Source organism: Bactrocera oleae, chromosome 6, assembly GCF_042242935.1.
Source record: "Bactrocera oleae isolate idBacOlea1 chromosome 6, idBacOlea1, whole genome shotgun sequence".
Lineage (NCBI taxonomy): Eukaryota > Metazoa > Arthropoda > Insecta > Diptera > Tephritidae > Bactrocera > Bactrocera oleae.
This window is the reverse complement of record NC_091540.1, coordinates 63,795,062-63,908,920: the sequence shown is the minus strand read 5'-3', so window position 1 is coordinate 63,908,920 and position 113,859 is coordinate 63,795,062. Positions and strand designations below refer to the sequence as shown.

The window sequence follows — 113,859 nt, the reverse complement described above, 5'->3', positions numbered from 1 at the left end:
CTTGGATTAAAAAAGAAGCTCGATGTTTGGGTACCATTCGAACTAACGCAAAAAAACATGATGGACCGAATTTCCATCTGCGAATCGCTGTTGAATCGCAACAAAATCGACCCGTTTCTGAAGCGGATTGTGATTGGCGATGAAAAATGGGTCACTTATGACAACATCGAGCGCAAACGGTCGCGGTCAAAGATCGGGGAAGCGGCCCAAACCAGGAAGGTTTTGCTGTGTGTTTGGTGGGATTGGCAAGGAATCATCTACTATGAGCTGCTCCCCTATGGCCAAACGTTCAATTCGGCCCTCTACTGCCAACAACTGGACCGCTTGAAGGCAGTACTCATCCAGAAGAGGCCATCTTTGATCAACGAAGGCCGAATTGTGATCCATCAGAACAACGACAGGCCACACACGTCTTTGGTGACGCGCCAGAAGCTCCGGGACCTCGGATGGGAGGTTCTAATGCACCCACCTTACAGCCCGGACCTGGCACCAAGTGATTACCATCTTTTCCTGTCCATGGCGAACGCACTTAATGGTCAGAAGTTGGCCTCAAGAGAGGCCTGTGAAAATTGGCTCTCCGAGTTTTTTGCCAATAGGGGCGCAGCCTTCTATGAGAGGGGTATAATGAAGTTGGCATCTCGTTGGCAACAAGTTTACGAACAAAACGGCGCATATTTGACTTAAATTGGACAAATGTATACAGAGTTATCATCTTTCGAAAAATCAATAAAATCCCGAACGAACTTTTTACTTGACCAATATAACATGAAAAATCCATTAAATTGTGCTTTATTCAGACAAGTCAATTCAAGTTTTTTTTATATATGTATATTTATATACTTTTGTTTTTATAACTTGTTATTTAATATATTTTACAATTAAGAAAAGTTATATATAATCGCAATTGCAAATTAAATAGATACTTTATCAGATAGCAATTATTTATTTACAACAAACCAGTCCAGATCATTTCCTGAAGTCACTTGGTTTTGTTCCAAACCTAATTACTTACATTCCTCACAGGGTATTTTTTAGAAACACCATAAAGTGTATTGTATAGTAACAAACAACAATGTTCATGTATTGAAAACTTTATAGTGTTTGCACTTTTCGTAATAAATAATAAAAGTACATTTACTATAATATCTCCCTTCCGCTTTTTTGTCCTTTGAATTTCGCGGCTATGTACAAAGCGCTACAGAGCTCGTATCTGGCAACACTATACATAATTTGAAAGGTCTTGACATAATCTACAAAACAACGCTATGCATGATTAGTTTGGATATTGCCTACAAGTAGCCAAAGAATCAGGTGTTTTCCTATGTGTGTGAAACAGCCGTGATCACTTGATCGAATCTGCCTTTGTTTTGACACAGAGATGTAAATGAAAGGCTTGTTTGTGAACATATATTTGTAATGGAGAATATTAATGAAAACTTTCAAGAATATTTTCGAAACAAAATATTATTATATATTTATTGCTTTTCCTCACAACCTCTGAGCTTGCAATATAGGTGCGTTAACGATCATTTTTGGGTGTTCGGTTCCCCAGGAACTCTATATTCACCCATATACTATATACAGTTCTAAAACAATCTACTTATCATAACAATTGTAACTCGAAAAGATATATACATAAAATCAGGTACATGAATCAGGTTCATGAATATTAATTATTTGATTTGAACAAAAAAGAAATAAATATAAAAAATGAGGTACAATTCAGGAACAATAACAATAATCAAAACAATCTACTAAGTAATAAATAATATTCACAAAATATTCTAAATCACCGTTACACAATAATATATTTGATAAAATTGGGAACATTTAATAATATTTCAATACAATAAATGATAATTTAAATAATACTATGTAAATTTAATCTTTAGGAATTAAAACAACCCAAAAATATTTGAATATGGAATAAAAACATTCTTATAGTTATAAATTTTAAAACAACACGGCAACACACTAGAGCAGATTTCTGTCATTTGGACGTTTTATTAGTAGAATATTGGTTGGCAACCCGTACAAAGTGTGACTTTAGTAGCAGAATATTGGTTGGCAACCCGTACCAAGTGTGATTTTAGTAGTAGAATTTTCGAGGCAACCCGTACCAAATGGGATATTTTTGCGTATGTATTAGTGAAAATCTTAGGATTAGTTACATGTAGTTTTATACAATGATATTGCGTTCAACAGTTATAGACGTGTAAACATTTTACCTATGGTAAACATGGAGTTCACTAACGCCGAAATTCGCTCTATTTTAAAGTTTTCCTTCGTTAAAGGCAAATCCGCTAGAGAAACGTTCCGTGAGATTAATGGTGCTTTGGGGGATGGTACTCTATCACTTCGAACCGCGGAGGAATGGTTTCGACGATTCAGAGCCGGTGAAAACGACACTATGGATAAGCCAGCCGGTGGAAGACCTGTGACGACAAATATCGATCAAATCATGGAATACATCGAGTTAGACCGGCATATGGCATCTCGTGACATCGCCCAGGAGATGGGAGTTAGTCACCAAACCATTTTGACCCATCTGCAGAAGGCTGGATACAAAAAAAAGGTTAATGTTTGGGTGCCGCATAATTTGACGCAAAAAAACCTTCTGGACCGAATCAACGCCTGCGATATGCTCCTGAAACGGAACGAACTCGTCCCATTTTTGAAGCGGATGGTGATTGGCGACGAAAAATGGATCAGATACGACAACATCGAGCGCAAACGGTCGCGGTCAAAGATCGGGGAAGCGGCCCAAACCAGGAAGGTTTTGCTGTGTGTTTGGTGGGATTGGCAAGGAATCATCTACTACGAGCTGCTCCCCTATGGCCAAACGTTCAATTCGGCCCTCTACTGCCAACAACTGGACCGCTTGAAGGCAGTACTCATCCAGAAGAGGCCATCTTTGATCAACGAAGGCCGAATTGTGATCCATCAGAACAACGACAGGCCACACACGTCTTTGGTGACGCGCCAGAAGCTCCGGGACCTCGGATGGGAGGTTCTAATGCACCCACCTTACAGCCCGGACCTGGCACCAAGTGATTACCATCTTTTCCTGTCCATGGCGAACGCGCTTAATGGTCAGAAGTTGGCGTCAAAAGAGGCCTGTGAAAATTGGCTATCTGAGTTTTTTGCCAATAGGGGCGCAGCCTTCTATGAGAGGGGTATAATGAAGTTGGCATCTCGTTGGCAACAAGTTTACGAACAAAACGGCGCATATTTGACTTAAATTGGACAAATGTAGACAGAGTTATCATCTTTTGAAAAATCAATCAAGTCCCGAACGAACTTTTTACTTGACCAATATAACATGAAAAATCCATTAAATTGTGCTTTATTCAGACAAGTCAATTCAAGTTTTTTTTATATATGTATATTTATATACTTTTGTTTTTATAACTTGTTATTTAATATATTTTACAATTAAGAAAAGTTATATATAATCGCAATTGCAAATTAAATAGATACTTTATCAGATAGCAATTATTTATTTACAACAAACCAGTCCAGATCATTTCCTGAAGTCACTTGGTTTTGTTCCAAACCTAATTACTTACATTCCTCACAGGGTATTTTTTAGAAACACCATAAAGTGTATTGTATAATAACAAACAACAATGTTCATGTATTGAAAACTTTATAGGGTTTGCACTTTTCGTAATAAATATTAAAAGTACATTTACTATAATATATATGTTAATCGAGTTATTCCATTTTTTCGTCAAGCTGGTGTTCATCTTTATCGCCACATATCAGACACTCCTCGTAGGTCCATTTCGGGTATACCCGCTTATATAGATACATAAAAACTGTATCATAAGAACGTAGCTGTCCATCGAACATACATTTCATGTGACCGTGAGTTCCCAAAGATTCTTTTATGTGACCCAAGCGCCCACATTTTGTGCGTAGTTTAACTGGCTTGAAATAATCGACATCCTCTTTATTGAAAAACATATAACGCACTGTCGCTGATTTGCGATTGATTCGCATTGGATGTCCACTTAAGACAATTCGTTTCAATACTATTCTATCTGGATTACAGGAAAGCACACAACCGCGTGCGACTAGCGCTAAAGTTGAATCGGGATTTAATTTGAAAGCTAGTACAGGAGCAGGGGGAAACTGAATTGGTGCAAAGAAAGTAGCACAGACGGTTGTGTGTGGTCGGAAGTAACGTTCATACTGAAAGTAATTTATAAATAAACAAGTTAAATTTGATTGCTTCAAGTTTTCAAAATATTAACTTACTTTGTGTTTGTCTCCATTTGTATGCTGACTGAAAATTGGATTTACAACAAAGCGGCGATATCCACATTGTATGATTAAAGTCTCTTTTGACTTTATTGGTGCCTCAGAATCGGGCAGTCGCTTAAGCACAACATTCATCACTGACATCTGGTGCTCATGTGGTAGTAAACCATATATGACAAGACCTTTGGTTTGACGCGCTGATATATAGGCCAACCATTTAGTTTGCGGCACATTTATGATGTATATGGTTACATAGGCGCCATGCTAAATAAGATAAATTATATTCAGCAAATATTCGAAGAAAATATTATTTTAAACTTTCACCTGAAATCCATCAACTTCCTTAGCCTCGGAAATAATTCGACGTTTTGTCCGATCAAAATTTTGAAATTGGTAAATGCGCGCATAATCATAAGGTAAATTCTCCTTCACATCCCATGGAGAGGTTCTACTCAATTAAACATACACAATATATACATGAACACAAATATTAGTTACAAAAGCTTATTTACCTAAACGATTCTAGACCACGATATTTTTGGAAGCGGTCTCGCGCTTCTACATCTAGCGGTGTATCAATTTCATCCGGCCACAATTCATCGACACGAGCTTCCTTTAGTTTTTTCATCGTTTCGCGTTCTTCATGAAAGTCCATTTGGAGATCATATTTTTCTTCATTTATTGCAGCGTCTGATACCGAAGCTGTTTCCACAAACTCTTCTGTATCTGAATCGGGCTTTTGCACTTCTCCGTCGAAAGATTGATTTTCGCAAGACATGAATTCATCTTCATCATCTTCATTTTCCTCATCACTACCACTCATGTCACTTCCATCGTTACTAGCATCATCTTTTGCTTCAACCGCTTCAGCATCTGGGATCCAAGCAGCCTGATATGTACTCCATCCTTTAGGTACACGTTTGACTAACTTAGTTTTCTTTGTTTCTTCTTGTGCTGCTTTGATTTCTTCTTCAGTTGGCCATGTCTGTTCTGCATCCATAGCATCTGGTATATTTTCTTTTTGCAATGTAGTTTGCTTCTGTTGGTCTGCTACTCGAACTTGTACTTGTAATTGTTCAGTTCGTTTATCTAATTTAAAAGCATCATGTGCTGAAACTATCTGTTGCATTTGAAAATCTCCCAATCCAGGAATGTGTATAAGTGAATTTTCATTAAGTGGTGCTCCACGCAAAAATCCAGTTACTTTCAAAGTATTATTATTATCTAATTGATTTGACTGAGCTGCAATTTCAATTTTATCACTGAATAAGTGAGGCCTATTTGTTTTATTTGGAAGTTTATTCTTTTTTTGTCCACCAATACGGCGCATAACGTTGAGACCTTCGGCATTGGTATCCAGTTGCATAATTTTTTCTTTCGGCAACACCTTTGAAATAAATTTCTGAACAGACGACTTAACATCACCTCGCTTTTTAGGGTTTATTGATTCTAAATCCATTAGTGCTACTATTGGAGAGGGTATTCCTTGAGCAGATATCATATTGAAAATACGGTGACCCCACCGATCAAATACCTCATCTTCTCCCATAGCTGCAGAAGTTAACAGTAAGGTCGTATCACAAGTCTTTAAGTAATCCAACACTTCTACCTCACTTCCTCGGCCTATTGGTGGAATAATGAAAGAAAATCTTTGCTTGAAACGTGGTAGATTTATATAGGTAACTCCAGTGTCTGTCCTTTGCACAACAGATTCAGGGTCGCAACTCTCTAATATAGCTAAAGCTGACCTCGCGTCAATTTGTTGATGCATTGGCAATATGCAAACCATGAATGGAGCACTGTGTTGAGTTCCTAACTGTAATTTTTCTAATCTCGCCTCCTCTCGTTTCTTTTTACGCATCTTTTAAAAGAAGTTTATTTATACATTACATATATTATATTATATATTATTATAAACTTTTATAATATATATGATTTACTTGATTCATTTGGTGTCTACGCTGCTCTCTTCGTTGTTCTTGTTTGTGTTTATGCGACACCACTTTAAGTGAAACCCGACCTTTCAATGCATTTTCTATAGCTCCTTTCGATCGATGTCGCCCAGTTTTGTGAGCTTTATTGGTTTGCTTTAACGGCCCAGGCCGATGAAACACCTCAGACATTTTGCTAAATTATTGTATATACCAATAATACAAAGATTAAGAAACTCGAAAATATTTAACAAAATACCATGTGTGAATGAAAGCACGTTCACCGCAAAATACAAATGTCAAAAAACCAATTGTCAAAATGACACATAATAGCAGAGGATGTAAAATATAATCTACATTCTCTGACATAATACTGGCTGTTTACAATGTTGCCATAAGAGATTTTTTAAATTAGTTGCAGAGAACGTATATATACGTTCTCTATTAGTTGAGAGTTATTATGTGGTGGATGTTTTTCAGCAAGTGATGACTACTGAAAATCTAAAACATTGAAATAGTAATCGTGGAAACTTATCCATGCACCGTGCAGCTCATAAGCCCAATGCATAAATAAGAGATAAATGATACACTAAAACAAGAGTTTCGGTTATATTTATCGTTCGCTTTAAGAAACACATAGAAACTTTAACGGAAATTTCTTGTAGCGCTCTTGAGTAATTAACAAATGATTTAACCGATAGATGCAATACAGAGCTGATTCATATACATGCTTCACAATTCATAATTCAGCAAAGAAGCGAAGAAAGCAAAGAGTATGTCAGAAGGAACGCTTGGCTTTTCACGCTTTTTTGTAATAAAAATGGCGACTGTTGCTTGGAAAAGCGTAAAAAGATGAAAGTTGCCCAACATTTTGGTTAGCTTTGCTTTGCGCCGCCTCGATGTGAACGAATCATACAAAAGCAGCCATATTTTTTCTGCCAATTAAATTTGTTGTTGTTGTTGTATGCTGTAGCCGTTTAAATCATATCATATAATATACGTTCTCTGTTGAAATACAAATAATTCTGCTAATAATTGTTTAATTTCCGGATTCCCTCTATTTCGTAGCAAATAAGTTCCGACACGATCTTATCTACAAACTAATTTTAATTTCAAACGTAATGACAACGGAAAATATTCTAGGTCTATTATAATTAAGAGATGATTTGTGATATATCAGATTGAGCCCACAAATTTAAAAGACGGTTTATAAAGCTTTGAATATTAGTTTATACATTTAATTGTTTCAGTGTTTTTTTTCAAATTTATAATTTTTTTTGGCAAGTAATTATGTATGGGTGTATTTGTGATAATTCCCAGTTCTACTATGTCTACATCGATTTGCACTGTGCACACATTGTGCGTGCTTGTGTATTATCGCGTACGTATTCGTGAACATTGAATTTGCCATCATCGCCATTGAAGGTGCCGCGACACTTCAATTGCCTGGAAATTAAAAAAAAATTTTTTTGTTCTAAATTTGTCGAATGAACTGATGTTATCAATTAGTTTAAGCTCTTAAATATCTGAACTACTTCATTTATTTGTACAACTCACCTAGCCACAGCGGAGAAAGCAAGTTCTACATTCAATCCTGTTTTTGCTGATGTTTCCATAAAGGGGACATTGTGCTCACGTGCTAGACGTTCGCCATCCTCACGTTTCACTTGTCGTTCACTATTGCTACAGTCCGCCTTGTTACCTTTATTGCATCCAAATTTTTTTATAATATATTTTAAATTATTTAGACTTACGAGTTCACAATTGATAACAATTTTGAAATTTTTAAGACTAATAATTTTGCTAATATGGTATATGGGGCGGGCGAGGTGTCTTGAAATCGTGTTACAGCCATTATTTTAATATTTTTTGGTTTTAGACCTTAGGTACTATACTACATACACCTATCTGAATTTTCAAATGGACTGATCCATATCGAATATAAGCTTTTCCCTAGCCTAGATTGGTGTAATTTATTCTATGTTCGTGTGAGGGTCCGAACATATCTTATGGATCGACTATCTATGCTAGACTTGTATCAAATTGGCCCAGGCTTCTGATTTTGTAGGCGATAATAAGAATTTGTGTTAAAATACTTGAAAATGTAGTTTTTTTGTCAGTCCATATGGGTAGAAAAAGTATCTTATAAATTAAGTTTTTACAGAAATGAAACCCCCAAAATAAGCACCCTATATCTATACATGTATATTTCTGCCTGGCTAAATTGAAATTAAATAAAACAGTGTATTGTATATGTATGTATTTGAATACAAACCAATAAGCACAATCACAACATCGTCCTGAGTATAATCTCTGATCTCGCCCAGCCAAGCGCGAATGTTGTCGTAAGTGGTTTTATTGGTGACGTCATATAAAAGTAGAAGTGCTACGAAAAGTAAAATATTAAAAAAAAGACACTAAAAAATCTCTTGAATTTTTATAATCCTTTCAACTTACCGTGGGCATCGCGATAATAGGTATGTGTGACGCTGCGAAAACGCTCCTGACCAGCTGTGTCCCAAATTTGCAATTTGACGCGTGTGCCATCCACAACCACAACTTTGTTCTAATAATTGCAAAAATGTGTATAGATAAAAAACTTAGGCGTGTACAGTTATACTTAAACGTATATATTATTTGCTTATATTAAAAATACATATAATTTATGCTATTTGTAGTAAACACTGCTGGAGGTATACATGGTATTGAATAGAGGGTTGGCAAACAAAATCAGTATTTATAAACGTAAACGCAAACGTTAGTAGTAAACATGGGACTCACATACATGCCATTAAATAGCACTTTGTTTTAATTACAATTTAAAGCATACGATAATTATATATACGACATTCACACCTTGTATTTACCAGCTGATCAATTTTGACTCGGACTGTCCCTTCAAACTGCGCGCCCAAACCGAATCGATAATTTAATTTTTAATTTTTTATTATAAAGATTTATATTAAAATGCGTGAACCTTTTTTTTTGTCAGGTCGGGTCAAATGTGATCAGATGGTATATGTAAATCCATAGAACACTTACTGGAATGTTATATATTAACTACTTATAATATTATATAAATTTTAAGTAGTAATACGTCTAAATATAAGTTGATACTATAGCAGAGAATTTTCAAATTATTAGTCCTCTGCGAAGGATTTATGTTGTTTTATGTTATGTTTTTTTCTAACAGGTTATATACGAAAGTGGTCCGATAAGTACTCAGTTTAATCGCTGGTTTGGCTATCGTATCCAACATTCTCGTATATAGCTGTTGTCAAAAGAAATTTAATTTAATTTTTGATAAAAATGGAAAACTAGTCAAATCGCTACTCTTCTTCTTTGATGGCGACTGTTAAGAATTGGACAGTAAACGCCGATTCGACACAGAGTTGCCAAAAAAACGTCTAATTTGAAAAGAAAAAGTATTCTACCATGACAATACGGGGCCACCGTGTTATTTAGATTTTGCCCTTTGCGTCTGTTTTGTAAAAAGAACTTGAAAAAGTGACTCGCCGTACAGAAATTTTATTCGCTAGTAAGATCTACTTTTCAGAACTCCAGAATATGTATTATATTTATCAAACAGGTCAAAGAACTTTGAGCATCGCTTCTTGCAGGCTAAGTACTTATCGGATCACCCTCATTTGTATACTTAAATGATAGGAATATTTCAACAGGTTGCAATTTATTTTAATTTTAATAAACAAACTATATCACAAAAGACATAAAACAGCACGAAAAGAGGAATACAACTTTTACAAACTACCCGGGACTGTTAGTTATATTTAAGGGATGTTAATTGAAGAAAATATAAACACTATATAAGAACTTTGAGTTTTTAATATAAAAGAAAATGAAATCATTCAAGCGATTAGCATATTATTGATCCATCTTATTTTATGCTAAATCATTTTTTTTTACTAGCTTCCCATACAAGGTCTCCTTCCATGAGATAAAAAATTCTGCTAAAATCCTCTTTTTATACTATTTGATCAAATTTGACCCAGACGGATTCATTTGGCTGTGCACGCAATCCGAATCGATAAATATTTTTTGCCTACATTGGTATAACGTTTTTTATGTTTTTGTGAAAATTGATCTGCATATGTCAATTAGTGTGTGTTTAGCAGCTGTTTTTTTACGACGCGAAGATGCGGTTTTTAATATGGAAAAAAATTTTGAACCACGAGTTTGCTTGAAATTTTTTGTTTTCAATGTTATCACAACTACGAAATCGTTGACAATTTTGCATAAGTGTATTGGAAAGTCTACTTTATAACGAACACAAGTACGTAAGTGGCACAAAGCATTCAGTTAAGCTCTTGAAGTCATCGAAAACTTGCCTCATGCGAATCGTCCATACACCTCTGTTAATGACGATAACATCAATTACATTTCAAGATCTCTTATGGATCGACTCAATACACTTTGGTTTATATTTTGAGTATGCAGCAAGTCAATGCTAGACTTGTACCAAAAGACCTGAATCTTTTGCAAACACGACGTCGAGTAGAGATCGTAAATGAGATGCTTGACAACGTAGCTGGAAACGCTACATTTATCAAACGCATCATTACTGGTGACGAGACGTGGGTTTAAGAATATAACTTCAAAACCAAAACCAATGGCGCTCAAAAAATAAGCCGGAACCGAAAAAATCAAAATCGAGGCTTGCAACAAGTATATGAAATGTTGGAGAAGGCATTGGCATGCTTATGTTGGCTCAGGCGCCAAATTTGTTGGCGATAATAAATATTTGTATTAATATATGTGAATATGTTGGGCTTTTTGTCAGTCCGGGTCATATTTGATTAGATGGTATGTGAAATTGCAAGTGGCATTTAACCAATATAAATTTAAAATTAAATGTTAGAACTCGAATTATTCGGCAAACACGAACACACGTCGTATGAGTAACCTGAATCATACAATCTGTGTTTTATGATATATAAAAAAAATCCAATTGAAAATAAATTCTCATTGTACATATTCAGAAATTGACAGTGACGATAATGTGAGGCATAATTTATATTTACTCATATGGAGTAAGCTTAAGTCTGCGATTGTCATTCAGTGTATTCCACCATTTTTTAGTGATTCATTTTAACATTTATACAATTGCTTATAAATATCATATCATGACAGGCTAATAATATTTACTATTGTATATTAAAATTAGAACATATATACATACGCGTTGAAAGGAGAACAAACAAATAGGTACGTACACCAAAGTTAAGAAAGACACGCGTGCAACAGTTTTGTCCATTTCACACCAGCCCTGATGACAGTTGCCAGAGCCGTTTCTTACCCGATAATCAATGCCTACTGTAGTTATATAGTAGTGTGGCATGTATTTTCCATCATAAAATCGAATCAGGAGACAAGTTTTTCCAACACCAGAGTCGCCCAACATAATAACCTACAGAGCAGCAATTAACGGAGGGTAAAATGAAGACCATACAAAATAAGTGTTGAATTTTTAAAGTGCTTGTAGAAAGTCAAAGGTGGTGGTGAAGCTAAAGGCACGAGCAAGACTTCAAGTTTCTCAAAGTCACAATATTTTATGTGTAGCTCTCAGGTAGGTGAAAAGAATATAAATTTCTTTCAAAAACAGACTCACTTTGACCCAAAAGCTCTTAAAAGCTGAATAATAGTTTATTTTAATTCATATCATAGGTATATAGTGTAGAGGTTTGACACACTTAGGAAGGTCTACGTTTTAATAGAAATTCAAAGTAAAAGCAATTAGGAAAACAAGCAGTTTTTTATACACAATATTATATAAGACGATATTCAATAACTTATATAATATAATATATAGATCGCTACACTTTTTTTTTGAAAATAAATGTTTCTGCAGTAAGATCCTTTGGGGATCATAGGATGACGAAACAATATATGATTCAACAAAATATAAAAATAATTTTGGATACTTAAGATATTTAATATGAATATGAGGCGTAATCGTTTTCTTAACTGACTCATGTAAGTAATGAGTAGAGAATTTTCGCTTAATGGCTTTACTGGCCAAACTAGTTTCTAAGCCGTTATCAGAAAAGTGGTAATAATCACCTTAAAATTTATATAGAATACGAAAATATAAGCAAAAAACAGGATTCATTGACATCACCTTTCCCATAATGTCGTATTCCTCCTCACCTATAGCATAGGTCTTGACGTTGCTAGTTGTCGGCGCCGCTTGGACATTTGGCTGTGTACCCAACGAAACCATTTGCATTAAAGCACGCCCAGCCTGTCTACAAAATGTTGCACCATCCATAGATCTGGAAAAGTTGTGGCATGCAGCAGTTGTATCGTGAGCATTGCCAGTCCTTGATAGTTCCCCAGTATTGTGCATCATCGATCCGAATGACTGTGTCGAATGTGTCAAACTACTCCTGCGTCGCGCAGTTAAATTACTGTCGGCAGTCGGTTTTAAATCAGCGCTTGCTATGGTGTGGTGTCGCGCAATTTTTGTGTTACCGCTATTCTTGGTGCTTTTGAAACAAACGCCGCCATGTAGACTGGTACGTCGCAATTGTTGTAACGGTTTCGTGGGTAACTGCAACTGCTGCTGCACTTCCTTCTCCTGATAGTAGTGATGATGTTTAACGATACTTGGGCGCCGCAGATACTCATCATCTTCATCGTCTGAGTCTGATGTGACATTTATGCTTTTGCTGGGCGCATTCGTGGCATCTGTGCTCGGTTGTGACTGCCCGGGGATATTGTATTGCCATGTGGGCTTGTGCAGGGACTCACGCCGCGGTATGTCAGCGCTGTCATGCGGATCAGTGTCATCGCTTTGTGCGCGTTTATTTATTGGCATTTTTGTGGCAGTTGATGAGCTGCCTGCTGGTATAGATGTGGGATGGGAAGTGGGATGACTGACGCGGCACACACTTGATGTACGACGCATTGTTTGTTTGTACTAAGGAGACGATGTGATTGATGACTAGAAATTGAATTAATCGGCGAAGGTTTGAGTTTGTTGTGCTCGTTTTGTTGTTCTCGTTTGTTTTAATCTATATATTAACTTTTTTGGGCTTTGAGTTGGTTTGGTGATCTATATTTTAATTGTAATATTTTTTTGTATATACATCAGTTAACTTTTCTGTATTGTACTCTATTCTTGTATTTGGTTATATATAGATTCGTACTAGATGTTGGTTGGGAATATGTATATAGTAAGAAAATTTCGAAAATAGTAACGTCGCGTTCTAGCAAATAAAACTTCATTCTATGCAGAAAGTCAAATGTTAGATTTTTTGCTGTGCTTCTTGATGTTGTTCGGTGGAGGAGGGATCTACAAGTTTTTAGTCAACTACGAGGAACTATCTGATTTTATGAGAGGCTCTGTCATAGTATACACGTACTTCGACTTTTGCATAAGTTAAACAAAGATCAGTCGCTATTAACAAAAAAAAAAATTGCATATCGTAGTCGGAAACTAGTTCTAGGCTAAAGCGATAGTTGAACTGTGCCAAAAAGTCAAAAGAGCAGTACAGAGGACACACCGTTATTAAAAAGAATTGAATTTCATTAAAATAATTTACATACTGATCGATATATATGGTATAATGAAAGTTCAAAAATCTAAGTGGCAGGTATTGGCTCAATTTTATTAATTTTTGACACAGGAGCATACAATCATGAAAATAGAGAGTTTCAATAATATATCTCATAGATTGATCGACTTTTTCGGTATAAAGCCAGTTTTATTCACAGAAGTCAACTAATTCAGTATCTGGGGCCTTGACATTTAACAGTCCCCTTTTATAGTCTGATTTCGGTAACTTTTTGATAAAGAAATTAAAAGATTTTCAACCTTGAATACACTATAGGTTCAAAGACTTATTTTGCTAACTACATTGATGCTTTATTTATATACTGTAAAGAATAAGATGGAATTTAAATTTTGACATATGAGAAAAATGCGTAGTTGTAGTCCGACTTCCTCCATTTTCAAATCAAATCAATAAAATCAAAATCATTAACTTTGGCTGAAATTGGTTTGGTAGTTTCTGAGATATGAAGTTTTATCCAAAAGTGGGTGGTGCCACGCCCACTGTACACTATGCAGCATCTCTGGTGTGAAATTTAATGCTTCTGACGTACTTAGTTAGTGAGTTATCGTTAAGTAGTTACAACATAACTGTGATATGAGGGGTCGGCAATGTTATAATCCATTTTCATAGTGTATGAGGAAGAGCAAGAACTAGTTTTCAGCAAGTTTAGTAGTTTTAACTTTAGTGGTATATGAAATATGTACTTTAAAACTAATAGGTGGCGGGTCGCGTCCACTTAAAAAAATGTTGAGTCACCGATGCTGCTCCATTCAACAATGCCCTAGACCAAACTAAAATTTTAAATCTTATTTTGCGGCTTAGTTATAGGGCTTTATGCGATTAACGGCACTTTGTGGGCGTGTTAAAGGTCTGATTCCACCAATCTACTTAGTAAGTTGTGTACCAAGTTTCATCACGATATCTCAATTTTTACTTAATTTGTCAATTGCACGGACAGACGAATGGATAGACATTCGGAACTCAACTCGCCTGGCCGTCCGGATCACTTTGATATGTATAACTTATATCTAACTTGTACCAGATATACGACTCAGCATTTTTCTAACTTTGGTTTATCTTTTTAATTTTTGGAGAATGTTCAACAAGTAAAAGCGACTACCGCTCCGTAGATAATGGACTCAAAGTAATGTAGCCGTAAAAAAAAAAAACAGTAATATAATAGGTACTTATTAACTTAGTACTTATTTTATTTTCAATATCAAATAGCTACACAAGTGCAGTATTTTATCAGCTTCTCTGGCACACATACTTGTACATCGTATAATAAAACAAAACAAGATAGTGAGCAAATTATGCACATAATCTTTTCTACTCATTAAGCTATCGCCGTAGATTTTCGTAATATTGCCATGACATCCGCCTTCGCAACGCTGTTCATAGTTGTGAAGTGCGTCGCAGATAGTAGGTAATCAAGCGCTGCGCTTCCCGCCAACCACTCTCCACCGCGCCGTGTACTGTCGAGTAGAAATGTGTATGCGTCGCTTCGCCAGCGAATTGTAACAACGGTTTACCGTCTGTGGCAGCAGTAAGCGGTGCGGCTATATCCCAACCACCTGTACGCAGCTCGTCGGCATACACGGAACGGAATGTGTAACTACCGCGGAAATTGGGATTAGTGTACCAGCGTGTGCGTAGAAATCTCAACGGTGGCGGCACTTCAAATGTGAAGAATTTCTTGAAGAGCCAAAGCAATGCCTTAAGTACCTCAGCTTCGGGGAGAGTTTCCATGTGACGCGCATGTGGTCCAATTATCCAACCTTGGAGTATGCGCGGCTGGCAGGAGACACGATAAAAGCCAAAAACGCTCTCCAACCAAAAGTACTCAGAGTTACGCAGCTCCGCCAAGTCTTCGTCGCGCCAAAGAAAAGCGAAGCCCGACCAATCGACTGGTGCGAAAGGTTCAGCAAATTCTAGGAAAAATTTGTCGACTGTGCCCAATTTGAGGCCGTCAATGGCGCGGCATTTAGCAGGCGGTAGCGCAGGTGTAAACATTTCTTTATGGTTTTCTTTGAGCACACCCAATGATACGGTGCAGATGACATGATCCGCGTCGATTAATTCACCGTTCCAAAGGCGTATGCGCACATCACCGCTTTTCGTTTGCCATTCAATGTTTTGAACGCGCGCATTGAATTGTATGCGTTTGTTTAGCAGTCCCATATCGTTCGCAGCTGCTTCATCCTTCTCCGCCTTCATTAGTAAGCGCAGAAAACTGCGAAAGCCTTTATCTTTCCAGTTTAGCAGTAGATCTCCTTCACATACCCAATATTCGAGATGACCTACGCCGGAAACTTCGAAAAGGTGATCTGAGGCTTCTATTGAACTTTCGAATTTTTTGTAGTTTTCGAAAAATTCACGCGCCACAGTCTTATCAATCTCCGGTGACTGTTGTAAATCGCGCCAAAATGCCTCTGTAAGATATGTGCCTAAGGAACCTTCGAAACCCTTCAAGCCCTCCTGACGTGCGGGTGTCAAATTAAAGGCGACCGACTTTAGCGTATTTTCGACTGTTTCGGATAGTAGTTCCTTGTTGGAACGCACGCATTTGTAGTCATCGTATATGTCACCTGTTGGCTGTAGCATATCCAAATCGCGCACCGTCTCAAAGATGACATTACCCTTTTCACCGTGACACCATTGTGCACCCAAATCGACGACATTGTCCGCAAAAGATATTGTATGTACGCGTCCACCATAACGATTTTCAGCCTCCAGCAACAGAACATTTTCGAATCCCGACTGTAAGAGCTTTGTGGCTGCAGCTATACCAGCAGAGCCGGCGCCAATAATTACAATACGCACTGATTTCATTGGTTTCACCTTTGTTGTCTCTTGTCCGCTTGTTGTTGTTGATAAAGCTTCTGGCAGCTGGCAAATATTCATGTTTTTGTCGGTGTCGTTATTCATTTTCTTTTTGTTTTGTATTGTCGTACCCAAACCGTATAAAACTATCTCTTTGCACACTCTATTATTTCGGATAGTTGTGCGATGAGCAAGCGTATTGTCACACACACGTCTTAAAAAATCGGCGCTTACTGAACAACTGACTATTGGCACCGTCACTTGGTCATTGTCGTAGCAACAACCACCACCAGCTGTAGTGCTAATCGGACTGAGAGTGCCGATAGTGGTGGAGATAGCACTCATGAGCTTGTGTGAGAGCGTTGGCCATTCGACGCGAGTGCATTGAATATTCGCCAACTGACGAATGCACCAGCGTATGTGTGTCATAATTGAAATATATTTGCTTCTTAAAATGTGTGGTTTATATTTACATATGTTTCTTTACTCTTTGTTTGACAATGAATATTTATACATACAGGGTTTATTTTTCAATTTATATAAAATAAAATGTGTCATAAACAAATATTTATTAAAAAATTTAAAAACTTTTGCAACGTGTGGCTGATTTTATCAATAAACTTTTAACTAGGTGCTGTACGAAGACTTTATTGGAACATTGTATGTATATTTAGGCTTGGTTCCCACAGTGCCGCAATATTTGCAAGACTCAAAAAGGACACCGACATAGAGTTTGCAGTAAATTTAATAATAACAGCTGATTTCACGAAGTTCCAAAAACCACTGAGAACGGCGGAGTGACCCGGTTGTCTCTCGATTGCATTTTTGAAATAAAACATATACATATTTATCACTATTCAAAATAACATATGTAACTAAACTATACATTTTCAGACTCTTGACATATAATACAAGACGTACTTATAACTTTTAGGTAAAAAGTAGTGCATCCACCATAGTGTAGTTGTTAGAAGTGTTACGGCCAACACCAAAAAATTTTGTGTATTGAGCAGGCACGTACCAGTAAGTTTGACAAAGTTTGACTAAGTAGGAAAAGACCAAATGACTGCGAAATGCTCTACAGTGTGAGAAACGCCTGATTTAGTGGAGATTTTTTAATAGCTTCAGAAAAATTGATGCTACTTTAGTACGGATGATTTTGTATTGTAGATAAAAATACGTAAAATGAAAACTAGAAAAAATATACTTTTATGTTTAAGTGCCCCTACATCAACCCACACTAACTCTAAAAAACTTTCCGAGTCATGAAAAAGACTGAAGATTGAAGGCGTTTAAAACTTCAAGAAGAACTAACGATAGTCTAATGAACTTAATATTGTAGTCGTTTTCAAACAGGTATGTTTTTAAAATCAACAGGGCTTGTTTTGAAAAGAGAGGCTTCCGCCTGGAAAATAACTCTGTTGAAGACATTGCATTCATCCATTTGATGGGGGAGAGTATACCGGAGCTATGCTAGAAATTAAAAATTAAAAAAAACACATTCGCCATCCGCAGTGCGCTTAAATTTTGTAGGTCACTCCATTTGCCAGATACTTCCAAAGCTCACTATCTAAAATACGGGAAGAATCCCGACATAAAAATTTGCAGTAGTCCCTAGAACCATCTAGTTTTCTCTCAGCCTGCCAACGTCCATGAATAAAAAAAATCTTATATTTTCAGCCTACCGTTATTATATAAAAAAGCTTTCAATAAGAATTAAATTTACCGAAGACAATGACAATCCATGTACTTATATATAATAGATAATAAAGAGCCTGAGTTGAAGTGAAAGACGATCATCACACAGGACTTACTCTGCCCTTGAATACAATTACATTTTCTAATACAGTAATTTTCTGCAATTTAACAAGTCTTACTGTTATATAGTACTTGTACTTGGTAATTCTGCTGCTTCTCTCTCTCTCTCTCGTTTCTAGCAAATACGTAATAATTACTATTATATTACAGAATCCATAGCTATATACATATATTCGTGCGTTTGTTTGTCTGCAGGTTAGGAAAATTAATTAATTTTTAATGGCCTTAAGCAAATCATACTGTACTGTATATTCCAAGAAATATGGACTCTAACTGTGCGAATGAGAGTGAGAGGAGATAATTATGCCAAAAGTTTTAATAAGTTGAGTTCAATTTATTTCAAATAAACAAAAAAAAACAGGGATTAGGGATCATTTTTAATTGTATGTAAATTTAGAGTCAGCGGGGAATAAAAATTTTTTTTAGCGTGATGAAGCGGGGTGGATTTATCAATGTCTGTCTGTTCATACACAAGCTAGTCCTTTAGTTTTTGAGATATCGGTCTGAAGTGTTGCACACGTAATTTTTTCTGCAAGAAGCAGAACATCTGCATCATGCTGAAATCGCTGATATCGGATCATTATAGGATATAGCTGCCATACGAACTGACCGATCAAAATCAAGTTATTGTTTGGAAGATTTTTTTTATTTGACAAGATATCAACACTAAATTTGGCATATATTATTGTCATAGGCCACGCTACAATCTCCGAAAATATTTTTCAGATCGGACGATTATATGACCTATGAAAATCAAGATAAAGAGGTTTTTATACCCTCTTATGTTATAATAAATGCCCCTGTGAAGGGTATTATAACGTCGGTGCAGCCGAAGTTAACGTTTTTTATTGTTTTTATACTCTCGCAACCTGTTGCTACAGAGTATAATAGTTTTGTTCATCTAACGGTTGTTTGTATCATCTAAAACTAATCGAGTTAGATATAGGATTATATATATATAAATGATCAGGATGAAGAGACGAGTTGAAATCCGGGTGACTGTCTGTCCGTCCGTCCGTCCGTGCAAGCTGTAACTTCAGTAAAAATTGAGATATCTTTATGAAACTTGGATACAAGACTGTTATTTGGTACACAGGATTACATTAGGGAGGGGCATCTGCAGTTAAAATTTTTTTTTAAAAGTGGGTGTGGTCCCGCCTCTAATAGGTTTAATGTGTATATCTCCTAAACCGCTAATGCTATAATAACAAAATTCACTAGAAGCAAATGTTTTTAGCACTTCTATTGACGGTGTGAAAATAGTTGAAATCTGGTGGCAACTCCGCCCACTCCCCATATAACGGTACTGTTAAAAACTACTAAAAGCGCGATAAATCAAGCACTAAACACGCCAGAGACATTAAATTTTATCTCTGGGATGGTATGAGATTATTTTATAGGAACCGCGTTCAGAATTAGACAGTGGGCGTGGCACAGCCCACTTTTAGGTGAAAACCCATATCTTGGAATCTGCTTAACCGATTTCAACCAAATTCGGTGCATAACGTTCTTTTCATATTTCTATGTTACAGTGCGAAAATGGGCGAAATCGGATTACAACCACGCCTATTTTCCATATGACACCATTTTCAATTCCATCTGATTCTTTCACTTTCCACTATGCATATCAAGCAACAATGATTATATCGGGGTAAAACTTTGCGTGAATAATACGTTTAAAGTATGCCACCTTGTGACCAAAAATTGTCTAAATCGAACTGTTCAAGCCCCTAAGTATTAAATATGTGGACCCCAATGCTATAGTTGACCTTCTACCGAAAATATCAGCCAATCCACAAAGAAATCTCAAACGAGTATACCATTTGACTTTGCGAGAGTATAAAATGTTCGATTACATCCGAACTTAGCCCTTCCTTACGTGTTTTTTTTATTGACTTTGAAGCGAAGCAGTTCCACATAAGAAGATTTGTTATATAATATATAATACTCAACAATTATAAATCAACTGTACTTACAATAACAACAATCTATTGCATGTCTTTTTAATACTTATACAAAGATAAAAGCTATGTTTACAAGTATGTATGTATCTGCATATACATATGTATGTATAAGGGTGGGTGAAAAAAAAAGATTTTTTTTTCGCTTGGTACTCTGAAAAGTTGGGTTCAACTATTTGAAAAAATATGTCGTATAATCATAATTTGTGATTTTTATTTTTGTTTTGCTCAATATGAAATCCATTTTTGGATCACAAGTTTCTTATGAAGGTTTTTGCTAACTTCGTTACAGGACCCTTGGAACACATCTCAAGGATCAAATTTATGTTATGGCTTTGCCACGCCCCTCCTAAAATAGCATTCAAGTGAAATTATTGAACTAGGGTGAAATTTCACACACAGCATATACTTGTATGCCCTGGTTTTCATGAATATTGCAAATTTCATCGCTATCGCATCCTAAACATGAAAGTTGTTCAAAAAGTAAATTCTGTCGGCAAATACGATTGTAGCTGCAACGAGTTCATTGAAATATTTATTTCTTTCCAAATTTTTGCTTTATTCGTAAAAGAGAAAAGAAAAATATACTTTAGCTAATAGCATGCAACAAAGTTAACAAAACACATCGTAAGGAACCTGTGATCAAAAGTGAGTTTTATTTTGAGCAAAAATAAATAAAAAAATAAAAATTAAAATCAAAAATAAATAAAAATATATAAATAATTTTTATATTTTTTTTTTCTCAAAAATAATGATTACTTTTTATTTTTTATGTGTTTGCTCAAAAATAATAATTAATTATGATTTATTGTAAAATTAATCAAAATTAATCATTATCGGTGAAGAAAATGATAAAAGTCAATCCATAATCATTATTAAGTGGTTTTTAAAATAAAACTTATAATCATTACGGTCTCTGCACTCATCATTTTAAATTGCAAAGCTCACAGTCTTGTAGGGAATTTACTGCTCTACAAAAATAAGGTTTCTAAGAACCTACATATTTTTCAGAGTACCAGTACCAGTACGAGAAAAAAATATTCGTATTTTTTACCCACCCTGACTGTTGAAACGTTTCTTTAGGCGAGATAACAAATAAATCTACCCATTTTCCAGAAAAAATGCTTTCAAAGCTTTTCCGCTTGAGCGTACAATTTCTTCATACTCATCACCTAAGCCCAACGAAGGCTATTATAACAAAAAAAATATAATAATCGGAGTTGCTATTATCTTCTACACGTGTCTATAGATGCGTAAGCAAAGGCAAACCTGAAGCCACCCTGAAGGCAAACGTTTGCAATTTATTTCAATATTTTTAACAGTGCTACCGGAAGTAAGGGTACTGTTCACAACTGTTAAGATTTGGTACACATACTATTATGTCATTGTCATATTTTATTTATAGCCAACTGTGTGCATGCGTTTGCTTAAATGTACAATAATTTTAAATTTTCAATAAGTTTTCCCACATCTTTTGTGCCTTTTCAACATTCTGTGTACTTGTGGGGGCGCCTCTGCAAGCAAGTAAATCTATGTATGTGTGTCACGCCAAACGCTTTGGCTTTGATAATATTCAAATTTGCTGTAGTAACCAATAACCACAACTCCCCCTCTTGCCGTCTGCCCGCATCCCATTTCCTTATCTGTACTGCATGAAGTCGAGTACATATTAATAAGTTGTGTACATTATCGATTTTTGCGGCATCACATTTCAGCGGCCTTCGACAGTACGCAAATAATTCATGTGCTCAGGTGAATTGAAGTATGCACATACGAGTACGTACATACATATTTATTACTGCTTTACGTAATTATAAACGGTTTTCAAGTTTTCATAATAACGAGTATGGAAGAAATATAATAATAGGACGGATACGTTTAGATATCAAAGAAAAAATTTCTTATCAAAAATAAGCAAAAACGCTAACTTCAGCTGCACCGAAGCGATAATACTCTTCACAGGTGCATTTCTTATAGCATAGAAGTGTATAAAGAGGTCTTTACCTTGATATTGATCGTTTGATGAATATAATGTATATGAGTATATGTGTTATGAAATTATAAATTAAAAATAAAACCACCCTAATTTCAGATTTTGTCCTTGCTCTTTTAATTTCAAAAGTTTGCGTTGACCTTCAGACAAGTTGATGATTGAAAAAAAAAATCATTATAACTTGGTCAAATTTTAATCACTTTTGATGTTGTAAAATAAAACCATACAAAGGTAGATGCCATATTTTCTAATATGTATAATATGATATAATATATTCGATTGTGCGCTGTTTATTTCCAAATTTACCCCACTTTTAATACGAGGGCTGTTCGACAAATAAGAAATTTTATGTATGAACTGTATGTAATGAAGTATACGTTTATTGTAGTAAGATTCTTTACCGACAGCTTTGAACACATATCATATCATCATATTTTAAATATTCAAATTGGGTGAGTAAATCTTTATATAACATGTTCTTTCATTCATTGATAATTTTTTTATGATTCATGATATTTTTACCTTTCGCCAAAGGGAATTTGTTTATTAAGAGACAAGGATAGGAAGGAAATGTTTGGTATAATTTTTCAGTTGCGTTCGAAAAATTTGATATTGAAGAAAATATTTTGTTTTTATTTTTACTAATCTAATTAATTTATCTATACCAACGGGCAATATTGAATCTCCAATAATAGGTATAGTGGCATATTTTTAAGCCTATTAACGAGAATCTTAAGAATAAAATAATATTCATTGTTCTAATAGAAGCAAAAATCTATAATATTAGTGAAAAGAATATATGTATATTAACCGGAAAAGATGAACTGAGAGAGCATTACCAATGCTGGTCTCACTTTCCTGCTTCTAGAAAGAAATATTACAGGCTTATTTTTTATAATAAGCATTATAGGAATAATACATTTTTTATAAAATTATTTATCGCCAATTTCTATAGAATAAAATGGCGTAATTTGTTTTTGAACATTCAAAGACCAAATCAAATGCTGTTTTATGGAATTATCTATCAAGCAAAATAATAGTAAAATGTGAGTTCAAACAAGAACGAATTTTACAAAGAGGGGGACTTCCTTTTTATATACATATAAGTTTCCTTTTTGATACCCTGAATAGGGTATATTAAATTTGCCATAAAGTTTGTAGTACCTTGAAGCAAACGTCGAAGACACTATAAATTGTACATATACTCGTATATAAATGATCAGCGTGATGAGCTGAGCCCATTTAGACATCCGTTTGTGGGTATATACCTGAACTATGTTAGCCGCTCAGTTTTTGAGATATCGGTCTCAAATTTTGTACACGTAGTTTAGTTGTCAAATAAACTGATCGAACAAAATAAAATTCTTGGGTAGGAAACTTTTTTACTTGAAAATATTTCTTCTCGAAACTTTGCAAAGATTTTTATTCAAGGCAGCGCTACGCTATCCTAATAAATTTTTTTTTATTGCAAAGCTTGCATATAAATTGACCGACCAAAATGGTTTTCATGTATGGAAAACTTTTTATTTAATAAGATAACTTCACAAAATTCGGTATATACTATTTTTTTAAGTCAGCGCTACAATCTCCGAGTATATTGTTTGAACCACTATGGCATGTACTTGTAGCTACTACTAAAACTGACTAATCAAAATCAAGATAATGATATTTATATACCCTTTTATGCTATCAGAAATGCAGCTGTGAAGACTATTATAACTTTCGTTAACGTTTTTTCTGCGTTTTTTTTGCGAATTGAAGTCGTTGAATTTAAATTAACATTAATTAACAGAAAAAATAAAATAAAAAAAAACTGAGTGCCGTGAGAAAATCTTCTATTAATTTTTATATTCTTTGTAGTATTCCTGTTAATTACTGCTTACCATAAGCAATATGTTGTCTCCGTTGGTAATATTATCTGAAATAAAATTATAAAAAAGAAATCGACGGCGAAAGTGACTTAAAACTTGTAGCGCTCTACATTTGGCAAGAAACAAGAAATGTGTACCACAAAAAGAATGAGAAGCTAGGCTAAACCGCTAAAAAAAATTGTAAGCACCAATTCACACATATAAATATGAGTTAAAAGTAAGAGTGTGAATATTGGTGTAAATAAATACAGACTCGTCTGCATTTCTATACATATTTTGCGAAGGTAGCGGGTAAAAATGCGTCTTTTAAATAAATAGCATTTCTTCAACTCAACTTTAACTTTTTTAAATATTTATTTATAATTAGCGCAAATGCTTGGACGCGAAAACTGTCATAATTCACCTGTAATACTTGTTTAACGTTTCACTTGTGCACAACTTGTGCGAAATACGCTTAAGTTTTGATGTGAATTTTACTATATTTTCAACCAACATCTAGTTCCAGGACTTAAATATACGTGGCTATTACCTTTTTCAAGCGTGAACAGAAACAAAATTATTGCTTTAATTTAAATTTGCAGCAGCACTTTTGAAATAAATACCGAATTAAATTAAATTTAAAAGTTTTCAAAATTTTTTATTTGATTTAACAAAAACTTTTTGCACCCTTTCACACATTCACTCACGACACTCCTCGACAGCACCGACTGATCACAGCGGAATGCAGCAAGCGTTTAAATTAACTGAAACGAAATTCAATGTCAATGGCGACTGTTGTAGCAGCAGCAGCGGAGTTGCGTCGTTCCAATTGTAGTGGGTGCTATGGCCTCGTATGCGTGTTGTTGGTACTGTTGTTGTAATAATGCAGCAGCAGGTGAAAAATTGGCGCACTGTGCGAATTATGAACCACGCTTAGAACGAATTGTCCGTGCATGTAGGCATGGCCGAGTACATAAACACACGAATCACAGTATTTTCTTCAAGCGCTAATATCGCTATTTACATACATATACTTAAATATGTATAGATGTATGTCTGCATACTATGCTATTTGCACACATGCACTTACACTTTGTGTCCCTCAATGTGGTCAACAATTAATTTCCGTGTGCAAGAATCACTGTACTGCACACAAGTGTACAAGCATACCGCTGGCATCTGTCTAGACGGAGTGGACCGTATGGGCAGGAAATGCGCAGAAAACTGAAATCAGCGCATGCTGTGTTGCCGCATTGAAGCCATTAATCGTGATGGCAGCAGGCGGTAGCCAACATGCGGCAGTGTTGTTATGTTGTCTAACTGGTGCGCAACATGTTGATAAGAGTCTAATATACCAGCAAGATGTTGGTCTGTATACAATGTTGGATTTTCATGGTTTTTATTTGCATTTCTGAGAATTTGATATATGGTACATAACACTTATTGCGATATAATACTTTATACATTCAAACGAATTTGTATTAATACATATGTGCTTATAGCCTTCTTTTGCTCTCATTCATCCTATTCAAGAAATGATTTTTAGGTGTAATTTCTTTTTCTGTTGGATTTCAATTGTTAAAACTGTCCGCAATTGTATTCAAAAAGACATCAATCACACGATGTCGCTAACGGAACATGGACTACGTACTTAGGCTTCAGTTAGTGACCGATGCCTATTGTAGAACGGTATTATGAACCTATATATCAGCTGATTGCTCTCTTACAACGCAGGATTGCCAGCCTCATATTTTGTGGTGATTAAAAAAAACAGACAGATGGGAAAAAGTTGTAGCTCCAGATAGGCAATACTTTGAATAATACTATAGTAAATCTTTTTCTTAAATCTACGTCCTTTTACTCCAACTCCATCATGATCAGATAACACAATTTATTTTTAATAATTTATATCGATATATTACTAATTATGTTATATGTATAAATTTCACTCTATATTAATTCTAACAATCGACAAGCTACACAATGGTTTTAATAAAACTATTGAAAGTTTAAGTCTGTCACCAAATTTAGAAGGTTATAATAAAGTGAATTCACTACACAAAAACCTCGTTATAATTGGTTTATTCACATAAACTGCCAGAAGCCAATTTTGAAACGGCTGACCTCAAGTAGGACAGCACCATACAAACATACATTACTTAGAGTGCGCCATGGCGTATGAGTGATGCGCGATGGCGTGGTTGGCAAATGCTTGCAAACATATGCGGAACATATATTTCTGTTTGTCTGTACTATTCGTGGTCCTATGCTAAAATAACTAATTTAAAATGGCAAATGCGGTTAGTATAAGCGCAAGTCAAAAATATGGAGTTACTGGCAGCAGAAGCAAATATGCACGTTTAAATAATGCATAATTAGACCACTTATTTAAATACTGACACAGCCTTAGTAAAAGATTAATTTTAGTGATGAGTAATGTTATAAAATTTTTTTTTGTTATTGAATTCCCACGTTAAATGATAATAATAGTAATATAATAATAATATCACAAGGCTAATTGTGAGTTTTAGGTTTAGTTTAAATATTAAGTTAGATAAAATCTTTTTTTAGTGGTGAATGTCTCCAGCAGTGTTTAATACAGAAAATTAACTATTATACATACATATATGCTTATTAGTTGCTTTCTTTTGTAACCGAGACGGAAAAGAAGATTTCATTCAATTACTTTTCTATGCTATTGCTAACAAGGTTACACCGGATATTACAGATAATTAATTTTGTAAATAAATATTTTTACTTTTTAAAGCTCTCTTTGTTCTACCTAGCCAACAAAAGCACTAGAGGTTAAGTAGTTTTACTAAATTGCTAGTAATATCTAATCTATATGTAGATTTGATCAAATATGAGCCGGACTGGTGCATTTATGCTACGGGCGAAATCAAAGCTATAAAAGCTGTTCTCCTAGATTGGTACAACCCATTTATATGTTCGGGTGAAATTTGATCTCCATATGTCTATAATTAGAAATGTTTGCCTGGTGATTTTTACGATGGAAAACAAAAAATTTAATGAGTTTGCTTTAAATTTTGTGTTTCCAATAAAACATATGGCTATGGAATCATTGAAAATGTTGCAAAAGTATTTTGGCGAGTCTACTTTATCAGGAACAGAAGTATTTGTGCCACGGTATGTTCTCGTACCCGCTAATGATGATAATATAAAAAAGTTAAAAAAACCGTGTTGGAAAACCATTGTGTTGGCATCAGAAAGATAACAGAGGATCTCAACAGCTCTTATAGATGGACTCAAGACATTTAAGTTAATATATTTGATGAAGCGTATCAATGCTAGACTCATACCAAAACACCTGAACCTGACGCCGAGTAAAGATGGCAGCCGTGGGTTTATGAATACGCCGAGGCTATGAGATACATGTGTTATAGCATGGAATATCGGATTTAACGTTGGCATGCTTTTATTGGCTCAGGAGCCTACAAGTATTTCAAAGGCGATAATAAAGATTTGTATTAATATACATGGATATATAGCCTATTTGTCAGTCCGGGTAATATTTGATCATATGTTACATGTGAAATAGTACCCTAACTCAGTTAGAAAGGTATGCAACTATCAAGGGATAATAATTATTTTCACTTACCGTTAAAGCAATGCCGACTGTCGCAGAAAAGGAACCTAAACGAAACTCGCCCGTATTGTACTTTACCAGGAATGATGTTTTACCAACACCGGAATCGCCAAGTAATATTGTCTAAAAATATGAAATGAAAAAGATTTGAAGTATTTACTTTCTAAATAATATTACATAAACAATAACCTTATATTATTATATATATTTTTTTGTTATAGTTAATTGAATCGTGAGTAATTGGAAGTGAAATAAAGAGGAGCTCTAGAAGTATTTATCGATGTGAATAAATGACGGCCGAATGGGTGCCCTGACAGTTATTAAATATATTATCAGAGGAATATGAAGACCTTCTTTCCAATCTCGAAGGAGTGGACTTAACTTAGTATTTGGACCTGTGAATCAAGGAAATGACTGTCGCACCATTGCGTTCTCGGTCGAAATTGCATTGCCGATTATAAAACTCACCCAGAAGGATAAAATATAGGTACATAACTAATAATTGTGTTTGTGTAATTCGTTTAATCGAAAATATTACCTTATGATTGATCGTGTCATCGAACGGAGGCTGCGGCGGTTGACAGTACATGCCTACTTCATCGTAACGATAGGAACGCCAACCATCTTCGTATTCATCGTCATCACCATCACCATGAAAAACGGCGTCTTCAAGTGCATACATTTGTAATGCTTTAACTGGTGGACGATAGCCTGGATAGCCGGTGCTGAAAGCATTGCTGCTGCTGCCGCCAAGACTGGAACCGATACCACTACTACCACCGCCACCAAAACCGCTGCCGCTGGTTGTATAGTTGGCGCGATAGCGTGCCGTATCCTCGATGCGGCGTTGCGTGGTCTCGGGATCTTCGAAAACGTCGTCACTCATACTGCTGGCATCGTCGGGTATATGGGACATATTCAATAAATACACTAGACACACACGTGGCTTATAACATTCGAGTCTTGTAGTGCGCGAAATATAAAGCGAAGTAGTAGTAGTGAAAGGATGCTTGTTGGGAAGGAGTGTTGGGGATAGGCATCACACGAATATTACGTTATTTAAATAATTTTTGTTTTAATATTTTTGGTGTTTCACATTAACTACTTATTTATACGACTTGTTTAAACGGGTGTTGGTGGGATACTATTTAATACTCAACGGTAATTTCTAGTTATACTTTGAGCAACAGGTTTTCTTCGTAACAACAATAGAATTAGCTTTTTGTGCACAGTTTTCAAAGTGCTGTAGTAGTAAATGCTTAGTCAAATAAAAGCTAATAGGAGTTTTAAAGCTTTTGTAAAGTTCCGTTTTCTCGTGCTTTCAATTTCTGATAACGTTAAACAGAAATGTATTTTACAAGTATATAATAATAGTCGCTTAGCTGTTAGTTAACAGTTAGTTGAACAAAAATGGGGGTGGTGTTTTTACAGTTATCACTGTTTTATTCAAATCACAATTGCTATCAGTGGCCTCTTTCGTTATTCTCTCGCAAACATCCACTTTTTTTTACCGAACAACGCAACACTTCAGTTTTGTTTATACACTTTCCCTGATTTTTTGTTTTTGTAGCAAAAGTGTTTGTTTTCCAAGTATTGGTGTTTACGTGGGCTTGCTTCACAACTTATTTAAGCAGCTAAGGGTATGCTTTGGGGAGCATTTGCCGCTCGTCATGTGGTAAATGTAATCGGTATGACCATATGTTAGGCTATGACGTTTCTGTATTTGGATTTTGATTGTCTATATGTCTTTCCTGTCCGATTCTAAGCAATATCGGAGTAGTGGCGGTGGTTTTGGCAATATTTCTATTCTTATTGTTTGTTATAACTGAAGTTTTGTATTTTTGTATGTGAGTATGTTTGTTTTTATTTGCACGAGTTACGTTGTTGCTATTTATCATTAAATTTTACTATGCGCTAATTAAATTTTCGAAGTTTTAGTGACAATCGATACTATTATTTAATTAAATACGTGGCCATTGGTAATCTTTCATATACGATTATATTATTATTTAAACTCGTTAACGTAGCATATATAATTGTTCTATATGTATTTATAGGTGTAGAATTATAAATCGTTGTTACACACACTTATGCTTATACTGGTATATAATTGTCTATATTTTCAACAAGTTTGTATATTTCGTATGCACGACACTATATATGTATGTATGTATGTATATGATTCTTCTTTAAATTTCTACTATTTCCGCGTATTGATTTAATATCTTCAAACTACACATTAAATTCCCTAATATTTTATATTAACTGCGTATTAAAGACAATATTGTATGTATATAAATTCTTCTTTCTTATAATTACTTTAATGTAATTACAATTAGTGTTTATTTTTTAGCTGCTGTTTATAATTGTTATTTTTTTCGAGCTTATTTTTTAACAAATCTTTGGAAATCGATTTTACACACCCAAGTCCATAATTTAACAATTTTCCATTATTCATCTACTGTTTGACTTTTTAAAGCAGTTTCTGTTTGCGTTGATGCCGTTGTAGTTTGTTTAACCCTATTTGTATATATATATTTTTGTTTTCATATATGTACATACATAACTTAAATATGCTACATAAACTACTGCAAAGTAAAGTCGTCGGTTAATTGTTGGCTAATTAATTAATACAGTGCGATTTGATTTTTCAATTATTAAACACGTTGTACTTATATATTTACATATGTATTTGTATTTATAGTTTATTTTTTATTATAAACTTGCAGTCTGTTATTTTGTTATCGTATTTTTGTTATTCGACGTTTTCGTAGTAAAAACACCAGTCACATGATTATCTTCATATTATAGTTTTATTTGTTGTGGCATGTTAGGACTTTACTTATATGTATTATACGGATTGCGGCATAACAAGTATTTCAAAGAAATTTACGCTAATACTTATTATATATTAATAAATATAAAAATTATTTTAATTGTTTAGTTAATAATAAATTGGTGTTTTGTTTACATCTAAAGCACTCCGATAACTACTAGATTAAGTGTAGTTACATGCTCCTTTGTTATCTACTCCTCTTTGCTAAAGCTTTCAACTTATAGATATAAGCATGTGACGACAGAGATTTTCAGTACATGATTTATTTGTCACTCCATTCCTTGCTCAGCGCAATTGCTACCCACCCACACGGTCTATCACGACTTGTCCGCTCCATTTTGATATACATAAATAGCGATTTATCTGATTATAATTGAATTTTAAAGCTTTGATACATTGGGTATGCATTTATATTACTCCTATTTGTAAATTATATTTTTAATATTTAACATTTTTCTCCCGTTTACACAGTTTCTAGTTTTATACATATATCAATTTAATTTTTTACGCATATCCCTTTTTCATTTTATCACAGTCAATTTGGGAGGATTATTTGCTTTATGCTTTTATTCTTCACGTGATTCATGTTTCGTAGTACATAGTATGCATAGTAGCATAAGCTGCTCATATTTAAACGCAACTTCAGTCAATGGCGACTTTTGGTCTCAAAGATGTCACAACGTAATTGCAATTACACCACTTCCATTGCATTGTCGCTGCACTTGCAATGGAAAGTTACTTTTATTATATATACCCCGTTATACTTATTTTTCTACTGCTGCTCCAGTTTTTGCGGCCTTTGTTTGTACACTGTGCCACCCACGCGCCGTGTAATACCGATGTGTATGTCCTTTGCAAGTTCACGACCCACATACATACAAGTACTTATTATTAGTATATGTAAGTCAACCCATATCTTGTACGAAATCCACGAATTCACTGATAACATAAGTAGTAATTGCATGTATCCTTCATTTTAGTGATATTTCTTAACATTTCGATTTTTTCACATTGATTTCCGGCAGTTTGGTGCGATTTGTAAAATAGGTTTCTAATAATTTTGCATTTCTATGAGTGTGTGTATTCGCGTGACAACTCTTTTTTACATTCATATATACATATGTATGTATGTAGTTAGACTTAATTTCGTTTTACGTCTACATTATTTGTTGTTACGCCGTGATTATAAACTTTTCATCCACCGCACAAAAGTGTACTGGCATTTCGTACGAAAACATTTGGCTGTAAGCCTGTTAGTAATGACGTTTTATATAGACCAGAGTATTTACGTGAAAACAGAGAGAAAAAAATCGTAAAAGCTCGTAGGACGATAGGACACGAAGTGCGTGATACTTCCTACGCTACCACCCTCTCCACATTTACAGTTATTTCTGTGTAGATTAATGTGTTTGAAAGTATCACACTACTGCCGCTCGTAATTGTCTGCATGGAAATAAAGTTTACCCAGTAGCAAACTCAATCAGCACAAATACAAATAATGATATTTTATTTTTCCGTAAAAAATATTCAAAATTAGTATAAGAAATCGAATGTATTTTAGAGTTAATAAACTCTTTATCATCATTGATACACTGAGTATTAGAGTAATTAATACATATTACATATAATAATTGACATTAAGAATATATATGTATAAAATATCTTCTAACTAGTTGGCAATGCAATAATGAAGCGTTGTTAATTGGCAACGCTATTATTAAAGGAACGAGTTTCATGAAAACAACAATTATCAGCATAGTGACGATTTGAACGAAAATAACGAATTCAATTATTCTCGCGTTTTTGTAGAGAAAACATGTATAAATTTTTATGTCGTGTTTTTAATATTGTTATGGACATTTTTTGCGGCCTTGTTAATTAATAAATATCAGTGAACGCTTAATAAGTTGTATAAAACAAAAGTGTGTGCTTAAAATATAAATATGACAATTTACATCTGTCTATAAAAGAACTATTTTCGAAATATACATATTCCGTCGTCGCATCGGGTAGAACGAGTAGCGATTTGCGTACTTTTTCTATATTGACGATCCAAATGTATTGGTCAGAGTGAAATAGCACATACATTTGCTGAAGGACGTTTCGCATTTTTTATTTATTCGGTGTTTTCAAGCGCTGGCGCTTGAATGTTTCTTACAACAATAGATCTTTCAGTGGTTTTAGCAGATAGTTTTTGTTATATATTTGCAAGATACAATTTGCGCACAATTTATTTGCGTAGCTACCTGTTTTGTTGACGACTTAAGCAATTATTAAATACTTGTGTTGTTTTGAAATAGTTAATGTGTAAAAAGCTGTTGTAATATATATTAAAAGAATACGCAAAATCTTTATATTGTACTGTTCGATATTACACATTTTTGCCGCGCTTTTTTACAAGTGGTGTTTCGATTTATGAAAAATACGGTGCGAGAGCATTAAAATTTGTTAAACTGGATAACAACATGGGAAGTTCGGATGACCGCGTTTACGCGGCGGAGCGGATTATACAAAAACGCGTTAGAAAGGTATGAAACAATTAAGTTAAGTAAAAATATTTAATGCTATATATATATTAACGTATTCCGTACATGGAAACATCTGCCATTAATATTTATTGTTATATATACAGACATAAACTTTTTTGATGAACACCTTCGCCAGTCTTATATTTCATCTTATAATTTTGTTTTATTTCATAACGTCATGTTTCAAAATGTATGTAATTATCTACGGGATCCACCTGTCACGAACTGCGTAAGATCTTGTTGTTTAGTCCTTGAAAATATTTGCGCTAGGAACGTAAAAAATAAGTTTCAAGTACAGAAATAGTAATTTAGTGAATATTTGTACAATTCACTTATTCTGATTGAAAAACTGTTATTTAACATCCACAACCCAAACCAGTAGTGTGAAGATAATACAAAAATTGATTTTATAAATTGTGCATCTAAATATAAAAATTCAAAAAAAATTAGTATACTTTTTGTTGTATCTGGAAATTTTTTAATTGGTTGATTCGTGTTCTTATATATTTTACATTTTTATTCTCTATCTCGTGAATAGGGTGTTTTGGAATACCGAGTAAAATGGAAAGGTTGGAATCAGCGGTATAACACCTGGGAGCCAGAGGTTAATATACTTGATCGGCGGCTTATTGAAATATACGAACAAAGTAACCGATCATCTAATACGCCATCAAAACGTGGAGGAAAGCGTAAGGAAAAAACACATGACCCTGAACCGGAGTCGGAGGAGGATGAGTATACTTTCACTGGCGATGATGGTGATATAAATCAAGCATCTACTTCATCCGCTGCATTATCCAATAACCATCACCATCACCATCACCACCATGACAAAGAAAAGGATAAAGATAAGAAGCACTCACATCACCATCATCATCGCTCGCATTCGCCACATACAGATGGGCAGCGTGATGTTGCTAACAACAGTGGTAATAAGCGCCATACCTATACCTCGACGTCGGCATCAGTGTCGGCTGCTGTTGTTGCAGCAGCCGTTGCTTCGAATTCCGTTTTAAATTTCATTCCCGAGGCTGATTCTAATTCTTCCAGTTCTGAAGATCAGCCTTTAAGTCGCAAGGAGGTCACTTCTATGGGTACTAAACGTAAAGCTGAGGTACTAAAGGAATCTGGTAAAATAGGTGTCACTATAAAAACCTCACCGGATGGACCATCGCCACCTAAACAACATTGTGCTACTGGTGCCAGTTTAGATACAGCAACATCAATATCGACGCCGCTTAAGTCTGAGACTGAACCGCTATCACCAGAAACACCAGCATCACGACCAGAACAAGCAACACCCGCAGAAAAGAACGCAGCACTGCATCAGCATTACAATGCCACAGCTGCGTCGAATGCAGACGACGATGATTCATCATCACAAGCAGATAGTCAAACGGATAATAATCATGCGGCAGCACATAACAAGGGAACGGGCGATGACGGCGCTGGCTCACCCAAGCGTAATGGACACGTTACGGAACAACAACAACGACAAAGTGCATTGGCGCCACTTTCGCCGAAAGCATTGCCACCACGTTTCTGGTTGCCAAATAAATGTAATATCTCGGATAAAGTGGTAATCACAGATGTTACCGTAAATTTAGAGACTGTAACCATCAGAGAATGCAAAACGGAGCGTGGTTTCTTTAGAGAACGTGAATTAAAGTCTAGTGGCATGAAAACAGAATCTGATTCAGCTGCATAAAAGTGCGTCGCAACAAAATTAAAAAAGCAAAACAAGGAATACAAATTGTAAATATGTTGAATTATTTGATTATAATTTTTTGAGTGAGCCTGAGTTTGTGTACTGCGTTGCGTTTTAATAGCCTACAAAAATTTCAAAATATTTATATTTATTAAAAAAAAAAGTTCTTCATAGTATATATTATTTATGAATATATGTATTATTTACATAACAAATATATAAATATTATAACGTTAGTATTAATCGTTCATTATAATTTTTTTTTGTATTTTGTCAAGAGCGTTTTTGTAAATAATGTAATATAGTTTTAGTTGTAGACATAATTGTCTTAAGCACACATATATTATTAAAATCCAAACTGGATGAGCCAGAACCAATTGAAAAGTGAAAGAGAAAAAAAGTGTAAAAGATATTGCAGTGTAGTTACTTAAATATTGCGGCATATAAGCAACGAGCAGAAAAATAACTTCGAAAAATAGAAAAAATTTGCGCGAGGTTAACATAGCATTAGCGAAGCAAGAGGCATATGGACTACTATAAATTATAGTTTCCTTTTATCATTTAATGTTAGTTAAGGCTACATAAGACACATTCCTCAGTTGTTATAGTTGTATGGATTTGTTGTTAAGATTTTGCAGAATTTTATATTTTGTATTTCTCATATAAAATGCTTATAGTAGAAATAGAACAGCAATTAATAGTACGAATAATTTGAGATAAAGCAGTCAATGTCTTACAAGCAGTAGTGAAATTTAAACAAATTTATCAAGATTATCAAAAAACATAAAAATTCTGAATTCATAAAAAATTTTATGAAAAAAACTTAAAGCGTAAATCAAACCAGACAGTCAAATTCATTCAGTTCATTATAAATAAAACGGTTATTTTGAGCAGACACATATTTTGGACATATGTACAAGTATATGTATGTAAATGCATTAAAATACAATACATTTCTTTTTTTTTAAGAATTTGTACAATAATTTTGTAATTTTGTCAGCTAAACTTGCATATATTGACTATATTTGCATTATGCTTAAAGAGTTCACGCCTTTAAGAGCTCCAAACGTATTTATATATGCATCCATTTTTTTTTTGCTTAATCTAAATCAGATAAATTTGAGACGGCGGCCAGAGATTTTAAAATTGCTTTGAAAAATTCAGAAGCTCAAAAAGAACAGAAATGCCATTTAGCGTGCAGCTTGAGTTCGAATGCATTAATTTTGTTATTTTACATATCCGAATACAAATTACGTTTTATGCCATCGCTGTTGTTGCAAATACTATTTGCATATTATCCAACAACTTTGTATAACACAGACAGAAAATGCTTGTAGTTAGCTGTTTTCGAAATGCATACAAATTTATGCAAATGGAAAATAACTAAATAAATGCTTAACATAAAAGTAACTGCATCCAAATTCAAATCAAATTTGATATCCTTAAGCAATAATCACTAGATAAGTGTCAATTGCCTTGTCTTTACTCGACTTGAATGCCTAATAATCGCGGACTATACCGAGTCATACGCTTCGATGTATTTATATGTATGTTTATGATAAATTATTTTCAAATATTTTATAAGCTTAAGATTTATGGACTTTATGTTTAAGTAGCAGTTAACACGAAAGCACGAAATTTAATTTAAAAACTAAAGTTAATGATTGTACAAATATATTATGAAACTATATTATATAATATTACCTAGCGATGAGTAACACTAGTGTGTAACTGTAAATACATAATAATCAGTATATGAAGCAATTAATTAAGTTTTTTTCTAGTGCGCATACAGGTTTGTATTTGTGGGATATTGGATGGAAATTAAAATGATAATTGAAATAACTTTAAGCTACTCATTTGTCGGTACCGCCGATATCAGACCACTATACCATATAGCTGGCGTACAAACTAAACGATCAAAATCACGTTTTTGCACGGAATTTTTTTTTTATTTGTGAATAGTGCAACTATGCGGTGCAACCAAAGTTAACGTTCTTTTGTATTTTTATTTTAGTTCCATTTTTTCTATAAGGTCAGATATTTCGTGTAAAATTGTTAAGTTTGGTTAGGTTGAAATTGACTTGCTCATAATATATGTATGCTATATGATGTTTAAAAATAATGAAGCGAAAAGGGAAAGAAATTAATAAAAATTACGACTTATAAAGTTGCATATCTATAAATCTATATATCGAATTTTTAACCGCAATGAACATCAAAAGCATTCAATGTCCCATCTAGTAGTGAAGACGCTAAATACGGGACTTTTAAGGATAGTTAGTTCGCTGAAATCATCGCCGAAGTTACTAATTTTAGGGCCTTCAAGCAATACCAACGGTGACGCTCCCTCAGCACGGTTCGGGCGCGGCAAAGAGAAACTAGATATCATAAACAACAGTACTAACCAATATTTATTCAACTGTCCACTTGAAAATTATGATGCTTGCGGGCATAAAACCATCATCAGTTGAAAAGTTCAAGCATATATTCGAGACTACATTAATACACACATAAAACAGTGATATAAATAAAAATCTCCCGATTTTTTATCTGGCCAAGAACTGCTAACTCGGCCGCATTCATCAAAATTATTTCAGGAAGGTTTTTCGGCGCTACAACAAAAACAACGTTAAACCAAAATAAGTGCAACAATAAAATTGAAAAAAAATCGCCGAAACTCCACACGCTTTTAGGTCATATGTGGATATTTCATATATGGTACTACTTCACATATTTTAACCAAACAAAAAAACCGAACGTAACACTTACCATCCATTCCACTCCATTTCATATATTGAATATGATGATCACCGACTTTTAAATTGATTTAGTTGATTTAATTGAACTTAGGTGGCAATGTGTTACTTGCCATATAACGATTTCATATAGAAAATTAATAAGTTATGTTCTTATTTTCCCCAAACTGTCACATGTCGTGTAGAAGGCTTTTCAAGTCTGCAGTTCAATGTTTAGGCCTGACAGCCAGTGGGCAGACATGTGATATCTATCCGATCACCAATTTTTTTCAAGAAGCTAAAAGTTTCTTTCACCACAAAATTTGTAATAACTTCAATTCGTCATACCCCAGTGCATTTAAGAGGTTAGAGGCAGTCAGCTATAACTTTGGAAATTTTTTTTTTTAATTTCGTGACTTCAAATCAAAACATTATATAATAATGCCATATTACTACTTTTGTAAAATAACATGATTTAATAACAAAAAAAAAAGTACTGAAAATTCTCATTTTTTCGTGTCTCTTACTACCCCTAATCCCTTAAGTTCTTGTATGAAACATTTTTTTATTTCACATCTTAACGAAATTTGTTGTAGTTTATTGCCTAAGACAACGCTACAATGTCCGAACATAAGTGTTCAGATCGTACCACTATAGCCATCTAGCTGCCATAGAAACTAACCAAACAAAATCTAGATAAGGATCTTAAGATTAAGGGCCGTTTTCTCAATGTCTGATTAGCAATCATCTGTCAGTTAAGTTCTGGTTAGTTAATTTCCAAGACTCCTTCTTTTGGCTGAATCAACCGGAACTTAGCTGAAAAATTTTGGCTAAACAGACATTGAGAAAACGGCCCTAAAAGTAACCTTAATTCGACAAGCAAGTTGTTTATATAAAACAACGTTGTTGGAAAGAACTAAAGAAACATTTTACGTTGAATGCAAACCGTTTGCTGCTAAGTTTTCAGATTTAATTATACATATAGCTGTGAAGGGTATTATTATTGCTTTGATGCAGTCGAAGTTAACCTTTCTTAGTTTTATAATAAAAATATGGTTTTTTTTTACTAATATGTATGTACCAGTGTATTTATTCATATTTTTTACAACTATTATGTATATATATTATTTATGTATGTATGTATGTTTTTTATACAGGATTTTAGATTTCCGAAATTTGCTATATTTGTAAGTGTGTGTATAACAGCCAAAAGAAATTTTGTGAAGAAACAGCAATTGTATTAAGTTTAATATGAGAAAGTATGCGCTTGGACCTCAATACTTTTCATAAAACATTGTAACTTTAGACGAATTTTGTTTTTGTATTTGAAGGTAAAACCAACGAACATTTAACTATATATAACAAGTTAAAAATGTTTAGAACGATATTAGCATGACAATATAAAGCGACGTATACAAAGCATTTTTCCATCATACTATTTTCAAAAATCAAATATACAATGTTTTTGTTTTTAACAGTTATTACATTTTAGTCGGAACAATTTGGGGAAGCATGTGGGCGTGTGTGGCAATGCCTTTGCAAAAAATCGTTTACAACGCTAACACCGTATGTGTCACAGTGTATATTTTATATTTTTTATATATAGGTATTCCTGTATCATTTTAATATTTATTATATAATGCATGCATTTTGTTGTGTATATATATAAGTATGTATATTCGATATTTAAAAAGAAAAAAAAATACCAATACTTTTTATTGCAGTTATTTGAATTGCGTATTTTTAGGAAAACATTCAAATAATTTGTATTTACGAATACTCATTTTTTGCTACTTGCTCTATCACTCGCGCTCGCATTCTCTCAAAGCAATTAGATACATCTAATGGCTGTACGCGACTGGAACGTATTTTTCTTTTTTTTTTTTGTTTTCTTTTTTGTTGTAGCTATTTAGTAATTTGTGATAACACATTTACGACGGTTCTTTTGCATACGCTCTATATTCTCTTTAATCGGTGTTTTCATATAGAAACATTGCACGATCGAAGTGACTGCCAAAACTGTTGCTATAAATTGATTTATAGATATCTCCCAACTATCCACATCTGCTGAGCTATTGTTGCTGCTGCCTGTGCCACCAGAGCTGGAATTTTGTTGCAACTCCTCTTCGTAAGCTTGGAAGAGTCTCGTCGTCGCATTTGACTCGACAGAGGGTGTCGTCGGATTACCGTTACTATCAGGCTGTTGGCAAGTAAATGCGTTGAAAATATTTTCGCAAATTTTATAATTTTTTTTTACTATGTTCATATATGTGAATACGAACCTCATCGCCGTTACCCAAATTCAATTGAGTAAAGCTATCCAAACTGATCTCTTTCTTCATATTGTTGTTGCCCAGCTCTAAAAGGTTTTCATCTAGAATTTTATAAAGTAAAATATAAATCTGGTTACTATAAAAATCGTATAACGAGTATATATATACAATATATAAATATAAATTTAACTATGCTTAAATAATGTACGGCAACGTGTAGCCCAGCTTGAAAGTTTTACAAAGCTTGATTGTTCATTGCTAAGGAAATTTCTTTTGGAGAATCGTATCGGCAAACACTCAGACTCAATCGGTATTCACCTTCTTTTTCTCCATTTTACTCATATATTATTTTTTTATATATTTTTGTGTACTTACGTGCCTTCCGCATGTCCTCGTCTTGTTGCCCTATTATCTCCATCAGTGAGCGCCATAAGAATTGGAAATTTGCCTTCCTCATATTCGGTATATTCTTATTCGGCGCATTGCCATCATCTGGTTGATCCAGCAAGTAGCGCAGACTACCCAAACTTTTGGTGTCCGTTGTTGAATCGGTACGTTCCACTCTGGTTGCCATTATTAAATCGCTAATTTGTGAGAAATTCGAAATAGTTTCCACATTCAATTGCGGCGGCGTCACCTTTGCTGCACCCAAATCGGATATATCCGAAAAAGTATCGGTGGATTCGAAACGTCCCTGATGGCGCAATGCATTGTCGATCAGATCCGAGGTGCTGCCTGTTGCGCCATTTTGTGAACGTGCCACATCCATAGGTGTGCCATGTTGACGCGGCAAATCGACATAGAATGTTGATGAGCGTTCGCCGTTAATGGCGCCCGCAATACCCGTTGCTGATGACGGCTGCGAGAGACCGGCTAAGCTATGTAAATGTTTCGTAGCTGCGATGAGCGCGTAATCGTCTTCGTCAAAATTATTATCAGTAGGTGAGGGGAGCGCCTCAATTGATTCGGATGGATCATCGCTAGAGAAATGTTGTGAAGAAAATTATAATGAAAGTGTGGAAAATTTGTATACATTTATGTGTATTTGAATTGTACCCGAAGAAGTCTTCAGCTTCAATGGCCTCTTCAGCATCTTCTTTAGCCTTCGGTTTTGGACGTCTGGCCTGCTCAATTTCCGCCTTGGAAAGCAATGGCGGTAAATGTAGTATGTACAGTAGTTTCAATTTTTCCGTGTATTTGTGTGAGCATACCAAACCCAATGCATTTATGATTTGTGAAAATTCAATTGAGCCGGTACTTTTCTTATCAGTGAGCTGTTTGTGATATAAACATGGTGAATATAATTAAATGAAGAGCACGCGGCATCATAAAATAAACGACTAATTAATTAATTAACTTAAATAACTGTAAGGCAACATGTAGTTCAACTTGAAAGCTTTCTCTTGTTGAAATGTTCATTGCATTAAATTTATTCTGGGAGGTTCGTATCGACAAAAACTAAAACTGAACAAGTAATCGCCTTCTTAACCTCCGATTTTTCACGCTGAGCAAACAGAATGAGAATAATTCAATATTTGATCGATGTTGTTGTAGCGGCAGAATTCTACCGAGTTGACAGTCCTTGGCCGGAATATCCGGGTCCGTTCCGGTTACGTAGACCCGACTGTCGTGGGAACGGATATTTGATCGATCGAACAGTTTGACTGGCAGCTATAAGCTATAGTGGTCCGAACAGAATAATTTCCTCGGTTATTATACCGTTGGTTTGGATAATTATCTATGCCAAATTTCATGAAAATATTTTGTCAAATAAAAAAGTTTTCTATATAAGGACAGGATTTTGATCGATCAGTTTGTATGGTAGCTATATGCTATAAAGATCCGATTTGAACAATTTGTTCGGAGACTGTGGCGTTGCTTTAGAGAATAATCCATGCTAAATTTCGTGAAGATATCTTCGCAAAGAAAAAAGCTTTTCATACAAGGATTTAATTTTGATCGATCAGTTTGTACGGCAGCTATATGCTATAGTGGTCCGATATTATATTATATTGTTCAGATATTGTAGTATTACCCTGCACAATAAGCCATTTCAAATTTCATGAAAATATCTTGTCAAATAAAAAATTGTTCCATATAAGAACAGGATTTTGATCAACCAGTTTGTATGGCAGCTATATCCCATAAACGTGCGAAATAAGCGGGTTCCGACAAATGAGCAGCTTCTTAGCGAGAAAGTACTTGTGCGAAATTGCAAATCGATATCTCAAAAACTGAGGGACTCGTACGAGTATATTGAGACGGACGAAATGACGAATATGGCTAAATCGAATTTTTAAGTTACTGCAATAATCCGCTAAGTGAACGCAACTAAAAAAAAAATTATATAAATTTCTAAAAAACATTTTACCCTAAATAATTTCTCCGCCAAATCAATGCTAACGCAATTGCGCCAAGGCGTCAGCTCATGGAATAGCGCACGGAATGTATCGAAATCGACGCTGTACGACTCAGAGCGGCTGCAATTATTCTCCGCACCGCCGCCGCTCCGACCTGTTGCTGTTGTTGTGGGCAACAATATTGGCGATTCACCACCCAGCGCTGAGTACGCCTTCTGTTGCAACACTTTACGTGGCGTTGACTTTTCCTCTCGTATAATCATAAGCAGTAGGTGTAATTCTTCTCGATCGAAGTACATATTATCGGTGTGAAATTTCACAATTGTATTCTCGTTATCAATATCGAATTGTCGTATTGTCAGACGTCGATGTTTATTGCGCAATTCTTCGATTTTCTGTTGCGAGATTTTAGCACCGAAATTCGTATACGCCTCATGGATGAGCGTCTGTATGGGCTGTGTTTCAGGCTTTTGTTTGTCACTTTGTGCCGGTAGGCGATATTCGGGATTGTAGATACCCTCTAAATATGTGGAGAGCACTTCCATTGCTTCACCGTCATCGTTGCATTTAAGCAGTTTCTCACAATTCCATTCCAGAATTTGGAGCGCAATCTGTGTTAGAGAAATGTGTTGTCAAATTATTTACATATGTACAATACATATGTATATCCAATATGAAATATAATGGTATAATAAATTTATAAAAAAAAACATATATATATTTACATACCACAAATATTATTTTGGCGCCATCGTAGAAGAAGCAGTCGATTATATGCACTGCACTCTCATACGATATGACACTTATGAAAATCGTCAAAAACCATGACAGTGAGATCATGCGTATAATACCCAACTGATCCAAATGACTGTGCAATTCGGGTAGGTAGGTCTCGACGAGTTCATTCAAAACACTCTGATCAATCTGTGCGCCTACTACTTTATCTTTATAGTAGTCGGGTAGTAAGTTTTCGCAAAGGCTTGCAAGTAACCAAAAAGCATTATCCTCATCACAAAATAGCAGAAATACCGATGAGACAATATTCATAGCTTGACAATAGCCAACTTGTGGATTGCGTAAAGCATATGCTTGCAAGACACGACGCAAAGCGCCAATACCGTCGGCATGCTGGAATGCCGGATGTTCTGGCAACGAACGATGTAGATCACGATCGATTTCGTCGTGTGTGGATGATTGCTTAATGCAAGCAGCCTGGATAGAAATACACAATTTGCCACAAATTTGTAAGAACATTTATTAGGCTAAACTATACCTTCTCGACCAAGTCTTCATAGAGCCCCGGATTCATATGCTTCTCGTGTATTGCACCGGAAAATAACAGCCATATTTCTTGGCGTAATTTATCTGGAATGCCCTCGACAATCAAATTGATAACGTCCGTTGTACGAAACATGGAAATACCACGACCAAAATCACGAAAATGTGACTCCCAGCGTGAGAGCTGAAAGCAGTTAGTTAGTTATATGCTTATAAATGAAGAGAAATAATGCTTTGCAGCTGCATACCTTCTGCTCTTGTATCTTCAACATTTCTGCACTCAAATTAGTTTTGAATGAGTTCATTAGCGCTGACTGCTTGCTCCAGGATATGTCATACTTAGCGCGTTCGCGACTGATAGGCCTGCAAAATTACAAAATTAAAATATACGAAATATACATTACAATTATGCATCTTTTTACTTTTATTTAAAGCAAAGCATATTATTTCAATACTAAAAATATTTATTAATAATATTTATTACGACATAAATTATAGCAACGCTTGCTTACACATGAAATTGCGATAGTAATTCGCTAATTTTTTCGACCAACACTTCGCGATCGACAATTTGTGCGAATACAAAGTGCACATTTTCGGCTGTAAGCAGTACAATTTGATTATCATAGCGATGTGGACCATCATTCTTCTGCTCTACACTCTGCGTTAGCCAAAAAGATAATAAAAATAAATTAGCTAAAGATAAAAGTCCATGAAAATGAATTTACAAAAAAAAAAAAACTCACTTTAATATTACGCATTGGAATTACCAGGCTAACAAGATCAATCACGTCACTGCGGAAACAAAAGAAATTGCGTGACAAGTAAATATTGCCACCAACATAACGCTTGGAATATGGTGTCCAAATGTTGGCTAAAGCATAAAAAAAAGAAAAGAATTACAGACAATGTCATATATGAATATTTAACACACTCATTTACCTTTTATTTGACCATCAATAATTTCGGTCTGTGGCAGACGAAAGTAATTGCGGTACTCTTCAGATTTCTGACGTGCCGTTAAATCACGCAAGAGACCTGGTTTATTTGATGCTTTGCGTCCGAAACGCTGGAAAACCGATGCATCATGATCGACTATGGGACTGTCGGGGTCCTGAAAAGTGCATACACCAATTTTAGTATATTTTCACATAATTTATGTCATCGTCAAATTGCACTGTACTTGTATCAATTGTTGTATAGCCATTTTATTTAGTTGTTCTATCAGACCATATGCCTCCTTAACATCCTTTAATAATGTAAAATTGTAATGCATATTATTAACTGTTTTCAAATATATGATTTGTCCATGTCTTTTAATGTCTTCTAATTCAGCAAAACGAATGACACGCTTTGTTTCGCTTCCCAGCATGTATGAATAGAAACAGATGTGATTTAATGAAATGTATAGATTGCCTTGATTCGGTATTTTATTCTTAACATAGCTGCAAGTAATTATGTAAGCATATATGTATGTATATATATACATATGTTTGTGAAATTTAATTAAAACTGATTTTTAGTTAAAGTAATATGACTTACGTGCATGCATATGTATTGACCAAACGTTCTTCTTTTGGCATTTCGAAAAGTGTTTGAAATTTCGAAGCGGATACTTTGAAATTGGCCGATTCATCCGATTCATCTTGATTATTTTGCGCATTAAGCGATTGTATTTTACATATGGTAAAGTTGGTGATCTCTTCCTCACTCTCCATTTCATTGAGAACTTTGAATAGGTTTTCAGCAAGCCATTCCCAATCCTTAACGATCTCCTCTTGTGTTAAGCCAATGGCGATTTCTATTAGTTAAGAAGTCAAAATAGGTATATAATTTTTGAAACAAACAATATAGCAAACCACAAAATATAGTAAAAAATTTTTTCATTGCACAAATAAATAATTAAATATATATATTATATAAAAAATATAAATACTAAGAAAATACGCGCAATTTCGAGAAACCAGCTCGTCAAATAAAAAAGTTTTCCATACAAGAACTTGATTCTGATCGTTCAATTTGTATGGCAGCTATATGCTATAGAGGCCCGTTCCGACAAATGAGTAGTTTTTTGGGGAGGAAAGGACATGTGCAAAATTTCAGATCGGTATATTGAAAATTGAGGGATTAGTTCGCATATATACAGATATACATACGTACATGGCTAAATCGAGTCAGCTTGTCATGCAGATCATCTATATCTAAATTTTATAAGGTCTCCGATGTTTCTTTCTGGGTATTACAAAATACGTAGCAAACTTAGTATACCCTGTTCACTGTGTAAAAATTAGTGAAAATCAACATAATAGTACTAAAAAACTGCTCTAGCTATAGCTTTCTTGCAACTTAACTTTAGAGTCTTTATGTGCATGCCATCGACGTCACAAGGGGCTTATCAAAATGGGTTGGCTATGCACAAGGCAAACAAAAGAATATATGCAACAATAGCTAATAATCGCTTATACAGTTAGAGAAAATGAATAGGTATTTAGTGAAATTAAAGTTAATTGCATTTTTAAATGACAATATACATATATAATACAGTATTTTCATATTACTGATTAGATGAGTCATTATTAATATTAATAACATACTATCTTTGGCTGTTTCTTGATATACAATTTTCATCCATGTACTCTACGCTACCTTTGTTAGGTTTTTTATTGCTATTGTAAGCTTTATATTTACACATAATTGCTTATGGGTACAGTGGGCGAAAAAATTAAGTTGCAATATGCATGGTGCCTAGGGTAATATTCACTTCACAATTTGTGATAAATTAAAATGAAAGATAACATAAATTTTGTAGAAAGTTAGTATTCATAAATTATATCTTAAAAATCGTGTATAAAGAAATATTGGATGCTAATTTATGCATGGTGGCGCATTTATTTTATTTTTTTAAATTTTGCATTAAAAAATAGATTTTCAATTTTCAATTTTTAAAAATTAGTTTTCCATTTTTAATCCCAAAATCGGAATTAAAATATGAGAAAATATATAAATCGTTAAAAGGTGTAAGTTTGCCGACCAGTGCTTTAGAGTATTGAAGATGATAGCTCTGTGCGAGCTCTAGTTCAAAATGATAGAACACAAAGTATGGTAGTATAGTAACAGGAAAAAATGTAAATTCTAAAACAATCCGGTATCTGGGAGAAAAAAATTATATTATGATTTCCGGGATTACAAAAATGTTTCTCTTTTAATTCAATTATTTTTTTTTTATGCATTATTTGCAATTTTGATTTCCACTAATTCTTCACCATTTTCAAAATTTATTTTATTGTTAAATAATAGCCTTTCATTAGCAATATTATATTTAGCTCCTTTCAATGAAATTCTATCAATTTGGTGGATTATATGTATGTTATATTTTCATCCATTCATTATTAATCTATATCAACAGAACATATTGTATAAGAATTTATATTCGACCAAGGGTTATCACCTGGGAACTCGTTCCCACGGCAGTTGGTCTAAGTGAGCGGAACGGACTCGGACTTTTATCCGGCCAAGAACTGTCAACTCGACACCATTCCTTGAAATTACTTTAGGAATATATTTTGCCGCTACAACAACAACCTGGGAAGCATTCTTTAAAACTATTTATTGATACAACAATAACAGAATGGTATTTTCATTTTATAATCAGAAGCTCCAAAAAATATTAACATATATGCACGTATATAGGGGATATAATCAGATAATTTATTTTATAAGTTGAATTAAGCTACCAAATATATGTACATAGTACATATGCATGTAAATACACAAATCTTGTCGGCTAAAAGTGAATTACATATGATTCTGATTATGTCGTTGAAACCGATATCAAAATACGAGCTGGACTTTTGTCAAAAAACTACCCTTGAACAAAAATGTCTGGGTAGATAGCGGAATTTTAATATTTGCAGTTAATAAAAAAGTTTAAGTTGAGTTAAACCTCAGATATTTGAATTTCTTTTAAAAGTTTATCAATTATTTATGATAACCGCAATGCATACATAAAACAATGGAGATAAAATTAAATTTCGTGATTATTAATAGCAAAAAATAAATAATAAGTATATAAATACAATGAAAATATACAGAAAACAAAACTTAAGTCGTAGCGTAGTAAAATTAGAATAAATAGCATTACAATTCGACCACATTTTCGGTTTTAGTTATCACTTCAGGTATCTTCATGGCGTAGAAAAAAAAACAATTATTGGAAAATTTATTTAAATACAGCAATTTGGAATTGGTTGAATGGTTGGATATGGACTTGGGTAACTAAGGGGTTAGCTGGAATGAAATTGTCTGGGTCTCCTAATAAATATGGATTTATCGACTATTTTTAACGATTAGAACTTCAGTATTTGACAGAATGTAATAATCCTATCTACTTTAGGTACTAATATTGTAGTATATTGTAAGCATTTATATTAATCAAGTAAGATTATAAGGAACTTTTTTATAATATTATGGTTAAATTTATAAATAAAAATATGTTTATACAAATCTAAGTAGCTGTGTCGATTTAAACAAGTGAAATTTACCATAATATACTTCAGATTTGGGCGTTTGATGAAGTATGCGATATGGTGGTGGCTTTGTATCCCAAACGCTGTCTAATGTATTGACAAGAAGTGAGGTGAAGCTACGTGATTCTCCATGTCCACGTCGTTTTTGTAGCACAAAATATTTTGAGCGCATTTCGTCAACCCTTTTGAAAAAAAAAACAATACAATGATCATGAAATTAAACAATAAAAGTGGCACTAATTAATATTTATAATAGATAAATGCGTTTTGTCAGAGTTCAATGATTTCCTGATAACACCAAGTGCGTCCAACAATAGAATAAACCTATGCATACATATGGAGAATAGTGCTTGTTGAGTGCATACTTGTATGGTTGTAAGTATACAGCACCGAGAGGCACGCAAAACCAGCTGTTCACTCACTTTTATTGCCTTTGTGCTTGTACTAATTATGAACACTGTGTATGCTATCCGATTTAGGTGCTGCGTAAAAAATCTTAACTAATGTAGTTATGCAGGAATCACAAAAAAAAATAAACTCTTTGCTATCAATGCATTTTTCTTTTAATTACTTACCAAAATGCTGGTGGTATAAGTATTTCCTTTGGATGTATCCACATTTTTTAGCGTTTTGTTCACACCTCCCTTAGTGATTGCCTATTTTTATAGTTGCGTAGAGTCGAAAATATTTTCATAAAATCTTCAACCAGTCTTATTACGAAGTCTTTGTGTAGAACGTTTTTAGTTCTTTCACTTCTGTGTGCTTCACTTAATGAACAATGTGTTTAGGTTCTGCGTTCTTCTCCAATCGGTCACCATCACAATACTTGGCACTGATACCACTGTGTACGTTTGGCTATATTCTTGTTATTTGTTGATTTTTAATCGCCTGTAGCTTCTTTAACTTATTTGTTCATATTTTATATCTATTTTTAGAATGTTAGAATTAACATCAAATTGTACTTCTTGAAGTTAATTTTCAAGTTGCCCAAGTAAAAATCTATATAATTTTCCACTACCAACTGCAATTTTCAACGATGATTACAATACGAGAAACCTGACATCGTCTGTCGTGCCCAATGCGTTCGGTTGTTCGTCAACCCATTCGTTCGCTATTCTGTTGCCGCATTTTTTTGTTGTTCGACTTTTTATGTTTCTTTTATTTGTTTTCGTATATATTTATTGGCTTTTCTGTTTTGCTTCTTTGCTTCCTCTCTGATTTAATGATTTCGTACTGGTATAGTGTTGCCTGAAGTAAGTATTCGTTTTATTTTCCATTTCACTACGGTAATCTTTTAAGTTTCATATTATTTTATCGAAAAATTATCGATTGTAGTTATTAACTCTTGAGTGGATTACAATATTTTTTATAACCATTTTTAAAATATGCAATTTTCATTTATAAACAAGAAAAACCGTTATAATCGGTTGCACCAAAGCTTTAGTACCCTTCACAAAAACAAAATATTAAATTTGAATCAGTAAATATAAGCCATATATCAGACAGCCTTTGCAACGATGGTATAGTCTACGTTACTGGATCGGATGCCTATTATTATTCGTCCAGGACTGTAACTTAGAAGTACTTCTCTAAATTATTTGAGAAGTGTTTTCTGTCGCTACAATAACAGTATTAACAGTCTTGCATTGTGATCCAATGCAGTGGATTAGAGCAGGTATCTGTTAGTTTGCAGCAAAATTTGTGTGGAAAAGAATGTGTTGTGGTTTCAGATTTCCTAAACTAACCTGGTTCTAATTTCTCTTCTAAAAAGGGCTACCACATCAAAAAGTCTTTACGCCGGGAGTCTTGTCGTGAAAATTATTTTGTTTTGATATCAATCTATTATAAATATGTTAGATTTGAGATATTCAAAATAAATTTATATAACGTAATTTGTATTAACAGCTTTGGCAGAAGTTTCATAGAGCTTATTCTTCCATTTGTGGTATTCGTATTGACCCTATATTACCCTATATATCGGATGCCCTACAAGTTATAAGACGATTCTGAAAGGCTTAAAAATTTCATGAGATGTCTATTTGTGGCAGAAATTTGAGATGCTACCGTTCTAGAAAAATAATTTTGATGTTGGGAATAAAGGGTGTTAAACCTCAGTGGTCTCCATAAAAAATTTATATTGATTTTATATCAATATAAATATTTGATTAATCTTAATTTTTAAATTGAACAAGCTTTGAGTAACACCAATTTTATTTTCGGAAGAAAATTGTGAATATGTAGCAGGCATTTAGGTTTCTTTGAAATATAATTTCAAATTTCAATTCAGTGTTAAACTTACTGTGTATAAGAGTACACTTAAAAATAGAAAAAAAAAAATAAAATAAAATTATAATAAAAAATAAGTCAAATATCAGACATTTAAATTTTTTTGTCAGTTTAGAGGAATTAAAAAAATTACTGTCTTCGCGAAATTGCTTTTACATTTAATCTCTTCCATTCTATAGCGCATCAAAACTCGCTTTTAAATATATTTCCACAATTTGTCAAAAATAAAGTGTAGCATATCAATAATATAAATCATAAAAATGTTGAAAAAATTTGTGACCCTACAATCGGACGTCAGTCCATCGAAGAATCCATATGAAGTGCGCACCTATATGGGCGATAGCCCGAACTCACCCGATTGGAAGATTGAAATGTGCGAAAAAGTGCGTAAATGCGAACGACCGGAAAATTCGACTATTTCCAAAGTGATGACCATCGAGGATGAATTGCGACGTCTCAATCAAAAAGTAAAGGAGTCACGCTTTCAACGTGAAATCAAAAAGAAATGCTCCAAAACCGATGATTATCTGCTGTGCACAAATCCACAGCGTACGCCCAGTGAATTAAAGGAACATTCCATAATGCGCGAACGTTTTCTGCGTGTCGCTTATGATTTGACGCGTCGCGTACATGATGGTTCTGAAGTGCCCTTTAAGGCGCCTAGTCACATTGAGCTCGTTAGTCCGGTGCCGAGTCAGGCGGAGAGTGAAGGCCATGAGACGGACGAAGAAGAAGATGAGGAGGGTGAGAAGAAGTCGGTAAAACCGCAAATTGCGAGCCCATCCTGCAGTTTGGATGTAATTTATAAGCCCTCAGCGAAGATGGTAAGTTGGAAATTTATCTAAATATAAATTACGAGGATTATAATTTACTTGTGGCTTCTAGTGAGGTTTTTACTTTTTTACATTATTTTAAATATTAAGAAGTATGTTTTTTGTTTAAAAAACGGGTCGGGCTAACTTCGAGTTACTCTTTACCTCATAAACTCTCATAGAATTTATAAATAATTTTTTGAAAATATTATAATGCTGCTTTTTTTTAATAGTTATAAAAATGTAGTTATAAAAAACTGGACAGATTTTTTAATTGACAATTTATCTTCACAAAATTTGGCATGGTTTATTGTAGAAGACATTGCTACAATCTCCGCACAAATTGTGTAAATCGGACCACTAGCAATATATGTAGTTGACATACAAGCTGACCGTTCAAAATCAAGTTTTAGTATGGAAAACTTTTTTATTTATGAAGGTTTATCTAGTTTCGGTGCAACTATTGGTTATAGTCTTGCAACATGTTGCTACAGAGTTTGGTTTCACCTAACGTTTGTTTGTTTAACCTAAAAGTAATCGAGATATATATAGGATTATGTATATATAAATGATCAGGATGACGAGACGAGTTGAAATCTGGATGTCCGTCCATCTGTCCGTCCAAGCTGTAACTTGAGTAAAAATTAAGATATCTTACCTTTACCAAAAATATCGTGTGTAACATGTGAGATATATAATTGAAATTCAGAGAGGATTCTTACCTTGTAATAGTATGTCAGTATGTGAAAAATGGGTTGTATCAGGTCAATACTATCCTTAGCCACCATATACATAATATAAAGATTTTCGAACTTCCGCGGGACTTTATACCGCATAAATCGACCAATATGTGAGTTATCTCAATAAAAATAAGAGAGCGCATTTTCTTAATAACAGTGTATCTTTATGCCTAAAATGGATAAAATCGATTGGAAACTTGCCTAGCCCCTATATAACTAATATCAGAATTTTCGAACATCCGGCTGACTTTCCTCTATATTGTATGATGATGGTATGTGAAACCCAGGGAACACTTTTATTAGTATTACGTGGTATGTTATTAGTAAGTACTACCCCCAACTCCCATATACCACATATAATGATTTTCGATTTTCTAACAAATTTTACGGCGAATATGTCGATCAGTGAGTATGATTTGTATATAAATTTGCTTCAAAATATGTTCTCGAGTATACCTGATGATGATGAATAATGGATGTTTAATTCACATTTTTTAATATAAAGTTTCGCCAGTACTTGAAGGAACTTCCCAGGTTATGATTCGTGCAACTTACAATAGTATAAAATGTTCGGTTACACCCGAACTTAGCCCTTCCTTACTTGTTCTTTGCTTTAGTTTTAAGACTTTCCCATCTTCTATTTGAAAATCATGTACTTGGTCATTCAAAGAGGACCGAAGGAGTTTAAATAATTTCTATATTTTTATTTTACTCACCTGTGAATGATTTTTCATCACTGAAAACATTAATGTTTTCTTTTCCATGTAAATCACCGCATTATGATCAATTAATTTTGAAATAAGTAAATTCTCGACGAAAATAAAAAAAATAATATTTTCCGAGATGCTGTCGTCTTTCGTTAAGGGGTTACATACGTTTCAAAAAAATACACAGAGACTATTTCATATCGTTCCGGTGAATATTTTCGAAGTTACGTGCAAATTTGAAAAGTACAAGGCCGAAGCGCCAGCGCGTTTTTCTCAGAATGGAGTTTTCAAAGTCGGCGACCAACATTACTCGAAAAGGGCTAAACCGATTTGTCTCAAATAATATTTTTCTTAATAATATTTTTTAGTAGTTAATCGAAGATTTTTTCTTTCCGATAAACATTTTTGTTTTTATAAACAATTTAAAGTCGAAATTTCGGTGAAAAATCGATTTTTTTTTGAGAAACCGCCATTTTTCAAAAAATTGTATTTTGCTTACTACTTCGATAAATTACTAAATTTAACATTACTTTAACGAAGTCTGTTTGGTTTTTTAATCAGATGATCCAGTTCAGAGATATAGTGGTCACCACAAAACGTCTTTTTTGAGAGGAGCTGCCGGAGATCAGCTGTAGCTCTTTTCCAAATAAATATTTTTACTAGTTTTAAGTCTTCAAATATAGTTAAAAGATACCATAATATGTGTATACATTTTTGGAACAATAAATTTGATAGATTTGTCAAAAAAACTTTTGGAAAATTCACTTTTTTCGGTTCTTAACTGTATATAACCCCTTAAGCTCGTTGAGTCTCTGGACGTGTTTCTGTATTGGAACTTATTATAATGGAACTCAAACCCTTTCCATTATGGTATTAGGCCATATATTATCATTTAAAGGGGCAGCTCCACTTTTTTGAAAAGCGAAAGCTTTTCTAAAAACTTATGTGAAAATAAAAATTGTATGCTAAGAGTTAAGTATAGTTGCAGAGCAGTGCTAGTTCTTTGAAAAGGGAATCAGTAGTTCGTATTCGCACATCCTCTAATTATTTTTACAGTGTAAATACATAAACTTCATTTCTATGAATAATATATAATGCTTCAAACTTTCATTAATGAACTGAAATTCTTGTATTTTTAATTCTAGGTACACTAAATGTAAATATTAAATCTAAGAATATATGTGTATATACCAAATATATAGACTTATTTACTAGCTTATGTGACTTCAAAGTTATGACTATAGTTTTATGTTAAGGCGGTGTACTTTTTAAATATTTAAAGGCCAATGTGTGGAGTTTGAGCTCTAGAGCATTTAAAAATGAAATACTAGAAAACTACATACATACATATAATATATATGTATTACACATGTACGCATATAGATAATAAGCTACTCATTCAATCAGTACAATATCATCAAGATCAGCGGCATACAAACCGCCCACATCCGACTGCATATTGTCTGCGACACACTCCTCGTTTGTTGACGCCAGCGTCAGTTGTTTGTATGCGCCGTCGACGGCTTGCTTCTGCATATGCACACCCAGCTGCGAGATCAACTCCAGCGCCTTGACATCGGCATTGAGTAGCGCAAACTGATGTATGACAGCGAGATGTGGGAATATGCTGCCCAGTACAGCTGTGGTGCCGGCATTCATTTTTATTTGTTCACCATTAAGTTCATCCGGCTGGTTATTGTTTGTTATACTCGTATTGGTGTTGGATGAGCAGCCACTAGAGTCTTTGGAATCACTCACCACTAAAGCTATGTCATCGTCCATTTGAGCGGCATCATCATGCACTTCTTCCACCTCATCTTCCTCATCGCTAACTATATAATCTACGCTATTCTCATTGCTTGTACTTTGTAGCAGCGTCTTTTTCTTTTCCACCTCCGTATGCAATGCTTTATCTAGTGAGGTTATTTCTGATATTTCGGTTTGCATGAAATTCGGTAAGGCATCCTTATACTCAATAATAATATCCTCAACCGCCAATTCACCATCAACGGCATGCGAACCCGCTGTGCCCAGATCTTCGGCTGTGTATCTGTATTTGCTGCGGAAACGATCCAGCCAACGATACGAAGGCCGAAAGCTTGGCAAATTCAGTATGGCGGCCATTTTGAGTGCCGTGTCCTTGAGCGTCTGATTTGTTATGATTTTGCGCAAACGCAACTCACGACAACGCTCCACCCATTGGTGAAGTATGAAACTAATGGCGCTCATTTCGAATTTGCGCCGTTTCCGCGTCATCTCTTCAATGAAATTGGTCGCATCGGACTCGCTGAGTGTGGCCAATTGTTGTAGCAATTCATTTTTGTGTTCGAGTATACGTCGAATTTGTGTGGCACAACAGTGAAATAGTTTAGCCAAGCGATTTCGTGAAACACTCGTCTCATCATAGTAGTGTATGACGGCGATCTTCTCATAGAATGTGAGTATGTTTCGCTCGTTACGTCGTTTGATCTGAAAGTTGATGAAAATATGAAGGAGATTTAATTATTTAGGGTTTTATAAATATTTTATAGACATTTATAATGGAATTTTCTATTCCTTTAGTTTCTAGTTATAAGTTAAGATCTTAGAAAAGCGCAAGAAAAATAATTTTTTTTTTGATTTTAGTTGTTAAAGTATAATTACTCTCACATCACAGATCATGGTATAGAAAAAGGAGTTAAAATTTCTCTGTATTTAGCTAGTAATATGCCAAGACCATATAATTGACTATTAAACGAATTTTCCAGGAGCTTTTTAAATAAAATATAATAAATATTTCAATATGGTTATTCGCCTTCTGTAATCTATAACAAGTTCGTATTACCAGAATTGAATACCTTTTTTAGTTAGATCTAACCTTCCAAGAATATGTGAACAGTGAAAATTAATGGCAATCGAACAGAGTGTTCGTGAGATATATGTAGCATGTATAATATTTACAAAACATAGTTAACATTGTCGAGAGATTTGCTAAATTCCAAATAGGTAATAGAGTAGCAAAGACGACGACTCTAAGGACATTGGAAGGATGGAGTTACAGAGGAAATGATCAAAAAATCATTTTGGATGACCGTAAAATGAGTTTGATACCAGCCACTTTGAAGATATACAAGTAAAAGCGATATGTTGGACAGATCGCACATGAGTATTTGGGTCTACGAAAACTCTGTACGAATTAGTGGCTACGTGTGCTTTCAATAGACCGATTCAGCGTGTTTTTTGTTTTGAACCATGATGTTACCTTTGTTTGTTATTTAATTATCGTTTCACCAAACTTTTTTAATACATATTATATTAGTGATCGAGGGATATAAGTGCTTCTATTGGACCTCTCGATTATGCACTTTAAAGTATTTTTACTTTTTAAATCCTAATTTATACCTCGATACTTTGGTCTATAAAGGACAATTTAAGTAAAAACTGACAATATTATTCCGAGTTTTTTGACAAAAAAAAAATATATCTTTAAAGTGAAACGATTGTTTTTGAGAAAAAGCTACTATACATATGATTAAAATTGGCCCAGACTGGCGAAAATTAAAGATTAAGTTTCATGGATTCTGATACAAATCATTGTACACTTTCAAACTAGGCTCCTGCGCCAAAACAAGTATGCCAACGCTTATTCCAATTTTCCATAAACTTGTTGTAAGTCTGTGATGACTTTCAGTGAATTTTGGTTTTTTCGGTTTCGGCTCATTTTTAGAGCGTCATTCGCTAGATTGCTGGATAGTTTTGACGTCATATTCATAAACCCACATCTCTTCAGTAGTAATAATGTGTTTGATGAATGTGCGGTCTTCAGCTACGTAGATCTAGATCTAGTAGAGTTAGATCTTCTGTAACTCGTCTGAAATATTCTTCAGATTAACTCCTCTGACATTATTTTCTCTTTCCATACTCCATGGTAACATATTTCGAAGCAATGACAAGATTGAAAAACTACCAAATATCTAAATTAGTATTCAAATAACTATATTTTATATAATTTATGGTCAATATATTTGTAAAATATACAAAAAAACTTCGCAAAATACTACCCCCAGGCGCGTTCCTCAACAAAATATTTTCATATTTCCTTTGTTATCACAACTGTTGGGTCTACGTTACCGAAACGGATGCGAATGCCAAGAAGTGTGAACTCGGCAGTATCTCTAGAAATTATTTTAGGAATTTTTTCTGCAGCTACAAAAATAATAACAATATTTTCTTTATTGCCGGTAAAAATTCCAAAAAACCTTACAATCTTTCTACACGAATTTTATGGCTTTTTGAGCAACATTCGTTGAGAGGATCATTGTGGCGCAGACAATCAAATGCTTCTATAAAAGCATTCACTTATTGCTCATTTCCAACAGCCGAAGGCATAAAGGCCAGCCCATAAGCACTATGCCTATAAGAGGTATGCAATTGCGTGTGCATGCATACTTACATATGCATATGTATATGTATGTGTACAATTAGATATGTATGCGCGATTATGTGTCATTGTTCGTATGCACGATTCTGTTATTGCCACAAGTGGTGACATAAACTAAAACTTGGCAGTCGCAATGGCAACGAGTCTGTTTGGCTCAAATATATGTACGTACATATTTACATATGAACACATATTCATACACAAATGTATACTTGCATACTTGCTGATGTTTGTGCGCTATTTTCCACTTTGACTGTATTGTTGTGTAACTGTCATTGTTGTTGGCCCTACTGGCTGTTCTGGCTGTTCTATAAAATACAAAAATAACCCTCAATGCGTTATTTGACGTGGTTAAAATAAATACGACTGTAGCAAAAGGTGCACGCGAGCGCACACACACCAACGCAATACGGCACACATACACTTGGTGTCGTTTGTCTGTTGTACAAATAAGTCATAGAGAGACGCTGTGCGCTTATAGAACTATTGTTAGAGCTTATAGAACGCTTATAGTTTATACATGTCGCAAAATTGTTTGGGTATTGAAAATGTAGACCATCTTCGTAGTACTAACCGACATGCTTTCGACGGGGCGATAAGCTAAAGCATTGCTGTGTGTGTTTGTATGTACTTGTATGGGCGCGCGTTTGCTCGAAAGCGTTGACCACTTTTGGAGGGCTGAATTGGAGGCGCGTGTTGGGCAGTAGCAAACTGCTCACAGGCCATTCTATAGTGTGTGGCTAACTAAGTGTATGTACATATGTATGTATGTATTTGCGCAGGGTTGTTAAGAAAATGCGTAAAATGTAGCTAATACTTGAATGCGTGGTAAAAATAGAAAACTTACCCCTTTATTGGCACGTTTTGGCGGTTTAGCGGTCATTGTGGCGCTGTTATATGCGTTATGCCTTGCAAGTATGTGTAGTTGTAGTTCTTCTTGTAAAGGCAGTGGTTTATACTGTATATTTTTTGTTGTAAACGCTAGTTGGCGGTTTTTAGCTGCTTATATGTATGCATTAATGTATGCAGGCGCTATGCGTTTATGCAAGTTTTATATGCATAGGTTAGAATACCACTTTTAGCATAGAAAAATACAGTTGAGAGTTTTTATATATTTTTTTTTAATTTTAATATTTATATTTTTTAGCTTAAAGCAATGCAGTTGAGAATTTTTTAATATTTTTTATTTTAATTTTTGTTTTAATTTTTGAATTAATTTTTGAATTAATTTTTTAATTTTATTTTTAAGTTTTATTAGTTTTAATTTTTTTATTTTAATGGAGAGTATTTATTTTTATTATATTTTCAAGACTTTTAAATTTTTTTAAATATTTTTCTTTATTATTTTTTCCTACTTATTATGTAACTTAATTTTTCATTATTACTTTCATGTTTCTATTTTTTATTTTTTTATTTCAACTTTAAAAATGTTCAATAAAATTTCCTGCAAAAACACTGCAATTCGTTTTTTCCACTTAAAAATTCTCCAAATTCTGCACACAAATCAAACAACTGTTCTTTTAATGACAACTCAGTACATACATATGTATATACAATATACTCGTACATATATGCATGTGCATGTGCATGTATGTTTGTATGTAAGTATGTGATATATTTTGCATGCGCGCAATTGCGTTTATTTATCTCCAATTCTACTTTCCCATTCACTGCTCGCTTTCTCGTTCGCAATTTTGCACCCCACTTGTTTTTGTGTGCTCTTTACATGCACTTTTTGTCAAATCAAATGTGTTTACGAAGCGAAGGCATTGACAAGACTACACAGTTAGCAATATTAAGTGCTAGTTGTATGCACACTTGTTTTGTTTTTGCTGGCGTTCAATAAAAAAAAAACAAAAAAAAACGTTTGTTGTTGTTGGCTATTTGCTTCAATTGGTAACGAATGCGCTCTCCACACACACACATAAAATATACATATATACTTATATATGCATGTATGTGTCCATACAGGTGCAGTGCAGCAGCTGCAGCTTCAACGGTGATTAACCACTAGCTTTCGTAGAGCACAGCATATTCAATTGGCTTTCACACAGCTTTGCTCATTTCGTAATTATTGTTTTTGTTTTTACGCAAACTCCCACAACAACTACCAACTAGTAGATCGTACACGTAATCTTTTTGCATGTGTTTATATTTTCATTTATGTGTTCATAAGAGTATATATGTGTGCGCGTAGATCAGGTGATACTTTACTCTAACGTTATAATATACAATTCGATCGCCAGCTTTTTACTGGATGCGCAGCTCCACTTGACAAACGGATACTACCAATACTCCATGTACCAAAAAGGTGCTGGTGCTCGTGTTCGGCTTACCTTGAGTGGACTTCGTCGTTAAGTCGCGTTTTCGTTGTGTTGTCGATGAGTGCCGTGGAGCCGAGCGCTGTGGTGACGAAGGCGTTGGTCTCTCCTTATTTCGCTTAGTACACACACACACACACGCATGCATACGTAGCACACAGGTACACCGACACTTCCCAACACCTGGTTTTGTTTATGCTAGGCCCATATTTGTGCTTGCTATTGTTGTTGTGTGCTGTTGTTTCTTCTTTTTATCAACTTTATTTACTCTTTTTTGTGTGTTCTTGCTATTGTTATTTGTTGTTGTATTGTTATTCTCAGTTGCTTCGGCGGCAGGGTTGTCGGTTCTACTATTATTCTCGTGCGCTGTGCTTTAGCGCGTTTCGACTTTGCTGTAATGCTTAACTGCTGAGTAACGCGAAGAGACTAGTGGCACTGGTGTTGGTTCTGTGTGTTGTTTAGCCATATGAAATAAAAACCGTACCGCGTATTCGTATGAGAAAAATCAACAACGGCCAACAAATACATGGAAATGCTAATACGTAATAACAGCAACGAAAGCGGTGGGTACAGAGGCGTTAGCACGGTTGTATATGTGTGTATACGTATATAAGTGTGTATGTGTACACATACTAATGACGACGCTGGTTATATTAAGCCACATGGCAAACGCCACTAGATGGCGAGCATACAAATGTAAGCGATAAGTAGAGAACAACAATAACATTGCACAGTGCTAGGCAACAACACACACATACGCAAGCAGACAATAAGCTGGCAGTGGCATATGCTATAACAGACATGGCAGCCAGCACAGCTACTAGCTGCTATGGCAGTGTCGATGTGGTAAATGAATAGCTACGACCAAAACAGTGCCATAGTGGCATGGTTGTGGCATAGCACACGATATAGCGGGTGTATATGGTATAGGACGCGTACAAGTAATGGGTATTAAAATTCAGCCACTCCAACGAGACAACCAGCAACCACCAGCAGTGGTCGACAGTAGTAGTGCTCATAGGCTTACAAATACATACACCTATATATGTACATACATATGTTTGTATAGTGGCAGTCAGTCGGGAAGTCAATATGCGGTTCGTATCGCTCGTAAAGCACAAAAATACACCAATACATGGGCGCTCACAGACGTAGGCAAGTGCACAAGATGCGCTAGGCTATGGCTAGAGCCTACAAACAACAAAAACCACATGCACCAAATGCCAAGCAATAGCCTTTGAGTGTGTGATGGTTAGGGTCGCTGTGCGGTGGGGTGGTCACTTGTTCGTCTGCTATATTTGTTTGACTTGCGAGTAAGTACGTATGTATGTAAGTAGCGAAATACAAAAAGAAGAACGAAATGAAAAAAAGCACAACACACAGACACTTTTAGCGACTTTAAGGCATGCAAACACCTTGCCTTGGCACGGCAATCGCAGCCGCAGACACGACACAGCGGTAGCATTTGCCAACAGAACGAAATGAAGCCAAACATCCAAACATACATATGTACATCTATAATATAATATATGCATTATTGCACAGTAGGCTTATGTAGTGAAAAATTGTGCAGAAGGTTAGGTAGCTTCAATATAGACGGTAATCATTAGAGTAAGAAAATAGGAAAAGCTGGTATTACTATAAGTACTACAATGGAATAAGATTTTGGAGAGTACAGTGCTTTGCTTGTCTGGCTACAACTCGATGGCTCATGGTTCGTCTACAAACAGTCTGTCTAAAACATAGGAAAATCACAAACAGCTATCTCACATTCGCAAACGATTTAAAATATTAAGAATCCATCATTTATTCGATTTCTAATTTCGCATCATATCAGTAGAAATTGTAGCAGAAAGTCTTAAAATATTATTATAAAATAAATATGTATATAAGTAGTAAATCTAAAAGACAAATTCATGTTACACGAATCTTAATGGTGAATTTTGCTATTTAAATTCTAGAGAGTTTCATGTGGAAGCTAAAATATGGCAGTAGTTCGAATTTAATGTTTCACGCTTTATATTCATGGCCGCTGAACAAATGATGCAGGTCTTTTTTTTGTTTTTTGTTTAGCGATATGAGACCGATGCTTATTATTCTAAGATATATCTGGTCAAAATTATAAAATGGATCACGGTTGAAAGGTTTTATAGCTTTTAAATAATATTTTCATTCACATTTTTATTTTCATTATGACCATAAATGATGCAAAGCTTTTTTTACAGCTGCTACTACGAAATGACAGGTGGATGAAACGAAAAGAGCGGCTTCGAATCGTTTAGTGGGGTCTTTTTTGTATTTTCAAAAAAGAAAAGCCTACTGATTGAACTCAGCCGAAAATGAGAATTTTCTATTGAAAATTATGTTTTCCGATGCTACGTAAAATAGGGAAAATGATATTTTAAATAATAAAATTTAAAGTATATTTGCGACATAAAACGTTTAGTTTACATCAAAGTTCGAGAAAGAAAACTTGTTGTAAAAGATAAAAATAAAAAAACCAAAAGCTCGATTATTTAAAATTTTCACATATATTTTGAAGTTATGTCAAAAAGTATTGACACAAAAGTTGTAGATCTTGTTATTACTTGCCACTTTGCTATGTAGCTTTATTTCATGAAACTCATAGTTTTGCTCAAAAATTGAGATGGACCGTAAAACCACCACCGCATCCTCTTGCACCTCCCGACCTCACATCGATCAAACCTTGTCCAATATGTATGTATTATATTTGAAAAATAATAAATCACCATTGTCGATAAAAATTCGTACACAAAGGATAATTGTTATAATTTTGTGTACGAAATCCTCCCCAACACATCACTGTGCAATGTTCAAGTATAAAATTAAAATACCGAATGCGCGTCAAGTGCACAAGCAGTGAGCAAGCCGATTTTCATGTGCACAATTGCATACTTGTATGTGCAACTGTATTAGTGCTAGTGCCTAGAATGAAGTATGAGAGTCGAGAGCGCGGCATTGTTGCTCTGGCGAATTCTTGAAGGCTTTGCCATCACCTCAATGCCATACAGTCGTACGTTATGACATTCAGCAAATAAAAACAAGAAAAAAATAAGAAAACAAAAAACATAAAGCGAACGCATAAAAGTGCAGAAATTACGCTTTTCCTTCCCAAATGTTCGTATGCTGCCGTCTAAACGCTGACGTTTTGTAGGGAAAAGCTTTGATGGTTTGACTTTACACGGTCTAATGGTGCTGATTTCATTTTGCTCTCTTTATTTCAGCTTATTGTGTGACAATGTTTCAACCTCAGTTAACTGGCAGCGACATCGACAATTGATGCACTTCAATTTTACAATTATACACACACATACATATGTACATATGCTACATACTCCTGTGTATTTTTATTAGTATTGCGTCTATATATAATATATTTATATGAATGCATATTTGCAAGTTTACATACATAAGTATGTATACATAGCATTTTTCATGATTTCTGTTTGTTGGAGCTTAAAACTCAATATTTATTTAGTCGTGATCTCTTCTTAAGCTCCTTTGTACATTTTAATCCTGTTTGAGCGGATTGTATTGCGTTAAAAAACTAGCGCTTGGCATATGTATGTTTGTATATACATAAGTTATATGTATACACATATGTATGTAAGGTCTTGTCGTATTGTTTTGTAGAACATACTCTTATAAAAGGTAGATCAAAACAGTTTTTATTTTTGAAAGATTTCATATTTGATGTAAATTTTAAAAGTTCAACTTCTAGCACATCTCCAAAGGAATAAGTGTGCTATTAATAATAAAACTGCACCACGAGTTCACCAATTATTGCCCATTATATTTGTACCTAAACAGGCTATATTAACTTAGCCATGAAGTTATTAACAACCTAATGGAAACGTCAGAGATCCTATAAATTATACACGAGTATAAATGATCAACGAACTGACTAATTTGAGATATCGATTTAGTCCACGTCCTCTTTTCCTCAAGAAGTAGTTCCTCTGTCGGAAACGGTGATATTGGACCACTATAGAATATAGCTGCCATACAAACTGATCGATCAAAATCCAGTCCTTGTTTGGAAAACTTTTTTATTGGACAAGATACTTTACGAAATTTGACAGGAATTATAGGTAACCTAAAGCAGCGTTATAATCTCTAGAAAGGTTGTTCAGTTCGGCCCACAATAGCATATGTTATAGCTATTATACAAATTGACCGACTAAAATCACGACTAAGATCGTTTTATAAATTTTTGTGCTATAGGAAATACAGCTGTGTAGGGTATTATAACTTCGGTGCAGCCGAAGTTAATGTTTTCCTTGTTTTACAAGAAGCAAGAGAGAGAGTTCCGTATCATAGAACTATACAACTTTCCTAAGTCCAACTGTAATATTACATATTATTTGAATTTAATGGAACAGAAATATTACCCACGGAAAAAGCCCCCCAATATCCTTTATTTTAAAACCGTTTAATTAATTTTTGTTATCCGGACAATACACTACAATTGCATTACAATATAGTAAACAATTCTGAACAAGTCGTTTAAAGATTTTTTCCTATATTTAACAGTTGAAATAATTCAAAAAAAACGTATAGGTTGTTTAAGAACAGATGTTCTTACAGTCTCTACGTTTCGGGGTGCCTTGAAACTGGCGCTCGGGCGGAGCAAAGTTGTAGAACCAATTACCTCGAATTATTGAAATCATTTTCAAATATAGGCATCTCTAGTGCCACCATATATTTATACAATGTTTTTGAATATTTTATAAAAATATATTTTCTTGGTCAGTTATTGAGTCCTTGGCGTAAATCTTTGATATTTTGAATTTTGAAGGTTGCTAACACTTGCTAAATGTAAAGAATTGCAGTAAAGGGTATTATAAATATTTATTACTTATAAAAAACCTATGCCAAATATCTTGCATGAGAATGAGCTATAAAAATTTACTACTTATTAAGAAAACAAATAATAATAATTCAGTTTTAAAGGGCACACCTAGTGAGACAGTCTAAAAAAGCCGATTTTTCGAAATTAAAAGAATAACTACTGTATCAATTTCAAAGGTATATTTATAAATGTTTTAAGAACATATTTTAAATGTTTTCAACTTACACGCGATCTCTGACGGAGCTTAAAATATTAGTCTTCCACTGCTGCAGGCATACAGTCCCTCTCTGTGTGCGAAAACTACAAAAACAAATTTCACTAGAACATATTGTCCGCACAATGACGTACGGTCGAAAAATTAATCAAAAATTGATAAAATTGCGGTGTTTTTATACCCTGAACAGTCTATATTAAGTTTGAAACGAAGTTTTTAACACACAAAAGGAAACGTCGGAGAACCTACAAAGTATACCATATATATAAATGATCAGTGTGGCGAGCGGAGTCGATTTAGCCATGTCCGTCAGTCTGTCTGTATATACATATATATATACGAACTAGTCCTTCAGTTTTTGAGATTTGGATCAGAACACATTCTTTTCTCACTAAGAAGCTGCTCATTTGTCGGAACCCCTATATCATATACATAGCTGCTAAACAAGCTGACCGATTGGAATAAAGTGCTTGTATGGAAAACTTTTTTATGTGACAAGATATGTATTTTCACGAAATTTGACATAGATTATTGCCCAAGACAATTGACCGATTGAACTCAAGTACTTGTATGGAATACTTTGGCATAGATTTTTATTCAATGGAAATTGTACAGATCGGATCACTATATCATATACACTGACCGAAATAAAGATAATGATCTTTTTATACTCCTTTATGCTATAAAAAATGCAGCTGTGAAGGCTATTATTGCTTCGGTGCAGCCGAAGTTAACATTTCTTCTTGTTTCTAAGTTGAATTTATCCAAACTGTTGGTCGTTTTTGATCGTTGATTTTCGATCAGATCGATAAGCTGGTAGGTCATTGTATGGATAACTAGTACATACAGAACATGCAAAGATTTCATATTGTAGTATTCGGATCATTTGTCTCCGAGTAACTACTGCAGCAAAAATTTCAGACTGTGTGTTGTGATCCTTAATAAGACAGAAAGTAATGTAAATAATAAAATTTGATGAAAAACATCACTTAAGCAAATTTCAAATGTATTTTATAGAAAGCTATGTCATGGTAAAAACAGGATCGTTTGTTTTTAATTGTGATTTTATATCTTACTATTTACTCCAATATTGTTGGCGCATCTGTTTCAGGTTCAGTATGATCACTCATATATTTATAACTAATATATGGTATGCATTTATATGTAAATATGTGAATATTAGTCACTAAACTACTTTTAAGCGAATCAACATCCACAGCGCTTTCACTATATCATACATACAAACATAGTACATAGAAGTTAAACAAATAAGTCATCATTCCACTTATGTAGGTACATACACACATATAATATATGCGTAAGCAGCAAGCGCTCAAATATAAGTATGTATGTATATGAATGTACTTCGTTCCCTGTTTTAAATATATAATACGAGTTTGATTTAATTTTATATTCACATTAGTATGTACGAGTAGACATTTATCTATAAAATTAACATGTGTGTAAGAGGGAGCGTTAGTTGAGGGCTAAATACATATGTATATATGCATATGTTTGTTATACATTTATATAATGTTAATTTATATAAACAATATTGAAATCCATTATTTTTGATGTGTGTGTTTTTCTATGCAAATTGTGAACGTTTGAGCACGTTACAACAACATAAAATATAACAAATATTAAACGCATTATATATCGGTGCCCGCTTAAATTAAATTTGTTTTGCTGATTGCTGAACTTTAGCACAAAGCACGATCATTCTGATACATTCGTGTTGTTATTCATATAAGTGAAAAATTATCTCTTTAATTGGAAAAACTTTCGATACTTTTTCGGGAATGATTGTCATTAATTTACTCGAGCTTACATGTCGAGTGGATTTTGTTATAAAATAAAGTAAGGTTGGTTGCGTTTGTGACATTATTACCGAAAAATTTCAATACTAAGAACACAATATCGATATTTTATCTGAAATATCGATGCTTTATCTGAAATATCGATATGTTATCTGAAATATTTTATCTGAAATATCGATATTTTATTGTATAAAGCTCTTATGAACTCGAAACTTATTTACTTTACTTCCCTCTATGTGTTTCCTGAGTATTGGTTTTCTATGGCTGTTAAATAGTTTTAATTAAATATTTATACCTTCAACAGTGTATACTAAGCTTGAAACACTCAGAAGGAAACGTCGGATACCTTACGCACCTATATTAATGACAGCGTGACAAGCTGAGTCGATTTAGTCATGTTCGTCTATATCTGTCTGTATACGAATACCCGAACTAGTCGTTCAGTTGATAAGTTGTCCCTTATTTTTTGAGACAATCTATTAAAATATTTTGTACATGTCCTATACATATACATATACACATGCACTATAGTATACAGCTGCCATACAAACTGTTCGATCAAAATCAAGTCCTTGCATGAACAACTTTTTTACTTGACAAGATATCTTCATGAAATTTGGGATAGATTATCATACATATTTGTTTGCTTATTAAGTAACTTCAATTCGATTTGAAGGTTGTTAATATGAAACAACGTGATCACAAAGAACTAGCGAAGGCTTTTGTATTGGATGCAAGTCGTTGGGTCGTTGGGTCGTTTTGTTTTTAGATTTAGTTATACATATGAAGATTTAAGAAATGCACCTGCGAAGGGTTTTATAGCTTCGGCGCAGTCAAAGTTAACGTTTTTACTTGTTATACTGTTGCAACATGTTACTACAGAGTATAATAGTTTTGTTCACCCTAACGGATGTATGTATGCACATATAAATGATCAGGATGACGAGACGAGTTAAAATCAGGGTGACTGCCTGTACATTCATCCGTCAGTTCGTGTAATAATCGAAAATCTATAAATTGCCATAACCAGCCGCACTTTCTAGTATACAAATCTAGCACCAATGAATATATCGGTATCAAACTTTGCACAAATAGTGCCTTTAAGGTATGCCATCTCTAGTCTAAAAATTTTCAAAATCAGACCATAACTGTTCAAGCCCAAGATGAAGGCCCCAGTGCCTATAGCTGACTTTTTACCTAATATGTCGATCTATGTGTAAGATAATAGTATGTCTGTGTGTCAAAAAATCAATTAATCGGGCCAATATTTCCCTTAGCCCCCATATACCTTATAAACATTATTATACTTGACTTGACATACATATTGCTGATGGTATGTGAATACCTTATTGAAACTCACATATCATCTTTTTCGGTTAATAATATAATATATAGTAATGCCAAAAATAGATAAAATGGGGTCAACACTACCCTTATCTCTGGTTTGCCCTTTACCGTATATATCGGTATGTGAAGATATCTTACAATCTTCGAAAAATTAACGGAACTATTTGATAAGCTATAGTTTTAGGCCGAAAATATGTAATGGTAGTTGGTCCGTGAAAAATTGTGTAAAGATATCTTGCGAAACAACAGGGGTAATTGACCCCATCAAATGTAAACAAAAGGGTCATTGACCTCAAATGTAAACAAATGGCGTTGACTTGGCTAAATGTAAACAAAAAGGTTATGGACATCATAAAATGTAAACAAAGGGCGCATTGACCTCAGCAAAATGTAAACAAAAAGGTCATTGACCTCATAAAATGTAAACAAAAGTCGTTCACTTGGCTAAATGTAAACAAAGGTTGTGGACTTGGCTAAATGTAAGCAAAAGCGCCATCGACCATATTAATTTACCTCGACAAAATGTAAAAAAAGAGTCATTGACCTCATAAGATATAATGAAGTTGCACAGGTTTTTTTTTAAAGAAATTGCTCATTACTCGGACTACTATAAAATATAGCTGCCGTACAAAGTGATCGATCAAAAGCAAGTCCTTGTATGTACTTTTTTATTTGAAATGATATCCTCACGGCAACACTATAATCTTCGAATATATTGTTTAGATCGGACCACTATAGCATATAGCTGCCATACAAACTGATCTATCAATATTAAGATAAAGATCTTTTTATAGCTTTTAAGGCTATAAGAAATGCCCCTGTGAAGAGTATTAAAGCTTCGGTGCAGCTGAAGTTAACGTTTTTTCTAGTTTAATATAAATTTTTGCTACACTTGAAGATATTTCCCTTGCTTGGATCCTTGTAAGTTGCAAGAGTATAAAATGTTCGGTTACACCCAAACTTCGACCTTTATTAATTGTTTTTATATTATATTAATTAAATCATTAACCAAAATTCAAACCTTTGAAAAAGTAAATTTTGATAAATTTTATTTATGTAAAATTCAAGAAGAGTAGTAAAAATCGGTTAAACTGATCGATAAAAAGGTTATATAGAACAACTTTTTCATTTAATGTATTAATTTGAATAAAAATACTTCCTTTTGCTATTAAAATCCCTCTAAAATTTTGGAATAATAATATTTAAATATAATTAGATACATATCTACACACTATATATTAAAAAGAATACATCACTTTTGATATATTATACATAAATGCTTCATGTCAGTTTGCTCTATTTGTTATGCACGAGCGCCCAATGCTCATATTATCTATGAGCATTGCATAATTACGTAATTATATCTACATATAGATAGCAGTAGATATATAACGATCACTAAAACCGTTGGTCGCTGAAAACAGCTTATGTGACAGAAGTATATTTATATTTTTAAACGCAGATTCATACCCTCACTAAAGTATATATGCATGAATGTATGTATTCAATCTCACGCCATAACTTCATTATACAAGTACATACATAGAGCACAGTTTGCACGTCGGTACTACAGATATGTATATACACTTGTAAGCACCATTACCTATATTGTTTTAACTAGTATATGTACATATTTGTATGTTTTTTACTGATAGTCTGTAGTTTCGATGAGAGCTTATTTGCCGATATGATTGTTGTGCTTTCTGCAAGTTTTTATGGTTAGACTTTTTCGCCAAGCTAAAATAATTGTTCGTATATGCGGAAATGTATACATACATACATATATAATCTATATTTGTTAATAGTGGCTTATGCTATAATACTATTTAATCACTACTAAACCTACTAAAAACTATATCAATATTTGCTTGCATTCCATGTTGTTGACATTAACAAGTACTCGTACAAGTGTGAAATAGTTTCCTCTAAGAGAATAATTATTTTCAATTTTAAGTATAGAAGAAATAATAGTTGTAAGGTATATATTATATTATATTATACACTCGTATACATTTTTCTTTTCAATAACCGAAAGAATTTATTGCAACTAGACATAGCCATGTAAGTGCGCAGCTAGATATCTCTTCTATTGGTAGTCCGACCATTTCTTTCACTAAGTCAGTGCTAAAATGAAAGACTTTTCCATATAACTTTTTCAATGCAGCTGAAATCGACGCACTAGAACCAAGGACAATCCTTGAATTTATAAAGGACTGACTTAGGCGCAGCACCCTTATAAATTTAAGGATTGTCTTAGGTGTAGTGCGCCCATGCGTTCTCTGCTCGAAGAGTTTCAAGTTCTATGCCACAGAAACTACACTTTGCAGATGAGACTATGCCTATATTATAGAGGTGTTTCTCGAACCTGCATTGACCGGTGTATATTTAGACGAGGAACCTGAATTTGTCTCTAGAACTATTCATTGTTGTTGGTTGTACCCTCCCAGTAGCAGTTTAGCTTGGTACAATTCAGGTGTTTGTTCTCTCTGCCCTTCGTTCCTCCTTATGTTGTTAAGCCACTTACACATTTTATTGTTAATAATATAGTACTTTCCGAGGATCTTGTCTAAGCTAAGACATCTGACATTTCATTCGCATACAATTTGTAAAATCTGAAATTGGTGACGTTAGAAAGACTCTCTTAAACATAGCTTACATTCTTACATCATTTCAAGGGCGGTGATCCGACTTGCTTTTTGGTTTTAGATTCATATTGATCGGTCTTAGTACGAATATCTTTGAGTTCGGATTTCCTTCAAAAGCTTTTTCCATAAAAATTTTTTGCAGAAAATTCTCTCAATTTTATAAAATTTGATCTGCGATTTCTTGATTGCATCCGGAATTTCAAGAATACTTAAGTGATATTTCTACAGGTAAATTGATTCGCTTTGGCATCGACCGAATTTTTGGGACTAGTTTCTTTGCCGTGCGCGGAAGCTGGCAACTTCAGTAGCTTCATACTTTTGTCCATCCTTTTCTGTTCGACTCAATTTTTTCTCTCTTCATATGGGCGAGATTTTAGCATTTATGCTTACTTTACGCTGGACTAGTGTCTGTGAAATTATCCGAAGATCATCGGATTACCTTGGCTCCATTGTCGATTGTTTTGTTTTAAGTTAATTGTACCTTTGTCTTATATCATTAATAATTTTTACATAAATATATAATCCGGCTTTATTCATTTTTCAAATTTCCATCTTAAACTTTCTTTCTTCAGCTTGAACTGAAACGCCCCAAGAGTGGAATGTTTCATAATCAAACGGAGCGGCCATTCCCACCATTGGATGAAGATGATATACCATATAGCAGCTATAATCCACGTATTTTACAACAAAAATTCGATGAACAAAATCTGGATAGAGTTGATTTGATACAAGGACGTGACCCGAACGATTTATGGACATGGAATATTGGTCTACAGCAACATGAAAGTCAATTGGATCGCGCTTTTCTCGATGCTTCAGTGCCGAAGTTCGGTAAGTTAATATCATCCCCAAAGAAATACCTAAGCATGCGTTCACACTCAGTATAGCTATAAATAAAAATCGTAGATTGCAGACATCTAGAGCTGACCACATTTAAAATACCCAATGACTTGGATAAAACTTTTACTGCTGAAATCGTATTTGGAACCCTAGCAATACAACCAGATGATAAGCCAAAACCCAAATTTAGGTAGGTTGGCTTTTACTGATGTTCATAAACTTGGCTTGAATATTTTTCTAGCAGTCACTGCTTCCTATAAGTTTTGTGGTAGACTATTATTATTTACTAATAAGTTAATATTATACTTGCCATAACAGTTATTTCAATCGTCCGAAAGAGATCGCTTGTATGTTCGCCGCTTATGTCGAAAGTTTTCGTTTTAATCCTGACTTTTGGACTTCCGATACCTTGGATGGTATATTGGCGACTGGCGAGAAACTTCTAAAGAAGAGCACTAATCTCAATTACAAATCTGAAGATACTGATTTCGACATAATACCACAAATTGTTGAGAAACAAGCGGAAATAGGTTTTAAGCTTCACTTTACAGGGCCAATCGCCTCCGAGCCGAATATATACAAAGTACTTTCATTATATTTCTTTAAATATAACGCCGCTGTGTTAGTCGCAAAGGGTATATACATGTTGATATGGAAACGTTGCACCAATACATTCTACATTTTCGATCCTTATGGACGCGATGAATTATGCCAGCGTGACTTTACCAATGGCAGTTGCTCACTAATGGCCGTGACTTTCGTGGAACACTTGGTGCATTTAATAATCAGCTTCAGCAAAGCCGATGTGAAAAGTGAGATAAGTTTATATGAGATTTCCATAAAAAATTTCGGTAAAATAAGCAGTCCCATAGCCGGTAAACCGTTCCCGAAGCGTACACATCGTTTGTGGGCGGTGGTTAATGGTACTTATGCCATCATACCTGCGGCTAATAATGGTATCCAGCAGCCGATAACGGGTAATGAGCAGAATGGTTCGTTAGTTATTTCCCTATTGGCGCTATTATATTCCAATATTGAGCGTGCATCGACGTGGCGCATGGAAATCATTGATGAGCTGATCAAATTCGGTCAAGCTTTTTATAAAACCTTTTTGAAACGCTTGAAACTGAAGAAGAAACAACATATGAATATAGTCGATGTACCGGATGTGATTATGCTCGGCGCATTTCGTGCAACAATGAAAAAACATCCCTTTCTTTATACCGGTCATGTGACGAATTGTAAGTCATATCTTGAATCGCAATTGACATCGGTTATGCGCGATCTCTTTGCAAGTAATTACGATGCGGCGCTCTTGCAAATCGATAATTCTGTCATAGCGATATGGCGCGATATGGAGTACTACTATTTGTTCGATCCATTTCGACGTGGCAAAGCTGGACAAGTGTTAGATCCGGAAGACTATCTCACCAAAGGTGTTGCCTGTCTACAAATGCACTCAAATTTCGAATCGTTTTGTAGAATACTGTATCAAAAAGCGCTTAAAATGCGACGTGGCGGTAAATTTTTCATGCATGGCATAAGTATCGGTTGTATACGTCCGATGCTGTCGGCAGCGAATATAAAAAATAAATATCCACGCTTACAAATTACATATCCTAAGCTTGCCGCCAAAGATCTTGAGAAACGCCAATCTAAGAAAGGCAAAGGCAAGAAGAAGCTTGGACGTGCTTACAGTATCGAAACGATACCAGATGAGGATCGTATACCCGAGTTTGAGGATGCGGATGTGGTTAACTCTGTATTGGATGAAATTATATGCGAGATTATCGAAAATATGATTGAACCCACACCGAGTCGCTTGCAATTATACAAACAAGCCGATAAGGTTTTGTTACGTTCCGATAAAGAATATTTACAAGGCTTACGCTATAAGTTATTGCATGGTGAAGATTATGACAATGTCTATGCCGAGTTCCAGAAACAACCGTCACCACCACCGCGTCCGCTGACACTGGAAGAGGAGTTGGAAATACGTACAAACTTCATATTGTTGCCGGACGGCTCGTGGGTTGTGATGGGTCAATCGTATATACCGCAAGAGGAGACCGAAGTAAGCAAATTGAATGGTCTGCTCTCCACTTTGGTGGCGACTGCCCTGACTTCGAAGTACAATATTTCTACATGGAATAAAGAGTTAGTCGATTTTGCTGTGGAGTCTTCCAATAGTTTCGGCGACGAGTTCTCCAACTATGAGGCGACTTTGAGCGCATTCCTTTCGAAGAGTATGCCGAAGATAAATATTGGCAAAAATATTTATCTGCTACATTTGGAGCGTGTCATACAAAGTTCCATGACGCGCACGTTGCGTCAAATGCTGCTTGAGAGTCTGATAACCTATAATCGCTTAATTGTTATTTGTCAGATGTTCTCATGTCTGATTGTTAAACGCTATAATTTCCTCTATATGTTTATTGGTTTTCCTTGCACACCTGTCGGTTATCGTAAGTTCGGCTCTGGTCCGGGTTGTCTGTTACGTTTCGTTGAATTGGACTCGCTAATACGACGCATAGAGTTCGGTTGCAATCCGCAAGGTTGTGAGATCACCAATTATGTTGCGGTCGCTATAAAAGTTTTGGACATGACAAATGTACCGCCTGAGCGCTATAGGCAATGGCCACCAGATGTTGAGGAGTCTGTGTATGCGGCTGAGAGCGATCGTAAGCAGAAATTGGATCGATTACGTTTGGATAAGATACGTTTCCTCGATCGTGAGTTGCGTAAAGAGAATGAACGTATACAGCGATTCTTGGAGGAGAAGGAGGAGAAGATAGCCGCGCGTTCGCAGAAGCGGACCAAAGGAAAAGGTAGGTGTTGTGAAATTGTACTCGTATTAAAAAACTCCTTATGACATATTTGAAATTTTTGCATCATAATCGATGAATACGTTTCTCAATCGATATTAAATAATTAATTATCGATTTTAATTATCGATATCGGGTATCTAAGGTCTGGAGTACTCCGATCAGTTACATTAGTTTCGTAATTTCCTCACAATAATTTACATTTAAATATATCGATTATCTTTAATCGCAGAAGCTGAGAGTAAATGCATCGATGAGATGTAATCGAAAAAATATATTTATTTATTCAGCACAGAGGAATATTGATTAGAGTGGAACATAGTTTAGGTTAGGTTCGTTAGGTTGAAAGACCGATTCTGTTACAAGCTCCAACAGATATCTCACCTGAGGTTCTAGGTCTATTGTGATATCTAAAACCACATACCTACATATGTGTATTGATCATAAAGACGATCATAATTCGACAAAGCATTTTAATCCTATCACAAATTTGTTCAGGCGACAAATATCATTTTCGGCTATCTCTCCTGGTTCTCCGAAAGTAAGTCTGCGATATGTTTCAACCTCGGTTTTGCAAACGCTGATCAATATACATTTTACTCACATAATCGTTCAAATAGGGCACTGTCTTTCGTTGACCGTAATTTATAATTGTGGAATTTGTGATTTTCAAATAATTGTTCGAAGTATCTGGCTTTATTTTGGAAAACTACTCGAGGATCTATGTAAAAATTATTTGGTTTTAGCTTGTACAGATAGGTCTTATTAAATATTTCTTTCTTTTTCATAACTTCTTCACTGTATCTACTACTTGTTACAGAATGCGTTGAATTTGAATAAAAGTTTTGGAGACATTTTTTTAGTCAAATTTGCTTAGTTCTTTTTTGTTTCCAATATATTCATTTCAAAATTGTTTGAATTGTTTGTTAAACTAAATTCTATTTTGCATTTGTTTAATTTATTGTTTTTCTGGGTCTTCTGTATAAATTAGGCAAAAAGAGGGTCAGCATGAATCGTTCAGCTGAACCTACCGACTTGGAGGAGGAATTCGATGAGGATGAAATGGAGGAGATGGAAGAGTATGAAGAGGAAGAAGTGGAATTGAAGCATAAGCCAGGCAAGCAATTACAACACGAACTCGATACCAGTTTCAAGCCACATAAAATCCTCTACGGCTATCGTATGCGTGAGAAGGACTGTAACTTCAAGATACAAGGTACCAACGCATTGGAAGGACGCTCCGAGGCTCTGGTCGATAAAATCAAGCCTTGCTTCTTTGCCAGCACATTGGCGGTATTGTACACAATATTGCGTCCGCTCAATCAGTGGTCTGCCCAACGTGTGGATCGCGTGATCGAAAGTGGCAAAGCTATTGCAAGTCGTGTCACGAATATGACCTCGGCGTTCGAACGATTTATCAAAAATGTCACGGTGGACGATTACAAATTCGACGTCTGGGTTAAGACACACGAACCGGCCGGCATGGCAGGCGCTAACGTATCACGTAAAATTGCTAAATCGATGCAAACACGGAAGTATATGCTACTCCAAGTGTCAAATACGACATTCGCTATCTTTCACGATGAGTACTATCACCTTTTCGATCCCTATCCATCTATGGAGAAATCACAAGGCGGCGAAGAAGAGGAAGAAGAAGACGATGATGGCGACTATGTTGAAAAGCAGGGACCACGCAAGGGTAAATGTAAGAAAGGTGCGAAGCGTTATGGTGAACGTAACACCGCTTCGTGGGTACTCTTCGCCGATATCGAGTCACTACTAAAATATGTGGATAAACGTGCTGCGAATTCATCATGGCAAATGGCCGGTGAGTATGCACTGCATGTGATCGATGTGATCTCGTACAGGAAGGCGGAACCCAAGACACGCATACTACAATTGCTCACCGATTTGTCGGTGCCGATCGAATACAAGACAACACAACATGGCGAAGATGAGGCGGTAATGTGTGCGCACCCCGAAACTATGGCTTGGCTGGATTTGGAGAATTGCTTGCCGGTGTGGAGCCGCATGAATCGTCGCAATACAGCGGGTCGCTATCGCAATTTGCCTGTCACCAAGCTCAAGCGTTTCGATATCGAGATCGATGGACGTTTGTGGTCTCTATGGGGCAATTTACACCCCGAAGCGCCAGTATTTGGTGGCGCATCGCGTGGTAAACAATATCTGGCATGTAATGTGATGGCTTGCTGCGCTGCCAAGGTTTACAGTTTGACAGATTGGAGTCCACACTTACTCGACACCATTGTTATCAATGGCGATCGTTATCATCGCGAGAGCTTGGAGGACATTAAATTTTCGGACTATGAGTTCTCATTAGAGGACTTGAATGTGGATTGTACGCTAGAGAATATCAAATTTGTGGTACATTTGGAGCATGTTGCCTTCGGTAAACTTTACGATCCGGGTACACGCACCACCATGAACTTGGCCGACGCGCTGATGTATTTTTTCACTCATTTTCAATTCGGTATTTTGCAATGCTACAAACACTCTTTGGCTATTGGACGCACCATGGGCTTTGATGGCGGTTTCTTTATGTTCGATTGCCAAAGCAAGGATCATCCGCTGTTCCCGAAAGGACAAGGCGCTTCGTATCTGTTGCGTACGAAACACTTACAGGTGCTGCTCTACTGCATTGTGGTGACTCTCAATGTGCCTTACTACAATGTGAACTTCACGCTGCACAAAGTGGACACGTTGCGCGAGGGTGCCTCGCTGGAGGAAGAGGGAGAGGAGGAGCACGTTGAAAATAATTAAATTGGCAAAATGAACGCATTTTTAAATTTTGTATAATTTATTAAGTGTTTCGGCTATCAAATTATCGTAAATACAATAGAATCTAATGCCAGATCTAACTAGATGTAAGATGAGATTTTTATTCTGGGTATTGGCTTTCTCAATTAACTTAAAATGTAGGTGTTTATGAGGACAAGGATTTAGTTAAAAGCTCAAAGAAAGTATTTCAAACACTGATTAGTGACATCATCATTCGAGAAATAAAATTGTCGAACGTTCTAAATATATGGTATATTGCCATCCCAGGTGAAAATACCCATGAACTAAAATCTTTCCTGAGATTTCTGATCCTCTTAAGATGCTTAAATTTCTAGAGTTATTTTCCTTCTATACTTGAATGCAAATGTAACTTCTTTCTACCTTATATATTTCTTGTTTGGATCCGGATATTGTACACTGCTTCAAAATCGCTAGATAAATTTTTCACGCGTAAACAAACAACTGCCATAAACACTAATAGACATATGGAAATCAAACTTCACCCGAGTATAAAAAAGTAGTACGAATCCAGAAAACGTTGTTTTCTACTTGGCTTGCGTGCGTGGTTTCAATAGACCAGTCCGGGTCAAATTTGATCAGATGGTATTACACCGATTATGAGATTCTGGAAAAAATGTTAGTTTAGCCGAGAGGGTATTTGACTTTAAACTTGTCTCTTCAGCCGAAAGAAATATTTATTAAGAGAAGGTGAATATTTCATTGAATTTCGAAGATAGACGAAACTGTCTACAATTACGGAGTTGTGGTGCACAATAGGGTCACATGAATCGAGTAAGAAATGTGTAGTTCACATTTCATTGTTGGTTTGATGATGGAAGCTTTTTGTATTGTTCTTGTTCATTCACTTCGTGAAGGAAAAAGTTTGTTGCAAAGACTTAAATACTTCGCTAAACACTAACTAGTTTAAGCCTAAGTAAAGATAACTATACTTTTTGATGTTTCTTAGTTCTACTCTAATCATTTTAAGTGTCTAAGCAATGCGTAAGTCTAGTTTTGACTATATATCCGATCCCTTTTTAATATTAACGTTAAAAAAGTAACTTCAGATCTTCGATGGGGCTTACTTGTATATGTACACACATAAGAAATATCGGACAGTCTATGCGATAGGGATTACAATATAGTCGACACAACTTGTGGATTACATTCACGCTTCAATAGATTAATTTTGAAGTTGTGGAAGCTCACATTTTTTCTGTAGCTGTAGAGCTTATTCTTTAATTTGTGGTATGCCCCATGAGTTTCGATCGACTACATAAAACAGCTTCTGAACGACTGATGGATTCTTGTGAATCTGTTTTGTACACCAAAAAAAAGGCATCGAAGTTTGAATTTTTCGTTGTTCAAACTATGCATCATCCGAGGCAATGGAATATTGTGACTATTATCATGGTGTTCCGAAGTCAAGAATACCTTCTGCTCAACGCAAAACGAGACTTTATCCATAACTCGACAAGGACATGACATATGGCCATACTTTTTTTTGTTTAGGTTGGCAGGACTGTTATATGTTTACATGTCAAATTTGAGCGCGATCTGTCACATAGTTTTTTTTAAGACACTATAAACAAGTCAACCTCGAGTGTGTTTTTCGAATTTTGCTATGGAAATTAACGTTGAGCAAAAAGTGTTTGTTTGAAATTTTGTTATTCCAATGGAATAAGTGCGACGGACGCAATGAAAATGTTGCAGAAGGCATATGGGGAGTCTTGCCTATCACGTGCACGTATTTTTGATTGGTATAAGTCGTTCAAGGACGGCCGTACATCGCTGGAGAACTTGCCCAATGATCGTCGCCCAGCAACGTCAATAAACGAAGAAAACGTCGAAAAAGTAAAGAAAATTGTGTTGGAAAATCGTCGTGTGACTGAAAGATAGATAGCTAGTGAGCTCAACATATCAAATGGATCCGCTCATAGCATTATTCACGATGTTTTGGGCATGAGACGTGTGTCTGCTCGACTTGTTCCAAAATCCAGCTCATGCGTCTCGTCTTGTACGCGATTATTTGACCAAAAACAACGTAAATATTGTTCCGCAAGCACCGTATTCACCCGACATGGTACCGTGTGACTTTTTTCTTTTCCCTAAACTCAAATTGCCGCTTCGTGGAAAGCATTTTCAGTCGATTGAAGTCATAAAAGAGAATTCGAAGAAGGAACTGAAAGCCATACCTAAAGCGGCCTACCAGAAGTGTTAGGAAGATTGGAAAAAAAGGTGACATATGTGTATCGCCTCTAATGGTGACTATTTTGAAGGAGATAAAATAAATATTGAAGAATAATTAACCGTTTTTGTTGTTTGAGCCAGTCTCGTTTATATTTGAGCAGAAGGTATTAGGTGAAAGTCGGGTTTACTTTAAGAGACCTAAAGATATTATGGTCAAAGCTTCTCAAGAGAATACAGTTTAAAATTGAGCTTCAATAAAAACTTCCGGTTGGTATAAATTTTAATTGCATTTTATTCGAAAACTAAACTAAAACAACGAAAACAATAATAACATATAACAAATTAGTAACAAATGTTACAGTGACGCACTAACTATACGCTCAGTGTCTCACACGGAAGCGTCTTGCCTCATCATTACCGTTACTGAGTACATTATTGTTACCGCCATCGCGATAATGATAACCATCATTTGCTAAGTAATGTGCTGGTGTAGGCTCAGCCACCTTTTGTAGAGTGGGTTCCGCGAAAAATACTGGCGTGTCGGATACGCCATTGTACTGCGTCATCAACTGTTGATGTTGACGAACAAAATCAACAGGTGCTAATGGTACCGACTGTGTCAGCGCGCGGTATTGCTGATAGTTGATTGGCTGCGCGTCTACGGACTGTGGAGGAAGATAGTAGTTGGCGGGCTTCTCTTCCCTCTCAGCTGCTGGTGGTGGTGTCGGTTGTAGTGCTGAGTGGTCATCAAACATTTCAGAGACTTCCTGCGCAGCTTCGGCAACATTTTCAGCCTCGCCAAAAGGACTGAGATATTCACGAGATGGCTGCATTGGCGGCGTTGCCGGCATTAGCGGTGCAGTTAATTCACCTTGCATTTGCATTGTGGGTGGCAAGTAGTGCGAGGCTGGTGGTTGTGCCATCTCTTTTTGTTGCTCCATTAGCTGTTGCATTGTCATGGCATGTCTGTCGCTTGAGTGTGGCGCGAAATATTGATTGACGGGCATTTCATGCATCTGCTGTTTTGGTGGCAAGTACTGTGGTGCTGGCGCTGATTGCTGCTCCAAATGTTGTTCATTGCTGGCTGGCATTGTTGGCGCTGGCGCCAAGTATTGTCTGCTTGGTGCACTCATTGCAGGCATTTCATGCATTTGGTCTTGCATATGCATCGGCATTGGTGTTAGATATTGTCGCGATGGTGCAGCTGGTGTTGGTTGTTGCTGCTGCTCTTGTGCTTGTTGATATTGTTGTGATTGCTGCTGTGTTTGCTGTTGCTCTTGATCTTTTACCATTGGCGCCAAATACTGTCTGCTGGGCATATCTGCTGCGTTTGCTTGCCTTTGTTGTTGCATTTTCATCATTGCTGGTACCAAGTACTGCTTCGATGGCATATCACCACCATCCCTCATCTGTTCCACGGTGTTTTCGCTGGTGCCAAGTACTGTTTCGAGAGCATGTCAGCATGCTGCCTCATCTGTCCTTCTGTCATTTCGCTCATCGCAGGCGCCAAATACCGGTTACTTGGTGCAACAATTGCTGCTTGTTCTTGCTTTGCTGGTTCGGTCGCTGTTGGCGCCGGTGGTGCTGGTGCCAACAGTTCTCTTGGCATCATCATAGCCAGCGGTTTCTCAACACCACGTTCAGCTGCGCGCATGCCATTTTGTCCCTGGTAGTTTTCCATGTTGCCACCAATGCCATAAGGCATGCGTCCCGGTCGCAGATATTCCGTTTGTGTCGGCAACTCGCGCAATTCCTGCTTCTCAATTGTGGTCACTGTGTGCTGCCCACGATGGGTTAAGCGCATGCTATTACTCGGACCTATTAGCACTGCGCTGCCGGCCACAACAGGTGGCATCATCATTCTTGGTGGTATGTAGTGTTTGGCCAAATGTGAGACATCTGCGTTGGCAGCGCCTAAGGTTGCACATGCCACAAGCGTCAAAGTGAGAAAATGCTGTGCAAAATTCCAAATGTGTGATAATAAATTAGAAACGGTATTTGTTTAATAACGGTGAATATTTGTGTGTCAATTGAAATACTAACCATTTTTGTGGTGTTTCTTGTTATTATTGCCTCTGCGCTTCTTTTTTAGTGTGAAGTGCGTCGGTGCGTTGGTGCGTCTGTGCGTTCTTCTATAAATGCGTGACTGCGTGCGTGCTGTGGCGTTGTTTCGGCGGAGCGCACTGCTAAATTGCCGATTCGATTGTGATTGCAATTTACTAACGAGCACTTGCTTTTTATATTCGAGCGTTGGAAACAAGTAGACCTTGAGTAGTTACACTTTAATATTTGAAATATTACGAAGAAGCGTAGACGCGTGCGTACATAGCGATATTGAGTGGGTCTCATGACTGATTTTTGTATTTTTATCACCTTTTTAGTTTTTTTTTTGCAATTATTAAAGTTCAGTGTACTCTTTGGCTGCACATTTGGTTTGTTTTCAAGATGATCTCTTCTCGTTATTGCTTGATGAACACTTTCGGAAGTATTTGAACGGTACATACGAACATTCATAAAGGTAAAGTTTTGCAGAATCGTAAAGTTGTAGTATATGCAGACATATTTGTATATAGATATAAATGTATATAGATATACATGGTATATAGATATATACATATATATCTAAATAGTGTATATAAACATAATTGGATATAATATTGAAAAGATGCTGGCCGATAACCAGAAGTTGGCTCTATTCACTCGAATATGTGTAAAAATATTCATTAATGTTTGTGGGTTTGTGTTACTGTTACTGTTATATTAAGCTGTCTTGGACAACATATTGATGATAAATAGCAGTAATATTTTTAAAAACGTGTAAAAAAAAATTATGAAGTATTATGTTCGGGTGCAATCGGAAATTATATAAACATTAAGTTTTTTGCACTAAAGAGCTTGGAAGTATGTTCAGGTGTCAGTAAAACTATAATAAATACAACCAATGAATGCAATATTCATTATTGGGAGGAATTCTAAACATACATATAACAATCAACCAGATGGACGAAAATCATTATATTGCGTTTATAGGTCTTGGAGAAACATATGGATCGATTTCATGTATATTTAGCACCAAACCCTACTATTTCTACATGAATATGTTCACTTAATGTCACTAAAATATTTACTAATATATTCGGCAATAGAATATAAAAGAGAGTATTAGGTATACCATCCGATCAAAATTGGCCCGGACTGACATAAAAACTACATTTTCACAAATTATATTTCAAATCTTAATTATCGCCTTCAAAATAGGCTACTTTTGAGCCAATACAAGCATGTCAACGATTAATAAATATTTCCATACACTTGTTATAAGCGTCGGATAGTATGCTCTTCAGTGCCTACAGCGAATTTTGACTATTTGAACAGTTTAGACGTCATATTTCATAAACCAAAGTCTCGTCAATAGTATGTAACATAGACTCCTCAGGAAGTTGTCAAGCATCTCTTGGGCGACCTCTACTTGGCGTCGGTTTTGCAAAAGAATCTGGTCTTTTGGTATGTGTCTAGTAGTGACGCGCTTCCTATCCAAAACATTAACCAAAATATGTTTAATCGATCCTTTAACTTTTTTGATGTTTTCGTCATTAACACAGGTGGATGGATGGCTCTTATGAGGCAAGATTTTGATGACTTCACCATCTTCAATGAATGCTTTCCATGGTAAAAATCGCCACAAAAAGTTATCGCGTTGTAAATAAACAGCCGCCAAATACTTGTTAATTGACATGTGGAAATAAAACTTCACACGAATATAAACCAATCTAGAAAAAAGATTTATACCGACTCTGGTTGTGCGCGGTATTTATATGGATCAGGCTGCGTGAAATTTGATCAGATTCTCATACCATCTAAACTGAAATTTGACGTTAATTTTATTAATATATCTAACATTTTGGGTAAAATGTACGGTATAAAATCAACCGGACGGTCGATCACTTACTGATGTTTATTTTACGTAAAAAAGGCGAATAGAATTTAGAGTAGCGTTATATGGGAAGAAGGCGCGTTTGTGGTCCAAATTTATACATCTTCAAACAAAGAGCAATGAAGGTAGTCAAGTGATATGATATTTTACTCATAAATGTGTGGACCCATCCATATAGATCAAATTTTGTATTATGATACATTCAGCTTACACAACAAACCATTGCCACATATTTTTACATTTCGAACAAGAATGCTTAGGGAGCTTTCTGAAACATTTGAATAAAAATATGCCATTTTCTCGGAAGTTTCTATCTCAATCAGTTACTAAATTGAAAACAACCGTTTTTCGAATTAAACTACAATACTCTGTGCAACAAGTTTCGAAAGTATAAATAATTTTAATAAAGCTAAAATAAATTGGCGATTTCACATATGTGTCTTTGAACTATTGTAGCTTTGGCCAAATCTTTCGTGGCTAAAATTAATTATTCCTGCGGTTTTGTTGAATACTTTTAAATAACAAGTATCCAAACTATAACATTGATACTTCATTTCAATAATAATTTTTGATTTTTTTTACAATAAGAGATTAATGGCTGTATTCTCTTAACGTCTCCTATTGGCTAATAAATAATTTCTTATCTTGAGTTTGAATATTATATTTTATTGAAACTTCAATGCGCCAATTATTTTTTTATTTTATGCAATCCTCGTATATTCTTAATATTATACATTGAGTATGCTTGTCAAGTTATACAGGGGCGTATGAGTAATATTTCTGCCAAAGGCATGTACTTGTATTCATTCGAATTTTTGTTAGTTTGAATAGCATTTAGGTATAAATAGGATGATAGGTAAATTTCTACATTTTTATGGTTTTAATATACATATATCGATTTTTATAGATTTCTATAGCGACTCTGAACAAAAATAAGTTTTATGCTTGTTCATAATCCGGAGGTTTTTTAATATACATAAGCCAAGTGATAAACCTTGTTAAAAAAACTTAAAGTCGATATTAGTCTAAATGGGAAACGAACGTAAGTAAAATATGTCTTAATATGAAGTTTTCAATTAAGTATGATAATCAAAAGGTATTAGTTATAAAAAATATATTCGGGATTTTATATTACACCATACACCTTTATGTCCGATTAAGCTAAGAGAGGTTGCTTATATAGTATTTATAATATTATAGAGTTCTTTATTTATTGAGTAAGCTTATAAAGTTAAAAAAAGCTATCGAAAAAGATAATTCAAAATTTGGTAACATTTGGTTAAGAATATGTTACAGTTGTTCCTACAGTCCTCAGTAAAATAATTTCATAAGTAAGTCTGGGCTCAAAGTGATGAGTTTAGGAAGTCACAAACAGTGAAAGCATCAGTTCGCACATATGATATTTGTTAAAATGTCTTAGTCACGAATTTGTATATGTGTTCAAAAAAGCAAACCACAGTTGGCAAAACATGAATTCAGCAACTACATATTCGTTGCCACCAAACAGATGAGCATAATGAAGTGATTGGCTAAATTTGTTCACACATAAGCGTCTTGTTCGATTCGCCAACTGATAAGTGATTGAAACAAAATTTCGTCTCCCATACTAATCACACGCAACAGCTTCAGGGATCAGCTGTTGTTCAGTCGTTTAGATACGATCGGTGAACGAAACAAAGCAGGCTGCTTAGATACACAATAATTACATATGAGCGTGTGTGTGTGTGTATTTCAATGCATTGATGTTTAGTAACGCTGACTCATTACTTTAATGCCAATAAATGAAATATCAATGAAAACGATTAATTTACCTTTCGTAGCAGCGCGTGGTATTGCTTAATTGAAGGTATGCACGCAAGCGCGCCTGATGCCGCTGAAACGTGATGCTGCTAAGGCGAAATGTGGCGTTGGCGGTGCGCGCACACACATACCAATATTTATGTGTTTATGTAGCATGAATACTTGGATGGTTAGCAAAACCACAAGACCGCCGCGCATTTGTGCGCACCGCCAAACACCTGTGCTGTGGCTAAGGTCTTTAGTGAATCTCTTTACGGTACTTATTTGCCGCACTTTCTGACAGTTTCAAGTGATTACCGTTAATTTGTTGGTAATTGAAAGGGTTTACAGAGCATTTTGCCAATTTGCACATTTTGCTATGCGCCCGCATTTGGCGAATGTGAATTTATTTTTATTTAGCAAAACAATGCGTATTTTCAATAGCTTTGACTTTGATCGCGGCAATAAAGCGAACAATAAAACTAAAATCATCTCACCTTAGCGAAATAGCATTGTGGTTCAAGGTCACTATTGGATACTTAAGAATCGATTTTATTTTCAATTATTGTGCACATAAATGATTGTTTCTTTGTCTATTCGCTAGGTATGAGTTGGAACCATAACGTGTGAAACTTTTATGGCACGAATGTTTACTCAAATGATAAGGTTTCATACTCCTAATGTTTTCACTTAAATTTGTTATAAATTCAGAAGTGCTTGCAGGTGGCGCGTGATTTTGGTGGCCAATATTCGTTTGGGAATGAGTCGTTTAGACAGTGGGACAACTTCCGAACATTTTTAAGGCGCACCCCTAGTGTAAAATAATTTTTTTTTTTAATTCGTTGTACCTTTCAAAATATCTTATAAAAAATTTAAGTCAAAATCTTAAAGAGTTTTTGAGTTACAGCCTTTTAATGTGTAGCCGCTCACTTCAATCAGCTTCATCAGTTTAACTAGAAACCCGTTGTTTTATTTTTCAAACTTGCTTGAGTGATTACTCAGAGATAAATGCTCCACTTCTATCAAATTATTTCTTTATGTTCTGTATATAGTTATAGTTCTCCATACAATGACCTATTTTTTTTATTTTCAATCTGATAAATAATCGAATTTCCAAAAAATTTTTTAAACAATTGATACAGTCATTTTTTGTTTTAATTCCCAAAAATTAGTAGCCGGTTAGGGACGCCTGAAATGTTATCTCAGGCATATGATATGTTTTTCTTTTAATTGCGGTGAATTTTTAGTAGACAAAGTTAAATTTTGCCACATTTTGGACGTGAAAAGCTTTTAGTAGAATTCAACAGCCCTTTGGAGCCGGTATTTTGCGCTTCACATGCTACGATCATATGTTGATAGTTCTAATCACATATTCTTCTGTTGTTTATGAGAGACCGAGATGATTCGAATTATTTGGAATTACCATAAACGATGCTGCTAAGATGGCTTCACCCACACAATATAGTGTCATAACTTTAGCACCTTGGAAGCAATTGAGTTGAAAAAGTCGAGCATTTCCCTTAATAGTAGTAGGTTAATGCGACTATATGTGATTTGCAAAGAAGTCGGATTGTGACTGGTGATGAAAAATTGATCCTTACGAAAGCCCCAAATGCAAAAAATTATAAGTAAGACCTGGTCAATCAGCCAAATCAACAGTAGAATCGAATATCCATCATGTCAAGGGAGTTTCAGAAGGGCTTGAGATATTATGAGTTTCAAAAACCGGGTGCAACCATAAATGGGGAACGACACCGACGACAACTCATCAAATTAAAACAAGCTAAAAAAAAAATCTTCCTAACAATGCTGGGTAAAAACTATTTGGAAAATAGGGACTGTGAAGTTCTGCCTCACCTGCCTTATAGTCCAGACCTTGTCCCTTCTAACTACTTTTTGTTCCGGCCGATGTCGAATGCTCTCACTGGGATACAGTTCACATCGGAACAGTTTATCAAAAATTGGCTTGATTTATTAATGGCCGCCAAGCCGACGCAGTTCCCTTTTGGATGGAAACCAAAAATTACCAGAATGATGGAAAAATGTTATAGCTTAAGATGGGCACTCCGAATGATTAATACTATTGTAATATAATACAAATAAATTTTGAAAAAAAACGAAGCATTAAACTATACAGCAGAATAGGATCACTAAAGAACTCGTTTTCAAACTTCAACTTTGTGGATTATAATTAAAATAAGTATTCAATTAAATGCTAATTATTACGATTAATGCAGTTACTTTACACCTTAAATCAGAGCTTAGACAACACCTTATCGCTTAAATTTTTTGAAAAAAAAACATTTATTTTTTTATGCTTTAATTGAGCCGGAGTTAAAAGCTGGTATATGGTACGGTCTAAATAAAGTTGATAGATTTTGTATTACAGACAGTTTTCTTTAAAATATAATTGAAACTGGCCAGCAAGTTTAAGGGTTTTGTTAAAAATCTATAAGCTTAGATCATTGCTAAAATGATGGCTCTGATGACATGCCAGGTCTGTACCAATTAGACAGGCAAGTCTAGAGAGCCTAACGAGTGCTTTCAATATGACTTTATCCTCAAATAGTTATTGACTATGATAATTGTAATCATATTGGCCCAGGAAAACTACGATTAAGTAGACAATAACGCCTTGGGATATTGACTTGTTTTTAATCCCAAAATAGTTACGGTTTTTTATGTAATAAAATATACCATATATCCATATGGGGAGCTGGGCTTAGTTACTAGAGTTCTCTACCATTTTCAGTTTTAACTAAAATGACCAAAATGAAAATTTAACCAAAAAACCTCACATAAAATAATGGGCAGTTGTGGTAGTCCTTGGGAGAATATCACTATTTTATCCACTGTTAGGTAGACCAAACCGTCTACAATTGCTCTTCAAGATTTTTGTTGTTGTACGATTTAAAGCCCGTACAATATAACGCGTCGGTGCTTTCGTTTTATTATTTCGAAAACACATTTCAAGGAATTTGAATTTTATAGCATAGATATTGTATACTCCAAAATACTTAAGTATTCGAATAATTGCCACGCCGTTATTTTTCTATTTAAGGCCGCCTTGACATTATTTTCTCACAACGGCGACAGAATCACGACACTTTTTCATTTAAGTTCAAAATTTGTCTATCAATCACATACATATTTTTTTCTAATTTGGCACACAAAATTTTACGCGTTTTTATAAAATTTAGTCGCCTTTTATTTTATACATAATTATTATTAGAAATAAATATTATACGTGCAAGAAGAGTCGATTTCATTGCACCGAGCCATAACAGAGAGCTTGCGAATATTTATCGTTGTACATATTTCCTTCGGACGTGAAAGGCTAAATTATGAATTGTGCCACATGTAAAGTGAATAAAATCGGTCCGAAGACCGCACCCTTCGGCGGCTACCTATGCAGCAATGAGCACATGCAGTGTGGCAACTGCAATGAGCGCACTGACGGTCAATGTGGCATTTGTGAAACGTGTACATCCTTTGTGCAGATGAATTTCAATCAACGCGAACGCAATACTTCGCCTGTGCGACGCTGTTACCCGATGGCAAGACCGACACCGACAGCACAAAGTTTAGATGTGGAGAGCCACTCGGTAGCAGCCGCCACGCTGGAAACGGACTCATCCTATATATTCCCGAAAGCGCTGTATGCCGATATGGAGACACAGTCGAGCATCTCGCAGGAGCAACTGAGTATGCACGAGTCGCATGATGGCTTCAGCGAAGATCAAGGTGAAGAAATTCATCAACATTTGATCGACGGTATGACAGTTTTCTTATTTTTTATTGTCTCTTTCACTAATTTTTCGGCTATGCGACAACAATAGCAGATGCAATGGCGGCGGCCATGGCTGCTGCCACAATGACGCCATCACCCACGCCAATCTCCATGTCCATGTCGGTGCCGATGTCGATGAATCAGTACTTGCCGAACGCACAGGAACGCATACAAATGGAGACCATATACTTCGGCAGCAATCATCAGCCACAGTCCGCATCGAACTTTACCTTTCAATTTCGTACAGAAAACGGTTTCATGCGTCTAATGCAGCAACGTGACTCGAGTGGACAAGCGCTGGAGGTGATTGAAGCGCCGAAGAGCATACAGCTGACAACGGAGCATACAAATCTCTGCGATAATTCCTATGATGGCGGTTGCGAAATGGCAGGTAGCGTGGAAAAAGAAAAAGGGCCTAACACAACTGCCGACGTAAGTATAGTCACAATTAGCGTTACTTCTGGTATTTAATATTTTATGCTAGGAGACCGAGGACGTCATACATACATCCGAAATACGTTTTATGGATTCGACGGAGAGCATGAAGAACTATTTTTCCGGCGGCACAATGCATCCCATACTCAAGGTGAAGAATGAACCACCGCGTACAAGCACGACCACTTATAGTCGCAACTTGCAACCGCAAGAGTCACTATCAATGAAAAAACTGCACGACTTTGAGACACGCAACACCGCACATCCCGCCGAGCTGGTCGAGAGTTATTTGCGTAATTATGGGCCACTTGCGTTCTGTCAGTTTCCAGCTTATGCGTTTAGTCACAGTTGTCAGGCGAGTACTTGTGACAATCGCAATCAGTCCGTTGTGCAGTCGCAAACGCATTCGCAAAATCCAACACGCAACGTTTCGGCTTCCACCGAATCGGAGCCTACATTGGCCAGCACTAAGAAGACAGAGTTACCGCCGGGCAAACACTTGCCACCAGATTATTTTGTTATGCAAGCTACGGGTGTGGCAACGCCAACACCGGGTACGCTACCGGATCCGGATAAAGTATCACGTCCCAGCATTGATATACGCATGCAGAAGGTGTTGGAAACATTCCAAGAAGATCCACGTACTCCAAATGTTAGCGATAAGCCTATCATAGATCAATCGAAGAAGTTTTTGAAGATTATGGACGCTTTGGAGCCCGCGCCAGTTCTTGAACCGGCAATGCCGTTGATTCCGGAAAAACATGGTGATCAGTTGAGCTCTTGCGAGTTGCCAGTCGATAACGCAAGCATTGATATTATGGCACAGCTTTCGAATACGCACCGCGCCTTCTATAATCCACCAACTAATAGTCGAATAAATGGCGCTTTTAACCCAACCACCAATCTTTTGAACAACGAACCACCACCGCAATTTCAACTTGTCACCTGTTCCAACATAATGGCAGCAGAGCTTTTGCTCGCCAAAGGTCGCTTTATTAATATGAAGCCCACACCCGCCTGTCACCTGACCATACCACGTCCGCCCATCAAGTGCCCGGAATCGTCGTGTCAACGCATGATTTTCGTTTCGGATTTCAATAAACATTTGATTGTGGATCACAGCATGTTACCCATGGAGCGTATAGCGCCACGTCAATGCAAAAATTTCTTTCTCGATCCAAAGTTGGCACATCGCGCTACCAGTAAATGTCACTTACTCTATTTGATACGCGATAAAGTGACCGATTTGGGTAGCAGCAAATTCAAGGATTTCCTGCCTCTTTTAGTGATGACCACACGCATTCGTCTTTCGGATTTATGCTGCATTGATGGGCGTGAATTTGAAAATTCCGAACAGAGCGATACGAATCCGGAGTTTCTGATGATCTGGTTGACCGGTATTGTGCCGGAGGAGTTTCCTGTGACTACCAGTTTGACTGTGTGGTCGCGTTCGGGTCAAATACCCACTTGCCACATGGTGCATTCGGGCGAGATGTATTCATTACGCAAGTCGCAGGAAATCCGTGATGTCTGCCGCAGCGGTCAAATGTTATTACTTTCCAACTCTGAAGTGCACTTACTCACCAATGCTGGCAAAGAGATGCTGGAACTGCAAATTGTCATACATTAAGTGAGTAATGCGAGTAACTACGTAAGATGCTTGTAAAGAAGTGGTCCGAATAGATAAATGTGGCTGTAGAAAATCTTGATGGAGAAGCTCCATAAGTTAGTCTGAACAGTTTCATATAACCAAAAACATTTAAACGTACAATCCGATATCCAATATATATTTTATATACAATTTAGTTAAACAGTAAAAAAATGTAGAGTTGCTGAAGGAAAAAAACCCACAACTTACGAATAAATATTGTTCATTCATATATACATAAATGCATGTAGGCTTTCTATGGCTGTAAAAGCGTTAGGCGTTGGACTCCAAGTAGTGTTTTCTGTTTCATTCCTACTTCACATTACACGGTGCCTTCTTTATTTCATCCATCTCAAGCGTTCACTTTTGAGTACCATCACTGGCTATTTGCGCTAATCAAATCTTATTGCGGTGTTGTGTTTTATACGTTGTGTGACCGCCAACCATTCTTAAACTCAGAGCATTGTTCCGTACTCATCGCTGGACATGGTCATCAAACAGCGACCACTTATTTTGCGAGAACCTTTCTGTTGCCTGATAATATTGAGTGTCTTCACCTTATCAACATTTACATTTTAGTCACTCATGAAGTGAACCTTGACTTGGAGCTCCTAAAATCGCCAAAAATTTTGCACACTTTGAAGGGTTAGACGGGTAGATACTTTCCATTCGACAGTTGTACTCGTTGCAACAGATTCTTGCTTTTTAAACGCTTAATGTTTTTTCAAATCAAAAATTCATCGAAACTTAACCTCAAGTTTGACAATATGGAACTTTTTGACAACTGCCATTACCCGAGACTGATTAACTCCTTTAAAAACAGTAAGTATAATTCTAAAAACTGTAGGAAGCATATTTTGCACATGTGGCCAAGGTTTGAATAAATGTTTTCGATAATTGTTGGTTTTCGAGTCTTTTGATAGGCATATTTCGATATATTTTATTAAACAGATAATATTTGGAAAGGTTTAGATCTAAAAGTCAAATTAACGTCCATTTATAATTTATCATAGCATTAATAACAGAAATAACTAACATTTCTTTTGCGTACTTGACTTATATTAAATAAGAAAATTTTCAAAATTAATTTAATTTTACATCGGAGTTAAAAATACAAACCTATTTGCAAATTTTTTTAAATAAAAAATTCGCAACCCTTGTCCTGGTTGGATAATTTCTTAGCTGCCATTGCAAAACTCAGAATGTTTTTTATTATTCACATCATCTACCAGAATAGTAATTCAGGAGATTTTATTCGAATCATTACACTACTAGGCAGCTATTAAAAGTCTAACAGAGGTGAAAGCGCTATATTATTTCAGTAAAAATAAATTTATTTGAGGTATATTTTGGTGCATCATTTTAAGTTACAAACAATTTTTTCAAGCGACTAAAATTTCCTAGTGGGATAGCTATTATATATCTACTATCGAAATAGCCTAAAAGTATGCAGCGCCGCTTGAATCGGAAGCAACAAGTGCATTAGAAAGCATTAAAATATTATTTAAAACTACATAACTGTATACTTAGTTGTTTATATCTATATAAAAACTAACTATATTCATTTGTAATCTAAGATATCCACCACACAATAAATCAGATCAATAACGAAGAATGAGAGAAGATATTTATCATCAAAGCGAGGCAGAAAATATGATTCGAATTTTCTCAACCTAACTTGGACCTGATTTGATGGGTAGAGAGAGTATTTTACAGTAGTTGAGTATATGTCCGACTTGGCTAAAATATTCTAAAAACAAATGTCTGACGAGAGATACAAATTTGCATCGTCTGGATCTCGCTTACTTTTCTAGAATTTAAATTGAAACACCTAGCCAGACATCGAGTACGCTCTCGCGGAAAGTAAATTCCGCCAGAATTATTTATATGTTGGAGAAGATAGTCTAATCAACTGAGTTTAGTCGTTTTGCTCTTCCGTAAAAAGTTCTGTATCATATTGAAATTTGCAAAGCGTCTATAGAAATATAATGGACACGCCTTTGCTTTTTCACTTCGGGTTTTGATGGTTAAAAAATAAGCAAATTCAAATTGCTACGTGAAAATGAATAGTAGAAAATTCTAAGCAACAGCCAGCAAAATATATTTTACTTTAAAGAAAATTTTTAAGTGAGGTGGCTGTTCTTTTGGCAGTCGTTGAAAAAACAGCAGTTCTATAAGTATATTCGATGAAAGGTCGACGCTGGGTACTTTTCGTGTGCGACGTGGACAGGGATTGGGATTTATAAGTTTTAAGACCGCCATAAATGGTTGATGGATTTGTTTCGAAGCTTATTTGAAGTATGCTGACAGTCTGCTTATTGCCAAAACCTTGTTTCCGTTGGTCAAAAAGTGGGTTCCAATACACGCTTAGAAAAAGGTATTTTTTTATAAGTCAAATATGTTTACGTGCATTTGAAATGAAAAGTTCATAGAGACATTGCTTGGATATATCTTTCAGTTTTGATTTATATCTTTGCCTGTGAATTAAATAAAAATTGTTGTTATAAATTTTGTAATTGAAAATTTTATAAATTGTTTTTTACTATCTTGACTAAGCATTTTAAGAGAGGCAGAATAAGAAAAACTCGGAAAATATATAATTTGCAAGGAGGCGTCAAAGATCAACCATTCACACAAAATTCAAAAAACAGAAAAAAAGCACAGTGGAGAGCAACTAACTGTGGAGCGTTTGTGAAGGAATTGAGAAAACATAAAATCTCTAGTTCCACAACACAATACAAGTTTATAACGCACTTGCAATACTCAAACGAGGCGCAACGATGTCCAACGGCGCTTTGCCAAAGACCAAGACATCCAAATCATCGCTGAAAACCAGCGAATGTCGCGAAGAGGCGAAAGTACAAAACTCCAATAGCGAATTCTCATTTGAGCTAAAACCGAAACCGAAATTGACTTGCATACCGGAAAATTGTAGTAAATTCTTTAGCGATTTGCGGTGAGTTGAGCGTTGGCGATTCAGTTCCAGCTTCTGACTGATCATTGTAGTGAACCATTTTGCAGAAAAACACAATCGCTGAATGTGTCCAAGAAGACGGAGGTGCCGGAGAAATCGTGGTCCGTTTTGTTTATCGGCTCGAAGAGTAATCTGCACGCCAAAAATCTTATTATGTAAATGAAGCGCATGAGAATGGAAACGTCACACATGTATAGCCAAATTTTGACTAACATACTTGTTGCGGAAGAGCTCTCTGCGTGAACTCTGGAAGCCAAGGAAAATATTTTTCATTCAAAAATTACCGCTTGTGATATGATGCGAAATTAATAAAACAGAATTTAGCAGATTTGGGACAAATGTATGCATTTTTTTTTTATAGAAAAAGAGCACCTAACTTGAATTCTACAAATGTTTTATGTTTGAATTTGTCAGGTTTGAACTCTATAATCATACTTGTATAAGTTAGCGATCTTTCGATCTATACTAAATCCACTAGAAGTTCCAACGGAATAAATCTTTTTGTAAGGGTTATCTCTAGAAAATTACCACATGCGGCGATGGTTGTCTGAAAATCCTCACCCAAGTTTGACTAACATAAAACCACTAGAAATTATACGAAATTTCCTACAAGTACATGGAACTGCCGCTAAGAAAAATTATTTTGTATTGCACATAAAGTTTTGATTTTATTACAGTTATATTATATAAACATGTTTATGTATATAAAACAAATTAGAATTCAGGTTCACATTTTAATACATGAAAGTTGCGGGCTTTGGTGATCCATTCATTCATTTAGATTATAAGCGACAAGCCCTACTGCATAGAAAGTAATAAACTTCAGCGTCCTTATCAAGAAACGCATTTTATTTCGTTTTGCTCTATTGTTTTTCCGGGGGTTTTAAAAAAGTATCGTTGGGAGCTGTGGTAATTTTTCCGACGTAAATTTTTTATTATTAGCAAAAAATCAGATAAACTGTCGAGAATTTTAAAAATTTTGAAGTTTATATAAACTTGACTTTTCTACAGTTTACTATTACGAAAATTAAACAAAATTCTTGAGAGCGACATCTGTATTAGAAATGTTTCATACTAATAGATGCATATTACAACCAAGTGATAAAGACTAATTGAGGGTTCAAAAGGTGTGAGGGAAAAAGGTGTAAAGAACCTAAATACATATAAGTCGTGAATACGACTACATATAATCCATACTTTTAATTGCGAACAATCTGCGTGGAGTTTTTAGCAGAGAAACTGTAATTAGTTTGGTCTAACGAAATGTAACCTTAGTATAGGTTTTTAGATAAAATAAAAGAGGTAATGAGAAGTAATTCCAAGCTATCCCTGTGAGTATTTTTCGATAACAGATTTTTTTGTAGATATTTTTTACGAAAGTTGTGTTTAACTTCTCCCTGCTTCCGAAGTATACGAGTATATTGTTAAACGCATCTATGAAGTGTGTTGTAATATCACAAGTGGTTCGAACTTAGATATCTATACAGAGGGATCTAAAATCTCATATTATCTTACTATACTTCATTTTGAGTTTGTCTAAGAAATATTGGATGAGTTTGCCAGAGTCCTTTCAGGCGCTGTTTTTTTTATTCCTGGAATGGCGTTGCTTTCAGTGCATTCCTTTAAATCAAGGATCTGTTATATCAGATATGAGTTCTAAAGCTTAAAAAGCTCATGCCTTTATAGTTTGCAGTATTTATCCTATGCCGGAACCCTACAAAATATATGTATACATACTTGTATATAAATGATCAGCGCAACGAGCTGAGTCGGTTTAGCCATGTCCGTCCATATCTGTCTGTATACGAGTACGCGAACTAGTCGCTCAGTTGATAAGATGTCGATTTGAAATTTTGCACATATCAATTTCTCCCCAAGAAGCTGCTCATTTATCGGAAACACCAATATGGGACCATTATAACATATACAAGTAGCTGCGATACAAACTGAACGTTGAAAATCAAGAATACAAGAAGGAAAATTTTTTTATTTAACAAGATATTTTCTCGAAATTTGGCATGGATTATTACCTAAGACTACATTGCAATCTCCAAATATATTGTTTAAATTGGACCACAATAGCATATAGCCGCCACACAAATTGATCGATCAAAATGAAGTTCTTGTATGGAAACTTGTTTACTTGTGGAGGGTATTCTAGCCTCGGTGCAACGTTTTTTCTTGTTTTAGCTGAATCTTGCTATGATTCGGTTGCACGATAGATATATGGTATTCAAAATAGCAGTAGAAGTTCATATGAGCTTTAATAAATGACTCGTACGTATGTACTTGTGTATATGTATGTTGTGTGTATTAGAAGTGAACAGTTTAAATTAATGACACCCAAAGGTTAATAAATATACATATGTATATCCTCACAGCAAATAAATCAATATGATTTATGTTTGATTTTGCGACAAAAAAAAAATATATATATAAGTATCTCTACACTTTTATATGTGTGTATATGGTATCCAATGATGTCGTTTTATAGACCAAACTAATATTTACTTACATACGAGTATGTATGTATGTGCATAGTAGTCGATTTGATAACAGATCACATTGCAAGTTTTGTTGAAAAAAAAAATGTAAAAGTAGCAAATAAAATGTAAGCTTTGTTTTTATTTTTTGCAGTTTTCTGTTTAATTTTCTCTTTCTACTGAACGGTGTACCCCAGAATGCTTAAGAAAACAAATATGAATGTAGAAAATACTTCCATGTAGGTACGATACATATACAGTCAAACCTGATTATGAACTGCAGTGAGCATGACAAATAAATAAATACAGTTATATATTATTTCTTTAAATTACAAGAAAGCAACATAGTTCCTGATTCCTGAAAAAAAAGAAAGAGTCATACATATTGTAGAAAAATTGTCGCTTAGAGAGGTAAATGCAAAAGAGACTCCCAGTTAGAGAGGTCAGAGTGAGATAAACGACAGTCACTTAAGAAACTAAGAATTATTCTCACTTATAAAGTTTTCTCGTTTACACAGTTCTCTCTTACACAGGTTTGACTGTACTTACATGTACATATGTACATCATACGAATATATCTAAGCATCTGATCTGGAGCGACAAATTTGTTTAGACATATTTGTGAATATGTTTATGAGTATGTTACGGCCAGCATATGTGCACAATATGTGTTCGCATAACATACATACACACGAATACCTATGTATCAATATACAATATTCACATATTTCTAGAAATACTTGTGTTGATGAAAAAGTGTGGTTGAATTTTTATAAAAATTTGAAATGTTTATATATACGTGTGTATGTATATACTTTTTTTTTATTTTTTCTTGATATTCTATAACATTTTGATCAAATAGCAAATTAAACGTGCCCAAAAAGATGTACTTACATATGTATATATTCACAGGATTTATATCTGATGATAAAGTATTACCCGTATTACAAATCTTTATTATCGCCTGGCTCCTGAGCCAATAAAAGCATGCCAATGCTTAATCCGATTTTCCATTCATTTGTTATAAACCTTGGCTCAGTGTTTTCGGTTTCTGCTTATTTTTATGTAGAGCGCCATTCGCTAGACTGTTGGACAGTTACTATACGTCATATTCATAAACCTATGTCTCGTCACCAGTAATGATGTGTTTGATGAATGTACGGTCTTCAGCTACGTTGTCAATCATCTTTGTTGCAACCTCCACCAGACAACATTTTTGCAAAAGATTCAGGTATTTTGGTACGCTTCTCACCCAAAAAATTAACCAAAATGCGTTAAGTCGATCCTTAAGAGATGTTGAGATCCTCATATATCTCTCAGATGCCAACACGACGATTTTAAAACACTATTTCTTGAACTGTTTCGATGTTATCGTCATTAACAGATGTGGATGGACAACTCGCATGAGATAAGTTTTCGATGGCTTCACGACCTTTACTGAATGCTTTGTGTCACTCAAATATTTTTGTTCCTGATAAAGTAGACTCCCCAAAACACTTTTGCAAAATACAAAATTTTTAGCAAACTCGTTGTTCAACTTTTTTTTTCATGGTAAAAATGGTCAGACAAACTTTTCGCGTCGTAAATAAATTACTGCCAAACACACATTAATTGACATATAATCATCAAACTTCACACAAGCATAAAAAAGGTTTACCAATCGGAAAAAAAAACTTTTACGATTCGGGTTTCGCGCGTAGCCTAAATGGATGAGTCCGGGTCAAATTTGATCAGATGGTATATGTTTGTTAATTGTAATGCCGAAAATTTACCGTTTTTAAAGTGAAATGTAATTTATTTTTTTCATAACCACGCTTGAAAATTTTATTTTCAAATTCACAACTGACACCTGACAAGTAAGTTGTTTCGGTCCAGTGTTTGCTGAGAACTGCGATCAAAGTACCGAACTGTAATAAATTATTAATACAGAACAGTAATAATGGTTGGGAAGAACCTTAAGAAGACAATAATAGCGTTGCCTTGTATAGTAATCTCTGTCAAATTTCGTGAAGATATCTTGTCAAATAAAAATGTGTACCATAAAAGAACTTGATTTGATTTTTCAGTTTGTATGGCAGCTATATGCTATAGTAGAAGTCCATTTTGGCAGTTTTCCGCTGGGGCCACAGTTGCTATATGTAATCTTATGAGGTACATATGTAAGTTATGAAAACAATCAATATATAGTCTTTTAATAATACGAACTTATTAATGACTTGTAATATTTCAACGTGAAACTGAAATAAATACTTACTTCTTTATAATTCCAATGCAATATTTCATTGATTGGAATTAGTCATCGATATATTCACATGTTTCACTTGTTCTCGAAATAATTTTATAAATTCAGCACATTATGAAAGCTGTGAAAAGACTTCGTTTATCAGCACTCGTGCTAAAAATTGTGCAGAATAAGTCATCTAAAGCCCAAACAGACTTCTTCGATGCTAAACAAACTTCTAATATCATGTGATACGCGGTTCATGTATTTGTGGTTTTGCACAATTTTCAGCAAATTCGTCACTTCAGCTATGATTCATCGATTTGCAAATCAACTCTTTATTATTTGAAAGTTGACAGAAAACGATTTTGTTTGTGAAAACGTTGTTTTTTATTCAATTGCGTTAATATAACGTGCTATCATTTCTTTAGAAAAAAAGTTTACTTTATTAAGCCCCATATGCGTAATACGCAAGTATATTAAAGTTTTTTTACTTATTCATAATTGCAGATAACACCAGTTTACAGGAAAAAAAAAAAAATTGAAAGAAAAGATTGATTGAGAAAATCAAATTCTTATAATTTGGAGAAACTACTAACCGATATAAACAACTCGTTTAATAAATTAAATGTTTCGAAATTTACTATTTTCCAGATACATATGTATAGTTTTACAAATTTATTGATTTTTGAGTTGGAAGAAGAAAGTTTTCTTTTTGTGAGAAAAATGGAAAAAATGTCGACTTGCATTTGTTGTAAGGAATGCAAATATAATAAGAAATATTTTCGGTGCTTGTTATAACTTGTTTTTGTTCAGATTTCAGTGTGAAAATGAAGAAATGAAGGAAGGATGGCTGATGCAGTAAGCTTATACAATATATATATTATGTGATTCAGGGCAATAATTTGACTTTTAGCTGATATTTCGTGTCCAGCGATCTAAACGAAATTGGGCTCGTAACATTCAGATTAAATATGTTCTCACACATTTTATTATATATATATCTTAAAATTGAACGAAATCGGCTCACAACAAACTCTGCTTCCATATAATGTCATTTTGAATTGCATCTTACAAGTATAATTATATATACCCCACATAGCCAATCTTAAGAATTTAGTTTTTTATAGGCTAGTGGGAGAGATAAAACTCACAATAAAATGAAGCATGTAGCATTTGATTAGCATAGTATTATTCTTAAAAAGGAGTGAGTATGTCCTTGACATATAGACTAAACTTCGATCACACTTGCTTTGTGATTGGACTAGAAGACACCACATATATAAAAAAAGGTTGTAAGTAATTAGATAACTACTACACATGTGTATGTTATGGCATTGTATCTTCTCGATCTTGAATACCCACTTGCTTGCTTAACAAAGCTAAACATCTATTTCTTAATATTTTCTTAAAAATAACTAATTGAAATCGTTTCCTTCTAAAAACAAAAGTTTTTATGTTTTCTTCAATTGTTTTATCGCCTACATAAACCTTATTAAAAAACTAATTATTGCATTACAAAAATATGTGGTTTTTTAGCTATATGTATTTATGTATGAATATGTGCTACTGAATAAAATATATTAATTACTAAAAAAGCGTTCTTGCTTTCGCGTACGAAATACTGTAAGTAATTTTTACAAATACAAATTTACAAATATTTACAATACACACAGAGTTGCGCTGATATATTTATATATAGAAGAATGCATTTAAGTATATACGTATTAGCCAAATATCAGTGGATGCCTTAGGTAATGATAAGATAGCATAAGATGATATCAGTACAAGACTTGCTGGCGGCGGATTCGCTTTGACTTTTAAAAATACATATAACTTTATCTATATGGGTATATGTATACTTATAATAGATAAAGTTTAATGAAAGAGAGGCATAAATGACGCTAGAAGATATTAAACGTAATAACTTTCACAAAACTCGTGGAAAAATTTATGAAAATCTAAAAAACTAGAAAAGCATTGGTTTTTGAAAAGAAGTGATTAAATGATCGGTGTCATTAATATTAAAGCTTAAGGGGGTATTCTGGTTTAGAAGGCCGAGTTTTAGACTCTTTTTCGGACCCGATAAAAAAAAAACAAGAAATACATTTTCTTATATGTTTTTTTTATTGATATTTAAAGAATACAGATCAGTTATAATATTAAAAAAAAAAAAAATTCCAGGCCGGCAAGGTGAGGATTGACGATAAAGTGGCGTGTCCTGGAGTATATCAGGACTCCCAGTAACCCGAAATGGAATTGAAAGTGAAATTGAAATTGAGTGATCCCCAAAGAGGAAGACGGTGGTTCGAAATATTTTTCGTTATTTCCCTGTTTTTTTGCCATTCAAAGTTTTACAGACGAAAGGTCAAGGTTACATACCGAATGATGGTACTAGTCATCGCGACATATTTCATTCAAAGAGAATAGTTAATTTTTTGCGACGCCAACATTGTTATGTGTGAACAATTAAAAGTTCTGAAAGTCAAAAGCTTCAAATAAAACTTTATTAGCTCAAAAAATATACAATTCTAGAAGCATACTGTGCATGTACATACGTAGGAATGTCTCTATGCTCAAAGAAGCACGTGGCGAACGCTTCAATACTTAATTGAATTATTGAAAGAAATCAGGTCAGGCGAGGAAGGAGAAAATAAAGGAAAAAGAAATATTGATAAATGAGCATTGGGTGCAAATAATTTTATACATCGTAAAATCTCATGTCTTAATATTCAAAAATGTGAAAGAAATTTCACACATTTTGACCTGCGATCGAACGTAACTACATATGATAGTAGTGTGATATCGTACGGTATCGTATCTTATCTTGTTTAGTTATTGAAATTCTTTTCAAATTTCAATTGCTGGTAGCGAGCTAATTTTTTGCTCGACATTCAGTTGCCAGATGCTGTACACGTTTCTACAATAATGATGTCATCATAACGCAAATATGTTTGTATGTTAGCGATAGACAATGAGAACAAATAAAATTAAAATAAAACACTATGTAAACATACAATTTATTCGCGAGTACTTGTAGGCCTCAAAAGACGCAAACAGAATGAATGATCTTTAAGTATTTGCAAATATTAGATTTCGATTTCATTTATTTCTGTGATAGTTTCGGAACGAGTCATTGAATCAAAATTTCGTCATAAATGTTTATTAAATTTTTCTGAGTGATGATAATTTTTGCTGATATAACGAGAGCATACAATTATGCACTTTAAATATCATTTGATATTGGAATGGATGATAAAAAAATATTGAAATATGGTTCCCCATTGAATATTGGTTCCCCATTGAATATTGGTTCCAATTAGAGCTCTTGGTATTCAACTAATCGACTAACCGGATTAACTGGTTAGGGCATTATTCGAATAATAATGTTTGGTTTGCAGTATCCGGATAGTCGTTGGTCGTCGACTATTCGATTAACCGCTCATTTCCAGCAATGGAGAACGCCCTCTCTGATTCAGATGAGGTGGCTGGAATGCATAAGTATTGACGAGCTAAATTCAATTGGACAAGATAAATCCCTTTGTGATTTTTCCACCATGTTAGTGGATTTATATTATGGCCAATTTGTGATTCGGTCACATATAAATCCAATTGTGATGTCACGTTATTCGATATATTTACGGTAAGAAATAAAAAGTCCATATCAGTGCTATCAATATTATCAATTTATTCCCTACATTGATTTTTCGAAGCAAATTTTCACAAATTTAAAAATGCTGCTTTGATTTCAAACAATTTTCATTTATTCGTATAGTATTTCTCGATTAATATTCATACGAACGATTACAAAACGGATATTCGATTAATCGGTTTTCAGGTTATTCGAATAATTTTAAGAAAATTGGAACAAGGCTATGTTGCACTATTTACGAGCTGTTGACTAAGATTTTATGCTCCTGACAAACGTATCATTGTATAATTGCAAACAGTTGACACTTTTATGATATTTATAAACAACTTCACACATCACCGAGTAGTTAGATCGATCGCCGTGTGACAAACAGATGTTCAGGAACGTCTGCGAATGTAGAGAATGTCATGTTGAGAACTCATCTTGAATAGTCAAGAGGCGAGGAAATACCATTATGAAATATTTCGATTTAATGACAGTACTCAGGGGGGCTTTCCTTCCAACTTCTTTTTAATATTAGTGTTACAACGTAAATTCATTTAAATTTGCATTAAAATCTCCGTTTTTTGTGATTTGACACCCAAACCCGTTCCCGTGGATCCGATACTGCTGTTAGCTAATATAGAGTACCAATATACTTTAAAAAAGTATCGAACGCACTACTTATATTTCGAAATAAATTCTTCACATAGCAAAAAAGTGAAAAAACAGCTCTACTACGCACAGATACATGTGGGTTAAAAGCTAAAAACTATTATGTAGAAGAGATTATGAAAAGAAAGTTTAAGGTTGTGTACTTATCTACAGATGATGTTAGCAATTTCTATTAAATATAACATCTAAATATTTTAATTAAATAATATATTATGCCAGGAGGAGCCGTATATATTTTCGAATTTCTAGAGTAACTCAGCTCCTTAGTGTAACTGTGTGTTTATTGAAAAAGATTTCCAATCACAGAGCTTTAAAACACTTTGATGTTGGTAATTAAACAGAAGAATTATTTTAATTTATTTAAATTCGCAAGACTCTACAACTCTTTACCTAGATTTTCTAAGTAAAGTATAAGTAATGAAGAAGTCCACTCAAAAACGTCAAACACGCTGATTAATAAATGCATTTTGCTACAAAACTTTTGCTTTTGCATAATAAAAGCAAATATTGGTGCAGTTGCAATTTACTTAGCGATGATTAAGAGGCACTGCAATAGCGGATGAAGTCAGTGCAATGGAAACGGCAAAAATGGTGAAATGTTTGTGTAACATATATGACAATAATTCGTAGAAATTAGTGGCTAAAAATAGCTGAAAGAATGTAGCGAGTGGCAAATGTTGATGACTCGTTAATATAGGATTATCTGAAAATAACCTCAATATTTTATGCATGACAGGAATAGTAAATAAAGTGCTTTACTGTGTTTATGAAAATCATTGAGTTCGAAAAATTAAATAGAAAAAGTAATGAGTAGAAATACGGAGCGTTATCCACTATAGTCGGGTCTATGTAATTGGAGCGGACCTGCATTGTTATCTGGCTAAGAACTGTCAACTCGTCAGCATTTTTCAAAATTATTGGGAAAATATAATATAAATAATCAGTATGATAAGATGAGTTGAAATCCGAGTGGTTGTCTATTTATTCGTCTCTCCTTCTGATCCGCATATATCGGTCAATATGTAAGACATCTTTACAAAATTAACTGAACATATAATATTTGATATACTAAAGTTTCTATCCCTTATATCATCAATTCCGATCTACTCAACTCAATATATTAAATTTAGCCGCTTCGATTAAGTTTATGTCAAATATAATCTTATTTGAAGATGATTTTTATACCCTAAACAAGGTATATTAAGTTTGCCACGAAGTTTGTAATACCCAGAAGGAAACGTCGTAGACCCTATAAAATATATACGTAAATGATCAGCTTGATGAGCTGAGTTGATTTAGCCATGTCCGTCTGTCTGTCCATCCGTCTATCCGTCTGTCAGTCTGTCTGTATGTATCCGAACTCGTCTATCAGTTTCTAAACTATCGATCTAAAATTTGCACCTGTCACTTTGTCCTTTCCTCACTAAGAAACTGCTCATTTGAAACTTTTTTATTTGACGTAATATCTTCACGAAATTTGGCATGAGTTATTTCCTAAGGCAATAATATATTCTCCGTAGAAATTGTTTAGATCAGATCACTATATCATATAGTTGCCACATAAATTGAGCGATCGGAATGAAGTTCTTGTAAGGAACCTTTGTATTTGTGAAGGGTATTATAGCTTCGGTGCAACCGAAGATAACGTTTTTTCTTGCTATACTCTCGCAACCTGTTGCTACAGAGTATAATAGTTTTGTTCACCTAACGGTTGTTTGTATCACCCAAAACTAATCGAGTTAGATATAGGGTTATATATTTAAATGATCAGGATGAAGAGACGAGTTGAAATCCGGGTGACTGTCTGTCCGTCCATCCGTCCGTCCGTGCAAGCTCTAACTTGAGTAAAAATTGAGATATCTTTATGAAACTTGGTAGGCATGTTTCTTGGTACCGTAAGACGGTTGGTATTGCAGATGGGCGTAATCGGACCACTGCCACGCCCACAAAATGCCATTAATCAAAAACAAATAAATTGCCATAACTAAGCTCCGCAATAAGATACAAGACTGTCTTTTGGTACACAGAATCACATTAGGGAGGGGCATCTGCAGTTAATTTTTTTTTAAGTGGGCGTGGTCCCGCCCCTAATAGGTTTAATGTGCATATATCCTAAACCGCTAAAGTTATAATAACAAAATTCACTGGAAGAAAATGTTTTTAGAACCTCTACCTACAGTGTGTAGGTACCCACTCCGCCCACTCCCCATATAACGGTACTGTTAAAAACTACTAAAAGCGCGATAAATCAAGCACGAAACACGCTAGAGACATTAAATTTTATCTCTGGGATGGTATAAGATGACTTTATAGGAACCGCGTTCAAAATTAGACAGTGGGCGTGGAACCGCCCACTTTTAGGTGAAAACCCATATCTTGAGATCTGCTTAACCGATTTCAACCAAATTCGGTGCATAACGTTCTTTTCATATTTCTATGTCAGAGTGCGAAATTGGGTAAAATTGGACTGCAACCACGCCTATTTCCCATATAACACCATTTCCAATTCCATCTGATTCTTTCACTTTCCAGTATGCATATCAAGCAACAATGATTATATTGGGGTAAAACTTTGCGTGAATAATACTTTTAAAGTATGCCACCTTGTGACTAAAAATTGTCTAAATCGAATCAAAACTGTTCAAGCCCTTAAGTACTAAATATGTGGACCCCAGTGCTTATAGTTGACCTTCCATCGAAAATATCAGTCAATCCACAAAGAAATCTCAAACGAGTATACCATTTGACTTTGCGAGAGTATAAAATGTTCGGTTACATCCGAACTTAGCCCTTCCTTACTTGTTTAATATGAAGTTTTGTCAACATCTGAAGGTATTTCCCCGGTTACACTCGAACTTAGCCCATCCTTACTTGTTTCTTTATAATCATAGTTAGAATGTACCATTATATTGAAAATCATTTATGCAATGAATTTATAAAACAAAAAAATTAAGAAATTTTGAAAATCTGTATACAAGTAAATACCTTCTTATACGCATATTATATTAATTTCATGATAATTATGTGAGACTAAAATTAATGAGTACAAATTATTGCTAATGAGAAACTAGTACAAGAGATTATTCGAAGCTCATTAGGGTATCAGTAGCACCTCAACTGTGCACTTACTAAAGTACACTAAAGCTAAATATTTTCATACATATATGTATGTAGTCTTTTTAATTAAACACATCAAACTTGCACTCAATGAAGTGGTTCTAAGGCATTTTTTTTTAGCTTTGAGCAGCTCAAATAAAAGGAATAAAAATTATATTCAACACTTTTGATTGGCAGCCAAAGTGGGTGAATAAGGCAAATGCGCTGTTATGTGATATTCATTGCATTGTGGCGCTGAAAGATGCGCCACATGAGAATACACAGAGAAACATGTGCGCACACAATGCACGTCCATGGAAGCGTGGAGTGTGAAAATAATGTAGATGTAAACAATTTTGCAATTTTTTGGTACAGCACACTTCAGCTCTTTAGTAAAATTCATTAAATTTTTTTGCAAGCCCGTAAATTTGATTGAAGACTTTTTTTATTTTAGCAATGGCTCTTTTTTTGTGAATTTTATTTCATGCACCAAGTTTGTTTATAAAAGTATTATGATATGTTATAGAGAGCTAGAAATGGAAAAACAGTATCTATTTGTGTAAAAGAGGTTGCACTCACAACCGATGGAGCAGTATGCCTTTATTCCTCTAGGAATTTGTGATTTTATTTCTTCTCGTTCCTTACGAAATATCAGCAATGCGATTGTCAAGCGATTAAAGTATCAACGTAAATTCATAAAAATGTCTTAAGAGCGCCGATGATGCATTTAGTAACCCCTCTTAAGTTATACGGATTTTTGAAATGGTATCAGTTCTAGTAAAAGGAAAGATTCTCCACTCTGGTCGTTTGGTCATTTTTGTCCCACCATTAATTCAGTAAATCATGCTACACGCTTAAAATAAAACGCTATATTCTTCACATTTAGCATTTGCACGATTTCAATTAAAGTTTTGACATTTTTGATCAAATGATTGATGGACGAAAAAACTTGTATGACAATTCAGTTGAATTAGAAGGCAAAGGCCTTTCGTTAAATATATGGATTTCAAATGTTTAAATGATTTTTTAGCAATTAAGTGAAGGACGTTGAATCTATGTATAGAAATGAAATGGAAACGGCTCATACTTTTATTAGAAAATATTAAATTTGTTAGTTATGATGACAAGTATTCAAAATATTTAAATATTGATATTGGCTCAGAGACTCACTAGAATTCATCCGGTTGTGTGCATGCTTTACTGTAATTCTAAGAATAAAGAAGATTATACATGATTAATTAATTCAATATGAATTTATGAATACACGCATTAGGGTGTTCTGTCACATACGATAAAAAATATTCATTATTATCATTTTCAGTTATGAAAATCATCTAACTGAGCCAAAAAGATAATTTATGGAAGATATCGACGACAAAGTTAGCAGAAAAACAAAAAAAAAATTTTATAGACAAATTGGGATTTTGAATATTTTAGTGTAAAAAGATCATTATCGTGATTTTGATCAGTCAGTTTGTATGGAAGCTATATACTATAGCGGCCCAATCTGAAAAATTTCTTTGGGATTGTATTGCTGTCTTGTATAATAATCGCGCCTAATTTCCTGAAGATAACTTGTCAAATAAAATAGTTTTTAATACTAGTTCGTGAGTTTGATCGATCGGTTTGTATGGCAGCTCTATGATATGGTGCTCTGATATCAGCGGTTATGACAAATAAGCCGCTTCTTGGAGAAAAAAGGACGTGTACAAAATTTCGGATCGATATCTCAAAAACTGAGGGACTATATCTTATATATACAGACAGACAGACGAACAAACGGATATGGCTAAATCGACTCAGCTGGTCACTCTGATCAGTTATACATATGCTTTGTAGGGGTACCGATGTTTCCCTCCGATTGTGAACATACAAATTTCGTGGCATACATAATATACCCATTTTAGGTATTATATTGCTAGTAAAAACCTTTCTATATTACTTTACTTTTTCTCTTATCGATTAATTTTTAATATTTCTCCAATTTGTGAAAATTGTAAAAAAACCGAGCACTCTAATATTCCAGATGCATTTGATTTTAATAAGACGTTTACAGATTTCTATCTATATACATATACTATAGTCTTATATTCACATACGAATAGTATGTACTCTTAGGTAGCGCCATATTCATATATGTATACATAATTACGATCTTTACGGTCTTAATGACTTAAACCAGTTTTGAATGGCATATGGCGTGTGCAACGTCAACAAACATTCCCGCGCTAAGTTATCGATAATTGATTTTGAATTAAAATTAATTGCTGTGTTTAGCGCCAGACACTTGAAGTGCGTGAATTCTGTACAACCAAAAAGGAAAGTAAATTGCAATCAATTGGCGTGAAATGTTGAGTGCAAATACTTTGCTCAATTCGTGCGGATGAAGATTTTTGTGGGTAATCGCGGCATGTGTCGAACAAAAAATTACATATGGTGTCTATACACTGCTGTGACGTCCTTTTGTGACATTGACATTTGGAATTGCATTAGACAAAATTAAATTATACGAAACATATACATATTTATATGCACTTTTATATACAAATATATACACACGAACATAGAGTTTTACAGTTGCAGCTGCTCAAATATTGAACCCGACATTTGATCTTAATTGTAATGGATGTCAATGTCAGCGCTGTCACTCCAGTTGTATTAGAAACACTCACTTATGTTAATAAGGGCAAAAATATTGATTATTTTAAATAAATTTATATTATATTAGTAATTATTATAATAATTTTAAATGTAATAATACTGACATTAATTGTTATTTGGAAAATTAATAATAATAATTTCCTTATATTTCCATAGACTATGGTTAACATACAGAAATTCAATTTGCCTTAAATTTTATTCACTCCAGTTACTTTTCCAATTGCTTTCGCCCAATTCCAGTCTGCACTATTTGGCCAAATTTAGTGCTTAAATGATTGCTGACATTTGCAATTGGTCGCTGAAAGAGAATTAGCGTTGACAGCGCTGGCATGTAACATACACATAACAGTAGTATATATGCACTAATATCAGTAAACGTCACAACTGGGAATGCAGACTTTTAAATTGGTTAATTAAATAGTTGAAATATCTTTTTTTTTGTTTTAAGGTATGAGCAGAGCTAGCATGCTGTTCATCTGTATTAGTTTTTAAATAAATTGCATTTTTGTTCAAATAAAAGTCAGTTATAAATGCGTGTAAGTACCATATGATCAAATTTGACCCGGACTGGTCCATATAAAAACTGCGCAAAATTCGAATCGATAAAAATTTTTTTTTCCTAGATTGGTGTAAGCTTCTCTTATGTTTATGTGAACTTTGATTTCCATATGTCATTTAGTATGTGTTTGCCAGCTGTTTGTTTATGACGAGAAAACTTACTCTGGCGATTTTTACCATGAAAATAAGTGAACGAAGAATTCGCTTGTAATTTTATGTTTCGAATGGATTCACGGCTAAGGAATTATTGAAAATATTGCGGGAGTGTTTCGGGAGTCTACTTTATCACCAACATAGGTATTTGAGTTGCACTAAGCATTCAGCGAAGGTCGTGAAGTCATCGGAAACTTATCTCATACGAGTTGTCCATCCACATCTGTTAATGACGATAACATCGAAACAGTTAAAGAAATAGTGTTTGAAAATCGTCGTCGCAGCAGAGAGATAGCGGAGGATCTGAAATCTCTTATGGATCGACTCAACACATTTACAGTATGAAGCGTTGCTAGACGCGTACCAAGAGAGATGCTTGACAACGTAGCTGGGGTTGAGGCGATAATAAATAAAAACAAGAAAAAACATTAATTTCGGTTGCACCGAAGCTATAAGACCCTACACAAATACAAAGACTCTTGAACTTGATTCCGATTGTTCAATTTGTATAGCAACTATATGCTATAGTGGTCCGATATAGGCCGTTCCGACAAATGAGCAGCTTATTAGTGAGAAAAGGACAGGTACAAAATTTCAGATCGATATCTTAAAAACTGAGGGACTAGTTTGTATATATACAGACAGACGGACGGACAGACAGACAGACAATTCAGCTCATCATGCTGATCAGTTATGTATATATTTCATAGGATCTCAGACGTTTCCTTCTGGGTGTTATAAACTTCGTGGCAAACTTAATATACCCTGTTCAGGGCATAGAAATACGTGAAAATCTAGTTTTATTTGTTAGTCCGGTTCAAATTTGATTAGATAGTATGTAAATATTACACAGTTTTATGTACTTCATATGTGATCAAAACACATTTACTCACGTTTTTCGAGTGATACTTCAACTGTTGGCGTATAGTTAATACTCTCGCACTCATTCCAGCGCTAATTTAGTAAGTTCATTTCCGTTTCCTACATACGCCCTTCTTTCGCTTAGGGCTCTTAATTTGTTTTGCTATTACGTGTCACTCTCTTTTTCACTCTTGCATCTAAAATTATAACGCCACTTACATAGAGTAGAAATGAGATATTGTTGTTGTTGTAAATGAATGAATTTAAATGTGCTACTGTTGTTAAGTGAGCGGAAGGAAGTATGTACGAGAATGTTCATGTTTCTATTTCAAGGTTATTTATATATAAAATATCGTATTACATATGTTTAAATAATAGTAAGTTAAGAAATTGAAAATAAATCAATTACCCGCCATTAATTCGATAACAATCAAGTTTTCGATAAACATGAGATCTCTAATCAATGCTTTATTGTTAAAATATCGCGATTTATTTTGACAATAACAATCACCTGTAAAGATAATTAATTGTTTTTGTTGTATTACCTTTCCTATAAACATACATACAAGTATATACACACATTTATATAATCTCTTAGAAGCTTTTACAGTAAATACTTCTTTAGGAGGTAGTAAAAGTAAAGTTAATGGAGGGTAGTGATAATGTATACATTTTATATACAGATTAGGCTGTGGGGAAATTATCATTGAATGTGTCACTCTCACGACCGTAATAACTCTGACAGATGCTCTGACTAGTTTTACATATAATATTTATCAAAAGTAAAATGCTCTTACAAAAACTAAGCGACTCCCAGTGTCAATGTATTAAGAGTTGCTAACTCACAACTTTTTATCACTTATTTTACACTTTATACCAGCACTTTTCATTATTTAAATTTTTACTGAATAAATGCGACAGTCCATTTTAACGTATTACCAATTACCAATTTTTTTAATTTAGTTTAGACTTTACACTAGTAAAATTCAAAATTTAAAATTGCACTTAAAAATCATAACCGTACTATTCTGTTGAAGCGGCAAACTAACCAAACCGCTCGGCAGTCATACTCGTCTGAACTTCAAACATGCAGTGGTATTAAAACTGTAATTGTAACTCCTTTCATTCGTTCCAGCAGGAAATTTATTTTAGATGTACGAGTACATATTTCCGCTTCCTATGGCCTCTCTTTAGATAAGAGTTGATAATTTTCTTCTTTCGCTTTTGACATAATATGAAAGCTGGCAACTAATAATAACGCGAATACACGAAGACCGGATCCAGTATTTTTCTCTTATGTATGTAAAAATATGTATGATCTCTTCGATTTTCTTGTGTAAAAAGATATGAAAGGAAATTAGTTCATTTCTTTAGATCTAGCATTTTGTATGCAGAGTACTTTGGTACTAAATCGTTATATTTTTTTTCTCTACGCTCATTGTAATTATACCCAAGCACAATTAACAAAATAAAGTAATGGCTTTGAAGACACCATTTTTCAAGTTTCGTACATCTTCTTCACTCAGATTTTTTCTTGAATTAATATTATTTTATTTCAGTTAAATTAAATCAGTATTATTCCATTCTGTACATAATTACGTCTGTATGTAGCTCAAGTTGAGTGCCAACTTTGCCATAAAGTTTACTCACCGATGATTGGTCGCATTACCAGCTACTGTAGTGTAACTTGTAAACCGGTAACGGTAATAAAACTAACAGTAAGTTGTCAGCATTTATGTGGTCCAGAGTTTTTAGGTCTTAACTTTTCAGTTTCGTTGCCATTTAATGCGGATGGTGTGCACATTGGCAGTTAGTGTAAATGTTGTACAGCGAAAAGAAATTAAATGCCGATTAGCATGATCAGTCAACGGACACGCATGTGCACAATAATGCGTGTGGCAAGCGTTGAACATACATACATTGGCCACTTATAGCGCGTTGGCTGAATATATCTTGCCGGTAGTATGATTTGAGAGCTTTATGAAGGACATTTAGGCCTGTTTTGCGACGATTCTCTGTGTGATAGATTGCGCTTGGGTATAATTATGAAGAGCATATGAAAATACAAGGAAGCGGAAATAATTTCAAGTTATTATCAAGTGGAATCTCTTGAGAGAATGTTATATAGAGCATATACAGTTTAATGGCAACTGAATTTCAAAAGATTGTGGAAACTGCTAAGCGTTAATTTATATTTCAAAAATTTCAGCAATTCGTTAAAGCGCTCTTCAATTTATTCGCACTTTATTTCTTGTTGCATTCCCTTCTGTCAAAACTAGTTAAACTAAAATTATTTCACTCAACACTCTAGCCTTAAAAATTTTCACTCTAAAATCAGGTCAACATATGATGCAGAATGTGATCTAAAGCCTATATGAACATTCTCTTACTCCACTAAATTGTCTCTTAAACTGTCATTGTCAATATGATTTCTATAGCACATGTACATATGTTAACATGTTAAATGTAGGGGTGAAGAGACTAAAGAACATTAAGTGGACTGAGAAGAATACTTCAGCATTGGAATGAGTGAAAGGTATCATTAACTCGTGGTCTAAGCTTCAATGTAGTATAGATGCACGAAGGATTAAATTGTTGTTAGTGTGCGTGGTCGGTGGATAATCAATTATATTAAAAAAATATTAAAATTCCAAAAAATATGCAATACATTGCTGAAAATCTAAAGTTAATGAGGGCTATAAAAGATGCGAGCTGCAATAATATATGTAGATGAATACAGATCGGCAAGATTACAAATATGTAGTTTTGCAGTAACGGAAAATAGCAAGGAGGCAGAGCTTCAAAACTGATAAATTCTTTGAAGAGATACGTAACTTAAGAGTGAAGAAGTTAGTTGTTGTTTTCCGAGAGGATGTTAGAAATGTTGCATACTCGTAACTATAAGAACGTGTGTGCCCTCTTCAAAATTTTGTTATTTCTTATTTGGCAAATTAGCAAAAATAGGGGAATTCGGTTCACTGTTAAGAGAGAAGTTTATAGGAAGCGGATATAAACGGAAGGAGTTATATGCTATGCCGGAATGAGTGAAAGAGACTAGACAAATGAAGTTATATTGTCACATTGCCATATGAAAATACAAATATGAATATTTTCAACTCTAACATTATAAAAAATGTATTTCGGGCAAAAAGGGTATTTTAAACACACTTAAAAAATATTATGATAAAGGTATTTTAGACCCACAGAAATTTTAGATATTTCCCCACTTTCTATGAAGATACTTGTATTTATGCAAATTTTCTGATGCTATCTTTCCAATAATTTTTTATGGGAAATGGATATTAAGAGCGGAAGAAGAGCAATGCAGGAAGTGGAAATAAGTATTTTTAGAAAAGCTCACTGGAAAAAATAAAAAAGAAGATTACGAAAGTGCTTAGGGAAATATAAGGAATAATATATATCAGAACATCACTACGCAGAATTTTTTAATAATTCCTTAAGATTCATATGAAAAGCTTACGGATGAATGTAGCATGGCGGTATAATAGGCTTAAACTTTTCTCAAGCAGAGTGAAAGGGGTTGTTAATTTTAAATCTTTATGTAAAGTAAGTCAGGAAAGAGCCGTTATAACCTTATAGTATACTTTTTTCACCGAGTTTAATTTTTCTATACTTGAATGCTTAGATAATAAATTAGATTAAATTAGAAATTCGGAGCAATAGAAAAAGCTAATGAAGTTAAGAAAAAAAAAAAACATTGAAGAAAAGAAACCTAATTCATAATTATATTTTTTAATCACAAAATAAAATAATAATAAATAAAATTAAAGTAAATTACAGTTAAAAAATAAGTAAATATAATTTAAAAAAGGAGAAACGTTAACTTCGGCCGCACCGAAGCAATAATACCCTGCACAGGTGCATTTCTTATTGCCTTAAAAGGTGAAAAAAGATCTTTATCTTGATTTTAATCAGCCAGTTTGTATGGCAGCTATATGCTATATTGGCCAAATATCCGACAAATGAGCAATTTCTTGGGGAGAAAAGGACGTATACAAAATTTCAGCTCGATATCTCAAAAATTGAGCGA

The 113,859-nt window shown here is 34.7% G+C and overlaps 10 protein-coding genes across 17 annotated transcripts; 4 read left to right on the top strand and 6 right to left on the bottom strand.

Moving 5' to 3' along the window:
* Window positions 1–3,632: 3,632 nt before the first annotated feature.
* Window positions 3,633–6,581, bottom strand: Tsr1 (Tsr1 ribosome assembly factor). The gene is made up of 6 exons (XM_014239828.3): window positions 6,457–6,581; window positions 6,207–6,393; window positions 4,779–6,127; window positions 4,591–4,714; window positions 4,264–4,530; window positions 3,633–4,197 (listed from the first exon to the last, which is right to left on the bottom strand). Exons 1-6 carry the CDS (start codon window positions 6,564–6,566, stop codon window positions 3,718–3,720), a joined length of 2,517 nt encoding a protein of 838 aa, XP_014095303.3. The 5' UTR covers window positions 6,567–6,581; the 3' UTR covers window positions 3,633–3,717.
* An 822-nt stretch (window positions 6,582–7,403) lies between these two features.
* Rab26 (RAS oncogene family member Rab26) lies at window positions 7,404–32,026 on the bottom strand. 6 transcript variants are annotated; one of them, XM_070112050.1, is made up of 7 exons: window positions 28,362–32,026; window positions 27,836–27,946; window positions 11,512–11,622; window positions 8,655–8,763; window positions 8,473–8,583; window positions 7,755–7,899; window positions 7,404–7,643 (listed from the first exon to the last, which is right to left on the bottom strand). In XM_070112050.1, exons 1-7 carry the CDS (start codon window positions 28,737–28,739, stop codon window positions 7,529–7,531), a joined length of 1,080 nt encoding a protein of 359 aa, XP_069968151.1. In that variant the 5' UTR covers window positions 28,740–32,026; the 3' UTR covers window positions 7,404–7,528. The 6 variants fall into 6 exon arrangements, 5 of the variants coding, with proteins under 5 accessions (XP_069968151.1, XP_069968148.1, XP_014095298.1 ...); XM_070112047.1 differs by lacking the exons at window positions 27,836–27,946; window positions 28,362–32,026 and adding exons at window positions 12,334–13,269; window positions 24,767–25,410; XM_014239823.3 differs by lacking the exon at window positions 11,512–11,622 and having other exon boundaries at window positions 28,362–32,012.
* Window positions 14,949–17,038, bottom strand: LOC106621105 (spermine oxidase). Its single transcript, XM_070112043.1, has one exon. The coding sequence runs from the start codon at window positions 17,021–17,023 to the stop codon at window positions 15,167–15,169; it is 1,857 nt and encodes a 618-aa protein (XP_069968144.1). The 5' UTR covers window positions 17,024–17,038; the 3' UTR covers window positions 14,949–15,166.
* A 420-nt stretch (window positions 32,027–32,446) lies between the features above and the next one.
* Pc (chromodomain protein polycomb) lies at window positions 32,447–36,663 on the top strand. The gene is made up of 2 exons (XM_014239798.3): window positions 32,447–33,187; window positions 33,726–36,663. Exons 1-2 carry the CDS (start codon window positions 33,125–33,127, stop codon window positions 34,893–34,895), a joined length of 1,233 nt encoding a protein of 410 aa, XP_014095273.2. The 5' UTR covers window positions 32,447–33,124; the 3' UTR covers window positions 34,896–36,663.
* Window positions 36,664–38,944: 2,281 nt separating this feature from the next.
* Tbc1d8-9 (TBC1 domain family member 8/9) lies at window positions 38,945–49,167 on the bottom strand. The gene is made up of 15 exons (XM_014239819.3): window positions 48,646–49,167; window positions 48,086–48,252; window positions 45,087–45,345; window positions 44,728–44,989; window positions 44,487–44,658; window positions 44,291–44,418; window positions 44,057–44,205; window positions 43,793–43,907; window positions 43,540–43,728; window positions 42,996–43,478; window positions 42,278–42,877; window positions 40,963–41,180; window positions 40,282–40,886; window positions 39,916–40,007; window positions 38,945–39,833 (listed from the first exon to the last, which is right to left on the bottom strand). The coding sequence occupies exons 1-15, from the start codon at window positions 48,687–48,689 to the stop codon at window positions 39,543–39,545; spliced, it is 3,774 nt and encodes a 1,257-aa protein (XP_014095294.2). The 5' UTR covers window positions 48,690–49,167; the 3' UTR covers window positions 38,945–39,542.
* Window positions 49,168–50,434: 1,267 nt separating this feature from the next.
* On the top strand, window positions 50,435–76,809 carry LOC106621101 (uncharacterized). Its single transcript, XM_014239817.3, has 5 exons — window positions 50,435–51,180; window positions 70,828–71,086; window positions 71,162–71,285; window positions 71,414–73,923; window positions 74,912–76,809. The coding sequence occupies exons 1-5, from the start codon at window positions 50,617–50,619 to the stop codon at window positions 76,699–76,701; spliced, it is 5,247 nt and encodes a 1,748-aa protein (XP_014095292.2). The 5' UTR covers window positions 50,435–50,616; the 3' UTR covers window positions 76,702–76,809.
* Window positions 53,687–58,274, bottom strand: ebd2 (earthbound 2). Its single transcript, XM_014239818.3, has 2 exons — window positions 57,883–58,274; window positions 53,687–55,084 (listed from the first exon to the last, which is right to left on the bottom strand). Exons 1-2 carry the CDS (start codon window positions 57,916–57,918, stop codon window positions 54,011–54,013), a joined length of 1,110 nt encoding a protein of 369 aa, XP_014095293.2. The 5' UTR covers window positions 57,919–58,274; the 3' UTR covers window positions 53,687–54,010.
* Window positions 76,810–80,314: 3,505 nt separating the features above from the next.
* Window positions 80,315–81,178, bottom strand: LOC106621087 (uncharacterized). Its single transcript, XM_036364728.2, has 2 exons — window positions 80,953–81,178; window positions 80,315–80,863 (listed from the first exon to the last, which is right to left on the bottom strand). Exons 1-2 carry the CDS (start codon window positions 80,953–80,955, stop codon window positions 80,315–80,317), a joined length of 552 nt encoding a protein of 183 aa, XP_036220621.2. The 5' UTR covers window positions 80,956–81,178.
* Window positions 81,179–87,750: 6,572 nt separating this feature from the next.
* On the top strand, window positions 87,751–90,737 carry LOC106621089 (uncharacterized). Of its 2 annotated transcripts, XM_036364729.2 has the most exons (4): window positions 87,751–88,396; window positions 88,462–88,605; window positions 88,660–88,844; window positions 88,897–90,737. In XM_036364729.2, exons 1-4 carry the CDS (start codon window positions 87,967–87,969, stop codon window positions 90,475–90,477), a joined length of 2,340 nt encoding a protein of 779 aa, XP_036220622.2. In that variant the 5' UTR covers window positions 87,751–87,966; the 3' UTR covers window positions 90,478–90,737. The 2 variants fall into 2 exon arrangements, with proteins under 2 accessions (XP_036220622.2, XP_014095274.2); XM_014239799.3 differs by having other exon boundaries at window positions 87,752–88,396; window positions 88,462–88,844.
* Window positions 90,738–92,938: 2,201 nt separating this feature from the next.
* On the top strand, window positions 92,939–93,808 carry LOC106621090 (uncharacterized). 2 transcript variants are annotated; one of them, XM_014239800.3, is made up of 2 exons: window positions 92,939–93,451; window positions 93,502–93,808. In XM_014239800.3, exons 1-2 carry the CDS (start codon window positions 93,276–93,278, stop codon window positions 93,626–93,628), a joined length of 303 nt encoding a protein of 100 aa, XP_014095275.2. In that variant the 5' UTR covers window positions 92,939–93,275; the 3' UTR covers window positions 93,629–93,808. The 2 variants fall into 2 exon arrangements, 1 of the variants encoding a protein (XP_014095275.2); XR_011397132.1 differs by having other exon boundaries at window positions 93,363–93,451; window positions 93,517–93,608.
* The last annotated feature ends 20,051 nt before the right edge of the window (window positions 93,809–113,859 follow it).

Coding starts and splice junctions, on each gene's coding strand:
- LOC106621105 (XM_070112043.1), bottom strand. CDS start 17,023: ATGACACACATACGCTGGTGCATTCGTCAGTTGGCGAATATTCAATGC.
- Tsr1 (XM_014239828.3), bottom strand. CDS start 6,566: ATGTCAGAGAATGTAGATTATATTTTACATCCTCTGCTATTATGTGTC. Junction 6,394..6,456: donor CGTGCTTTCATTCACACATG/GTATTTTGTTAA, acceptor ACAATAATTTAG/CAAAATGTCTGAGGTGTTTC. Junction 4,715..4,778: donor CGTGGTCTAGAATCGTTTAG/GTAAATAAGCTT, acceptor TTAATTGAGTAG/AACCTCTCCATGGGATGTGA.
- Pc (XM_014239798.3), top strand. CDS start 33,125: ATGGGAAGTTCGGATGACCGCGTTTACGCGGCGGAGCGGATTATACAA. Junction 33,188..33,725: donor TACAAAAACGCGTTAGAAAG/GTATGAAACAAT, acceptor TCTCGTGAATAG/GGTGTTTTGGAATACCGAGT.
- ebd2 (XM_014239818.3), bottom strand. CDS start 57,918: ATGACCGCTAAACCGCCAAAACGTGCCAATAAAGGG. Junction 55,085..57,882: donor CAAAACGTGCCAATAAAGGG/GTAAGTTTTCTA, acceptor ATCAACTTTCAG/ATCAAACGACGTAACGAGCG.
- LOC106621101 (XM_014239817.3), top strand. CDS start 50,617: ATGTTGAAAAAATTTGTGACCCTACAATCGGACGTCAGTCCATCGAAG. Junction 71,087..71,161: donor TGCTTCAGTGCCGAAGTTCG/GTAAGTTAATAT, acceptor TAAAAATCGTAG/ATTGCAGACATCTAGAGCTG. Junction 71,286..71,413: donor AAGCCAAAACCCAAATTTAG/GTAGGTTGGCTT, acceptor TTGCCATAACAG/TTATTTCAATCGTCCGAAAG.
- Rab26 (XM_070112047.1), bottom strand. CDS start 13,122: ATGCGTCGTACATCAAGTGTGTGCCGCGTCAGTCATCCCACTTCCCAT. Junction 11,623..12,333: donor AATACGACATTATGGGAAAG/GTGATGTCAATG, acceptor GCTGCTCTGTAG/GTTATTATGTTGGGCGACTC. Junction 7,644..7,754: donor GCTTTCTCCGCTGTGGCTAG/GTGAGTTGTACA, acceptor TTTAATTTCCAG/GCAATTGAAGTGTCGCGGCA.
- LOC106621090 (XM_014239800.3), top strand. CDS start 93,276: ATGTCCAACGGCGCTTTGCCAAAGACCAAGACATCCAAATCATCGCTG. Junction 93,452..93,501: donor AAATTCTTTAGCGATTTGCG/GTGAGTTGAGCG, acceptor TGATCATTGTAG/TGAACCATTTTGCAGAAAAA.
- Tbc1d8-9 (XM_014239819.3), bottom strand. CDS start 48,689: ATGTGGATACATCCAAAGGAAATACTTATACCACCAGCATTTTG. Junction 44,206..44,290: donor TTCCAATGCGTAATATTAAA/GTGAGTTTTTTT, acceptor TGGCTAACGCAG/AGTGTAGAGCAGAAGAATGA. Junction 43,908..44,056: donor TTACTATCGCAATTTCATGT/GTAAGCAAGCGT, acceptor GTAATTTTGCAG/GCCTATCAGTCGCGAACGCG.
- LOC106621089 (XM_014239799.3), top strand. CDS start 87,967: ATGAATTGTGCCACATGTAAAGTGAATAAAATCGGTCCGAAGACCGCA. Junction 88,397..88,461: donor TCATCAACATTTGATCGACG/GTATGACAGTTT, acceptor CGACAACAATAG/CAGATGCAATGGCGGCGGCC. Junction 88,845..88,896: donor GGCCTAACACAACTGCCGAC/GTAAGTATAGTC, acceptor ATTTTATGCTAG/GAGACCGAGGACGTCATACA.